At 40.9% G+C, this 122,257-nt stretch overlaps 2 protein-coding genes and 1 non-coding gene across 3 annotated transcripts; all 3 read right to left on the reverse strand.

Annotated features, from left to right (window-relative positions):
• Positions 1-1,520: 1,520 nt before the first annotated feature.
• Positions 1,521-54,353, reverse strand: DSG2 (desmoglein 2). The gene is made up of 15 exons (XM_019986924.2): positions 54,049-54,353; positions 34,974-35,009; positions 31,528-31,662; positions 26,057-26,218; positions 25,817-25,961; positions 24,817-24,983; positions 21,904-22,041; positions 21,606-21,791; positions 17,607-17,872; positions 13,467-13,609; positions 12,942-13,169; positions 9,290-9,517; positions 7,413-7,534; positions 6,034-6,372; positions 1,521-4,313 (listed from the first exon to the last, which is right to left on the reverse strand). The coding sequence occupies exons 1-15, from the start codon at positions 54,334-54,336 to the stop codon at positions 3,288-3,290; spliced, it is 3,609 nt and encodes a 1,202-aa protein (XP_019842483.2). The 5' UTR covers positions 54,337-54,353; the 3' UTR covers positions 1,521-3,287.
• Positions 54,354-66,307: 11,954 nt separating this feature from the next.
• DSG3 (desmoglein 3) lies at positions 66,308-99,274 on the reverse strand. The gene is made up of 16 exons (XM_019986919.2): positions 98,932-99,274; positions 89,615-89,650; positions 88,982-89,110; positions 87,195-87,350; positions 86,207-86,351; positions 85,420-85,586; positions 84,317-84,445; positions 83,831-84,016; positions 81,226-81,497; positions 80,300-80,439; positions 78,280-78,507; positions 76,765-77,022; positions 73,527-73,666; positions 73,158-73,221; positions 70,663-70,910; positions 66,308-69,062 (listed from the first exon to the last, which is right to left on the reverse strand). Exons 1-16 carry the CDS (start codon positions 98,977-98,979, stop codon positions 68,442-68,444), a joined length of 2,967 nt encoding a protein of 988 aa, XP_019842478.2. The 5' UTR covers positions 98,980-99,274; the 3' UTR covers positions 66,308-68,441.
• On the reverse strand, positions 77,388-77,458 carry TRNAG-GCC (transfer RNA glycine (anticodon GCC)). The gene has a single exon. It is a non-coding gene; the product is annotated as a tRNA-Gly (tRNA).
• Positions 99,275-122,257: the final 22,983 nt, after the last annotated feature.

Here is a 122,257-nt window from a genome sequence, read left to right on the forward strand (position 1 = left end):
TCCTTATGCGTTGCCTGTGACGCTCATCACGTTCTGACTTGGTGCTTATTCCATAATAAAACTGTTTTCTATTTTTGTGAGTTTTTCTAGGTTGGCAGGAGATTTTGGTTTTAATTAGATTTCCATAAAAGCAACCGGTTATTAAATAAGCGCAAAGAAGTATAGTTGAAAGGTGAGTAGAAGAACCATGAGTGGAATTCTAGAACACACAGAACACAAAAGAAGGCAGAAAAGGGGCAAAGAAATACAAGGACAGACGGGACCAAGAGAAAACAAAGACCAAGACGGAAGGTTTAAAGTCATCCATGTGAGTAACTGCTGTTAAGTAGATTAAAATTTCCCGTAAGAAAGCAAGATCTACCTGTATGATATTTACAAGAATCACACATAGAAATATAAAGTAGAAGGGTCAGAAAATGCACCACGCTAACAATAGGCATCAGAAAGCTGGTGTGGTGACATTAATATTAGGGAAAGTAGATTCAAGACAAAAAATATAACCAGAGAGAAGACCTTCTATGAGTCGATTTTTCGGAAAGACAATAATTCTAAATGTATTTGTATCTAACAACACAGGTGTAACAAGTTTCAAAGTATTGTTAAGAAATAAACAGAAGTAAAGAGGAAATAGGGAAAACCACAATCAACTGGTGACTGTAACTCTCCTCTCTCAACAATTAATGGAAAAAGTAGACAAAAAATCAATAATCATACAGAGGATTTTAGATACACCAATATAGTGAAACTGAGAAATTTGTGTTAAGGAATATTTAACTCATAGCTGTTACGTGAAAACCCCTCATTTCTAGATGACCCTTGATGAGCAGTGTTTACTGTGTAAATTTTGATGTCATGGTGAGTGGCATGTCTGTAGCATTTCATGAAATCAATGAAGAACTGCTCCCATGTGCCACTCGGAATAGGAGTCCAGGGGTTACAGCAGAGCAGGCTTCACACTTTACGATGTGTTGACACACCTGTGTTATGAAATACTTACTGATGTGACACTTCAGTCTAGGCAGAAACGCATCTTTTCTCTTGTAAGCTATAAGCAATTAAAACAGCCTCTCTACTTTGGTTGAATGATTTCATCTCTTGGGGTCAGATATGCAAGACTTCTTCAGCTAAATCCACTGGTTCCTCCACTGTTACTTTCTGGGCAGACAGCAAACCTCGGCCCCTTAGAACAAGGTTCCCACACTTGGCAAATAGAATACAGAGCTAGCTCCCTGTTAAATTTGAATTTCAGAAAAAAGGTAATTTTTTACCTATGGGACATAATTTACACTAAAAATACTATTCATTATTGATCTGAAACTCAAGTTGCAGACAGGCCTTCTGTGTTCTACCCTACTTAGGAAGGGAAATATATTCTTCCAGGGAGTCTGGCTGAGCAGGATGTAAGCAGTTCTGTTAATAATTAAAACACCAAGGTCCACAAACACCTGACTCCTCCCTAACGATGGGCTGTATTCCTTGTAAAATATGATGGGGGCAATAAAAAGATACAGGCAGAGGGCTGCACAAAGATCATCTTTTTATTTAAATATTTTGATGATATACATACAAATATAATGTTTCTTCTGTAGAACAAATGTAAAAACTAATACAAATTATCACCTTTTCAGGAACAAAGAAAATCATCTAGAAAATGTGATGACTTTATGTATAGGAAGTTTAAGACCAGGTTTTGCTTGGCGTATGCAGGTCGCATTCACAAGTTCACATGGTAGTGATGGTCTTGTTGCAGACTTGGCAAACAATAATTACTAAGTCTATAACGCAAAGACAAAAGCAGCAACAGTTGCAAGTAGAGAGTACAAAACTTAGAGTATCAAAGAGAGACCTTCATTTTGGCCACAGGTTTAAGGTGTCTAAAAATATTTGCTTTTTCTTTGTGCATATTAGTGGAAGTAGAAAAGTATAAATCTTTTGCATAACACAGGTCATCAATATTTTTTTAAAAATGTGCTATAAAATGAGTTTTTCAAGATTTCATTTTCCTAGTAAAATATACTCAAAATTCACAAAATTACAGCCTTTAAAGTTTATGGAAATTATTTTGTTGTGGAGAATATTTATATAATTGATGACTGATAGGCACTTACACTTTGAAACTTGTAATGGATCATTTCTTCAAGGAGGAATAAAAATACAATCTATTTATTTGGCCAAAACATCCAGATCACTTTTCAGAAAGAAAGGCAAGATGCTGCAGAAATTCAGGTCAGCTCTACAATATTCAATAGTCCACGTAGTCAGCCATGGCCAACTAGCCAATGACACTGAGACATGGAATAAATCATAATTTCAAACTCAGAATTACAGCAATTATACGGACTTCCAATATTCTTTTTGCGATCGTAGATAAAAAGAGAGCGGGTTCTAAAATTTGCCTAGTTGTATACATATTGACTTGGCACCCACGGTAGGCACTTGAGGATATGCAGCTGTGAAAAGGGCTCTTACCACAGTGCATATGGTTCACTGTGTTTTACTGAATTAGAAGATAATGTATCCTGAGTTTTTTTAATAGTCTATTATTGCTATAAAAATAAAGTGATTTTATATTTATGAATTTCGCCCTGGATTATTCTACTGAACTTGAAGTATTTAATATTTCCATGATTACTGAGAGACAAAGAAAAGGAATGATGCTATTTTTAAGGTCACATAACACACACACACATACACACACTTACATGCACAGAACACACACTGTTTTACCATATCATGTCCCAAAATTCAATTAACCTTACATGGATTGAAGGGCGTCTAGTTTTAAAGAAACCAAACAAGCAAAACAGGTCGTTCAGACTATACCAGTATCTTTGGATAAAAAAGCTGCTGGTAATCTGCTAGGTGCAGATAAGTATGGAACACAGAACAGCAAAGTTAAATGTTAACACGGCAGGCTAAGAACCCACTCAGTCTCACGGATGGCTCTACCAGAAGGCTCATGCACTACAGACACTGTGAATCTGATAAATCAGAAGCCAGATTTACTCTCTAATTAACTTTTTTTGTGAGTATTATTTGGCCATAAGTCACTCAAAGGCACCTAAGACCAGCTTCATCATTCTGTCCCTTCAGGAAGTCCTGGGTTATCTCTGAAGTGCAATCCTAGAAGCTGAGACAGTGAGGCTCTTTGCGTAATAGAGACTGAGAAAAATTTGAGGCCCATAGGATGCATGCCCCTTACATCTACAAGGCTCTTGAAAAGCCAGGTCCTTTGAGAACAGGACATGAGTCACTGCTGGCTAAACTCTGGTGTGGCTGACGGCTGCTTAGGAGAAGGACTGCTGGACGGTGCTCTGCTTGGAGACCCTGGTGGAAGACGTGGTTATCGTGTAATTAGAATGACTAGACTCCTCTAAGCCTGAGTCTGGCAGGGAACCCGGGACTCCAGCTGCAGAAGCCACAGTCTTTCTGGACATTACCGAGGTTTCGGCAGGGATCTGGTAACTAGATTGCAGAGCGGAGGCTGGCGTCAGCACTCTTTCCGTCACTGTCACGTTCTGACCTAAGGCTACACTGGGCGCAGCCAGCGGGGGCTGCAGGCTGGAGCTGGGGGTGAGGAAGCGCTCTCTTTCCTGCACCATGACATAGTGAGCATCGGGCAGAGGCGGGCCGTCTTCCAGGAGGCCAGACGTGCCCCCGTGGGGTTGGATGACCCTCTCGGTGACCACCACGTGCCCCTCACTAGCGTACTGCTGGTTCCCTAGGGTGGACGCTGGGGCGTAGACCCGCTCGGTCACGATCAGGCCCTGGGACTGTTGGGGGCCCAGGACCACTGTACTAGGGGGCCCCGTGGCGCCTGTGGCATAGGACGTTTCGGTCACTATCACGCTACCGGAAGCCAGTGTATCAGGAAGTGGTGCAGCGACCTTTTGAGCCTGCCTAGAGGATATAACAGATTTTTCAGTGACTATTTCCTGAGTTACCTTCTCTGTGTCTGCCTCATGCAAAGGCTTGGGACCCTGAAAGCTGCTACCTGAGGCGTAAGCATTCTCGGAGTTAAGCCTGGTTTGCTCATAGAGGGACTGTGAAACCACCTTCCCGTCTGCTTCTCTCGCGGGTTTTGCCCTCTGCTGAATTTCTGCATCCATCTCTATTTTTCGACCCAGGCAAACTTCAGCGAGGGTCTTGAATTTCAATCCTAAGTCATCTAAGAAACGGTCATCTAGCTCTCCTTCAATGAAACTGCAGCAGCCGATGGAACCCCGGAGAGACTCCGTGTCTTCCTGAGAATAAACCAGAAGGCAGTCTTTGGCTGTGTGCATGTCATCTTCCCCGATGTAAGAGGCCGCTTTCTGAAACAGAAAGAGAAACAGGCATATAACCAGTGACACATTTTGTTTAAGGACAATGCTCTCGAGTCCTGCTCAGAATGTGAAACCTCTAATTAGAAGGAAACATCAGAGAAACACAAATTGAAGGACATCCTACCACACGACTGACCTGTATTCTTAAAACAGTATTAATAGATGAGAAAGGCAGAGGGAACGGTTTCGGATTAAGAGGAGACACAAGGGCCACGACAAGTAAATGGAAAGCAGCACCCGAGAGTGGCTGAGATGGGAAAAACAACGGCTATAAAAGACATTCCTGGGATAATCGGCTAAACCGAGACATGGAATCTGTCATTAAGTCTCTGTACCATGGTGACGTAAGAGGATGTGTGCATGTGCGTGTGTGTGAGAGAGAAAGCAAGCAAAAGCAAACGTGGCAAAATGCTAACATTTGGGTAATTTGAACAAAGGGTGTGTGTGTGCATGCTAAGTCGCTTCAGTTGTCTGACTGTTTGCGACCCCATAGACTGAAGCCCACCAAGCTCCTCTGTCCATGGGATTCTCGGGCAAGAAAACTGGAGTGGGTTGCCATGTCCTCCTCCAGGGGATCTTCCCAACCCAGGGATCATACTCGCATCTCTATGTCTCTTGCACTGGCAGATAGGTTCTTTACCACTAGCACCACTCGAGAAGCCCCGAGTAAAGCGTACATAGGAGTTCAAACTTTATATTATTCTTGCAAATTTCCAGAGGAGTTTGAAATTATTTCCCAATTAAAAGCTGCACACACATACATAATCAAGATTGACTCACGCAGGATTAGAGCTGAGTGGGAAAAAGATATTGAAATAAAACAAACAGGGTACCAGAATGGAGCCTGGCCATGAGACAGAAAACAGATGGGAAGCACTTTTCCTTGACACTGACCAAACCACCATCTCCCTGGGGTCTAGCTGATACTTGGGGGTGGGCAGGTGGGACGAAAGCAGAAAGCAGGGAAGCACTCAGGTACTTTGTGGCCATGTAGAAAGGAGGTGGCAGGAATAAAGTGGCCTCTATGGAAGCCCACTGGGTCCCTAGCAATCTGACTCTGCCCATCCCATGCCCAAGCCTGATTGTGTTCTCCAGAAAGGCTTCTAATTCCTAATTCCAGGCATCAACTTCCCGACTGCATTGCATCATCTTTGCTGCAACTTTCCTCCTAATTTTATGTGACTCGCCACAATGGTGAACCAAGTACTTGCCTTCAAAAGAAAACACTTAAACAGGCGTAGAAGACTGGGTGTTTTAGGTTACGTAGTCTCTCCCCTCCCACCCTACCCGCTCTGCAGAGGACTGCACTTTCGGACCCACTGACATCAGCCTGGTCATGTGACCTGCTCTGGCCAACGACACGTGAGTGGGGAAAGGCCGTGGCTTTAGGGGTGCTATTACCGGATTCTCGTTGCTCTGTTCTCTGCAGCCCAAGGACGGGAGCTTCCTGGGCACAAGCTGAGCAGAGCTGCACTGGATGGCAAAAGCATGACTGTGGGAAATACGCCCTGGTGAGAAGCAAACCTGTGAGGTCACTTGTCACCACCACAAAATGAACCAATTTGTTCTCATCTCTCCTTCCTCAGTGCCTCTAAGCACCCTCTTCAAAGGAACACAGTCCCATTTAGACCCAAGAGAATGATTTCCCTAATAACATCACGTTCACATATAGATGCAACTTCTCCCACACAGAGAAACCAACACTTACCTCAGTGAAGTAACTTCTCAGGAACTCCTCGTTCACCGCCACTGTGCCTGCTCGAGCTCCGGCCACTTCTCTGGCTGCCCCCGTGGCTCTCGTGGTCCTGAAGGTGTCCGAGGTCACCATGGCCCCAGTCGTCCCAGTAACCTGGGTGGCCCCGCCTGAGACGAGGCTTCTGTATTCTTCCCAGCGGCCTTCCGCCTCGGACATCTCCTGCTGCCCTTTGCTAAAGGAGGCAGAGCTGCTTCCTTTCACGATGGCTTCCTTGGCCGTCACACCTCCGCCTGCCCCAGCGCCTACCGCGGCCCCATCTCTGACATCCGCCCCCAGAAGAGGCAGCACCACCTGTGAGAGCACATACCATCGAGTCAGGGACGTTCAGTACGCCGACCGTCTGAGCTAAGTGAGCTGGCAAGAGTGTTAGTCACCTCAGTCGTGTCTGACTCTTTGTGACCCCACAGACTGTAGCCCACCAGGTTCCTCTGTCCATGGAATTCTCCAGGCCAGAATACTGGAGTGGGTTGTCATTTCCTTCTCCAGGGGATCTTCCTGACCAGGGATCAAACCTGGGTCTCCTGCATTGCAGGTGGATTCTTTACCATTTGAGCCACCAGGGAAGCCCAAGCGTATGAAGGAAGTAAGATATTTGCCCAAGGCAAATTAGTAAAAACTTTGTCTGAATGACTCCTCTTTGAGTCTTCTGAAGATCTCTGCTCTATCTTCTGATTCTCTTGTGTGCTAAGTCACTTCAGTCATGTCCGACTCTTTGCAACCCCATGGACTGTAGCCTGCCAGGTTCCTCTGTCCATGGGACTCTCCAGGCCAGAATCCTGGAGTGGGTTGCCATTTCTCTCTCCAGGGGATCTTCCCCATCCTAGGATCGAACCTACATCTCTTCTGTCTCCTGCACTGGCAGGCAGGTTCTTTACCACTAGTGCTCCCTGGGACGGCCAGTAAGTAGGTAGGGAAGGGGATTTTGCAACATTTTACAACTGTCACGGGGGCTGTGGGTGTACCTCTGCGGACCTTATGTATTGTGTGGACTGGAAATGGAGAAGCACCTGGTTATGAAAGACTGCCCGTTTAAATATTGGGACAAATCTTCCTACCTGAACCCCTACACACTCTTGCTCACTTTAGCCTTTGTTCTACATTCCCGGCATCACTACCTGACCCTCTGTCTATGTTCTCTGTAACTCAGGACCTGTGGCAGTAGAGCAAAACCACCTCAACGCTGCCCTGGCAACAGATACAAAGTAGGCTGTATTTAACGAAGGCATGTGAATGAAATCTGTAGGAACTAGTTTGCGCTCATGACCTATGATGTCAGAGACTCCTTTAAAGCAGGAAAGAGGACACGCTCCACTGACACTGGATTATCTGACCTTGTCTTCAGGTGGCGCCCCCTCGTTGTTCCATGGATGCAGCATCTCTATGGTACCCGGGATGGGGGTAAAGCCTTTGGCGCCCTTTCCACAATGGCACACCAGCAGCAGAAGTGGTATAACTGCACAGAAACAAAATCCAGCACAGAGAAGGTTAGTCTTGACCGATTTTTGAATTTATCTTGCATAGTTTTGGAATTTGCATATCACTTTCTAGAGTTCAGTCTTCACTTACTTATAGCCCTATTTTTCTGTTTTTCTTTTCTTCCCCTGATCCAAACTCACCAAGTCTGTTTTGGGTGAGTCATACCAAAGCCTAAAAGCAGGATGAGGGAGTCTTACAGATTCAGAGTTCCTGTCCATCACAAAGACTGTGGTCACTGTCTGTGGTCACTCAGTGGGACATCAAGACTGGATTTGACACTATCCAAATCATCAAAATCAATTTAATAGCTTAATTTTTTAAAAAACCACTTTAATTTTTAGCATATGCTTCCACAGTGGCCTAAAAGGTAAAGAATCTGCCTGCATTGCAGGAGACCCAAGTTCGATTCCTGGGTGAGGAAGATCCCCTGGAGAAGGGAATGGCTACCCACTCCAGTATTCTTGCCTGGAGAATTCTATGGACAGAGGAGCCTGGCGGGCTACAGTCCATGGTGTTGCAGTCAGTCAGACACAACTGAGTGACTAATACTTTCACCGACTATGGTTACTGTGTGTAATAAAAGGACTGAAGATAGCAAATGTTTATCAAGTGTCTGCCATGTGCTAAGCACCCCCATTAAACCCTGGGAAATCTGAGGTGAGACGGTAGTGCAAGGAATCCCAGGTTGGTCAGCTGAGACAAGTCATTATCATCAGGTCAGTATTTTAACCCACTAAATGCAGATGATGATGTAAAAGTGCACTGCAAACTGTTGAGTGCTGTGTATTCAGCTGCACACCTACTAATGGCTTGGACGCACCCTCTTCTAACAGAGAAACAGCGGAGGCTGCCTTGGAGGTGGTGGTCTGCCCATGGGCAGTGGGCAAGTGGAGTGGTTCCATGTGACCCCAGGTTGCAGTCTTCTGTTCTTCCATGAAAGGAAACCCAAAGTCACTGGAAGGCACTGGAGGGCAGGCAGGAAGGGACGGGCTGGTTGTCACTGCTGGGAAACATGTAAGTGCTCAGAGGGTCTGGCTCCTGTTGGTGCAGGGGAAGGGGCAAGCCAAGCGGAGCCTGTTGGGAGGTGGAGCTCTGACAAGTCAAGTGTGCGAAAAACAAGAACTGCTGGGAATCAGATGAGTTTGTAAAATAACCTTGTACCACGCAACAAGTCTTTTCTGAGAGCTTTCCACGCACAAGGCACTGTGTGTGGAAGAACAGATACCCCACTTCCCTCACAGAGCTTAACAAAGTGGGGACACCCACAAGGTTGAAACGTATGTCTAATACTCTTGGTTCCCGAAATCAGGAAATGATACATTTTTATAAAACAAAATTCTGAAGAGAGCTCTGATAACTTTTGGTGAATTGAGCAATGATCAATTCTTGCTTCCCTTCTCACCCTCAATAGCATTCTAGTGTGATTACAGAAAAACTAAAGAAATCAATGAGTACCACAGTAACAAAATCCTAAAAACACTAGAAGTTACTAAAAGAGGAAGTGCTCAGTTATGTCCAGCTCTTCACGGACCCATGGACTGTAGCCCACCAGGCTCCTCTGTCCATGGGATTTTCCAGGCAAGAATAGTGGAGTGGGTTGTCATTCTTCCTCCAGGGGATCCTTCTGACTCAGGAATTGTACCTGACTCTCATGCTTGGCAGGCAGATTCTTGACCACTGAGCCACCTGGGAAGGCCCCCGAAAGGGAACGTACAGCTTTTAAAATACTTACATAGCAAGAGCAGAAGGGCAAGAATTATGAGTGCAATTGCTGCAGGCCCCAAGCCAACGTAGGAGTCAGCCCACATATTCACACAGCCGCTGCCTTCCACACAATTGCAAACTGTGAGCCTAAGGATCTGCTCTTCAGGACAGCTGAAGCCTTGACTATCTGCGATCTGGAAGTGAATTTCACTTGTCCCATGCTGTCTTTTGGTTTGTTGTAGTAGCACGTTGTTATCTGTAAGGGACAAGAAAATAAAGGAAATAAAGTGAGTGGTTACCAAGAAAGGGGCAAGATTAAAGTTCAGAGACATTCTCTCTCTTTTTTTCTTCAATTTATTGAGGTATATTTAATTTACAATATTATATAAGTTTCAGGTATACAACACTGCAATTCACACTTTTTAAAGGTTATACTCCATTTACAGTTATTGTAGAACATTGGCTATAACCCCTGTGATGTATAATATATCCTTGCAGCTTCTTTATTTTAACATAGCAGATGGTACCTCTTAATCCCCTACCCCTGTTTGGTTCCTCCTTACTCACCTCCCACAGTGGTAACCATCAGTTTGTTCATTGTATCTCTGAGTCTACAGAAACATTCTTTAATTGCTCATCATATTTTGTTCCAGTTAGTTTTATTATTCCATAATTCCTCTATTGAATTCACAGTGTGCTCGATGAGATTAGTCCAAATATGCAGGTGAAGATCACAGAATCATTTCTGAACACACCTTCCTTTTATGATGACTAATGTTAACAAATGTGTGTGATCTATCTGATGCTAGGAACTCTTTCCATTACTGGGATACAGTGCCAAATAAGTGGTGGGTTAAATGATATTTCCATTAAATGACCATTTTTTTAAAATTTAGTTTTTCCTGTTTAAAATACTTATTTATTTGGCTGCATTGGGTCTTAGTTGCAGGATCTCTGAACTTCATTGCAGAATTTGGGATCTTTAGTTGCGTTTCATGTGAACTCTTAGTTGGGACCTGTGGGGCCTAGTTCCCTTGACCAGGGATCGAACCCGGCCTCCCTGCATCAGGAGCTCAGTCTTAGTGACTGGACCAGCAGGGATGTTCCTATCCTACCATTTCTTAAAAGAACTTTATCAAGGCAAATTTCAAACGGTGATCAAGGAAAGAACATAATTAACCCTCATGGTACCCATTTCCAGCTTTAATCAGTTCAGTTAAGTTCAGTTGCTCAGTTGTGTCCGACTCTTTGCAACCCCATGAATCGCAGCATACCAGGCCTCCCTGTCCATCACCAACTCCCGGAGTTCACCCGGACTCACGTCCATCGAGTCAGTGATGCCATACAGCCATCTCATCCTCTGTCGTCCCCTTCTCCTCCTGCCCCCAATCCCTCCCAGCATCAGAGTCTTTTCCAATGAGTCAACTAATTTTCAACAATGGGCCAATCTTGTTCCATCCTTTTTGTTCCCAACGTGGTATGTTTGAGATTTTGAAACATAATCTACAGAAAACTTGAAAGACTATTACTGATACAATGAATTTGATATACTCTTCATGAATTGTTTACATTTTATAACAATACTATCTCTCTACAAGCACACTTTTTTTTTAATTAAAGGATAATTGCTTTACAGAATTTTGTTGTTTTCTGTCAAACCTCAACATGAATCAGCCACAGGTATGTATATATCCCCTTCATTTTGAACCTCCCTCACATTTCCCTCCCCATCCTACTCCTCTATTTTAAGGTAAGTTGCAGATCTCATGACCTTCTTCAGCATATACCTTCTAAGACCAAAGGATATTAAGCTCTTCTAAGAATTAATTACTGATATAATAATATCTAACATATAATCCATATTCAAACTTTTCAACTGTTGTAAAAACATCCTTTATAATTCTCTCTCTCTATGGCTTTATGCTCATTACTTTGCTAACAAAGGTCAGTCTAGTCAAGGCTATAGTTTTTCCAGTGGTCATGTATGGATGTGAGAGTTGGACTGTGAAGAAAGCTGAGTGCCGAAGAATTGATGTTTTTGAACTGTGGTGCTGGAGAAGACTCTTGCAAGTCCTTTGGACTGCAAGGAGATCCAACCAGTCCATCCTAAAGGAGACCGGTCCTGGGTGTTCTTTGGAAGGACTGATGCTGAGGCTGAAACTCCAATACTTTGGTGACCTCATGAGAAGAGTTGACTCATTGGAAAAGATCCTGATGCTGGGAAGGACTGGGGGCAGAAGGAGAAGGAGATGACAGAGGATGAGATGGCTGGATGGCATCACTGACTCGATGGATGAGAGTTTGGGTGAACTCCGGGAGTTGGTGATGGACAGGGAGGCCTGGTGTGCTGTGATTCATGGGGTCGCAAAGAGTCGGACACAACTGAGCAACTGAACTGAACTGAAAAAACCAGTAAACTTATAAGTTAAGAAAAATTGGGGTATTATATTTAAAACCTTCTGAAATGAATACCAACTGTTTAAAACAAGAGAGTCTTCTAGAGATTATTTTTCAGCATTCAAAACCCAAAAGAACATGTCAGTAAGGGAGTATGTCGCAAGATTTGGATACATGCTTACATCCTTCTGGCATGGGGGCAGGAGGACAGACAGCTTCCTTTCAACGTTACGTCCATCACTCACCAGCTTTGTGACTTCAGACAAGCTACCTAACTTTACTTAAGTCAAAGTTCTCTCGGCTGTGATCGGGGAATGATGGTATGGGGTAGGGAATAAATGTGATAAAGCACAAGAAGGGTTAGCAGAGTGTCTGACACATGGTATATACTCCACCAGTGTTATTTTTCATGGAATCATCATTACCATACCTCAATATTTTTAGAAGGCACCTACTAGGATTACTGTGCTTAGAAAGGCAAAGTACTCCTCAAGCTTATGAGACAACTACTTCAAGAGTGATTTGGGGAATACCCAGCTACTTTTAAGATATTAGAGGGGACTTCTGCGGTGGTCCAGTGGTTAAGCATCCAGAATGCAATGCAGGGGACGTGGGTCTGACTCCCGGTCTGGGAACTAGGATCCAGCCCACGACAACTGCTGCGTGCGTGTGTGCGCCTGATGTCGCTTCACTCGTGTCCGACTCTGTGACCCCATGGCCTGGAGCTCACCAGGCTCCTCTGTCCATGAGATTCTCCAGGCAAGAATACTGGAGTGGGTTGCCATGCCCTCCTCCAGGAGATCCTCCCAACCCAGGGACCAAACCCATGTCTCTTATGTCTCCCGCATTGGCAGGCGGGTTCTTTACCACCAGCACCACCTGGGAAGCCGGACAACTACTACTGAGCCTGCGCCATCACTAGAGAGCCGACGCACCACAAGCAAGACCCTGCATGCCGTAGCTAAGAGCTGACGCAGTCAAATAAATAAATAAAAATTAAAAAAAAAAAAGAGAGAGGTATTAGACATCTATTTTTCTTCTTTCCCTCCAGGTAGATTATTTGTCATTAGGCAGATCAAAGACACTACGCCTGAGGTTCAGAACTTCATTTTATAAACTTGACTGTATTGGAAATACAATTTATGCAAAGCAAATAAATAACTGTATTATGAAGATTTTATTTGCTTTGCAAATAGATTTCTATCATGTTTAAATATAAATATTTAAATATAAGTTAAATATAAATATATATTTAAATATATAGTCTAGTGATTTTTGCTTACCTTCTCGGCGTACTATTTTCCATCTTTCTGCCATTCCAGCTGGTTTATCAATGATGGAGAAACTGAAAGGCCAGCTGTTTTGGGGTCCATCCAGGTCCTGAGCGGTCACGTTCACGAACGGCACATAGTCACAGACAGTCTGCACAGGTTCGACCAGTGTGGGACAATTGTCATTGACATCTTCAACATTGATAACAATAGTGCCAGTGATGGTTTTTCTAGGATATTCTTAAAAATAGGAAAAAAAAAAAAAAAAGTACATTCTGGTCATACTGCTCAAAATGGACATGGTTTGAATTCTCTAGTCAATTTCATAAGGAGAACTGGTATCCAAATTAGGACACTTCTTATCTTAGATGTGCTTTCATACTCAGATCAAGTAATGTCTTTTAATCCACTAAATATGTAGAAATGTGAAGGTTTACCCATGTGACCTTTCTATAAGGCCAAAACAAAGGTCTCCGTGGTTGGAAAATAAAATCTAAATACATATAACCAAGAAAAGATGTTTCTTTAATAACTTACCTTCTGTTATAGCCACAATCTTTGCAGTGTATGTACCATTTTGGACATATCTGGATTCATAATCAGGAATCTTCACAAGTTTAATTTCAGAGGTGGCAGAATTCACAGAGATCCAATTGTCTATATCTTCAAATTTGGCATATCTGTTAGAAAAGAGAAAATTAATTCTGAACTCTGGATAAACTATAATATCTATAACTCTTTTAAGCTTAATTTCTGCTTTAGTATATATGTTCTTATAACAGGCATGTTTGGAATGTTTTTAAATTTCTTGAGACTATCCTAAAAGCCCCTCTGTTTATCACTGTCTCACAGCTACTTTGGAATCCTCCTTATTTCCGTAACGCACCCCAGGCATGTGTGCAAGGGCAACCAACCCCTGCCTACTCACCTGGGAGGTTTATGAGTTGCTCTTAGCCTGTCTTACAGCTTTCAATCTAGTTTCCCTTAAATTTCAAGTTAACCTTTCTAGGATAACTTAAGTCACCCAACAAGAACTCATAGAGAAAAGCTACCTTACATCCTGTTGTTTCTTGGCATGTTATCAATATTTAATAATAACAGTTTTTTTAAAAAAAAAACAATGCCTTAAATGGAAGTGCTTTAAATTTGCTGGACATATGTACACCTATGGCTGATTCATGTTGGTGTCTGACAAAAAACAACAAAATTCTGTAAAGCAATTATCCTTCAACTAAAAAACAAATAAATAAATCTGGGGGATATTGTTGGTTGTTAGGAGCAATACTCTTCTTTTGGTTAGAAACAGCTAAAAGTGAAAACAAAGCTGATAAGGTGACTGACTTCTGGTTTTCTTCTCTCAAAGCAAAGGAAAATTAGAGCGGAAAGACAGTTTCAGGAAGGCAAGTAGAACTTTCATAGGTTTTCACAAAAGCACGTTAATTTAATCCCATAGAGTTTAAAACGTATCCAAATAAACTAAATAAACATATGAGTATTTGGTTCAAGCAATCAGATTATTATTTTGTATTAAGTGGCAGTTTAGGCACACAAAAATTAGTGGCTAACATACAGCAATATTTATTTATAGTTACCATTAAAAAATTCCAATTATACACTTGAACTAAATTTTCCTGCCTTTTAATAATTTTACCAGTAAATGATACATTTCGATAGTCACAAATATTTTTGAATTTCATGGCTGGAATTTTAAAGCTTGAACTTAGCTCAATGTTTTCCCACATTATACTTATAACCAAGACAGAGCTACAGTGCTAAGAATCACATTTCACGATGGAATGCTTTGTGTGATCTCATTTAAGGAATTTTCTGTTTTCTATTGTTAAAATTAGACACCATTCAAAGTAGGATGGTGGCTCACGTGTCATGTCAAATATCCGTAACAACTGATGCACATGGATAATCAGTTAAAGTAAATCATGACAAAGTTGAGAATGTTTCTTCTACTGTTCTCATCGACATTTCAATTAGGTGAATACTGGAAAATTATTTCACTTAGCTGTGCCTCTCATTCCTTATCTGTAAAATAAGGTTTGACTTAATCTTTAAGATCACTCTCATTCTAAAGTTGTATGATAAAGAATAAACTGTTTCTAAAAAAAAAAAAAGAATAAGGTACTTTTGAGAAGAAAACATGGTTCATTATTTTTCAAGGTAGCACACATCATCTTTTGATACGGTCATAACTCCTACTGAAAACACCAACCAAAATTAAATAGGTAGATGGAAATAGAAGTTCCAGCAGACAGCCACAGTATTATTGGAGAGTAATTAATCAGAACACTTAAGCCTCTCAGCGGACAGTCTGAGAAGTCATAAGGAATGTGCATCCTCAGGTTTAAGAGCCACAGAAATAAAAATTAGGCTACAAAACTCAAGAGAAGCTGGACTGCCTGAAGGTAAGCTGCACAAAAAAGGATCACCAAGACACTGCAGAAAACACAATGGGAACTTTGTTAATATTATTTTGGAAAAAGGTCATTTGCTAATATTGGCTGATGAATTCTATAAGATTCTCCAAAAGGAAAGAGACTGTTGAAAAGGTTCCTCCATATCCCCATTCTTGCTAAGGTCGGCAGTGTTTCGTGAAGTGCTGGCACCCAGGGACACAGGCCCAAGCAGAGTGAAGCAACCAAACAACTCTGGCACTGACGGCAGGAAAACAGGAGCCACGTGATGGACATCCAGGATTCCACAGGGGCCACAGACATCAGGAGCAAGTCTGAAGCACAGGGCTGCCCCAGGTCAGCCACTGCAAGCCCTTCAACGACGCCAAGCGGGATACTTGCAGCGCCCCCTAACAGTCATCTTGGGTGGCAGGTGAGGATTCTTGTATTGTGCTGTGCTTAGATGCTCAGTTGTGTCTGACTCTTTGTGACCCCATGGACTGAAGCCCACCAGGCTCCTCTGTCTATGGGGATTCTCCAGGCAAGAATATTGGAGTGGGTTGCCATGCCCTCCTCCAGGGGATCTTCCCAACCCAGGGATCAAACCCAGGTCTCCCACATTGCAGGCAGATTCTTTACTGTCTTGAGCCACCAGGGAAGCTCAAGAATACTGGAGTGGGTAGCCTATCCCTTCTCCAGGGAATCTTCCCAACCCAGTAATTGAACCAGGGTCTCCTTCATTGCAGGCAGATTCTTTACCAGCTGAGCTACCAGGGAAGCTTAACTTCAACCAAATAACTACAGGTAAGCAGAGCTTCATAAATTACAACTCTGTAGAGTCATCTCTTGATGGCAAGGCTCTGAGAGCTAAGATGTAAACTCACTTTGCAAATGTGAATGGATCATGCAAACCTAAGGCGCTGCTACAAAATGGGTACAATACAGGGTTGGCATATGATAGTTCTTAAAAAAAAATTTTTTTTTTTAAATTTTGTATTGGAATATAGCCAATTAACAATGTTGCCATAGTTTCAGGTGGACAGCAAAGGGATTCAGCCTTACATGGATATGTATACATTCTCCTCCAAACTCCCCTCCCATCCAGGCTGCTCTATAACATTGAACAGAGTTCCCTGTGCTATAGAGTAGGTACTTGTTGGTTATCAATTTTAAATATAGCAGTGTGTACATGTTGAACTCAAACTCTATTCTGTCCCCCTCATTCTTCACTTCAGCAACCATAAGTTGGTTCTCGAAGACTGTGAGTCTCTTTCTGTTTTGTAAAGAAGTTCGTTTGTATCATTTCTTTTCAGGCATCTAGTAGGTTCTTAATAAATAAAGAATAATATTTTATATTAATTAATAATTAATATATTTTATATTAATATTTTATATTCTGAATAAAGGTCACCAGGATCAAGACAAATGTTACAAGTTTTATCAACCCCTGGACCAAAGAGCCTGGTTTGAATCAAGATCAATTTTCAAGGCTGATGATCAATTAAAACTGGTTTCCCCATTATTAAAATTTTAATGCATTATGCAGCTTTTTTTCCCACTTAAATTACGTAAAGTGAACTTGCAGTAAATTTTACTTGCTACTTTCTTACCTCTAAAGACAGATTTTAGAAAGTTTCTTTCTGAACTTTCTCTTTGTTGCTATTTAGCCTTCTCAACCCAGAACTTTTTTTTAATTAAACATTAAAAAAAAATTTTTTTTTTACAATGTTGCATTGGTTTCTGTCATACAACAATGCAAATCAGCCATAATTATACATACACTCCCTCCTTCCCTAGACTCCCTCCCTTCCCCCATCCCATCTCTCCAGGTCATCACGGAGCACCAAGCTGGGCTCCCTGTGCTACAGGCAACTTCTCACTACCTATCCATCTTACACCCAATAGTCTTTGTATGTTGATGCCACTTTCTCCATTCTTCTCACTCTCCCTCCCCCACTGTGTCCCCAGGTCCCTTCTTTATATCTGTGTCTCCTTTCCTCCCCTGCAAATAGGTTCATCAGCATCATTTTTCTGAACCCAGCCAGCCTTTGCCTCCCACTCGGGTCATGGAGGGAAGGGGGCTCCTGGGGAAACACCTGGCCTCTCAGTGACCACACAACTCCAGGAATTTCATTTACAGGCCTTTTGAGGTTTGTAGGCCCCCAAAGGCAGGGTTCAAAGAACTGAAGTGTCCAAATTCCATTATGATTTTTGAAAAGAGGCATTCAAAGTAACTTAGAACAAGGAAATAATATTCATAACCATCTCTTACTTTACATTGGGTACTTTTCCAGTGTCTTCATCAAAAACTTGAAATTTTCCCAGTATTTGGCCCTGGCTTAATTTCTCCATGCTCTCACTAGTGTGAAATTGGATTGTGCTGCTTTTAAAATAAATGCCTTCTTTCACATTTTTCACTTTGACTTTGATGGGAATGGATGTCGGCTTGTATTTATCCTTAATTGATTTGTGAAAAGCTGCTTTGTTAGTGACGATAATGCTCAAGTCAAGATTCTTCATTGTTTCATAGTCTACTTCCTAGAAAGGCGAAATCAGAGGGAATTCTTTAAAAAGGGAAAACAATAGAACACACGAATGTGGTTTCAGTGTCAGATATTATATAATCATTTAAAACATGAAAAATACAGCAGTAAGTACAGTAAATCCCCAATATATAAATGAATTCCATTCTGAGAGCACGTTCGTAGTCCAACTTTGTTCATTAAGTCCAACAAAGTTAGCCTAGGTATCCAACTAACACAACTGGCTACACAGTACTGTAATAATACTGTCAAACAAATAATACATAAAAAACAAACAAAAAATAAAGAAAACATTTCTAATCTTACAGTAAAGTACCTTGAGAAGTCCAGTAGTACCATACAACAGATGGCATCCAGGGGCTGGCATCCAGTGAACAGGCAAGAAGAGTTACAGAGTGGGGGTGGGAGAGGAGGGAGGTGGGAGAGCTGAAGGATCGTCAGCAACAGGAGACGGAGGGCGAATTGCAGTTTCACTCATACTTTAACGTGACTGGACACGCAAATGTACATTCTCATTTTGCAAGTTCAGTACTTGAAGGCTCGTATATAGGGGACTTACTATATTCCAACTCTTAAATTGATACCATGTCATTAAAAATCTGCAGCCCCATGGACTGCAGCCCACTGTCTCCTCTGTCTATGGGATTTCCCTGGCAAGAATACTGGAGCAGGTTGCCATTTCCTTCTCCAAGGGATAGTCCTGACCCAGGAATCAAACCTGTGAGTCTTGCATCTCCTGCATTTGCAGGTGGATTCTTTACCACTAGTACTACGTGGGAAGCCTAAAGATGTTTAGGAAGCACCCCCAATTTTATTTAAGATCAAAATCATTTCAAATAGATATATTTTTTATTTTTAGCAATCTGAAGTGATTCTTTGCTTAATTTAAAAAAGTTAAGGGACATTCAATATAGGTTAATATTCCTTAAAAAGTGTTCCATGGGTTTGTTCTGGCAAAAAGGGCTACAGAAGTAGCAGCAGACCACCAGCTCTGTCCCATAGCATATCATAAAGCTGAGACCTCACTGCATCTTATTAGGTAGCACATAATATTCATTTGTCTCATTATTAATGATGTTCATTTTGATCCTTTGATCAAGGTGCTGTCTCTGAGGCTTCCCCACTGTAAAGTTACTTTTTGGCCTGTGTAATTCACGTGTATTTTGTGTGGTGGTACTTTGAAACTATTTAAGTGTCCCATTTCTCTGCAAATTTTCTGTTTGTTTGTATTAGTATAAAAAAATAAAAGGAGACCTCCTGGAGAAAAAAATAATATTTGACCATATTAAACCCAGGAAGGGGTTTTCAAATTTGTTTAAAAATCTGCAGCCCCATGGACTGCAGCCCACTGTCTCCTCTGTCCATGGGATTTCCCAGGCAAGAATACTGGAGCAGGTTGCCATTTCCTTCTCCAAGGGATAGTCCTGACCCAGGAATTGAACCCGTGAGTCTTGTATCTCCTGCATTTGCAGGACTCTTTATCGCTAGTGCCACCCGGGAAGTCTAAGGATGTTTACGAAGAGAATCTAACCCCCTTCTTTATACCATGATGCCTATTAATAACTGGTTTGCTATTAATGCCATAAAAGATTAACCCTCTTCCAAATACTCTGTTCTTTGCAAATTGTGGTATTACATTTGATCAGTTTATCACTCTCTCTCTATATTTTCCAATTTGTCCATTTTCTTTTTAAAAACATTTCTATAGTGTTCTACTCTTTAGATACACTTAATTTACTTAGCTATTCTGTTATTAGGCATTTGGACTATTTGCAATTAACACTGCTCTGAACATATGCATGCAAGTTTTTTTTTGTAGATACTGTATATGTTTTTATCTTTCTTGGGTGAACACCTAGGACTAAATTGTTGGGTCACTGGATTAGTACTCTATTTAATTTTTTACGAAACTGCCAAACTGGCTCTACCATTTAATGTTTCCACTGGCAATATACAGGAGTTCTGGTTTGCCTGTGTTCTCACTGATCCTGGTGGTGGTGGTCTTTTTTGACTGTAGCTTCTTTCTAGCCAGGTGTGCAGTGACGGCCCACAGGCCTCATCTGCACCTCCCCTAATGCCTACTGATGCCGGGTGTCCTTTACGTGCACGCTTGCTATTTGTGTATCTCCTCTAACTTCCTGTGAATGGAATCTGATGGCTGCCCTTATACTTTGGAAGCGGTTCTTTATACCATTGAGAAAGTAAATTCATAATTTTCTTAATCTGGTGCTGTCATTTTACTACTAAATTTACAGTAACTCTGTCCCTTTTTGTGCTACTATGGTGCATTGAGGGTATTTTTATTTTTCATCACTATGTGACTGCTTCTCCTTCTGTATATTATTGGCTTTTAATCTCAAGCACTGAGCAGGGCTGCACCTATAATCTATGACTAAAAAAGGATGCTTAGTTCTATACAAGCAGGTAAATTGATTTTGTCTCTAATGCCATTATCTATTTATTCAGTAATCATAAAATTTGTCTTCCCTTTAATCCAAAATCACTGCAGATGGTGATTGCAGCCATGAAATTAAAAGACGCTTGGAAGGAAAGTTATGACCAACCTAGATAGCATATTGAAAAGCAGAGACATTACTTTGCCAACAAAGGTTCGTCTAGTCAAGGCTATGGTTTCTCCTGTGGTCATGTATGGATGTGAGAGTTGGACTGTGAAGAAGGCTGAGCGCCGAAGAATTGATGCTTTTGAACTGTGGTGTTGGAGAAGACTGTTGAGAGTCCCTTGGATCCAACCAGTCCATTCTGAAGGAGATCAACCCTGGGATTTCTTTGGAAGGAATGATGCTGAAGCTGAAACTCCAGTACTTTGTCCACCTCATGCAAAGAGTTGACTCATTGGAAAAGACTCTGATGCTGGGAGGGATTGGGGGCAGGAGGAGAAGGGGACGACAGAGGATGAGATGGCTGGATGGCATCACCGACTTGATGGACATGAGTTTGGGTGAGCTCCGGGAGTTGGTGATGGACAGGGAGGCCTGGGGTGCTGCGATTCATGGGGTCGCAAAGAGTCGGACACGACTGAGTGACTGAACTGAACTGAACTGAATCTTATTCTGTTTTCCTCTGCTTTACAAAAAGTGGTCTATATACATATGGTAGCCTATTGATAAATGGTATCCATAATTATTACAATGAAACTTCAAGTTAATTTTCCTCTATTCTGTTATACATTATATTATCATCATTCCTCTATTAGGGTTTACTTACTTTACCATATAATAAGTTTTGTAAAAATGTGGATGCTTCTGGAATCAATTTTTGTCTGTGACTTAATGAAATATTTGGAAAGCTTTAGCTTTGCATTTTATTTTAAAATTTGATATTCTATCATTAACCATTTAACACACAGTGGTATTCTTCCTTTTTAATTTTGTTTAAAAAAAAAATCCATCCTCTAAATTTGTTTAAAAAATTCTGCAGGAGTCAGGGTTTTAAATATTTAAGACCCATATACTTATAACACAATTTAATTTTCATTGATTCAATTAAGCAGAATTATACACTCTGTTTCAAAATGCAACCCTCACACTACTGACATTAGAAATACAAAGAGTGTGACCACTCACAACCATAGAACTTGGGCAAATATGGATGGCGCCTATCTCTAACATTGTGGCACCAGTACTAATAAATATTTGGAGCTCAAAATACATCAGTGTCCTCCTCTTGACCAACTTCTCTCATTCCAGATTTGAACACTAAGTCCTTACCTTAATCAGGGTCACAATTCCTTCATTAGTTTGAGTATCAGTTTCTATGTGGAAATAACCCCCTTCGTTTCCTGATGCAAAAGTAAAATTTGCTAACCAATTATCCGAGCCTACTTCATCTGCGTCGGAGACTTTTATGCGTAAAACCTCTACGTTGGCTTTGTTTTCTTCAATTGATCCTTCATACTGCAAAACACAAACAGGAGGTTTTTATTCTGATGGAACACAAACATAAGTGATATATTTTTAGTTATGACTGACAGGTAATAGGCACATTTGTTATAAAAATAATAGTTACCACGTTTCTGTCAACTACAGGTATATTATCATTGACGTCCAAAATACGAATCTGAACTTGAGCTTGTTTTACTGGTTTATCTGTTATTTGTCCATTGCCGTCTCTTGCTTCTACTATCAAAGTGTAGCTGCTGTATTCCTGCAAGGCAATGAAAAAGATCCCGTTGGGGTGAAAATGAATTGCTCCCAAATCTGTCTTTCTGGGTTGAGTTCACTTTATCATCAGGGGAATGAACCTCAGTACATTTTATTCATAAGTAAGTTTCATGGGGGCTTCCCTGGTGGCTCAGTGGTAAAGAATCTGCCTGCCAATGCCGGACACACAGGTTCGATCCCTGATCTGGGACGATCCCACACACCTCGGAGCAAGTAAGCCTGTACGCCACAACTACTGAGCCTGCGCTCTAGACCCCAGGAGCTGCAACTACTGAAGCCTGAGGGCCCTACAGTTTGTGCTAAACGACAAGAGAAGCCACCGCAGTGAGCAGTCTGTGCACCACAACTAGAGAGGAGCTCCGCTCGCTGCAACTAGAGAAGAGCTGGTACAGCAACAAAACCTAGAGCAGCCAAAAATAAATAAGTAAATATTTAAAAAAAGTTTCATGACCTGCTGTTAATTCTGTGAAGATGCTGTTTGTTTGCCATCAGAGCTTTTTTTTTTAAAAGGGCAGAAAAGCCTAGAGTAGTTGTTGACATCAAAATTCTTAATTACATCATTGGTGATATTTATCAGGAGATGAGTCTCTCCTTAAAATAGTCTGAGCACAAAAGTGCTTTCAAAAGGTAGTCAGCATTACACTGGAAGTGATGAGACTCTAGAAATTAGTTTTTTATAGCACACTTCATTTTAGGTTAAAAGTTGTCATGAAGACTTAACCCCCCAAGAACACTGGGTCAGTAAAGGCAAAACTTGGTGCACTTTTTATCCCCGGTAGAGAAGATTCTTGGAGAAGACAACCTAGAGAACAATGTCTCAGATGTTATTCCAAAGGGGACCCGTCTCTTCCATGTGGTCCCTTCTGATGGCTCCATCAGTGTGGTTGAAGTTTAAGAAGGAGCTGGGCAGCGAGTGCCCATGCCCGGGACCCTGTACAGAGCAAAACTGCTCAGTGAAAGGCAGGATGGCAGAGACTCTGGAACCAGTTGCCTGAGTTCCAATTCTGACATGCTAGCTATGTCGGACACACATTATCCCTTTGACCCTTAGTTTCCTTCTACATAAAATGAGAATAATAACTGGATCTGCCTCACAGGGTTCACAGGTTCATTAACTGAATTAATCCACGTAAAAGGCTTGGAATAGCACTGGGCACATGGCTTGCCCAGTAAGTGACAGCCAGTATTTTTTCTGCTAAATGTTTCAGAGACATTTAGCAAAATAGTACTTCAATAGTACTACTACTTCAAAATAGTACTTTTCCATTCTCATTTTATGTGAAAAGGTAGAGTAGAATTCTAGGAGTAATAATATCCTTTAGGGCTTCCCTGGTGGTTCAGATGGTAAAGAATGTGCCTGCAATGCGGGAGACCCAGGTTCAATCCCTGGGTCAGGAAGATCCCCTGGAGAAGGGAATGGCAGCCCACTCCAGTACTCTTGTCTGGAGAATCACACAGACAGAGAAGTCTGGCAGGCTACAGCCCATGGGCTTGTAAAGAGTCGGATACAACTGAGCGACTAACACTTTCACTATCATTTAGAAAGATATCCAAAAAAAAAAGAAAGATATCAAAGGAATGTTGACTCACATCCTCTTCCTCTCTGGCCAGAGTTAAATAATTTTTTTAAGCATTACAAAATACACTGATTGTGTCTGATGATGATTTATATTTGATGACAATACAGCACTCTAAGGATTTTACCATGCATGCTGTTAACATCTTTATACGTGTAGCATTTATGAAATCTTGTCTTCCCTTTTCAACTAAAATGTTCCCTTTGACTTAGAAATAAAAAAATGAAATGTTTGAGAAAATATCCTTTAGGAAACAACTCAAATTTTCCTCCAATTTGGGATTTACAATAACTCTTTACAAATACTGCTATTACTCTAAACAGGACTTCTATTTCAATCTCTTTTCCTCCCTCTGAAAATGTATTAGCAGTAGGAAAGATTCCTAAAGTTTCATTACAGAACCACAAAGTAAGGAACATTGCTTTAGAACTCTCTAGCAAACAGATTCTGACTGGAGAGGCCCTAGGCCAATGCTTATGTAATTTAAAAATTTCCAGGAGCCACATGAAAAAAAAAATAAAGAGGGAATTCCTTGGTGGTCCAGTGGTTAGGACTTGGCACTTCACTGCTGGAGCCTGGGTTCAATCCTTGGTTGGGGAACTAAGATCCCCAACCACATGGTGTGGCCAAATAAATAAATCATTAAAAAAAAAAAAGTAAAAGGAGACAGTTGATACTAGTTTTATTTTTGCTTTGGGAGAAGTATATTGGTTTGCCTTTTCATTTACAAAAACATTCGGGGGGTTTTCTGGTTGATTATCTTCCTCTTCCTTTACCATGATGCCTACTTATAGTAATGACAGGGGATTGTTTAAACACCAGCTGATACTAGTTTTAAACAAAGAAATTTCATTTAACCCATGGTATCGGAAATGTTATTAATTCAACAAGTGATCAACCAAGAATTATTAAGGTGATATTTCAACATTCTTTTTTTTTTTTCATATTATGTCTTCCCAATCTGGTGTATATTTTCCACTTACAGCACATCTCAACTGGGACTAGTCACATTTCAAGTGGCCAATGGCCACGTATGACTGATGGCTATGATACTAGACAGCACATCCCTAGAGGAGGATCATTCTGAAACACAAGACAAAGTCAGAAAATTAGACTAGAGAGAGAATAAACTGGAAGGAGAGGAGAGCAGAAAAGATGAATAACATGAAATATCAATTTACCTCTCTGTCCAAGGTAATACTGGTTGTATAGATCTCTCCTGTATCTTTATTTAGGTAAAACACTGGAGAATTAGCAGGCTCCTGAGACACGATCCTATAGGAAATTTTAGAATTCAGAGTGTTGGGCTCATCTGCATCGGTTGCATTGATTTTCATCACTAGTGTATCTGGTAGCAGAAACGAAGGGGTCCAAGATGAAACACAACTTTTAGCACTCTTATGTTATGTTATTATTTTATGTATCATATCAGCTTGTTCCAAAAAGGATTTTAGGTATGTATCAAATTAGTTTATTAAGATCAAAGAATTTAATTGCTTGAGGGAGCAAATGTGAATGGAGGTAGGAATAGAAAAAATAAGATAAAAGTGAGGCTGAGGTTAGTATATACAATTTTTAAGATGAAGTCCTGGACACGCAATAGGAGGGCCACAGATTTGCTTATCACATTTCTAATAACAGATACAAAGAAAGAAAAATGAACAGATACACATACATGCTTATTAAAATACAAGCAATTCAGGAGAAGCATAGCTATTCTTTATATTCAGATCAAAGAGAAATTTCTCCTGCAAGCCCCCATATAGAAAGCTGCATTTAACACTTGCATTGAAGCCTGGAAGTAGAAATAATATGTCTAAGGTTAGCAAACTACGGACAGTGGGCCCAAGCCAGCCAGCCGCCTGATTCTGTGAATAAAACTTTACTGGAACACACCCGTAACTATTTGTTTACATAGCATCTATGGCTGCTTTCCGGACACAGGGTGAAACTGACAAGTCGCTACATAGACCTAACCTATCACATCAATCTACCACATCTGTTTTGAGGGTAAAAAAACTTACAACAAAAAATCACTTCCAAACCTAGATCAATCAGTTTATTATTATTTTTCCTGTGGGTAATATTCAGCCTCCACTAAGACAGAGGTTTCAGTGTTCAGTGACATGCTGGGCACAGAATGATCTTGGGTACTCATTCATAAAAACAATAAACTCTTACTTGCTGCACTTAGCTCTTCAACAGACCCAACAAAGACGTCCTGTGTGAACACTGGCTCGTTGTCATTGATGTCAAGAACTTTAATTCTGAGTTCTATTGGTTTCTCTAAGTTTTTTCCTCTTTCATCCAAAGCGTAACCAGTTACCTGGAATCAGGACATACATAATAGAAGGCATTTAGGCTGAGGTCATTCAAGTAGCACAATTTCAAAAAAATAATAAAATGTACAATTGTTCTTACCAGAAAAAATGGCGTTTCTTCTCGATCTAGAATGGTGGTAACGTTCAGTTCTCCGGTGTCTTTATTAAAGACAAACACACCAAAAGGCGGCTCCGTGATCCCCTTTCCAGTGTATTTGTATGTAATTTTTAGTTTTTTTTCTTCTGCAAGATCAGAGTGTATCTAACATAAAAATAAGAGAGGAATGCTTCAAGTTAAACGCTAACACACAGGTAATCGTTTTTAATTGAAAATTTCGCTCTGAAGCTGTTGGATGTTGAAAGGAGGGAGGTGGGAGGACACAGGTGATCCAGAGCAGAGGTGCTGGGGTCAGAGCACCCGGGTCTAATCGTGTCACAGCTGCACTAGGTGTGATACTAACGGTTACCTACTCTCCACGCTTCAGTGTTCTTACCTGCAATGTGAACAGACACTTCTGCCTACCTCTTAGGGTTGTTATGAAATTAAGAAATCATTAGGGGGGTACATCTTGGTAAGAGTGGATTTTAAATTTAGGTAAGGTAACATTTGCAGACTCAAAACCACCTTTATAACTCCGATCATCAGGAAGGTATGAGTGAGGCATCCTTTCACAGGAGGGTTAAAATAGTCAAGCGCTTCGCCTACTTGGAATGTTCCTGCAGATTAGTGTTTCTAACCTGGGGTACTTCTGTAGTTAACACCTTCCTCCTCTAGAAAGAGCTCTATTTGTATCTCTAACTTGTTTGTTTCCCATTTCTGGTATCTCTAACTCTTCATCGGTAAGTGTATCTCTGTCGCCCCCTGCTGGATCCTCAATTTCTCTTTTCAGACATCACTGAAGCCATCACCCACCTCTACCCCGCCAGAATTCGTCCTGAAATCTCAGAATTAGCTACACATGCTTCCCACAGGATTCCCAACATGCTCTGGGGCTGAGGGTGCTGCTGAGAATGAGATGCGGCTCCAACCTCCTGCCACGCCTGCTCTGCTCCTGGAGGAATGGGGACCCTGAGGCAGTCCGGTGATCACTTTTCACTGAGCCTCTGTCTGTCTTTCCCTTTCTCTGTGTTTCTTTTTTTTTTTTGCCAAGTACATGCATATACACACACAACCCATGTGTATGTGTATACACATCATCAGTATTTATAGAGAATATTGTAGATCTTTATGTGCTGACTATATATATAATTTCACTTATGTTAGAAATAAAATCAAACTGTGTGTGGACCTAGCAGTTGGTTTGCATATACACATGTATGCACATAGGAGTATGTAAGTATATACATACTTATGGATTTCAAAAGATATGGAAGATACTAAGCTGTTGACAGTATTACTTTTAGATAAAGAATCTATAAAGTTGGGGAACTACAACAGAATGTTTTGCTTTTTATGTAAATTTTACTCTTAACAACTTTTATAATTAAAATTAGTAAGAAGAATAGCTAATGCTTACTGAACCCCATGTATTTTAGGGAAACCTATTGAAAGAATGAGTGAATAACTCAGATATCTCATCAAACTAGCACTAAGCAAACCAGAAAGCTTAACTGCTTGTATACAAACTATTATGTAAAGTCATGGGCTTCACTGGAGGCTCAGACTGTAAAGAATCTGCTTGCAATGCAAGAGACCCAGGCTTGATCCCTGGAGAAGGGAATGGCTACCCACTCCAGTATGCTTGCCTGGGAAATCCTATGGACAGAGGAGACTGGCAGACTACTGTCCTTGGGGCTGCATAGAGTCGGAAACGACTAAGCCACTTTCACTCACTTTATGTAAAGCCATAATCAAACATTTAGATTTAAGAGGGCTTTTATCAAAATAATATACTGCTGGAAAAAGGAAAGTGTCTTCTGTTCCTGGCTGCTCTTTTTTAAAAGGAGCTTGTTGTGTGTGCTGTTTATAAGGTTGGAAAGATGAAGGTACCACTTGCCTATGAACATTTATTCATTCATACAAATGTTTACAGGATGTTGGCTCTGCTCGGGGCACAGGGTGTGCACGAGCTGTGAGTCCTGAGGACCAAGCCCCTGCCCTCAGGGAGCTCACACTGTACTGAGGGAACCAGACAACAAGCAAGCAACTTATGACATAGTGTCCTGGAGGTGCTGCTGCTGCTGCTGCTAAGTTGCTTCAGTCGTGTCCGACTCTGTGTGATCCCACAGACGGCAGCCCACCAGGTTTCCCTGTCCCTGGGCTTCTCCAGGCAAGAACACTGCAGTGGGTTGCCATTTCCTTCTCCAATGCATGAAAGTGAAAAGTGAAAGTGAAGTTGTTCAGTCGTGTCCGACTCTTCGAGACCCCATGGACTTGCAGCCTACCAGGCTCCTACGTCCATGGGATTTTCCAGGCAAGAGTACTGGAGTGGGTTGCCATTGCCTTCTCCGCCTGGAGGTGAATGAGCTATAAACTGAGCTGAATGAAGTGAGGGGATTGAGATGGGGTGAGGCCGGGAAGGGAATTCTTGGCCAGAGGCTTTATGCTGTGAGATACTGCAAATACCTATGGGGAGGGGTTCCAGGCAGAGGGAACAGCAAGTGCTAAGGACTGATGCTAAAGCTCTAATACTTTGGCCACCTGATGAGAAGAGCTGACTCACTGGAAAAGACCCTGATGCTGGGCAAGATTGAGGGCAGGAGAAGGGGAAGACAGAGGATGAGATGGTTGGATGGCATCACTGACTCAATGGACATGAGTTTGAGCAAACTCTGTGAGATAGTGAAGGACAGGGAAGCCTGGAGTGCTGCAGTCCATGGGGTCGTAAAGACTCTGACATAACTGAGCCACTAAACAACGAAAGGGTGGGAGGCTGGCATGGGCTTTGGGCTTGTGTCAGCTTAGGGAGGTGGCAGAGTATGGGATGAAGGCTGATAGGAGCTGGGGTCAGAGAGGAGGTCAAAGTCAACAAATCCTAAGAGAGCTCTTGTTGGCAGAGGTGAGGAGTATGTTTCTTCCACTGCAGTGGACAGCTGTTGAAAGGGCCTCACGAAGGGGATGAAAATTTTAGTTCAGAAGACCACGTTGGCTGCTTTCTGGAGAATGGACTGTGGGGGGGAGGGGCAGGCAAGAGTGAAGGCAGGGAGACCAGGTCAGGGTGCTTTCGGCAACACAGGTCAGAGCTGACACTGACGGGCACGAGGAGCATGGCAGTGGAGAGAAGTGGGCAGATTCAGAGTACACTTTTGGCATAGAACTGACAGTACCTGCTACAGTTTTGAAAATACTGAACAAAATTATAGTACCATTTACTGAAACGGATAGAACTTAGGGAGAACAGCTTTCGGAAAAAGCAAGGGTTCAGACTTTACACGTGCTAAATCTGAGATACAAATGAATGAAACTACCATATTATTTATCAAAACAGTAGGACTTTTAGAGAGTTGAAAGGGGAGTTATTAATAATTAGGTCAGGACAATGGTCGTAAACCCAGACTGTTTCAGGCAAGATGAGTTAGATAGCAGTTTCTTTTCATTTTGAAAACTACTTTCATGGGTAGGGCGGCAGAACGTGTGACTCTGATATAATAGTTTCAAGCTGAAAGCGATTGAGAAGAAGCAGATACAAGAAAAACTCTCTGTCCTCCCCCTACCTGCCTAAGACTGTTGTGGTTTAGTCATTAAGTCGTGTCTGACTCTTTCGACCCCATAGATTGCAGCCCGACAGGCTCCTTTTTCCTGGAATTTCTCAGGTGAGAATAGTGGAGTGGGTCGCCATGCCCTTCTCCAGGGGATCTTCCCGACTCATGAACTGAACTAGTGTCTCTTACATCTCCTGCACTGGCAGGTGGGTTCCTTACCACAGAGCCACCTGGGAAGCCTCACTTGCCTAAGAGCAGGACGTGAGTGTGTAAAGGTGCCTTTTCTACCCCCTCTCAACAGCAAGGACGAAAAAGTTAATCACTGGAGGGGAGTTTAGATCCCTATCAGCCTGGAGACAGGACCAGGAGAATCTACAAAACAAACCTGACTAACTAGCTTTTTCTAGTATTATTGCCCATCTATTTGCCTTCCCAGGTAGCTGCCCCCGGGGATTCGAGGTCTTTCTTGTCTGTCTTATCGCTTTTCTAAAAATTTATTGTCCTTCTACTAAGTAGCTTCGAAGAAGGCAATGGCACCCCACTCCAGTACTCTTGCCTGGAAAATCCCAAGGACGGAGGAGCCTGGTGGGCTGCAGTCCATGGGGTCGCTAGGAGTCGGACACGGCTGAGCGACTTCACTTTCATTTTTCAATGCATTGGAGAAGGAAATGGCAACCCACTCCAGTGTTCTTGCCTGGAGAATCCCAGGGACGGGGGAGCCTGGTGGGCTGCCATCTATGGGTTCACACAGAGTCGGGCACGACTGAAGCGACTTAGCAGCAGCAGCAGCAGCAGCAAGCTTCTTGGTTGCGCCTGCTGCTGCTAAGTCGCTTCAGTCGTGTCCGACTCTGTGCGACCCCACAGACGGCAGCCCACCAGGCTCCCCCGTCCCTGGGATTCTCCAGGCAAGAACACTGGAGTGGGTTGCCATTTATCCTAACCAAACCTTTGATTTACTCATCTCTGGGTACTCCCACGTGTTTCATGCGGGACAGACAAGTTTCTAGGGGCTTCCCAGGTGGCTCAACGGGTAAAGAATCTGCCTGTAATGTAGGAGACACAAGAGATGTGGTTCAATCTCTGGACCTGGAAAAATCCCCTGGAGGAGGGCATGGCAACCCACTCCAGTATTCTTGCCTGGTGAATCCCATGAACAGAGAAGCCTGGCAGGCTACAGTCCACAGGGCAGCAGAGTCAGACAGGATTGAAGTGACTGAGCACAGAGCACATACAGACACATTACTAAGCTTGTTTTTCTCTTGTTAATTATTTTTTGTCAGTCCAATTTACAGGGCTCCTGCCAGAGAACCTAGGTAGGTGCTAGGGAAAACAGATGATAAGAGCTCCTTTTAAGTGCTGTTAACACTCTGTTAAACAAGGATTTAACTAGTGCCTGAGTCCACTCTTAGTTGAATCAAACAGTGAAAGTCACTCAATCATGTCCAACTCTTTGAGATCCCCTGGACTTCTCCATGGACTTCTCCAGGCCAGAATACTGGAGTGGGTAGCTGTTCCCTTCTCCAGGGGATCTTTCCAACCCAGGGATCAAACCCAGGTCTCCCTCACTGCAGGCAGATTCTTTTCGAGCTGAGCCACCAGGGAAGCCCGAGAATACTGGAGTAGTACCCTATCCCTTCCGTAGCAGATCTTCCCATCCCAGGAATCGAACCAGGGTCTCCTGCATTGCAGGCGCATTCTTTACCAGCTGAGCTACCAGGAAAGCCCAGTTGAATCAAAGCCCTCCATTAAATACATGTTCACCACTAATGCTGCATCTTCTAGAATAGGAAAGTGATCTTCAAGGTGACATCTAGAATATTAAAAAGTTCAGTCAGTACATCATGTAACATTCCTAAAATTTTACAGTGAACATGGATGATCTCAGACCACATTTCGTGCATGTACTTCCTTTTCCTCTTTAGACAGTACCTTGGCAATCGGATTCTTCCTGGACAGGTCCTCTCCCTCCCGGAGGGCCACAGGGGCTGTGATCCAAGCACGCTTTTGTCTCACTGGGTGAATGTGTTTAGGAAGCAACTTGCTTTCATTTCTTGAATGTAAGGCCTAAAGCAATAAAATGTTGCCAAAAAATTAGTAAAACATTAGTATGGAATCATAAAATGTACTAGAAGTTGAAAGAAAGCTGTGCCAATTCCAAGGTATAAATTATTTCATACTTTTTGATATGGCCTTAATATAGGCTTTGGACTTCCCAGGTGGTGCTAGTGGTAAAGAACCCACCTGCCAATGTAGGAGACATAAGAGAAAAACAGGTTCAGTCTCTGGGTCAGGAACATCCCCTGGAGGAGGGCACGGCAACCCACTCCAGTATTCTTACTTGGAGAATCCCATGGACAGGGGAGTCTGGTGGGCTACAGTCCATATGGTTACAAAGAGTTGGACATGACTAAAGCAACTTGGCACGCACGCACAGGTTTCATTTTCAAAGAGAAAATATATACTCTGGAACAAACACTATCTACCTGAAGAGCTTGTTTCCAAACCAGTAAAGCAGTTTTGTTTTGTTGGTTTTTTATCAGCAAGGAAAGATCTCCCAGAGGGAAGACTTAAAAAGGCTAGAATAATGTAGTGACCTTACAAATGGGCAAATTACAATTAACACGGCAAGTCAAGAAATGTTTCTCACTGAAAATGAAGTCTTATTTTTCTGTGGTGGCTTATAATTTAAAAATGAATCACTAACGCTTTAAGACAAAATTATCAGTAACCTGTTGATATCACCTTAACTAAAACTAGTGAAAGTGTCAGTTAATGAATTTATTGTTTTAAGAATGAAGTTAAAGGATTAAATGGCCCATCTCTGGTTTATCAAAAACTAGGCAGAAAACTAATCCATAAGTTTTCAGTTGGGCTTTAATAGATGAATATATATTTTATCCAAGGAAAATTTTCATGCAGTATTAAAATGAAATGACCTAGTATTTTAAGATCAGAGATGATTTTTATACTAAGTTTACCATTTTACTCATTTTATTGCTCTACATAACTTGCATTTTACTTCAAAATATTTACACTGGTTAGCACTAGGTCACTGATTTTTTTCCTTTGTTTTGAGTGGAAAAATTCTTCTATAATTAAAAAAATTAATTATGTATCAAAACATTAAAACAATATTAAAGTTTATAATGTAAAAATGTAAAACAGCCTCCCAGTTTTCCACTCATGTTTTAGAAAATGCATTGTTAACAACCTTTTTTTTTTCCATAAAAATGGAATTATACTAGGATAGCCAAAAAGTTTGTTCAGGTTTTTTTCTGCAATAGCTTATGGAAAACCTGAAACAAACTTCATGGCCAACCCAATACTATACATCACATTCTGTCCCTTGATTTTTCATTCAGTACCTCATCATGGACATTCCTCCATGTACCGTGAGTTGTTTTACTTTTACCATTCTCTTACTGATGGATATTTAGATTGTCAAAAATGCTGCATCTCCCCTGGGTAGAGGTTCCTGTGAACATGGTTGAGTGGGAATGGCTGAGTCTGAGGTGATAGGATAGAGCTGGTGTTGTTTAGTTGCTAAGTCATGTCTGACTCTTTGCAACCCCATAGACTGTAGCCCACCCCATAGACTGTAGCCCACCACACAGACTGTCGAGTTGGTGATGGACAGGAAAGCCTAGTGTACTTCAGTCCATGGGGTCACAAAAAGTCGGACACAACTAAGCGACTGAACTGAGACTGTAGCCCACCAGGCTCCTCTGTCCATGGGATTTCCCAGGCAAGAATACTAGAGTGGGTAGTCATTTTTTTCTCCAAGGGATCTTCCTGACCCAGGGATTAAACCCACATTTCCTGCTTCCTGGCAGGAAATGATCCACCTGGGAATTTACCTGAAATTTACCTGAATCCACCTGAAATTTATAACTGATCTACCTGGGAAGCCCCAGGGATAGAGTAGGAGAACCAAAAGCTAGCTCAGAAGTCCCATTAGGAGACTGTTAATAGAGAGGGAACTTAGTGGGCTTTGGGAGACCACAGTAAGTAAATAATCACTCAAGCAAGTAATGGAAAAATCCCAAAACAATGTGGACTTACTTAATTCATAAAGCTGAACAAGTTGCTTAGCATCGAAGCTAGATGGGTTTGCTTAACAACAAAACCATGTAACAGAAGCAAGAGACATGTCCCAAAATAAACAAAAAAAACAACAGTGGAAAATAAGGCCCCAAACCTGCCCAGTGACAACAACAAGTTAATGACCCTTAAAACATACTCTCTGCAAATACAAAAAACAATAATTTACAGGAAGGTGACATTTCAAAGTGAAAGACCCTCACTGTACTGAGACCTAATATAATTTTTCCAAAGTGCCATGAGGGATGCACCATATAGGGTCAATAACTCCCCCACCCAACACATAGGAGTTAATGACGTAAGACTCAAAAGAATGAAAAACAAGGTGATCTTCTTTCCATCCTCTTTCTTCCTTTTATTTATAAAAATGCATCACTTCATGGGAAATAGATGGGGAAACAGTGGACACAGTGTCAGACTTTATTTTTTGGGCTCCAAAATCACTGCAGATGGTGACTGCAGCCATGAAATTAAGACGCTTACTCCTTGGAAGAAAAGTTATGACCAATCTAGATAGCATATTGAAAGGCAGAGACATTACTTTGCCAACAAAGGTTCGTCTAGTCAAGGCTATGGTTTTTCCTGTGGTCATGTATGGATGTAAGAGTTGGACTGTGAAGAAGGCTGAGCACCGAAGAATTGATGCTTTTGAATTGTGGTGTTGGAGAAGACTGTTGAGAGTCCCTTGGACTGCAAGGAGATCCAACCAGTCCATTCTGAAGGAGATCAGCCCTGGGATTTCTTTGGAAGGAATGATGCTAAAGCTGAAACTCCAGTACTTTGGCCACCTCATGTGAAGAGTTGACTCATTGGAAAAGCCTCTGATGCTGGGAGGGATTGGGGGCAGGAGGAGAAGGGGACGACAGAGGATGAGATGGCTGGATGACATCACCAACTCGACAGACGTGAGTCTGAGTGAACTCCGGGAGTTGGTGATGCACAGGGAGGCCTGGTGTGCTGCGATTCATGGGGTCGCAAAGAGTCGGACACGACTGAGCGACTGAACTGAACTGAACCCACTAATATTCGGGGCAGCACAACCCTTGACCACCTGTCTGGAAGCTTCACAATCATCCTATTCTAGTAAATTTCTTATCTATCACTACGCCTCTCGCTGAATTCTTTCCTGTGCTGAGACATAAAGGTCCGCGGCTCCTCGGCACCCCCTCAAAACGCCACCTAGCGGTTTCAGTGGGAGTCTGTGCTTTCAGTCTGGTAAAGACGCACTGTCTTCTGTAAAATTCAAGATAGGAATAATCCCCTTTGTTTCTTACCTCAAAATGGAGTCCATCTCCAAAGTCAAAGCAGATCTAGAAAATAAAAATTATTTGTTGTTTAATACAACGTATCAGTCAACTCAGCTTAAATATTTCGCTAATGAATAACCTACCACCTAGGATATTATAGACATTAAGAAGGATGTGTGTGTTTAACCACCACTCTCCTCCTTTGTCAAAAGGAAACACATTTTAATTCTCCTGTTTGTTCCCCACCATGACCAGAGCCAGAGAGCAGAACCCAAATCCAGCTCTTTTAGATGCATACTGCCTCCCCCAGGAAACTCAGAACACAGCTACCATCGGAAAAACAAAGGCAGAAACTCTCATCTTGAAATCCTAGCCACTCCCCGATTCTTCTCTCCTTAGCTGGTGGTTTTCACCTCATGTTCTCGGGGACCCACGTAGCTTTCCTCAAGGTCTTTAGTGTGAGATGCGCCCCCTAGCCCTGCCCCCTACTAACTCCCATCATCCCCTGCAGGTCACACGTGACTGCCCATATTCAGACTTCATTCCTCAACAACCCCTCCAGTCCCACTAGCTGTTTTCTTTGGTTCTTACCAAGCACTGTCACACTTGGGATTTCATCGCTATTCACAACTAAGTACATCATTATTCACAACTAAATAGTTACATTTACGCTCAATCTGCACAAAAGCTCCCATCTTGCCTTCTGACCCCTGCTGCATTCTTTATAGTCCATTAATCTCTTGGCTTCACTCTTGGCTTAATGCTTCACGTGACTCGTTGCTGTTGTTTAGTTACTAAGTCATATCTGACTCTCTTTCAACCTCATGGACTGTAGCCCATCAGACTCCTCTGTCCATGGGATTTGCCAGGCAAGAATATTGGAGTGTGTTGCCATTTCCTTCTCCAAGGGATATTCCCCATCCAGGGATTGAACCCGCATCTCCTGCATTGGCAGGCGGATTCTTTACCGAAGAGTCATCAGGGAAGCTAATTATTTTCAATTAATTCATCTGCCCGGTTGCCACATGAGGTAAGAGGCTTAAGAACACTTCCATCATTGCAGACAATTCTGCTGGACAGTGCTAGCACATGACTGCAGCCATTCAAAAGTTGTTGTCTATGACTCAGGGATTCTCAGTCTCTTGAGCTTCTAATATTCTGGCCTCACTTTTCCCCCAACTCTGGAAGCCTAACTATGATTCTCTTTAATCCTGTATTGGCAACATTGCTGGGGAGGGCCAGAGAGGCTGAAGGGACCCGTCACATATCCATGCTTCCTTCACAATAGTGATGTTTGTTTCCAGGGTATGTTTACGTTTGTTCAGAAGAGTTCTGTTGTGCAGACATCCTGTTTGTGAGCATCTCTTTCATTCTCAAAAGTGTGCTCACTCAGACCATAAATTTTATATAATCGCCTTATCTTTGCTTCTTGTATTGCATCCCTCACACCACATTCCTGAGCCCACTCACTCTCAGGAAATGATCCCACATTTTATTTGATGGATTGTATCTCCGATTCCCCTCTCCTTCCCTTCTTTTCCCAAGGAAGAGCCGTCCTAATGCCTTTTCAAGGTTAACCATCATCTGTGTGCTTTATTTGCAACTTTTCCACTTACTCTCCCACATTTACCTTCTCAAGAACCTTGTTCCTTCCACTAATCTTTTACCTGGATTTGCTACTTCATTTGCTAACCAAATGTGTATTTCCTTCACCAATAATGGCCAAACATATTTAGATCTTCACCATCTTAAAAATAATTAAAACTTTTCCTTGTTTCTGCCAACATTTAATCTACTGTTCCATATCCTGATTCCACTATAATTCCAAACTGAAATCTGTATTTATTGCCTTTATGTCCTCACCTGCTATTTATGTATTCTTTGTAATCTGTCTTAAATTTGGATTTTTCTCAGTCTTTCCTGCTTTTTTTCATGTGGCATCTCAGGTCACATGGATCCATGAAGCCTTGATTGGTACATCATGGAAAGCAGGGCTTTCCCTAAAGTTTCTAAGTCTCTTTCGCTTCCATCCTTTTGAAGCGTCTCGCAGGGTCTGTTCTACATATTGATCTTTCCTCTTCCTTTCTTTCCTCTGCCTTGTAGTACGTGTTCTTGTTTCCACTCTGGCAAAGAGATACTTAAGGATAGTGGGTGTTCAGCCTCTAGTATAAGTTTCTCTTGCGGAGATGAACAACCGTGGCTAATTTTCTGTTTTATAGTCAGAATATTATCTCTTCCTCATCCTGTTACTAGTTGACCAGCTAGCAATGGCTAGAAATATCTCTAACCAAAGTTGTGCTCCCCAAGTTATGTACTTTCAAAGGTGGTATGATGTAACAAAAAAGGGAAAGCAATGCTAAATGGATTACTCCTTTCTGCATGTTCCTCTGGTGGGTATTTTCGAAGGGAAAGAATAGGGATGAGATTCAGGATTCCTCATTGTCACATCATCAGGGGACATTCTTAAAATGTGATACATTTCTTGCCTAGTCTCCTAACCATTGTTTTCTCTGTACAAACTCTCCTGAGGAGTTGCCCAGGTAATATATTCTCCACTTTTACTCTTCCCTAGAATCTTACTGGGCCTAGCAAAGGTGTGATATTATATGTAACTTTAAGTAAATGTTATTCTGACCAAATATATATATTCCAGGATATAAGTAAAGGAGGGCAATTTATAGTTTTCAAGTCAAATGTAAACTCTTTATAAAAGTATTTTCATTTTTTATTTGAGTGTACCTTTTCAAATGTTACTTGTTAAGAAATGTAGAAAACCACATAAGCAGTGCGTAAGTTTTAATCTGTATTTTGTTCACTGGGGTTCTTGTTAAAATGAAGATTTCATTTCAGTATGCCTGAATTTAAGCTTTACCCTTGGCATTTCTAACCAGTTCTCAGATGATGCTGAGGCTGCAGGTTCTTGAACTGCACTTTAAGTAGCAAAAGTTGTAGAGCTGTGATATGCAACATCATTCATTCATTGAGGGATACAGACAACAAAGTTCATCTATTCATTATTATCTCAGTAGTTGATACAAGAAGCTTTGTCACTCTTGATTGCTAATTATCTTGAAAGCAGAGAATCTTTTATTTCATGAATTTACTTACTTTTAACTGCTTAAAACGTTTACATTGCAATTTACTCATCACTCTGTGAATGGAGAACTTTGGATACAGAACTTACAGATATGGAGTAAGATGTGCTATGACTATATATACAAAAGCAGAGTTAACAGGACAATGAACATCTGCATAACCAGTTTCAACAGCTGTCTAGCATACACTTTGTTTTTTTCATTGCCCATTGCTTCTCAAGGGGTTTTATCCCATTTACATTTTACTGTTGTTACATGCTTTTGCCACTGCAACAATTGATTTTTGAGAATTTCCCTGAATTCTTTAATTGAAGTACAATATTGGTTTTCTCACACATTTCTTTTTAACTGAATTTTTAATTCAGGGGTATTTGTAGATTTACACAAATATTGTAGAGAGAGTGCTGAGTGCCTTTACTCATCTCCCCCTAAAGTTAACATTTTAAATAACTGTGGTACATTTGTCAAAACTAAGAGCTGAAAATTGGTACAGTTAACTAAATTCTATACTTCAGATTTCGGTATTTCCTCCATTAATGCCCCATGTTGCAGGAAGTTTTCATGCTTCCTTAACCTACTCTAGTCTGTGACCATCTATCAGGCTTTCCTTGTTTATGACCTTGACCACTTTGAGGACTTCACTTTGGCCAATTATCCCGCAGAGTATCTTCTTACTTGGATGTATCTGTTATTTTTCTTACATTTAGAACTGGGCGGTGTGTTTTTGTAAAGAATACCACAGAGTGGTGGTGAAGTGCCCTTTTCATCACAGCATATCAGGGGTGCATGACAGCCACGCGACAGTATTTGCTAAGCATCCTTTGCAGGTTTCTCCTCTGTAAAGCTGCAACTCTCCCTTCACGTGCTGTATTCTTTGAAGTGAGTCATTAAGTCGAGCTCACCTCAGAGTGGGGATGCTGAATGGGCACATGCCGGAGGAGAGGGGTTAAGCTCTGCTTCAGAGGGGCAGGGAATCTATGCTTGTTGTTTGGAATTCTTTTGTGAGAAAGATTTATCTCTTTTTCTATCACTTATTTACTAATTCAATCATCTTTATCAGCTTGGACTCATACATATTGATTTTACTGTGTGGATTATAATATAACACCATTTTATTTATTTTGTTGTTCAAACAGTTCCAGCTGTGGCCACTGGAAGATCTTGACGGTTAAATTCTATGTCCCTCTGACATGTCCCCATGCTTTAGTTTTTGAGCTCTTTCTTACTGTCTAGTATTACAAGATATTCCACATTCGTCTTGTATTTTCTCTGTCCCAGCTTTAGAATGAACCATTTCATCAGGAAGCCTTGATTTCTAATACTGAATGGTATTCAGAAGCCAAGAGCTGGGTGTGTAAGTGTAGTACCTTACAATCTTGTTTCCAGTCTCATCACCACTTTTTAGGAGAGGGCATAAAGATAGGGCTTTTCTTCTGAACTTTGTTATTACTAGAGGTTGTTACAATTATTTGGAGTAGCAAAAGTTTCATCTAAACCTAATTACCTCCCAAAGGCCCCACCTTCAAATGCTATCGCATTGGAAGTTAGGGCTTCCGCATGTGAATTCGGGTTAGGACACAAACATTGCGTTTATAACAACGGGTGAGAGAATTCAGCCAATGAGATATCAAGGAGCTTCCAGAAGAAGATTCTTCCCTCTGATAAGAAGAAAAACAAATGCACAGTCTCTTTGTACCTGCTTCTGGAGACTGCTGAGCAAGGATGTGACATTTGGAATGGTGAGGGCCACCTGTGACCATGAGCAGAAAGCTTATAAGATGGCAGAGAAGCCAAACTGAAACCATAACATCTTTGAGTTATAGGACTGCTCAAATATGGAACCAGCCCTTATCTCTGGACTATTTCTTATGAGATAATAAGTATTCTTTTTATTTAATCTTTTAGTTGGGTTTTGGTACTTATATCTGAAAGCAGCCTAATAACATTCATTTTGCAGAGTTATTATAAAATTAAAAGAAATAATACATACATGTTCTTATTGCAATGACTGGCACATAGCAGGCACTCAATGAATAGAATTATGAGGCTATTTCCTCATTTCTAAGACTTGAATGAATTTTCCTCACCTTACAATTTCAGAAATTTGGATGTACCCATGCCTTTAATTTTCCAAGCTCCCACCATATGTTAAGTTAGAGTGTTTCTGTTCTCTTGGATTCTTACATGTTGGGAAGATGGACACAAATAGGGTGTGATAAGAGCTGTAAGGAAAATTCAAGCAGGTTCAGGGTGGTAGAGAGGAATTTAGGACTTCAGGGAGGCTCTCAGAGGTTGTATCTGCAGAGACTGGAATGGGATGAGACAGCAAGTCAGGCAGAGCCCTGCAAAAGGAATAGCCAGGCCAGGAGTGTGAGAGAGCACCATGGTAAGGCATGGTTGAGGGGGAGGGAGTCAGTGGAAATGGTGTCGCAGTGCTGGTTATATTTCTTATTTGGCTGCTGTTTACATGGTAGGCTCAATTTGTGAAAATCCAGTAATTCACTATGCTTCCGTAAAAACTTACCAAAATAGATTTTGAAGCCCCTGGGGGCTCTGAAGGTAAAGAATCAGCCTGCAAAGCAGGAGACCTGGGGTTTGAGCCCTGGGTGGGGAAGATTCCCTGGAGAAGGAAATTGCAATCCATTCCAGTATTCTTGCCTGAAGAACTCCATGGACAGAGGAGGCTGGTGGGCTACACTCCATGAGGTCACAAAGAGTCAGGCATGACCGAGCGACTAACACTTAAAACTGAGGGTTTCTTGGAATCAACCTAATAGTTCTGCTATTTGCGGTTTAGAACACTGACTGCAATAGCCTATTTTCACAGACCCTTAATAAAGATGTGACAGACTGAGATATTCGCTCCACATTCATGGTACAAAAACTCCAAGAGACCTGTACCAACGTTTTGTCAACTGTGGAACTCTCTATGTGACTAAGGAGATGGCTGAGATCTTAACTACTCCTTCCTAAAGGAGATGGTTTGGATGTTTCCTTAGGGCTTGCACCTCACAGCACACACGCTTAAGTTCAAACAGTAGTTCTCAGTTGGGAGAGATTTGGTGCACACACACTCCCCAAACCCGCCCCCACCTCCCTGTGGTCACCTGGGATATTTGGTAAAGCCTGGAGACATTTTTGCTTATCGAAGCGGAGTTCTGTGTTGGGGGGTTGGAGGGGGGAGTAGAGGAAGTGAGTGCTACTGACAACTATTGGGAAGAAGAGACCAGAGAAGCTGCTCAACATCCTACGATGCACAGGACAGCCCCTCCGCCAACACGGCACTCTCTGGCTCTAAATGGCAAAGTGCCAAGCTTCAGAAACCCTAACTTAGACCATGTGTTTCTAAGTTACCGCAATAACTAGGGTCAAGAAGGTCATACAAGCTCTGGAGGACCATGAATTGATGGAAATTTCCAAACTGGTGCAGACAATATAAATGGAGTAACTGATACACACTGGCTTCTGTCCCACATTTCTACTCCTTCCCACTTCTCTTTGAATATTTTCAGTTCTGTAAGTTTGAGTGATGGCCTGTGGGGATGGTATGAAAGGATTTCAAGCATTAGAAGGATGTCTGGACAAAGTGGACATTATGGTTTCTCTCAACTATGAAATCTTTAACTTTTTTTTTTTCTCACAAGGAACTTGGTGATTGAAAAATGTCACATATGACATGCCTTCAGCATTTAAGACTGAAGAAGAAAAGTAAGCTTCTAGTTTCTGTAGCCAAACAAGAAGTGTTTTTAGATGAACCAGACATATCCTTCAAAAGATTCCCAATTTACTGATTTAGGGGAAAATTTTTTTTTTTCTATCGTTAGAAGAACATAGTCATCTTGTAAAAACTGGCCTTCTTGGTAACTGGGAAGAAAATAATTGTTTTTTTTTTTTTTTTTTTTGGAAAAGGAATGAGGGAAGGTCAGTTTTACAATCAATCAATGACTCTTTGTTCCCGAGGTCGGCACCTTTAGAAAAGACTTCCTTTTCTGAAGTCACCTTGATGAGCTTAACAAACAGAACCCTGGAGGACTTACAAGTCACTGGATGACAGCTGCTCCTGGCTAATAGGCTATTGGCCTTAAGCAGATGATTTTCAAGCTTTCTGTTGTGATTCTTTGAGTCCATGGTTAGTTCAGTTCAGTCGTTCAGTCGTGTCCGACAATTTGCGACCCAATGAATTGTAGCATGCCAGGCCTCCCTGTCCATCACCAACTCCCGGAGTTCACCCAAACTCATGCCCATCGAGTCGGTGATGCCATCCAACCATCTCATCCTCTGTCGTCCCCTTTTCCTCCTGCCCCCAATCCCTCCCAGCATCAGAGTCTTTTCCAATGAGTCAATTCTTCGCATGAGGTGGCCAAAGTATTGGAGTTTCAGCTTTAGCATCAGTCCTTCCAAAGAACGCCCAGGGCTGATCTCCTTTAGAATGGACTGGTTGGATCTCCTTGCAGTCCAAGGGACTCTCAAGAGTCTTCTCCAGCACCACAGTTTAAAAGCCTCAATTTTTCAGCGCTCAGCTTTCTTCACAGTCCAACTTTAACATCCATACATGACCACTGGAAGAACCATAGCCTTGACTAGACGAACCTTTGTTGGCAAAGTAATGTCTCTGCTTTTGAATATGCTATCCAGGTTGGTCATAACTTTCCTTCCAAGGAGTAAGTGTCTTTTAATTTCATGGCTGCAATCACCATCTGCAGTGATTTTGGAGCCCCCCAAAATAAAGTCTGACACTGTTTCCACTGTTTCCCCATCTATTTCCCATAAAGTGATGGGACCAGATGCCATGATCTTCGTTTTCTGAATGTTGAGCTTTAAGCCAACTTTTTCACTCTCCTCTTTCACTTTCATCAAGAGGCTTTTTAGTTCCTCTTCACTTTCTGCCATAAGGGTGGTGTTATCTGCATATCTGAGGTTATTGATATTTCTCCTGGCAATCTTGATTCCAGCTTGTGTTTCTTCCAGTCCAGCGTTTCTCATGATGTACTCTGCATATAAGTTAAATAAGCAGGGTGACAATATACAGCCTTGACGTACTCCTTTTCCTATTTGGAACCAGTCTGTGGTTCCATGTCCAGCTCTAACTGTTACTTCCTGAGTCCATGGTTAAGTGACCCCTTAAACTTTAATATCTCAGACTAACTGATAACTTATTGCAGATGAGATGTACAGGAGTACAAAGAAGTTTAAAATATTGTTTTAACTTTGAGGCATTATATGGCTTATTATTTCCATTCAGCCAGAAAGAACTGTAGCCTGCTTTAGAATGGTAATCAATGGATGATGTTTGGGGACCCAAATAGAGGTGACCTAACATGCCTGCTGCTGCTCGTCCATCTCATGCCCACCATCCGATAGTCACAGAAACACCTGTTACTTCCCTTTCTTATCCCCGCTTCCAACCAGGCCGAGTGTTTTACAAATTCTGTTTCCCTTCTTTGAACACAAGGCAGAATCAGAAACTGCCTTTAGGGTCCCTGGCTTACACCCAACCCGTTCTTAAAGAGTTTTCAGCTTTGGCTAAAATAATTTAAGGGAAATAAAATGAGATAAATAAAGGCCATGGATGCCATTTGTTTGTTTCCTCTTATCAGTTCAGTTCAGTCGCTCAGTCGTGTCCGACTTTGCGACCCCATGGACTGCAGCACGCCAGGCTTTTCTGTCCATCACCAACTCCCAGAGCTTGCTCAAACTCATGTTCATCAAGTTGCTGACGCCATCCAACCATCTCATCCTCTGTCGTCCCCTTCTCCTCCTGCCTTCAATCTTTCCTAGCATCAGGGTCTTTTCAAATGAGTCAGTTCTTCGCATCAGGTGGCGAGAGTATTGGAGCTTTAGCTTCTGTATCAGTCCTTCCCATGAATATTCAGGCTGAGTTCCTTTAGGATTGACTGGTTGATCTCCTTGAGAGTCCAAGGGAAAAACATAAATGTTTTCCTTGGAAACATTTATGACACCAAGAATTTTAAAACAGAGAGTTAACAATGCTATGCTACACTTGAGTTGTTAGATCATGTTGCAAACTGTCATTTCAAGGGACATTGTATAATCTTGGACAGCTCCTATTTTTAACTTGGCATAGACAAACTGAAGATCCCAAAAAGCCAACATTATTTTATTTAGTGTCAATTTGCTTGGCCCCTAAAACATCTTTAAAAAATTAGAGTTACTAACAAATATCTAAATATGCTTTTTAATATTTAACTTTCTTTTCCATTCCCAATTATTTTCCAAGAGGGATGTTAATAAGCAGTGATTCTCAAGTATGAGTGGCACGTGAATCATCTTGTTAAAAGGCAAGACTTTCGGGCCGCACCAGGGAGTTTCTGATTCAGTAGGTCTGGGATGAGGCTTCCCAAGTGGCGTGGTGGTAAAGAACTCGCCTGCCAATGCAGGAGACATAGGAGACTCGGGTTCCATCCCTGGGTCGGGAAGATCCTCCGGAGGAGGGCATTGCAATCCCACTCCAGTATTCTTGCCTGGAGAATCCCATGGACAGAGGAGCCTGGCAGGCTATGCACCATAGGGTCACAAAGAGTTGGACAGGACTGAAGCAACTTAGCATGCACACACCCAGGTCTGGAGTGGGGTATAAAAATCTGGATTTCTTACACAAGTTTCCAGGTAACGCTGATGCTGCTGGTCTAGGGACCACACTTGTGAAATCAACTGTGTAAAATCACAGAGTAGCAGGGGAATGAGAAGGAGAGGCTGTATAATTCATAGCCTGGATAAGAAGCCCTTAATTACAGAGATGCATGCAACAGTATATTCCAAATAAGGACATTCAGCAACTGAATTATTCCCATCACAAGATTTTCCACTTCACAAGCAGTAATCCAAAAGTCTACAAGATTGCCTTAAACGGTGTTCACACCTTTCTCCTGATTCATATCTCTTCTTCTGGCTTACTTTTTACTGATCCTGAGAATTTATCATTTTTGAAATATTTTATTTACCATTGTATTGGTGTTTTCTATAGTTGCTACAAATGCTTTGAGAATCAGCACAATATAAGGAAACCTGTATAACGCATATTTTCAGATATATCTATATAATACGTAATTTCTTAGACATAAGTGACAGGCTGTTTCGACCTTTAGGCTGCAATGTACTCCTGAAAATGACACTAAAAAATAGAATGGAGAAAACCAGATTCCCCCGACCCCTCCTGCACAGAAGCTTAAGAAAACCAAGAACTTCAAGTTTTCCTTTTACATCACTAGATGGCACTGCTCTGTCAGTAAGTCGAACTGCAGGAATTGCCAAAAACTGCTCAACAACTGTTTCCAAGGTCCAAAGTGGAAAACAGGCTTTTCAATTGACTTCAAATAAGCAAACTGGCAAAACCCAACAGTGAAAAGCAATGGTTTTAGAAAGCTGTGAGAATACTTCTGCAGGACAGTGAAATTAGGCAAATTTCAATGTACGTTTCTCCTTTTTTCCCCCTTTCTTGAATGATTCTATCTTGTAATGAAACTAAACCAATTATGTAATTCCATAATTCAGGTCTTTCATATGACTGACTATAGGAAACTGCTTATTTTGGAGGTGGTGGTCTAACTAACTATAGGAAACTGCTACAGTGGAGGTGGTGGTCTCGCCTTTGGATTGACAGAGAGGCGTTCGGTGTCGGGGGTACCTGGGCTCTCCCCAGCTTCATGCATTAACAACAATCACCAAATCTAGCTACTGACACATGGTGGTGGTGGTGGTGTTCAATCGCTAAGTCGTGTCCGACTCTGTGCCCCCGTGGACTGCAGCACGCCAGGCTCCCGTCTTTCACCATCTCCCAGAGCTTGCTCAAACTCATGTGCATTGAGTCGGTGATGCCATCTAACCATCTTGTCCGAAAAGAATCTGACATTTTCGGAGCACCCTGTGTTCAGTATGAAAAGGCACACAGTGGCTGCTCCAGAAACGTCGAATTGCTTTCCCTACACCTGCCTTTCCCCTACTGTAGGCTCCATGACCGTGGGGCTGTTCACAAGCATCTAGAAGGCAGGTTGGCACACAGTGGAAGCACAGCTAGGAACTGCTGAACGTGTTCAAGTCGAACAAAAATTTACCCCTCACTCCATCCAGACATTAAAGATTTCTTCTAAACAAACGAAATTCAGATTATGATTCCAACTTTTTCCAAACATAGAAAGATACATTAACTCTTAGGTTTTTAAAGGATTGTTCTGTGTCCAAGGCATTGAGCTAGTTTATAGATAAATGGTACACTGATTCTATTTCAAAGAGGTTCAGTTTGTCAGGAGAGATAAAGCGGACATAGGGTTTCCCTAGTGGCTGAGATTGGAGAGGGCACTGGCGACCCACTCCAGTACTCTTGCCTGGAAACTCCCATGGACGGAGAAGCCTGGGAGGCTGCAGTCCATCGGGTAGCGAAGAGTCAGACGCGATTGAGCGACTTCCCTTTCACTTTTCACTTTTATGCATTGGAGAAAGAAATGGCAACCCACTCCAGTGTTCTTGCCTGGAGAATCCCAGGGACGGGGGAGCCTGGTGGGCTGCTGTCTATGGGGTCGCACATAGTCGGACACGACTGACATGACTTAGCAGCAGCAGTGGCTGAGATGGTAAAGAATCTGCCTGCAATGGAGGAGACTGGGGATGGATCCCTGACTCAGGATGATCCCCTGGAGAAGGGAATGGTTACCCACTCCAGTATTCTTGCCTGGAGAATATCAGGGACAGAGGAACCTGGGGGGCTACAGTCCACAGGGTCGCAAAGAGGTGGACACGACTGAGCGACTAATACACACACATTACTACAAGAGGTTGTTGTTGTTGTTTAGTTGCTTTGTGACCCCGTGGACTGTTGCCTGCCAGGCTCCTCTGTCCCTGGGATGTCCCAGGCAAGAATACTGGAGTGGGTTGCCATTTCCTTCTCCAACATTACTATAAGAGGTAGAATAACTTCATTGTGTGAATAACAGCTGCAAAAACAGTTCTGGGGAGCTCAGAAAAGGCAGAAAGTATCTCCTCTAGAGAATCTGGGAGAGGTTTAGGGGAGGGAGCAGATGGGAGGTGGAAGGAAACAATCTGCTTTAAGAAATGCAGGTGTCAGAACAAGGAGGGGTGGATTCTGACACCCAGACCATATGAGCAGAAAATAAGGACAAAGCCTTGTGCTAAGGATCTTCACAGATCCTATAAGGATGAACTTCCAAGGAGGGATTCTATGCCTTCAGAGCTTCGAGGAGATTTTTTTGGCAGTACTGCAGGGCGGGAGCCAGGAGACGGTTTGAGGGTTAAGGTAGTAAGCCAAGGGAGATGCGGTGAGGACCGGGAATAGCGTCATGGCGCCCAGATGGATGGGTGGGGTGAGAGTCTTTATGGGGACCACGTGAACCCCTGGCAATGCCCTGCGTGTCGAGGATAGGAGAAGGCGGCAGATGGTGTCAACATTTTGAGTGTGAGTAGCTAGAAGGATGCAGTTCTCAGAGATGCTACGGCAGCATCCTGAGGAAATCCTTTGAGTAGGGAGGTGACAGCAGACAGTGGACAGTATGGTGCTGCAGTTCACAGCGAGGCAGGGGTCACGCGCAGGGTCCCCAGAGGGCACCGCTCCAGCCACTGCTGCCGCCACCCACGCGCCGCCTCCCACCTGTATCTTCTGGAGACGTGGGTCCAGCATGTCCTTCGGTGCTGGGTTGGAAAACCAGGACAGCCTCCCTGAGGTGAACAGACCCCCGGCAGAGTACTATGCAAACGAAGGAGGAAATTGAAAGAAGAGCTGATTGGTTGGGAGCCTGTTATACAGAGTGAAGTCAGAAAGAGAAAACCAAATATTGTATATTAGTGTATATATGTGGAATCTAGACAAATGGGACTGAAGAACCCATTTGCGGGGCAGAAATAGAGACACAGACAAAGAGAATGGGTTTGCAGACCTCATGAGGGAATGAGAGGGTGGAACTGAGTAGCAAAGAAACATACATTACCATATGCAAAAGAGCTAATAGAGGGTTTCTGTATAACACAGGGACTCAACCTGGTGCTCTGTGACAACCTAGAGGGGGTGAGAGGGAGGTCCAAGACGGAGGGGACAGATGTATCCTTATGGCTGATATACTTATATGCTGTTGTATGGCAGAAAGCAACACAACACTGTGAAGCAATTATCCTCCAATTAAAAATAAATTTTAAAAAAATAAGAAAAAAAAAAGATGACCGAGCCGGGCCACTGGTGCCATTTCCCAATTAGCACTCTTGGGGTCTAAGGAGACTGGATCTCTAACACGAGGCAGTTTATGGGCCATTTATTTCAGTTGATTTAGTTTGTATTGTAGGGAACTTGGAAGAATAGCAGGATGGAGATATTTTAGAATAGGGAAAATTGGACCTACCACTTCTCGTCTCCACCCAAATCTCCCTTCTCATTTTCCCATCAGCCAGGCAGCACCTGCTGGACTGATGAAAAGCATTCCCATGAAGGTGTGATTTTGAGACAAGACCTAGGGAAGTGTTTGGCACACAGTAGGTAGGTGCCCAATAATACCTGATGAGTAAATGAATGTATCAAGGCTTAATCAGCCTAGAGGATATTTGCATTTTAAAAAGAGGTAAGATGAATCCCTAATGAGAATCTCTCACAATCTATCACCATTTCTCACTGGGGGAGCTACTGGCATTTCTGATAGGGAGAATCTTTTTGAGTGGCTAATTTTTTTCTTGAAGGTTCTGTGGATTGCTTGAAGTTTAGCATCCTGCCTTTGGAGTAGTAAATACCAGAAGCATTCTGTGCCCATCAGGCTCCTCTGTTCATGGGATATTCCAGGCAAGAATACTGGAGTGGGCTGCCATTTCCTTCTCCAGGAGATCTTCCTGATCCAGGGATCAAACCTGTGTCTCCTGTGTTTGCTGCATCAGCAGGCAGATTCTTTGTCACTGTGCCACCTGGGAAGTCCCTTGTTCCCAAACCAAGCCTCCTGCCACGCTGCACACTCCTTCCACTGTACTGTTTGGGCTTTTCTGCCACCCTTAGATCACAGCATCCAAAATTCTGAAAGATCTTTTTTTTAATAATGAGGCAAAATTATTTTTGCCTCATTATTAAATGAGTCAACTACAATCTCTTCTTTCTCCACCCTTTCATAACCAACTAACTAACATTCATCTTTTCATTTTCTTAATGATTTGAACACCTCCCTAAAAACGCTCACTTGTCAATAAATCTTTTGAGGCTTCCTTGGTACCAAGAAGGCTGCAGGCTCATCTTTCTGCATGTCCTTCTGTCCTGCATGCTGTGTTCCAGCTACATGGACTCCGTTCAAGAAACCATGCACCCTTGTCTTCAGGCAAAGGCATATGCTCTTCTCTCTACTAGAAGTGTCTTCCCCCTTCTTCTTTTTGTATCATCTTAATAATTTGTAATTACTCTCAGGTCTTTGCTGGACACTCAGTGCTGGAGCCCCTTCGGTAGGTTCCATGGCACCACGTGTTCTTTTATCATTACTCTTTAGCATCACCCGCCTGGGATTTTGCCATTTACTTTTTTACCAGACTGTAAGCATCATGAGGGCAGAGCACTTCTGGAGTTTTCATTGTCTCCCAACATCTGATACATTGTCTAGATTGAGCAGGGAGTGGCTCAACTGTGGTCATCTGTGGTTAGTTCTTAGCTAGTTTATTTTCTTGAGGGCATTGTTCATTTTACCATTAGACTATGGTAAAAATCTTGATGTTCCAGCTTCTGTAACTCCAATCACTAAGCTTTACATATGATAAAAATCTCAAAAAATTTAAAAAATGATTTGAAATCAACAAAATAGTGCAATGTCATATGTGGTATACATCTGAAACTTTAAGATAAACTTAACTAAGAAAATAATCTTCCCTCATATTTGGGCTATATGTTTGAAAAGTGTTATCAGCTGTTAAAATCTTTGGCACACTGAAAGATAGAAACAGCTGTATTTTTTGTTGTTGCTGCTGTTTATTAAGAAATATTAAAATTGATCTAAAGCACATTTATAATTTTAATTAAGGTCTCTGATTTTTACTGCAATTTGGCAGTTTTAAAAATACAAACCCTTATTCAATGTGTAATTTCTTTTCCATATAAATATTTGTATGCATCACTGATCAATAAAATATTTTGCAAAATTTAGACTGGTAATTCTCACTCTTATACCTGTCTGATAATTAAATTAACTGGAAAGTTTCTAAGGGCTTCCCTGATGGCTTAGACAGTAAAGAACCTACCTGCAATGCAGGAAACCTGGGTTTGAACCCTGGGTCAGGAAGGTCCCCTGGAGGAGGAAATGGCAACCCACTCTAGTATTCTTGCCTGAAAAATCCCATGAACAGAAGAGCCTGGCAGGCTACAGTCCATGAGGTCACAAAAACTCAGATACAAGTAAGTGACATTTTCTAGCGATATATATTTCTGGACTTTAGCCTTGGGGATTTTAATTTATCCCATCAGATATTTCTAATGATCAGGGAGACTTTAAACTCAATTATCATGTCTTTTTGCAAAGTACTTTCCCCTAATTTTATAACTAAAGAACATTTCTGTTAAAGAGTTGCCAATTCCCATTTATTTTTAGCAACAAAAACAGATGTGAAATCATACATTTCTAAAAGTCCCTGGATATGATAATTTACTCTTATAAGCTTCAATACTTACCATCTCACTTAGATTTTAACTTCTTCTAAAATCTGTCATCCACTTGCATATTAGAATCTGAAGCACAACTCCAGTGTTACTGATAATTTATAAGTAGTCACATCTACCTGAGTTAAATTATATCTCTTAAAAGATATATTGAAGTCTTAACCCCAGTACATCAGAATGTGACTTTATTTGGAAACAAGGTCTTTGCAGATTTAACCAAGTTGAGGTCATTAGCCTGAGTCCTGATATAATTGTTGCTGTTATTTAGTCGCTAAATTATTTCTGACTCTTTCAACCCCATGGACTATAGGTCACCAGGCTCCTCTGTCCATGGGATTTCCCAGGCAAGAATACTGGAGTGGGTTGTCATTTCCTTCTTCAGGGGATCTTCCCAACCCAGGGATCAAACCCGCCTTTCCTGCATTGGCAGGCACATTCTTTACCACTGAGCCACCAGGAAAGCCCTAAAGCTATGCTATGGCTATGCTATTGCAGTGTCTTTCCTACATTCATAATTTAAAGGAATACTAAATTTCAGTTAGATATTAGTGAGACTGGACATGGAATTTATTCCCAGCCATGTCTAAGGACCTACTGAATTCTATCCATGGACCATCTGGGAGTCGGTAGATCCCATGGAAAGAACTCATGGAAAGCAAAGCTTCTCTGACTTTATTTACAAAATTGCTTCTATTTCCCATCTGACAGAGTTGGCTCTATTTGTGTGCTAGGTCTGTGAGTGCCACTCAGCATCTTGCTTCTGGTTTGTCTCTCGGAACTTCAGAAGAAAGTTAGAGACCACATATTACAGACTCAGCAGCTAAGGTTCAGCGTATGATTTAGCATTAACAATCAGCATTTACATGAGATTTGAAAGAAGGAAGTGAAGCAGAAGCCGTGTGTCTGCTCTTCTTGCTGGCAAGCACAGATGTGGATGGAGCTGGGTCTTTGCAGTCATCTTTCTCTAGCTCTAGGGTCCATCTAGTAAAATCCATATTAGATTCCTGAGTGCCAAGATGTAGGGTCCCAGGACATATCGGTGTTATACATCCTAGCAAACGTGGCACGGTTCTGGAGCTGGCAACAGAAGTAACACCCCGATTTGTCTGTTTTCACATTGTGGGGTGGCAAGTGTGGGTTCCTAATCACGGGAGAGGCAGCTGTTCCCTAAGTGCTTGGGCTTGGCTGGATGGCTTTGAAGCCATTACTGATAGCTCAAAATGGAGTGTTTCCTCAGTCTTTGTCACACGGATGCAATGGACACAATGCCCTTCCTGCTTTAATGAGTGAATTCTGTGATCTGCAACTGAACTCTGACCCACAGACACTACAATTTATATTCTCTTCCATAAAAGACCCATGTCCTGGAGAACTACTTCTGTTGGAATAAATGCTTTACAAATATTCTTCCCTGAAATCTATAATTCCAACTTCAAACACATCAGGGGCAAAATGCTGAACTGCACACTGTTCTTTGATCAAAAATAAACATACTCAAATTTGTATCATTTAAAGTACTACAGAAAATACAAAGAACTGTCCAAGAGTTTTGCTTATTCAATTAGTTATAATCACTTTTTTAAAGAGGCAGTCAGTTCATGCCCAGTAAACAAAAAATACTGAATTGCTAGAGTAAAAAATATACCGAAGGTATGTACCTATTTCTCTGTAAATGTACTTTGATTGGTCTGCTTGTTATACCACTTGAGAATAAAGGCAATTTCTTTTCTAGGATTTAATATTTAAACTTCAAACTGAGCCAGGTGCTATGCTAGCGTGATAATCTCCTTTAGCTAGGAAATACCATGAGGAGGGAACTAGTTGCTCTGTTATTCTGCAGGCCAGAAAGGAAACTGCAAATTATCTTTGAAGAGTTTTACTAACAAAATAAACTTGAATTGAACATCACCTCAACGACCTCAATAACTTGGGCAAAATGAAATAAAAAGCAGGAAAATTAACTGGTGTGACAAAGATCTGCAGGTCCTAAACAGCTCACAAGTGAGAATTCACTGAAATTCCTAGATTGTATTAGCCATGTTTTTCTTACATGATAAATGTGTGCTGCTGTTGTTCACTCTCTGAATTGTGTCCGATTTTACATGAATATATACATATAAAATCCACAGGGGGAAAAATGTCCTTCCTTCATTGTAATTCTGGGGTAGAGAGAAGGCAATCTTTTGGAAGTTAGAACTTTTAATATGGAGAATGTACTTGTCTTTTTTTATTTTTACCATTATATAAGAAAACAGAATATGGTTTTGTACCTAATCTCTCTGAACACACATTTAAGTCTCTGGAAGGTGAAGGCAAACCTATATTAGGAGGATAACTGTCACTTTATCGACACCCATTTGGCAAGCCTCTTCCAGAGTCAAGTACATCCCCAGTCCTGTCCGACTCTTTGCGACCCCATGGACTGCAGTCCGCCAGGCTCCGCTATCTACGGGATTCGCTAGGCAATACTGGAGTGGATTGCCATGCCCTCCTCCACGGGATCTTTCTGACCAGGGTCTCCTGAATCGCAGGCGGATTCTTTACCGTTTAAGCCACCAGAGAAGCCAAACCCTTTATGCGCAATTACCTCAACAAACAGAAAACAAATGTATTTAAAAAACCAATCAGAGTATAGAAGTAAAGCATAAGAAATGCAGATCTAGAGAGCTAACACTGTTTGCCAGTTTAATAACCTCCGAAAACCCCATTTGACTGTTGCGCTGCACGTCGACTTTCTGTAATATTTTAAAGTGAAAAAAGAAACCTTAAAACGATTACCTATGTTCATTACCTTAGGCGATGTTTTATAACATCAACTTTGTGAACTTTAAGTTCTAGCTATAGGTGGGTGATCTGAAGTGTAACGTGGCTTTAAGAAAAAAAAATTAAACTTTGTAGAGTACATCAGAGGAACTCTCTGGGGCCCCTGTCTGCAGTCTCAGAATACAGGTGTGTTCCCCAGGTCATTCCCGCGCTCGAGCGGCGGGAGCCCGGGGAGGTAGGCGCGGCCGCTGCCTCCATGTTGCGGTCGGAGGAGACTCGGGACAAAGCCCGGGAATCCAGGAAAGGTGTCCCCGCCTCAGGGCTCCCTGCACCCGCAGATCGCAGATCCAGAAACGCGCTGGGGCCCGTGTGCGACCGCAAGAGAAACGGAACTGCAGCCCGGTTCCCACCGGCCGCTCGGCCCCAGCGGAGTAGCAGGGTCCCCGCTCGCGGCCGCCTGCCCGGCCCTCTCCCACCTCGGGGCACAAAGAGGGATCGCCGGGCGGGCCGGCCCTCCCCCAGCGGAAGCGGGCAGGTCGAAGCGCGGACCGGGCGCCGGTCACCGCCCCGGCTTGCCCTGGGCTCCGTGCCGCCGGCTCCCCGCACTTACCAGGAGAAGCAGCAGCGCGCCCTCCACGCCCCGCGCCATCGCGCCTCCGCCGCCGGCTCCCCGCGTCCCCGCGCGCGCGCCGGCTCCTCCCCGGCGCCCCCGCCCCGAGGGTCCCCTCCCCGGCGGCGGCCGCACGGCCCTGCCCAGAGGGGCGGCTCCAGGTGTGGCCTCCGCGAGAAAATGGAGCCCGGAGCCAGACCGAGCGGCTCGGGCCGAGGTGGGAATGGCGCGGAGGAGGGAGGCGCCCGGGGGACGCCCGCCCCGCGCCGCACGCGCACCTGGAGCCATGACGGCCGCGGGCTGGGAACTCCGAATGACCGGCCCCGCCCCGCCGCCTCCCCTCCCCGAGCCCCTCTCCGCCGAGGGCGGCCGGCTCTCCGCGCCCCGGGCCGCCGTGGTGACCGTGCGCTGGGTGGCCGCGCGCGGGGCCCAGGTGGCGCCGAGGAGAAGGACGAGCGACGCGAGGACCCGTGTCCTCCCCGCGGCCTGCTGTCCGGGCCAGCTGTCCGGGAGCGAAGGTTCTGGAGCCGGATTCCGGTGGTGGTCTCCGTGAAGGCTTCTCACCTCCTTCCCACGGCCCCTTCCCACAGGTTTGCCGCTTGTCTGACCCAGGGAGAAACAGTTATTAGAAGAATCACAAAGGATCCCAAGGAACGGTGTTTTTTGTTTTTTGTTTTTGGACCCCTTGTTAACTAACCTCGACTGGGAGAAAAGTCTAGAAAGGTTAAGGGAAAGTCAAACTCTTCGCTGTATTTACAAAATCACAAAGCGTTACTAGGAGTCAGAATCCTCTAACCCACAGTTATTTAGCTGTGTGACATGGATGACCTTTCTGTGCCTCAGTTTCCCGACCTGTCAAATGGAATAGATACCAGCCACCCTACAGAGGGGGCTTCCCTCATAGTTTAGTCGGTAAAGAATCTGCCTGCAATGCAGGAGCCACGGGTTTGATCCCTGGGTTGAGAAGATACCCCTGGAGAAGGAAATGGCAACCCACTCCAGTATTCTTACTTGGAAAATCTCATGGACAGAGGACCCTGGCGGGCTACAGCCCATGAGGTCGCAAGAGTTGGACACGGCTTGGCTACTCAGGCACCAGCAAACAGGGCTGCTGTGAAGATTAAATCAGAAAAATCTTTATGATGCAATCTATAGTGTCTTGGAGAAGGCAATGGCACCCCACTCCAGTACTCTTGCCTGGAAAATCCCATGGATGGAGGAGCCTGGTGGGCTGCAGTCCATGGGGTTGCTAAGAGTTGGACATGACTGAGCAACTTCAATTTCACTTTTCACTTTCATGTATTGGAGAAGGAAATGGCAACCCACTCCAGTGTTCTTGCCTGGAGAATCCCAAGGACGATGGAGCCTGGTGGGCTGCGGTCTCTGGGGTCGCACAGAGTCGGACACGACTGAAGCGACTTAGCAGCAGCAGTAGCAGCGATAGTGTCTAGCTCCTAGCGCACCGAGTTCAACTAAAAGTGATAGCGTGATTATTTTTGCAAGTGTAAATATTAAGTTGAAGTCTTCTTGAAAAACAGAAGCTCTAGAATACACCAGGTTAGGAGACTTCTAAGAAAGGCTAATTATTGACACTGACCTATTGGAAGAGCCTGTAATAGTATAATTACTATGGAGAATAGTATAATTATTTTGGAGAAGGAAATGGCAACCCACTCCAGTGTTCTTGCCTGGAGAATCCCAGGGACGGGGGAGACGGGGAAGCCTGGTGGGCTGCTGTCTATGGGGTCGCACAGAGTCAGACACGACAGAAGTGACTTAGCAGCAGTAATAGTATAAAGGGTTGATTTGCTACTATAAAGAGAAACCAGCACGTCCTTGGTGAACAGTCACCGCTCTGTGTTGTAGCAACATCAGCCCTGGGAGCACAGCCACAGATGCCAACACCCTGCCCGAGAGATAGAGAGCCGCAGGTGGTGAGTCACGGGCTGTAGCTGAGCTGTTCCCTGCAGGCTCCTCCTGTGAGTCAGTAGATGAGAACTGACTCCTTGCATGCAAAGTCCTGAACCGAGATGCCTTCAGGAAATTGTCAGCAGTGTTTGTGGACCAGAGAATCAGAGGGAGACACAACAGTGGCAAAATGAAGACTTGACTCAGCAGAGAAAACAAAGTTGTCTGTTTTGGGGTCTAAGTAGAGTGCTGAACCGACATCATAAGAGATTTTTTTCAAAATACATCATGCACTAGTTTTACAAGGTGATGAGACTATAATAGTCCTAAATTGAGGTGTGTTCAAAACAAGGATTGTCTAGAAAACCTCAGCAAGGTCTTGATGGCCCATTAGAATGCCTCGCCCTCCCACTAAGATCTGAAATCCCTTAGCTGAAGGCTCCCTTGACTGCTGTGTGCATATTCCTGGGAGGGTGGCGTGCTAATCCTGATCAATCATTTACATCATAACCTGACACCACAAATACACCAGGCAAGCTCCACCTGAGAGCCCTTGTCCTCTCTGTTCCTTTTTTCGAGAAGGTTCTGTTCCAGCCACATACAAGGGTTACTCCCTCGCTCTTCACTTCTCAAATATTAGTTTCTCAGTGACATCTCTGCTACCCGTATAAAAATTATAATAATTCCCACCCCCAAATCTCCCCACCCACCTTTCTTACTTCATTTTTCTTCTTGGCACATTGCAACTTAAAAGGCTGTGCATTTACTTATTTATTATCTGTCACCATTCATTAGAATGTAAACTTCCTGAAGGCTGAGGTCTTTACCTATGAACTGCTATGGATTCTGGTGGGGACTTCCCTGGTGGTCCAGTGGCTGAGACTCATTGCTCCCAATGCAGGAGGCCTGGCTTCCATCCCTGGTCGGGAAACTGAGCCGACATGCTGCAACTAAGACCCAGCACAGCCAAATAGATGAGATGGGTGGATGGCACCACTGACTCAGTGGACATGATTTTTGAGTAGACTCTGGGAGTTGGTGATGGACAGGGAGGCCTGGCATGCTGCAGTCTATGGGGTCAAAAAGAGTCAGACACGACTGAGTGACTGAACTGAACTGAACTGAACTGATGGATTCTGGTGGCTCAGATGGTAAAGAATCTGCCTGCAATGCAAGAGACCTGGGTTTGATTTCTAGGTGGGGAAGATCCCCTGGAGAAGGGAATGGCCACCCACTCCAGTATTCTTGCCTGGAGAATTCCATAGACCTAGGAGCCTGGTGGGCTACAGTCCATGAGGTCACAGGTCAGACATGACTGAGTGACTAATGCACACAAAACTTAGATCACCTAGACAGTGCTTGATCAATTGTAAGTCTTCAGTTTATATTAGTTGAATGTGTGAATGAAAGAATAGCAAATATATTTTCAAGGTTATTTTGGAGGAAAGGGTGTATGTATGAGAGAGAGAGTGTACATGTAAAATGAAAAGAGAAGAGACTAATATTCCTGGAAGGATGTAAATCTCACCAAACTGAGGTGTGGGTGTACTGGAAGGTCTCCAATACCGTGGACAGCCTCCCCGCCACCACACAAATTTATCCCAGACAAGCCTGCTAAGGCTTCTTGAACCATGTCAAGTTGGAGGAGTTCAGAGGCCAGTGGAGAGTGTTTCTGTGTTCTTCCTCTTCTTCGAGACTCCCTTCCTTACAGGAGGGACAAAGTGCAAAACCATAAACCACATGGAAAATCCCTTTTCCCTATGGAGATGAACAAAGCTAGCATTCATTCCCAGAGCTTGGCGCTTGGGAATGTTGATTTTATCTCCCCACCTACATTTTCTGGAAAACATCTCAGAATAAATCTCTAGCTTTGATTTCACCTTAGGGTTTGTTTATAAGAATTCTTGGAAAGATAAAGGAAGTGGCTGGGGAAGAAGGGTGGAGAGTTTGGTTGCTAATAGCAGCACTGAAGTGGCGCCCATCGCCTGTGAGATGCGAACTGTAGGGCTTATGGGCCGTACAGGAGTGTTTACTGAGAGTGTCCGACATGGTGACCCAAACGAGACTAATGAGCCTCGGAAGGAAGACCCACCAGAAAAAGCCCCTCAGAAGACAGAAAAGAGTACTGGTTTCTCAGCAGTTACCTCAGTCATTTGAACGTGAACAGGTAACATTCTTGCATATCAAGAAAAAGTGAGAAAGAAGTGATATAATGGCTTTGGAAAAGGTGGATGTAAAATACTGGCTTTGAAGTTCTTTTCAAAGCAGTCCAATGGATGATTATAAGTACTTTAGCAGAGAGAAGCAGAATTTCGAAAATAACAATTTCCATGTTAAAGAGAAAGCAAGGATTCAAAGAAATTAACTCTTTATGATTTACTTTCCAAACTAACGTTGTTGATGCTTTTTAAAATTATTGTACCATGCAGTGACTTGTTAAGTATCAAGTTCCAAAATCTGTGATTGATTTACTTGTTATAAAATGATTAGAGTACATGTAAAGTTATTTAGTTGGAGAAGGCAATGGCACCCCACTCCAGTACTCTTGCCTGGAAAATCCCATGGACGGAGGAGCCTGGTAGGCTAAAGTCCATGGGGTCAGGAAGAGTCAGACTTGACTGCACAACTTCACTTTCACTTTTCACTTTCATGCATTGGAGAAGGAAACGGCAACCCACTCACTCTAGTGTTCTTGCCTGGAGAATCCCAGGGACAGGGGAGCCTGGAGGGCTGCTGTCTATGGGGTCACACAGAGTCGGACACGACTGAAGCGACTTAGCAGTAGCAGCAGCAAAGTTATTTAGTAATGATGTTATTTACTTGTATTTTTGACATCCCCTCGGGTGGAAAAGGAGGCTTGATTCCAGTGGGGAAGGCAAACGGTGCCCGAGGGTGAACTTGTCCAAGGGAGGGTGTGACCTTGTGAAGGTCATTTGGCACAAGTTACACAGAAGAAATATTGAGAATCACTGCTGTGCTGAGCAAAAGTTAGGATATCGTTATTCTTGAATCCCAGATTTGATATTATGAATGCAAATTGTTTTTATGGAGTAACTTTATAACAAAAATAATCAAAAGTCTCTTAATATGATAAATAACAACTTAATTAACTCACTTACATCTATATGTGCCCAGGGAATTGGAAAGTTGAAATGGTTGTTCAGCTATCATGTCCCTGGTGCCTGAGCATTTTAGAAAAGTGTTCTTAAAGCTGTTTTGCCTGAACTGTACTTTTTTTTTTTTTGGTTTGTTTTTGCAGTGGACCTAGTTTGAGTTTCAGACTTCCTTGGTGGCTCAGACAGTAAAGAATCTGCCTGCAAAGCAGGAGATCCAGGTTGGAATCCTGGGTTGGGAAGATCCCCTGGAGAAGGGAATGGCTACCCACTCCAGTATTCTTCCCTGGAGAATTCCATGGACTGAGGACCCTGGTGGGCTGTGGTCCATGGGTTCGCAGGGAGTTAGATGTGACTCAGCGTCTAACACTTTCACTTTCACTTAGTTTGAGTTTTATCACCTTCTCTAGCTCCCATTTAGAGATTTTGTTATATAGAAATGTGTTCAAACATTATCAAACCAGTTAAGCAAAACTTAGTTACAAAAAAGGCAATAGGAAAGAATCTGCTCCTGATATTTTAAATGACCACAGTAACCCTTACCAGCTTGTCTGAGAACATTTGTGGTTAAAGATTTTTTTTGTTAAAAGGTAATATTTATTATGAACATTACTATATGCCCTTGGAAACAGACCTCTTGTTTTACAAAACGATTGTCTGCTAATTTACCGTAACATATTATTTTAGGTGAACTTCTCTTAATTTCTACTGAAACAGTATCTGAATGAGTCATACCTTTGGAGAGAGAGTCACGCCCATTTCATGCAGAATCAGCTACAATAAAGGTAAGTCAGCCAATAAAGACTTCTTGTGACTAATTCTTCTGTGAGTAGTACAAAAGAAGAGAGTGTATCCTTGTTCTTCTTTCTTAACTTTAGGATTAGAACATTGAAGTAATCAGTAAATTTATGACAAGTCAGGCAGAACAGTACTGCAGGGAAAACTTAAGAGATGAACAAAGTAAAATAGTGTGAGAGCCCACATGGAGAGTTGTTTTATGATTCATAAAGTGCCATTGTGAGTTTCCATTGTTTGGACCTTGAAATTTCTGTAATTAGAATCTCAAGTCCATAGAGTATGATTTACTGTTCTTTATACCTGCGATTTTCCCCTTTAGAAGTGTGAATAAGCCACCTAAAACCAAACACACACACATAAAAAACAGAGGAAGATTTTTATTCTAAGGCTTTCAGGACTAAAAGGATGATGGGATTTCTAAGGAACATTTTATTTACTTTTATTTCTAGAGAGGATGCATTAGGTCATTTGGTCAGAATATGAAACCTGAGTCTTGGATTTGCCCTGGGTGGTCCTAATGTATGCGTAGACGCCCACATATGTGATTTGGCAGGTAAATGTCCCTGCAGGAAACACTGCATCTCCTGACCTATGACCTAATGATAGTGAAATTTTATTTTGTTTTCTAAGTCAGCAGATGTTTAAGTATGTAAGATACATACTTCAAGGAGGAGAACAAAGCATTTTCTGTGATTTATACTTTGCCGTGAATTAATTTATCAAACAATTAAAAACTATTAACTAGTTATGATCACATTTTAAAGGAAATAGGAAGTAATTATGAAAACCTTTATTGTTGTATCTGACTCTTTGTGACCCCCTGAACTGCAGCATGCCAGGGTTCCCTGTCCTTCATTATCTCCCATATTGTATTCTGGAAATAAGGTAATAAAATATGCAAAGGTAAAGACAATTTAACTTCCTTCTATTTTATGTTGAGTCAACTGGCTTTTGTAAATGACATTCCTTTTCACCTGGCACCATAAATCCTGTTAAACTGTAAAGTGAGGTAATTTTCTTCATACAGTAATTACTATTCTAACATGTCTCCTACTGGAGGTTGGGTCAGTAGCAGCATTCTTTTTATGCTGATTGCTGATTTTCAAGTATAACTACTTTTTTTTCCACCTAAAGCTACCTGGCTGCCCTGTTCTACTTAGTGGAAATGGCATAGAACTCTTAACGGGAAAAAAATGCCCTCCATTCTGTCCTTTTCTAAGGAAGCCCAGCTGAAAAATTCCAGTGATCTGGTGATTCTCATCAGTTTGGCTACAAGATCACAATTTGATATGAATGAATTCATCTCTATTTGCTTGTGTATTCAGAGGAATTTCTAGTACCATGTAGGGTAGACAGGACAGGCTCTGTGGTTAAGGCGAAAGATTAGTGAAAAAGAAATAGTGCACTCACAATTTGGAGTCACAAGAAGAGAATTGGCTTAGTTAGTTCCTAACTCTACCTTTGATCAACAGATTATTTTTCAGCCTGTTTGAGCATCTGTAAAACAGAATTTTGGATCAGATAATCTAGAAGTTTTGAGTTTGTATGGTTTCAGTGGTTTTGGATGTCACCCTCATAACTTTCTGAGTTTAGTTCATTTTGAAGATTGAAAAAAAATTCTTTTATGTCAGATCTTCATGAGTACCTCTATTAATATGTCCTAAGGGTATCCTGTTTGTGTGTGTGTGTGTGTTTGTGTATGTGTGATACAGGGGATCTGTTTCCCAGACTAGTGATTGAACCCAGGCCCCCTGCATTGGGAATGTGGAGTCTTAGCCACTGGACCTAAGTACATTCTTATTACTTGACAGAAACTTCATGAAGTAGGGACTGTTACTATCTCCATTAAGAATAGTCCAGAGGGGAAAAAAAAAAGAAAGAATAGTCCAGAGATGCGTGAAAAGTCGAAGTAACTTGCCAAAGACACACAACTAGTAAGTGATGAAGCTGGGATTTAAACTCAAGTAGTTTGTCTCCAAAACCTGAACTCTTAACCATTAACTTATACACACAATTGAAAAGAAAACAAAAACGTGTTATCTTTTGTTAGTTATAACAAAACTTATAATAAGTTTTAACTTATAACTTCCTAATAAGGTTTGATTTTTCACCACTAGCAGATTTTCTCTGCTTAACAACTCATAGTTTCCTAACCAAAATATTCAACATCTCCCGACTTGTTCTTTCAGTGGAGACATCCTTCCCTAACCAAGGTCGGCAAAGTGGTAATACGTGCATTGGCTTGTTCTGGAAGCCCTGGGAGAGCCTTTGATTCCTAGAATAGAAGGTCTTATGTCATCCTGACAGCATATGCCTTTGTTGTTAGTTTGCAATTTGAAAGAATATTCAAAGACCAACACAAAGAGGGCCCATGAAAGTGTGTACAGAAAGAGTGGCTAGTTAGAAAATCAGCTTAGATTTCAACTACTAGCAGCCATAAATATCTTCTGAGGAAGAATCCATAGCAGTTTATAACAACTGAGAGGAAAGGGAAAATATGGAAAAACATTGTCAAAAGATGTTGGACTAAGGGTTTATTATATATTAAAATTTTTTGACATACAAAAAGTTGTACATAATATATACAACTTGATAAGTTTGAGATAAGTATAAACCCATGAAACCATTATCATAATCTATACCGTAAACTTATGTATCACCTTCAAAAGTCTCCTCCTACACTCTTTATTACTGTTACTTTGTGCATGTGACAAGAACACTTAATGTAAGACTTACCCTCTTAATAAAATTTTAAGTATATAATACAGAGTTGTTAAGTATAAGCTTTATGCTACACATTAGTCTATAGAACTTATTTATCTGGTACAACCGAAACTTTGTACCCACTGACTAATAGCTTCAGTTCCTATTACACCTGTTTTTACTGATCAAAAGTTGTGGGTGTCCGCCCTGGATACGCATAATTAAGATTAGTTAAAAAAAGATAAAAGTTAGGTCAAACAAGGCCTCTTCATTGTGTCTGACTGAAAGAAATTTAGGTGGAAAATCTAGGTGATTCTTTTCTTTTTAATTAGGGATCTAGAGAGCAGATTCCTTGTATGGAGAAACTTTGTGTCTGCAGCACCACTAAACATTAGTATTTGGTCCATGGGTCTAAGAATGAAAAGACACTGCTTCAGCTATACCAGGCTACGTGGCTACTGGTGGCAAATACGTGTGCTTGTGCTGCATGTGTATGTGTGTGTGTGTGTGTGTGTGTGTGTGTGTGTGTTTCTCCAGGTAGTTAGGACCATAACAATCAGTACTAGTGAGTAGGACATGGAAGGCGTGACTAAGTTAATCTCACATTTTGTGTTTAAATACCCAATTTTGGTTTAGTAACAATGCCTCCTTGCAGGAGCAGAAACCATATCATTATGCCATTTACATAAATCCAGGATTACCTGATTCTGTACTGCTTTATAATTAAGAAAGTTCTTTGCAACCCTCTTTTGATTATGAAAAACTTTAAGTATTTCCTCTACCTTCTACAGAAATGAGGACATACTTTTTCGGTATCAATATTTTGCTTTTATCATAATTTGATGCTCTGTTTTTATATAAAATTTATTGTTTGCTAACTTAATAGTGACAAATTCAGCCCACAGAAAACATTAGGGATGTCCTGAGGCATAAAATTAAAAATAAGGTGGTCCCATATCCTTCATGGGAATAAAGGTATAAATAGAATTGGCTTTAAGTAGTAAATATTTGCTGTAGTTGTTAAAAATGTGTTTTTTCCCACAAATCATGGAAACACTGAGGTATAAGGACTCATTTAAAGTTATTATTTTAAAAAAACAAGACAAAAACCAAGTTCACAGATACAGAGAACAGACTGGTGATTGCCAGAAGTGAAGTGGTTGGGAGATGGGCAAAATGTGTGGAATCAAACGGTACAGACTTCTGCTGCTGCTGCTGCTAAGTCGCTTCAGTCGTGTCCGATTCAGTGTGACCCCAGAGATGGCAGTCCACCAGTCTTCCCCGTCCCTGGGATTCTCCAGGCAAGAACACTGGAGTGGGTTGCCATTTCCTTCTCCAGCGCATGAAAGTGAAAAGTGAAAGTGAAGTTGCTCAGTCGTGCCCTACTCTTCTCGACCCCATGGACTGCAGCCTACCAGGCTCCTCTGTCCATGGATTTTCCAGGCAAGAGTACTGGAATGGGGTGCCATTACCTTCTCTGACAGACTTCTAGCTATAAAATAAATAACTTCTGGGGATGTAAGGTACAGCAGAGTCATATAGTTAGCAGTATTGAACTGCATATTTAAAAGTTGCTAAAAGAGTAAACCTTAAAAGTCCTTATCACAGGAAAAAGATTTTTTTGTATGGTAAAGGATGTTAACTAGACCTATTATAAATTTGCAATATACATAAATATCAAAAAGTTTAACATATAAAGTTATTTTTATATCTAGATGCATGTCACATTGCCTCTTCTGTTAAAGTGTGTTATCAAAGTAATTTTTAAGGAGTTTACTGGGAAAGAGGTTCCATGACCTCCAGGTAGCTTGTTTCTGTTATTAAATGTGGAGGAAAGCTGCTTACTGTGACCTGAAAAATAAACTCACATAGTCTTCAAAATAGTGGCAAATCAAGTATGTGCATTCTTTCATCTGTCCCTACCTTTTTATTTCTCTACCTGTATCTTTCAGTCATAATATATATATATGCCAGCATTGTACTGCTTCTTTAATCCTTAGAATTATATTTGGATTTGTGATCTTTTTATTTTATAATTTTCATTGTTTTCTTTCCAGTTTTTCATGTTCTACTTAAATTCTTAGATCTGAAAATAAACAGATTATTCTGAGAAACTAATAAGTATTAATATTGCTGAATGATATAGATCAACTTTTACATTTGTGTCACTTATTCTATGATCTTAAGGAAGTTACTTTGATTCTCTGAGTTTCAGTTTTTGTGGCTATAATCTCAAAGTTACCATAAGAGATAAACTAGAATGTAACTCTCTTGGCTGTCTGGTAGACCTCAAAAGTATCATTCTTCCTTTTTTGGTAATTGTATCCGTTTACACTTTAGACCATCATTATGTTGAGTTTTAACTATACCTGCATTGTACTTAGATTTTTTTGTTTGTTTGTTTTGCATTTGTTTAAAAAAAAAAAAAAAGGCAATGTATAAAAGAAAAAAAAGCAAAGACACCAACTTGTGTAATGGCCTGTGTCTTGTCTTGGAGGGGATCATGGTGATCTTTGGATCAGGCAAAGCAGAAGGAGTCTCAGTATTCTTTGTGGAAGATGTGTTGTTTCTGGCACCTGGAATTTAAATGATTACCTTCTTTTCTCATCAAATATCCCCCTTATGTAAAAAAAAAATCTCAAGACTATGTTGTTGAGCAAGCGTTAAATCATGTGATCTCTGATTCACGATTACTCTTATAAACTCAGTAAAGGAGTTGAGAAAATACTGGATTGCCAATAACAGGAAGGAAAGATCCTTAACTTTTACTTAATTGCTAGTTGTTTCTTAACCACCAGTTACATCGAAGCTAGTCAGTTGAATGTATTCATTTACACCTTACTTGACTTTTGAAAATTAGATAAGAGAAACTGATCTTGCTGTTTTTATTCCTTCACCTTCCTGTGAATAAGAGGAACTAGTGATATTTTTGGAATTTACCTGCATGGTTTTCATTTTCCTGGGGTTGATCTAGGACATCTGAGTTAAGCCATCCACCTTTCTTCACACAACATTCACTCGAATCCAGTTTCTGCTCACCTTATCCCAGGTCCAAGTTGAATTTAAGTTGTGTTTAAGAATGAGGAGGGTCAGCGAAACCAAGATGTGAGGCTCTGAAGGGACTTGTTTTGTGGTATCCCTTTAAAGGAAGACATAAAAATAACAGACTTTTATTGTTGTTGTTCAGTTACTAAGTTGTTTGTGACTCTTTTGTGACCCCATGGACTGTAGCCCCCCAGGTTCCTCTGTCCATGGGATTTTCCAGCTGAGAATACTGGAGTGGGTTGCCATTTCCTTTTCCAGGGGATCTTCCTAACCCGGGGATCAAACCCGTGTCTCCTGCTTGGCAGGCAGATTCTTTGCCACTGAGCCACCTCAGACATTTACTGGCAGACAGACTCACTGCAGGGGCTAATGGCTGTCACCAAAGTCATGGTACATTTTTGTCATCATGTTAGGCTATAAACCTTACCTTCTCCTTCTCCACCTTTTCTCTCTTGAGTCTTCATAGGGTGTCAACATTTTTGCCTGAGAGACCACTCCAAATTACCCAATAGATCATAAATGAGTTAAATCATCCAGTTAATAAAAATCTGCCCTGACCTCATCCAACATCTATTTCCACCTGAAGAAGAGATCCCAAGTCCCCATGTACTTCCTGTTGGGGAGGATTCAGAAAAAGTGTCAGCTTTAAAAAAAAAGAGGAAAAATACTGATAAAAATACACATGCAATCACTTTCTTACATCATATTTCTTAATAGTTATTAACTGCAGAGAATAGTTCAGTTTTTGCTAAATGGTTAAGGAAGTACTCATAAATTTGTTGCCAAACAGTTTTATTATAACAATGTTACCACTCTATAAGTTTTAATATATACTGTTTAAAATTTATAATACATCAAGTAAAAAGATAGTGTTTAAAGAGTTTTTCTGCTTAAAACATTTTTTATTTTTAGTGAAAAAATACAGATACATTTTTGCTTTGAATTTAATTTTACATGGCAGATTAAAATTATAGGTCCTCTTAGATAAGAGTGATCTACTTTTCTTTCAAAACTCCTTTAATTTCACTTTCCCCCTTATTTGACTTTACTACTGTGGCATAGTTTCCTCTGCAGTTTGGCAGTGCAGCAAAATTCCCATTTCATGAGTTGGATTTTAAGAGGAAATATTAGAATACCTTGAGGATCCTGAAAACACTTCTGAACTTGGAACAAGGGTTATTCTGATTATTAGTTTAATTCTCATGCATAAACAGAGTCACAAGTCAGCTCTGTGTGTTCTAGACCCCAGAGCAAGCTTCTGTTGAGAATAGGCCCCGGAGGTAACAGCAAGGCGACTTCCTCAGGACCTGCAAGGCTGCTCCAGAGGGTCTAGTTCCTCTCACCTCAAGGTGGCCTCTGCAGACCTTGTTGCTACAGCAGCCTTGTCTTGGAAGAAGTGATTGCCTGTACTTCTTGGGCTTTCTGTTAGTCATGACACCAGGGAGAGAGAAGAATGCTAGATGTAAGGACATTTTAGGGGGTCTCCTCCCCGCCGAGAATCCTTAGGACTGCACCCTTCTGTGTTAAAACACAAACACTTTATACTTTGCCTTTCATCTGAAAACAAATATAGATTTGAATTTGGCAAAAACCAGAAAAGATTATTTTATATACAATTAGAGACAATAGAGCCAAACAATGACCTCGTAAAGTCTCAGCTAAGACAATAATGTTAATAAGAGGTAGGGTGCTCTCTATGGGCTAAAGGATGAGGACCTTGAATGATTAGAAATGACTTGAAGAACTACATTGTCATCAGGGTAACACACGTGAAATGACATATTCTAAGCTGTCACTAACCTAACATGGTTATACTCAAGGATTAAACTGTGGTAGCAGCTTCATTTAAAAGGAGTGAGGCTTAATAAAATTGTTACTCATAATCTCTTTCTATATCCCTTTTTGACCTGAAACACGGTATATAATACACATTCACAAATTTCACTATGTGTTACTCTAGTCAGAGGCCTCTTTTGCTTGTGAGAAAAGCCATATTTTGTATTCCTAGGAATCTGTAGACATTGTTAACATGATAAATATCACTACACGTCATATGTAAGTTACATCTACCTACTAACATTTAAAAAATAAAGAGTAATTTTCAAAGACTATTAACACAGGATTGCTGTTATTGAGAAGTGCAGGGAGGGAGTTAACGTAAAATATTTTCTTTAGGTAGATCCTTTCAAGGTGATTTAAAAAAACACAAAAATATTTACACCATACTGAACTTTCCTAAATTTCCTATGATACTTCTATTTCAAAACTGTCTTATTGTGAGCGTATGAGGAATATAGATGCAGCAAGTTTAATGTGTAAACCAATACCCTTAGCTTGAGCAAAAGATGTCCCTAGGGTCTCCCAACACCAAGAAGATGGAAGAAGTTCAAATGCAACTATTTTTCTTTTTCCCAAGCAGCTCAAAATGCTTTAGCGAAGACTTTATGATTCTTACATCATTACTAATGATGTAAGCAAAGGTGAAAAATTCAAGAACTGGGGGTCTTGACTCCAAGTCCTTAATCCACAAAACACACTGCATTTGAAGTTTAAAAATTATTAGGAAATTTTCCCACTGAATATGATCTTAAGATATTTCGGAAAACATTTAAGATCTACTAGGACTTGAATTTGAGAAGTAAGAGTGACCACACATCCAGTGTGGGGGTATAAACTAGACAATTTAGACTGTAATCATGACCAGTTTATGAAAGAGTAGCAAATAAGTGCCAAATCAGACCAATACTATGAGATTGGCTGTGCTATTTTGAATAATTTGGTTCAAGTATCCGTATTTGGCCAGTATGTAATTCCAGTTCACTCTGCTTATATCAGACGGGAAGAAGGATCTTCTGTAAAGATCTTACTGTCTGATCCTCGTAGCTCTGTAGGACCATGTAGGTTGCCAGTGATACTAGGAGTAGGACAAATCACTCTTTCCGTCACTATCACATTTTGCGTGAGAAGTGGATCAAAAACGGCAGCGGGAGGTTGCACAAGGGAACCAGAAGAAGCCGAGTAAGTCTCCGTTACCAGATAGCTACCATGCTGCAAAGGGTCAGTGATGGAAACGGCGGGCTGCAGGACAGAACTGGAAGCAGACAGCGCAGATGCCCCCTGGCTGCCTGACAAAGTCTGGTACCTAACAGACTCTGACTGCTGGACTTGTACGTGTTGGCCACAGGCGTCAACCCTAGAACTGCTGTCTTTGGTAGGCGGCTGAGAGCTTTTGGTTTCGTCATCCATCCCGAGGCTTATCTCGGCCAGCTTTTTAAATTTGGGGCCGAGGGAGTCCAAGAAACTCTCGTCAAAATCATCGGCAATAAAACTGCAACAACCCAGGGAGCCGACGGGAGAACTGGGGGCCTCGATTCCTTCATTATCATAGATCAGCAAGCAGTCATTTGCTTCCTGGCTGTCGTCTTCATCTGCACAGGCAAATGCTTTCTAAAGGTGGAGAGAAGAGGAGAAAATGAACTGTAAGAGACATTCAGGGGAAGGATGTAATACCTTTCGTAGAACTCAACGTTTGATCGTGACTGTGTGATTGAGGTAATCCACTGAAGTCATGTACAGATGTGAGAGTTGGACCGTAAGGAAGGCTGAGTGCCAAAGAATTGATGGTTTTGAATTGCAGTGCTGGAGAAGAGTCTTGAGAGTCCCTTGCACAGCAAGGAGATCAAACCAGTCAATCCTAAAGGAAATCAACCCTGGATATTCACTGGAAGGGCTGATGCTGAAGCTGAAGCTCTTTGGCCACATGATGCAAAGAACCAACTCACTGGAAAAAACCCTGATGCTGGGAAAGATTGAGGGCAGGAGAAGGGGGGCAACAGAGGATGAGATGGTTGGATGGCATCACTGACTCAATGGACATGAGTTTGAGCAAAATCAGGGAGATAGTGATGGACAGGGAAGCCTGGCGTGCTGCAATTCATGGGGTCCCAAAGAGTTGGATATGACTTATTGACTGAATGGCAACAGCAACAAAAGAAGTAAGGGCATACTCCATATCAGCAGTCTTGTTACAGAAGTTATCTGTGTTTGGAGAATGATGCAATTGACATTCCTTCAAACTTGAGTCTGTTGTAGGCTCATATTTGAACTCTTGAGTTTTAAGACTTGCATTGACACGGACTTAGCCATACAGAGCAAATGTGTGTGGAGCCTGGAGGTTATTTGCTGGGCCATCTGTGAAAGTCCCTGTGTGTGTTTGGGTTACTGCAGGTCATTGTGTGGGGCAGGGTGCAGGCTTCCTCATCATCTGAGGCAGCTCTCACCAGCCAGGGGCCTTGGCCAAGACACTGTAACCCTTGTGAGAGTCTGACCCATAACTGGGAGTCTGATCCTTCCTGTCAGTCTGTCCTCAAACACTGTGTCAGCCTTCATCTGCTTGACCACGAGGACAAATGCCATCACTTACAGCTCTGATAGCAGAGTTGTAGGTGAGATCCATTCTAGTGATGCACCAACCAGGAGGCAAGCTACCTGCCTACCAGCGTCCTCTCTGTCCTTCACCCCTGTCCCTTTGTAGATTCTCTGCTTCCTGACACCTCGCCTCATCTTGGACCACGTCCCTTGTTTCCCCTTTTATGTTTGGGTCATTAAAGTTTCTTCAGCATTTTTGGACATGGACTCCTTGACAATGTGAAGAATACTATAACCTTCTCAGAAAAATGTATGCCGATGTATTCTGACATACTTCATGGTACAGGAAATGAGAAATAACTGCTTTGTATGTCTAAAGAGGATGCCGCTGATCTGAAAAGCAGAGGGTTTTGCTTTCTGTTGTTATCTCAGTGGGAGGAATGAGCTGCCATATTCTCTCATTTTGTGTCTACCCATCCCTTCTTTCTTTTGACCAGTAGCTGGATTTTGGCAGCCACCTTAGGTTATCCTTGTTATTTTAACAAGGAGCCTTTACTTCTCTTTTCTTGTCTTATACCAAGCTGCAAAAGAACCAAACTGTAAAACCGAAGTTCAGTCAAGTAGAAAGATCTCTAATGTAAACAGGATAACAAAGCCACAGAGTTTTCCACCAGATTACCTGAGAAAAGTAGGAGTCCAGGAATTTCATGTTTATTGCCCCTTCCCCAAAGTCCTTGTTGGTTCCTCCGGTGGAATGCCTTGTTCTCATCGTCCCGGACTGTCCCACGGAAAAGTTGCTCAGACCGGCGGTTGCTCCGAACCCCGCGGCACCCCCAGATCCTGCAGCTGCTCCAAGATTGGTGGTCAGTTCCATTCCCGAAGCTCCTTCTACCACCGTCCCTCCAGCATATGTATTTGTACAGACTTCTAAAAACAGGGATAAAGTGCTGTAACATCTCATGCTGTGATTTGTTTTGTTTTGGTTTTTACTGATCTTTGATATCCAAGAGCACCTGCCAAGTAAAGCCAGCATGTGGGAGAAAATACAATTTTATGACTCAAGGTGAGAAGAACACCCCACAGTCTGTAATGTGAGAGTAACAGAGGAGGTGAGGGAGTAACAGAGGGCATTGTTTTCAGAGAGGTATTGTTTCTGAAACCATACCAATTAAAAAAATAAAATAGATTTTCAGTGACAACAGCCAGAAATGGAAAAGTATAAATGAAATATTCAGCGCAGAGCCATGGAAAGCTTCTAATGTGATGCTTGTTTTCAGGAAAAAAGAAGTTGTAATTTAGCTGTCATATTGGCTCAATATGGAAACCAAAGAGGAAACATACATAATGTAATCATGCAAATTAGCCAATGCTAATTAGGTGTCTTAGTGCCTAATGAAAATTTAATGAGCTGTGACTGTTCTGCCTGTTGCCTTTACACTGCATTTTCATGGAAAGCTCTTTTTCCTAGAGAATTCAAAATATTGTTTTTGTGATGTAATGGGAGAAGCAAATAAGGATTAAGGTAGCTGATAAAGACAGATAGTTACATTTTGGGGGCAATCTTATGTAGATTTTTCAGGCTGGACATTTAAAAACAATCTATTGCTAAGCATGGAATTAAGAAAAATTTGAATATTAGGCATTAGATCTTATTGTTCTATAGGCTTCCCAGGTAGTGCTAGTGATAAAGAATGTGCCTGCCAATGCAGGAGACATAGGGGATTTGGGTTTGACTGAAGCAACTTAGCGTGCTTCTTGTTCTAGTTTACACCTTAGTGTGGCACTGAGATAAGATGAATGAAATAGTCGTTTGGTAAACTAAAGAAATAAATAATTTCACTTATATGACAACACAAGCGATCCTTGTCCCATTATGATTAAATATTGTTGTTTAGTTGCTCAGTTCAGTTCAGTTCAGTCGCTCAGTCTGTCCGACTCTTTGCGACCCCATGAATCACAGCACCCCAGGCCTCCCTGTCCATCACCAACTCCCGGAGCTCACCCAGACTCATGTCCATCGAGTCAGTGATGCCATCCAGCCATCTCATCCTCTGTCGTCCCCTTCTCCTCCTGCCCCCAATCCCTCCCAGCATCACAGTCTTTTCCAATGAGTCAACTCTTCGCATGAGGTGGCCAAAGTACTGGAGTTTCAGCTTTAGCATCATTCCTTCCAAAGAAATCCCAGGGCTGATCTCCTTCAGAATGGACTGGTTGGATCTCCTTGCAGTCCCAGGGACTCTGAAGAGTCTTCTCCAACACCACAGTTCAAAGGCATCAATTCTTCAGCGCTCAGCCTTCTTCACAGTCCAACTCTCACATCCATATATGACCACAGGAGAAACCATAGCCTTGACTAGACGGACCTTTGTTGGCAAAGTAATGTCTCTGCTTTTGAACATGCTATCTAGGTTGGTCATAACTTTCCTTCCAAGGAGTAAGCGTCTTTTAATTTCATGGCTGCAGTTTGCTCAGTCGTGTCCAATTCTTTTTCGATCCCATGGACTGTAGCCCACCAGGCTCCTCTGTCCATAGGATTTTCCAGGCAAGAATACTGAGTGGGTTGCCATTTCCTGCTCCAGGGGATCTTCCTGACCCAGGGATTGAACCCCCATCTCCTGCACTGGCAAGCAGATTCTTTACCACTGAGCCACTGGGGAAACCCATGATTAAATACAAGAATTGGTTATTGAATTGAAATCAGGTTCCTGTTCTGGGGAAGAAAGAAGGGCAACAAGATCTAGGATGGGCCCACACGACACTTTAACTGCAAATATTACCAGTGTTAACAGGCAGAGTTGGATGGTGGGTACATAGTGTGTTTTATATTCTCCTTTACATTTTTCTATATATGTAAAATCCTTAACTTATTAAAAAATTAGTAATCAACTATCAGAGAGCTATACTTCAGTTTACCGAAGTTTGGAGAAATATAACAAATCTTCTGCTAGTAAAAATGGTGACATCAGTAGACAAATGAACTTACTGAAGTCAGAACTAGGTCACAAAATTGACTGCTATACTAACAGTAAACCGATTCATTGAAACCCTGTTTCACTGGTAATATCTCAGTGTGTGCACAAATTATTAAGGAGAGAATTTAGAACATTTCTTAGTTTTTAATATTTCTTATTTAACCCATTGTTCCTTTCAAAAATAAATTCAATGTTCACTTACCAGAATTTTCCATGAAATCAACTCCATTGGCAGTTATAGGTGGCACACCGATATTTGTGATTTCCTACAAGCAATATGCAAAAAATATATTTAAAAATTAACCAGATTTCAGCAATATAAGTGAAATACACTCCCTTTTAAATGGAGACATTACAAGAATTCCAAATTCTTGCAGGAGTAACTGCTTTTATGATGTGACATCTGAAGAGCTAAGATCCTAAAAGGCTCCATTCATTTCAGCACTCTCATAGGTCCTTGATGATCAGGAGTCTTATTTTTTATACCCCATTATCCCCTTTTCTATCTAGTATGTAAATTGAAGTTTGCTCTGTATGAGTGAAATACATGTTTTACAAAGTGGATCTTCACCTTGTCTTCAGGTTGGGCTCCTTCAATTCCCCACGGGTGAATTGTTCCTTCTGAACCATCCGGCACCGGGACAAATCCACCGGTCACTCCCCCAATAGGACCTGCCCCACAGTCACAGGTCAGCAGCAGGAGGAGAGCCACTAGTATGAAGGAAAACAAAATATCAGGATATTTGAATCACTTGGAAATGACTTGACAGGGCAATTGTTGGAAACATTACAAAGAAATGCAGTATCTTTAATGCTTATGGAAAATCTAATAGCAAAATTAATTTCTACAAGGTAAAATTGGATAAACTAAGCATACTCAAATTTCACATAATTATGAAACTGAAGGAGACAGATCAGATTATTCTTGTGACCTGTATATTTTCTTAAAAGAGGCACTGTTTGATGAATGATAAAAGTGGTCATTCATTTCCTCAACTATTTTCTATAATATATTTTTTTTATTATTGCTTTTATTTGTACACATTGAAGCTCAGTATATGATGTGGGGTGAATACACACCTGAATAGTCAAGATTTTAGGTGGGCATTATAATGATATGGTAATCTGGTCTCTAAACACCTCTTTATGAAATAGCAATTAACATACAAACTCCCTCTGCAAGTGATGATCTAATATCATTACACTCTTAATGGTGACTTAGGAATCCTTAGCTTGGAGGGGCCTTCCTGCCTGGGTAATTATCATTCTTTCTGTGCAGATAGGTCACATCTTGGCAATAAAGATTAGCATCATTTAGAGTCGGACACGACTGAAGCAACACAGCAGCAGCAGCAGCAGCAGCAGGCTAATAGGCCAAGAGAGAAATGAAACACTTCCCAGGCTGGGTGGTCGATGACCCCACCTCCACCTCTGCCCTGCGTGCTGGATGTTTGTGTCGGACTGAGTTTGTGTGTGATTCTTGCGATCCCATGGACTGTAGCCTGCTAGGCTCCTCTGTCCATGGGATTCTCCAGGCGAGTATACTGGAGTGGTTTGCCATTTCCTTCTCTAGAGGATCTTCCCGACCCAAGAATCTAACCTGGGTCTCCCGCATTGCAGGCAGATTCTTTACTGACTGAGCTATGAGGGAAGTCCTGCCCTGAAGAAGGAAAGCACTAAATCCTAGTTTGAATTCTTTTACTTACTGGCAGCTTAGTGAGGGGTTTAAGAGTATATAGGCTCTGGAGTCAGTCTTCTAGGGTTTGAATTTTGGCTTCACCATTCACCAGCTGGACAAATTACATCATCTTTTCTTGCCTCCATTAACTATCCGAAGAATGGGGGGATATATATCATTGTAAGGATTATGAGTTAATGGAGATAAAGGATGGTATTGAGTGCCATGAGGACTCCCCGTATTGTTTGAATGAGCTACATCAATTATACAAATTAGGTCAGTTACATATATATAAATGTAAATATATGATGGAAAAATTGGGCCAAGTATATAAAATAAGTTGGACAAAGCACATTTTCTCAGAATTTAACAAACTGTTCATATAAGTGATACCTCCAAAGGCTTTATTGCCATCCTCAATTCTATGACTTAATTAAATGTATGGGAAGGGTTGACTATTTTAAGTGGGCAAATTCATTTTGAAAAGTGATGAATATATATATGTATGGTCAGTATTTTTAGATGAGTATAACAGTCTTTTAGAAGTCTTGTTGATCATTGTATGTACAGTATGTATTCGATTTTTATATACACATCCAGAGAAAGTTTTTCAAAGCATTGACTGTGTTTCCACAGAAACATGTGTATGTTCTGTCCACAAAATTCAAGATATGATCTTTTGCAAATGGTAGGATCACATGAAGCAAATATGACTGTGGGAATATCACAGTATATTTCCTCTGACTGCCATCCTGAGCCACAATCCCAACTGCATAGTAGTCTAGAGGATATATCTGTACCTCAAAATTCAACATTTCAAAATCAGATTTATGATTGCCACCCTACTTACCTGCACTTTGTCTGATATTTTCAATTTCATTTAATGGTTTCAGTAGCAACTGAATTCAGTGGTTCATCTGGACTTCTCATCCATTCATTCTCTCCATTAGTCTCCAGATCTTCTCCATTTACTCCAACTGTGCCTCCCATACCTATTCATTCCTTTCCAGTCTTATGCTGTGGCTCAAAACCTGGCCTTCATCATCCCATGTGAGCTATAATATTACAATAACCTCCTAACTGTTCTTCCCTTTTTAATTTGCAGTACACACTGCTGTCAGTGTTATCTATCTAAAATACAAGTAAGATCATGTCGGTCTTTTATTCAGATATTCTCAGCAACTCTCCCTCTTGGAATGGAACTTGTCTTATATCCCTGGGTATGGTCCAGTGTCTCCTAGTTTACAGTCTATGGGAACTTGAATAGAATTTGTTGTATCCTACTATTGTGTGAAAATTGTATAAATCTTAATTTTGTTGAATTGGTTCATAGTACTTTTCAGGTCTACTCTATCCTTCTACATTTCTGTACATTCTGTTAGTTTTTGAGAGTTTGATATTGCAACTCTAAAAATCTTCATTTACCTACTTAAAAAATAATTGTCATATGCAGTGGAACTATAACTATACAAATAACTTTGTATTCTCTAACTCTCTCCTGTAAATGTGTTATCATACTTTCATAATTTAAAAATATAAAAAAGAAAGAGAAAAAAATACATGTATGTAAAGTCCCTTAATGTATTCAGTAAACTTCATCATATTAAGTTTGAGCCTTAAACGAGTGTATTTTCAGGTGCAAAGCTATTTTGAGGAAATTCTGGATTAAGCAACAACTTCTCAGAGTGCGATATATTTATGTGCATTGTAAAGCTCAAAGCTTATGCTATCTTAGAATTTTTCCTAAATTTTTTTGGTCAGGACTCTATTGTATTTTAGAATTTCATGAGACTTGTAGAGGGAAAAGACATTTTAGAAAGTACTGCGATCCTGGATAAAGTCATTATTTTGACCGTGAACATTCCAGGCAGTGTGTAGACTGTCCATGCTTTCTTTTCGCCTTTCTTTGATTCTCTGCTGCTGGTTTCTATATGTCTAACATACACGACCTGCTCTGCTGTATTATAAATATAGATTGTTGGCAAGTCATATGTTAACTTTAAACATTTCTGGGTCTTTCTGAAGATGTCAGCGCACCCCCGCGCCCACCTCACCCTGTGAGCTCTGCCTCTAAAACAGCTGCAGAGATGCTTTGTCCGTGCACATGCTACCATACCCCTGGCATACTCACACAGTAGCAGCAAAAGGCCGAGGAATAGCAGACCGATGGCGGCAGCCCCCATCCTCCCAGACCTCTCTCCAATTATGGGATTAGTGATGCTGGTTGGATACACATTTGTACAGATGTCCCTGTAGTCACATTGGCAGACTTCCAGGGTCAAGCTCTCTGGTTCCTCGCACCGCCTCCCCTCACTGTCCGTGACCATGACGGAGATTCTGTACACTCCGGGAGAGACTGGCTGTGGGGCTGTGAGGAGTGCGGATGTAGCTGTAGGGGAACCATCAAACACATCAGCAGTAGGACAAGGTGTCTCTGGCTCTTAAAACTACTTGTTGTTTTGGGTGAATAGGGCGACAATTGACACATCACTGTCACAAATAAGTAGGGTGAGACTGGAGCAGTTATGAGGGTTGTTGGGGTTCAGTTGGGTATACATTATTTCAGAAAAGAGCAAGCAATAGATGAGGTCATTTACAAAGGACTTGAAGTGGCCCGATAGTTACTTTTGTTGTTTTTTAGTCACTAAGTCATGTCCCACTCTTTTGCAACAGAGGAGCCTGGCGGCCTACAGTTCATGGGATTTCCCAAGCAAGAATACTGGAGTAGGTTACCATTTACTTCTCCAGGGGATCTTCCCGACCCAGGGATTGAACCTGTGTCTCCTGCTTGGCAGGCAGGTTCTTTACCACTGAGCCACCTGGGAAGCCCTGCTGGTCACTATGAAATCTAAAAAGAGAGAAGATTCTTATTATGTCTAATGGCTTTTTCTATGAGACTCCTGGAAAACATAGGAAATGTGAAATTAGCATTATAAAAGTTAGGAGAAAAGTAAGGATGGATTAACTTGACCATTGGCTTATGAGTTTGAGAATTTCAGCCTACCATGCTTTCAAGATTCCTAACTAGTGACAGACTAGACAACCTTGAGCAGGTTGACCCCTCCAGTCTGCTGACAGGCTGGCCAGTTAGGAAAAGTTTATGTATTTAGAAATCTAAACAGCTCAGCAGTAAAATAGGTGCCTGACTGTAATCTTTTCATTATTTATTTATTTTGGTATACTGAGGAGATACAGATAAAAAATTGAAAATATAAAAATATCCAATAGAGTCCACATGAGAAAAACAGAAAATTTTAAATAGTGCTAATATATTGTTCCTTTTCTGAAGACAGAGGAAATTCATAAGGATAGGACATCATCTTCATTGCAAAGAATTTTTAAAATTGGACATGAGTTTGAGTGAACTCCGGGAGTTGGTGTTGGACAGGGAGGCCTGGTGTGCTGCAATTCATGGGGTCGCAAAGAGTTGGACACAACTGAGCGACTGAACTGAACTGAATATCTTATATTGTTCCTTTTCTGAAGACAGAGGAAATTCATGAGGATAGGACATCATCTTCATTGCAAAGAATTTTAAAAATTACTCTTGGAACGGACTTGCTCCCAAATGGACTCCCTCTTAACCTTCTGGAAATATAAAGAAGCAGCAGTTTTCATTTGTAGAAGCAGCTTTACAATTACTCACCATCTCTTCCTGAGATACTCCATACAACTGGAAGTTTTAGGCTTTGGTGTTCCACTGAAAATTCATAGGGGCCAGCATATTTATCCCTTTCCAGTGGTGAAGCTCTGACAACCACGGAAGGTGACGAACTACAGACTGCTTCCTTTTCCAGGGCAATTGTTGGACACTTTTCATTAAAATCAGGTACTAGGACAAATATGGTGCCTGTTGAAGTTTTACCGGTGTTTCCTGTAAGAATAACATTTTAGAGTTAGAGAACTATACAGAGCAAGTTGTGCAAAATAAAGAAACATAAATAAGCCCTTAAAATGTCTCTCACATGCATGGACTTCTCTGGTGGCACAGCGGATAAGAATCCACCTGCCAGCGCAGGGGACATGGGTTTGATCACTGGTCCAGGAAGACACCACATGCCGTGGAGTAAAAGCCCGTGCACCTCAACTGCGAAGCCTGTGCCCTAGTGCCTGTGAGTTGCAACTGCTGAGCCCACACGCTACAACTACTGAAGCTGAGAGCCTGTGCTCCGCAACGAGGGAAGCCGCCACAATGAAAATCCCGTGCACCACGACTGGAGAGTGGCCCCTGCTTGCTGCAACTAGAGAAAGCCTGAACACGGCAAAGAAGCCCCAGTGCAACCAGGGAATAAATAAATAAATATTAGAAAAAAACGATCTCACATGCACCAGATTAGTGTACATACTCATGAAATTGTGTCTGTTATTCCTACAAATAAAAAGATGTCACCCAATTTCTGTACCTGGTTAAAAGGAAATCTAATTATCAGCTTGCCTGCTGTCTTTAATTAGTTTAATTAGCTTGTTGTTGTTCAGTCACTAAGTCATGTCTGACTCTTTACAGTCCCATGGACTGGAGCCTGCCAGTCTCCTCTGTCTATGGGATTCTCCAGGCAGGAATACTGGAGTGGGTCATTTCCTTCTCCAGGGGATCTTCCCGACCCACAGATGGAATCCTGCATTAGCAGGTGGATTCTTTACCTCTGAGCCACCTTAATTAGTAGCATCAGCTATTCAATGTGATTGGAACCAAGACCTTTAAGGTGATAAATTCACTGATTATGAATGAAATCAACATAAAAATAATAGTTTTCTTAAATATATTCTAGTGCATGAACCCAGACTGTGTGGAAGATTTCTGCTTTAAAAGCTTGAACCAAAGTATTTGGAATAAACTATGATTTATTTTTATTACCCAAGATATAAGATCTCTCAGTGGTGGGATTAAGAATTACTTCTGTTGTTTCCCTTAGTGCTTTTTTCTGTTTTTCCAGATAATATGATTTTTTATTTTATTTTTATGTTTGCTGAAATTGCCTTGAGTATAAATTAATTTTACACTTAGGGAAGCACATAGTCAAGCACATAGTCAAGGTGCTTCATTTAGAAAATTTTTCAGAAGATTTTTCCTGTTCTATGATATAAGCATATAAGTCTCTGTAAGTAACTCACTCTGTGTGTAAGTAACTCACAAAGGCACCTCACATTTGAGCTGAACTTCCCTGATAGGCCTTCTGTATCAATCTTTGTCCACATTCTCAAATCAAGAAATTCTTGCGCCAACTACAGCAAATAGTAGGACTAAACCCAGAATTCACTGGTCCAGTGAATTCCATTGAGAAGCTAGGATGCTTAGTCATCGCCTAGATTTAGCCACCTCAGACTTAAGACCCAAGACCCCTAAGGTAATCAACTTTATCTAGTGATAAAGGTTCTTCCCTGGTGTCTCAGTGGTAAGGAATCTGCCTGCTACGCAGGAGATGCAGGTTCAATCCCTGGGTCAGGAAGATCCCTTGGAGAAGGAAATGGCAACTCACTCCAGGATTCTTGCCTGGGAAATTTCATGGACAGAGGAGCCTGGTGGGCTACAGTTCATGGGGTTGCAAAGAGTTGGACATGACTGAAGTGACTTAGCACATATGCATGCAGTGATAAATGTAATATGTTAGTAATCAAAAGCATCTATTCATAAAAAAATGCTAATTGGAATAATATTTTTTTCTTACCATCTATGGCCAGAACTTCAGCTGTGATTGTCTTGTTAACTATGAAAGTAACGTCTCGATCAATGTTTTTGACAAATTTGATTCCAGCAGTTTCTGAATCAATCATTAGCAAACCACCGTCATTACGTCCCAAGACATATCTGTTTTATAACAGAAAACAGTAAGTTTTTTTCCAAACATGGAGTGTTACCTATTTAATGAAAATGACTTATATTTAATGTATTTTCATAAGACTCTGAAATATACTTTTTAAAAAGCAGCAGAAAATTAACATATTAGCCTAGACAAGGAGTATTTCATAAGCCTTAAGAATATGTTAGCCTGGTTTTTAAATTTTCTGCTCTGCTCAGTAAAATAACTGTGTCCTTGTTCCTTATACTATAGCAGCAACTTTTCATGGTCTTTTATTATTTTAGGCACCGTGTTTTGTACGTACTGTTCTATGTCTGACTACACCATGGTCTTCTGGTGAAATTCTACTTTTTTAAGGCTCAACTGAAAGTTTGCATGAAACTCTTTCTAGATCTCACTAGACAGGCTGTCATTCTTCATTTCCACTTTCACTTATGTTTATGCTACCTTAGCTCATAGCACATCTCTTCCTGAGTTATATAGGTCCTTGAGTTGGTTACCATTGTATCTCTTTATATTCTTGGCATAGAGTAGTTTAGATATTATTTTGCAATAGTTTATAAATTAAAGCTAGTCAAGGTAAACAGCAAGGTCCTACTGTCCAGCCCAGGGAATTATACTCAATATCCTGTGATAAACTGAAATGGAGAATCTGAAAAAAGATTATATGTTTATAACTTAGTCACTTTACTGTACATAAGAAATGAACACAACATTGTAAACCAACTAAACTTCAATAAAAGTAAAAGAAACTTCATCAAGGAATAACGAGATATTAAAAAAATTATTCTCACCTGACAAATGACGCAACTTCACCAGTGTCTTCATCAATGGCTTGATAGGTTCCCAGGACGTAATTGATCAACTGTCTACTACTTATGCCTTTTCGGACAGTAAATGTCTTGGAAGAAGGACGGAATGCAATTCCTTCCCTCACATTTATTACTTGAACTATGAGTGGGGTTGACTGGACTTGATATTGAGAGATTACGGATTGGTGAAATTCAGCTTTGTTTTTGACGGCGATACCAAGTTGCATGCTCTGTACTTGTTCATAATCTAGAGACTAGAGTAAAAATAAAAATAGAAGGAAAGAAGTGTCACAAAAATATGATCAGGTAAGAGGACCAGAGAACTCTATGTTATGTGCTATGAATGACTCCTTTATTTCTATGAATGAATCCTTTTTTTCTATACAGCAAAACGGTTTCACAGATGATTGTAATGCTCTGATGAGGGTCCTTCAGAATTCTTCGCTTATGAAACCTCAGTTTGGTGACAGATACTTATGAAGCACAGTTATCTCTTTTAAGACTAACAAAACACCTTTACAGTTTCTTTAGGCTGTGTGATGCAGTGGAAAGAATTCCAAATTTGTTGTTGTTGCTTGGTTTGAATCCTGGTTCTGCTACTTAATAGCTGTGTGACTCAGGGCACAATATTTAATATCTCTGATCCTCAACTATTTACTTCTGAAAAAGAAAAAAAAACTCTTACCTCATCAGATTGTTGTAAGGACTGAACAAATTACGACCCACAATACATTCCTGTAAATGGTAGCTACATCCACTCACAGAATAGTGAATTCTCTGCAGTGGAAATAGTGGATTCATGTACAGTAATATCTTTCCTGACTTAAAAAAATTCAGAAACGACAAATTATCTTACTAAACTTGGTTGGCACATAGGCTTCTGTAGAGCAGTGAGAGGGTGGCCCACCAACTCTCCATAGAACCATTTTCATATGGTCTTATGTGCTCACTATTTGTTTGACTCTCATATTGAAGTGGCACAAGTCAAGGCCAGAGATATCCCAGGATAGCTCTTTTCATTCACTAGTAAATTTTCTAAGGGTGACGGGATAAGGAAATGTTCATTTTGGTTACATTGGAGTATAACTGAAAATAAGGTATGAGGTCTAGATTTGAGTTTTCATTTGGCAGTGCCTGGTTTTGTGGACTCAAGGGTTTCCTAGTGGAGAAGAAGAGAAAGATGCTCAAACTGGTCATTAGAATGTAAGGGCTAAGTGACCAAAGAGATGGTAGAGTCTCTGTGTGAAGGCGACTGAAGACTTGGACTTGAGAAAAATCAGGAAAGGCTTCCTAGAGGTTTTCATGTGAGCATTTCAGGGTGAGGAGGAGTCATTCAGGCAGAGTAAATGCCAGATTTAGCAGAAGGTGATAGGGAGCTGGTGATAGTGAGAGGCCTGGGGTACAACTCTGAGGGGGTTGAAGGTCATCTCCAAGGCCAGCAGGTGGTCATCAACCCTGGCTGCATATTAGAGCCCCCTGAGGAGCTGCTCAGCCTTCCCTCAAGACAAACTGGACCAACCACTCCTAGGTTCCCACAGGCTAGGAGAAGCTGCAGCAGATTCAAAGGGACAGTCTTTAACTGAGGGCCATTTTCACAGCCAGTGAGAACAAGGAAGGTTTTTAAGGGAGAGTAATTGGTCCAAACTGTTTTTCAGAAAAATGTGGTAGACGGAGAATGAGGGGGGGTAGACACAGGAGGTGGGGGTGGGGAAGTCTACCCAGAAGGGATTGCCAGCATCTTGAAGAGAGGGCGGCAAGGCCGGCGGCAGCACAGGCCATAGGAAGGAAGGTCAGGGCCAGACTATAACAAAACCTTGCAACTGAGGAGGGCTGTAGCTCACTGTCTGAAAAGCAGAGTAATAGGAAGTCGTATGGGGCTTCCAGCAATCTGGAATTGCAGCAGTCACCCTGTTAAGGGAATATTATGGGTCTGTCATTCTGCTGGACTCACGGAATTAAGAGAGAAGCTCATATAGTCCAATGTCCTATGCCAAGGAATGTCCTAAAACAGTGGTAATATTTTTCTAGTCTATACAATAGACAGACATAAATAGGTTTATGTTATTTCAGATGAAGGGTCTGTTGTAACCAAGTCTGTTAAATGGAAGTTTTACTGAATTGTTTATTTTGCAAACTTAGTTTATATATTCCCATTTCCTAGAAAAAGTTGCCGTTTTTCCCTTCCGAGGACTGTAGCTAATCCATTTAAAGTAAGTCGACAAACGCACAAGCCACTGTTCAATGTATTCTTGTCTGTTCCTGAGTTTAAGTCAGGAAATGTGTTACTTTCTTGTGCTTAAAACAGGCACACTGATACATATATGTCTATTAGTGTGTTTGTGTTTCTGTGGAAAGGATGATAGTTTGGAAGGAAATAAATCAACATGTTAAGAAAAGTCTCCTTAGGAAATGGGGCTGTGTTTTCAAAATTCTGTCTACTTTTGTGTGTGTTTTATATTTTATGTAGAGAAGTGATATTATTATTTGTAAGTGAATAAGGTTTATTTATGACAGTTTCGGCTAACATAAAGTAACAGTTTTGGTGAATACAGAATGTTTTTCCCACTGAAAGGAAATCAGACCTTACCTTAACTACTTTCAGGATACCTTCGTTAGTTCTGGGATCAGTTTCTATTTCAAACCAATGCCCTTCATTTCCAGACGTGAAGAAGAAGTCTGCAAGCCAATTATCAGTGAACTCTTCGTCCAAATCTATTACTTGAATTCGAAGCAACTCAGAACTTAAAGTGTTTTCTTCAATCCTTGCTAAATACTGAAAAAAAGCAGAACTTAAGTTTCAATGTCAGGTTTTATCTAAAAGAATTATTTTCATTCTGAATGGCATTAGTCATTAATTCCCAAATTATGTATTGGCTCTTTGCTGGTCCCTGAATTCTTATCTTTTACAATAGTTTATTTTAAAAGAAAAGTGCAGAGAATGTAACTAAAAGCCAGCAAGCCAGCAAATCCCAAATTATGGTGGTAAGGTATAACATAATATATATATAAACATATATATATAATTATTTTATAATTATGTTCTAAGTAATTTTTCAAGGAATAAAAGGCACACCTGTGATTCTCTGAATGTGGGGAAATTATCATTGACATCTTTCACTTTAATGCTACATTCACACTGAGATGATAGTCCTTCTCCATCTCTGTCTGCACCACTCACAACCAGGCGATAGCTGCTAACTTGCTAAATTTGGAGAAAAAAAGAAAAATGATTAATCTCTAGTGTCAGGGATATGAATGACAACTACTTGCTTCCTATGGGAAGGAAGTGAAAATATTTAAACTCATGGTTCGTTCTCTAGAAGGACCACATGCACTTTCATTGTCCACCATAGACGAAGCACGTGGGGCACAGGAGGAAGTCTTTATGGGGCTGATACAAGTTTTCTCTTTTGTGAGCTTCTTAGAGCAGGAAAGTGCAGAAATGGACAATAAGGATGGTGCTCTGTTTATCTGAGGGAAACTCATTTATGGAGCTTCCTTACTGGTCTGTTTGGAAAATCATTTGTGTAAAAGTAATACAGAGTCTGATGGGGTCTTGTGTGTTGTTGGAGATGTGTCGATAGAACAATGGAGAAGAGAGAGTAAGGGGATTCTTTTTTCTGTTTCCCTTGTGGCCGCTCCATGTGGTTTGTGGGACCTTAGTTTCCTAACCAAGGATTGAATCCGGTTGCTCAGCAGAGAGAGCATGAAGCTCTACCATTGCACCATCAGGTAGTTCCTGGGGATTCTCTAGTGTTCTAGAAACAGGAGTAAAATGGAAAGAAGTCAGGAGAAAAAGCACAGCATCAGAGAAGGCTTTATTCCAGATACGAATTTCTCCCTAGGAAGTTTCCTTTTCCTCCATCACATGAGGGATTAGCCCCAGTTCAGTCTCTGTCCGTGGATACAATGCCTTCTCTTATTCCCTCAGTTTAACTTCCATGGATGTGGGATACTCATTTATTGAGGTACAATCGATTGTGCAGGTCTCAGACACACAACCCACCCCAGCAAAATCACAGTAGGATGCGAGGAGCGTCCCTCAGTTGGGTCAGTTGAATCCAGAGAACCCCTCTTCCTTCCCTCTTTCCTTCTTAGGTAGAAGGGAGTCACCTCTCTTGGGTTGCTTACAACTGAATCCTGAGTTACTGAATGCTCCCAAGAGCCTTGCTTTACCTCTCGATCAAGTGAATTGGTCAAAGTGCGGACTTCCCCTGTGTGTCTGCTTAGGAGGAACATGGATGTGCCTGCAGGTTCCTGAGAGATGATTTTGAAGGCAATTTTAGAGTTCAGGTGGTTCGGTTCATCTGCATCTGTGGCATTTAGTATCATCACCAATGAGTCTAGGAGTACAGAAGTTCATTAAAGGCTATGTAAAGATTGACATTATGTTCACGTTAAATATCCAACACCATTTCAAATTGATCTTTGTCTTTTAAGATCTTAAAACTATCTGTATGCCAAAAAACTACATGTCACGTGCAGTATCTCTTAGTCAGGTGACGGAGTCAGTTGACCTGTGCTGCCTTCCATAAAAATCCTCCACTTCTCACTAAGCCTTGGTTGGTTGTGTTGAGGTTGAGACCGTTTCCTCTTCATTTTTTTACCCTTGCTGAATGGCTTTATGTTCTCCCTTTCCCCCCAGTTATCCATGTAAGGAGAGTGTCTCTGTCTCTTATAATCTAAGAAGGCCCAGCTGATGCATCTGGGTTGTCTAAAGCCCCCTCTTCAGCTTTGTGACTAGAATAAGCTTTGACTTGATAACACAGCCATAGCCTAGAAGTACAATGGCAGTGGATAAGTAGCTCAATCACAAATATTAGCAAGGAAGACCCAGACTGTCTTCATGGATTTTTCTACAAAGCTACTGATGAAACTAAGAGAATAAAATGATGTATGATAATCATGCTTGTATCTGAAAGTTAAAAATAATTAAAAGTGGTAGTTACTGCCGAAGACTTACTCGAAGCACTATTTTCTTCAATTTCACCCTGGAATATGCTTTGTGAAAATACTGGAGCATTGTCGTTTATATCTAAAATTTTGACTGTTAGTATAAGTGGTTTTTCTACGTCTTGTCCTAGGGCGTTGAGAGCACGACACGTAATCTAGAAAAGGAGAGGACACATTAATGGATGTTCTACAACACCAGTTTGCTTATTATTAAAACTTGTCGAGATAAGGCCTCTCCTAGCATGTACAGTGGAGAAGGCAATGGCACCCCACTCCAGTACTCTTGCCTGGAAAATCCCATGGACGGAGGAGCCTGGTAGGCTGCAGTCCATGGGGTCACTAAGAGTCAGGCACGACTGAGCAACTTCACTTTCACTTTTCACTTTCATGCATTGGAGAAGGAAATGGCAACCCACTCCAGTGTTCTTGCCTGGAGAATCCCAGGGACGGGGGAGCCTGGTGGGCTGCCGTCTCTGGGGTTGCACAGAGTCAGACATGACTGAAGCGACTTAGCAGCAGCAGCAGCAGCAGCATATACAGTTCTTTTGTGCAAAGAGGAAAAATATTTTTCACAAAGAGGAGACAAAGTAGGAAAGTGTCTACTCTGGGTAGACTAGTTGGCCAAGTTACCCCTTCTTGTGGGCTGCTACTGTTAGCCTGAAAGTCTTGGCCAGAAGCATGCTGGAGTTCAGTGTTCATACACCCTCCTGGGTTGTTCCTTCAGGGGCACAACCTTCAGAAGCTCTTTGTTTTATTTGTTTTTTTTTACTTTTACGCTGCACATTGCAGCCTGTGGGATTTTAGTTTCCCAACCAGGGATTGAACCTGCAGCCCCTGCAGTGGAAGCCCAGAGTCCTGACCAGTGGATCACCAGGAACATCCAAGGAAGGCTCTTTGTTATTTGATGGTGGATGGATTCATGCACTGATATCCTTCTAGATTAACCTTCTAAAGTCATTGCCACAAGGGAAAGGGTGATATCGAGGACGCACACTTACCTGGAAGCTTGGGGTTACTTCTCTATCAACTATGGCTGTTATGTTAATTTCCCCAGTGTTTCTGTCAACGACAAAGATTCCAAAAGGGGGCTGATCAATTCCTATTCCAGAGATGTGGTAGGTAATTTTCTGGGTTGCTTCGAAGTCTGAAGTAATCTGCAGTCCAAAATACCAAAATGTTAAGGTGATCATCACTCAGGCCTCTTCCTTACCCCCTGTGCTGCACACTCTCAAGTCATCTGTTCATTTTATTCATGCTTTCTGACACTGTGTTGTTTATTTTTTTGCCTTGATAGCTACTAGGAATATGAAATAAATTCAAATTGTTTCCTCTGTTGGCCAGTATGGACCAAGGTACCTTAACCTTTCCAGCCTTAGAATATTTGCCCAGACTGTGGTCACCATGGTGATGTTAAAAGGTTGAGAGAAAGTCAAGGACAAGGCTACTACTGAATGCCTCCTTGCCTAGCAGATAACACACACATACAAAAGACATTTAGTTTTAAATAGGAGAACCTGGAGAAAAAAATGGAAAGTGATAATATACTAAGTGTTAAAAATATTAGAATGAATTGCTTTTATTATTATTAATCTTTAAATTTTTAATAGGGAAAATTTCAAATATATTATAAAGTTAGAATGTATAATGAACCTGATACATCTCATCACCCAGCTTCAACAGTTCTGAATACATGGCCAATCCAATGTTGATTGTCAACCATCTTTAATTGTCTTATTGCTGTATATTGGTTTGCTATGATTTCAAATCTACTTTTTTGTTTTTATCTAGGAATAGAGTTGCTTTAAGAGTGTGGTTGATTGCATTGAGGAAGCTGTCAGGATGTTGTTGTGGATATCTGTGACTGTCAATATACATTCAGCTCGGCTCTTGCTGAGCAACACTGGGGCTTATTGATACAAGTGCGTGGAGAAGTCACTATGGCTGGGAGACATTTAAGCTTTAAATAAGAACAGTTTGTGAGGACTTCTTGAGAGTGTTCAGTCTGGGCAAGGCAACTCTTAGCTGATCTAAGTGCCTCTCTGAAGAGCTTGGGGCATTAGCTCCTGCCTGGGCAAGGCATCTTTTGCCTGGCAGTGGTGAAAACTGTAATCTTGCTTGCCACTACCTCTGTTCCCTAGCAGCGTGCTCTAGTGATAAGGGACTTTTGCTTTTGCACTGGCAGCCAGACATCAGCTGTGATTGACTAAACTGACTCTCATGAGAACCAACTGGTAGAAAGGTCCACCTCAACTTAATCTGGACTCTATGCCTTTAACCTCTCTTGCCTGGAACAATAGTGTGATTAATCTGCACTTGATTAGGAGTATGGTATTTTTGGGTTTATTGAGAGACATTATCCTGAATGTTTTCAGCTTGTGAAATTGTCATAACTCCTGCAGTGAACCCGTGTTAAATACATTATTGGTAAAGACAGTCACATTCTCTGAGGATAATTTGCTGCCCCAAACAAAGCACTTGGCCATATACATTTTTCTATTCATTTGCTAGAATCTGAATCCCAAAAGGCATATCCATTGAAATATATTGAAATGGCTCTTAATTATTTTTAATTACTCTGGAAGCTGTAACTCCTTCATCTTTCTCTTTTAAATTGATATTATTAATACCATTATTGTTGTATTTTTTGTGTTATTGAAAATACCAGATTATTTGTTCTATGGACTCCTCAATCTGTATCTTACTAATTGGAATTTCCACATTATTCTAATTTATACCTAGTACATTTATTCTCAAAACTCACATTGCTTCTGCTCGTAAGACTTACTTTGGCAATTGGATTTCTGTTCGAGTTGTCTTCTCCTTCTCTGCAGGGTCTTGCGAATTTCACCCACTCACGTTTGTATCTCCTTTTGCCTTGTATTGCGGTCTCATATTCTTCGTATTGTCCTTTTGTCTTATTCAAAAAGGGATTATATTTTATTATGCACATTGTTGGAAATTTTTGCTTTGAGTATTAATTACAGACACCTAGGTTGGGGAGTCTCCTATGTTTCAAGATATTTAAAATGGTTAAATACCCAATTTTCTCTCCCTTACACTATCATGCAAAGAAGAAACAGTAAATAACTAACACAGCTACAGAGCTATATGATTTTTAATATTAGCATTTAACCGTATTTTATATTTCCTATATATATTCCACAACATCTAACTGTTCTGGGCACAAATACTGGTTTATCAGTTGATATTTTTAAGATGAGACAAAAGAATGCATGAGGTAAATTACAATAATGACATCGATTCATGCTAGTATTAAAGTATTACTAGGTTAGTTGTTAGAATTGTATTTTCACAATTAAATTATTTAGTAATTTTTAATATTAAATAAATATTTATTTTTCCAGTACAATTTTTAAACTAAACTATTTTAATTGCAAAAATCTTTTTCATACTTTACCTGTATTCTCAATTCTCCATGAACCAAAAGAACCACCTGTAGACATTTAAATAAAGTCAAATTAAACATGAATTCTTCAAATAAGTAATTACATAAGATAATAATTCTGATTTTTACATTCTGCTGTTCATATTGTAGTTGTTTCTGTTTCAAGAGGGAGGGAACACAGGTATACCTATGGCTGACTCATATTGATATATAGCAGAAACCAGCACAACATTGTAAAGCAATTATCCTCCAATTAAAAATAATAAAAATAGGAAAGAGGTAGATTTGGAGAAGCAGTATTCAAAGAGCAAAAAAGAAAATAGTCTTCGTGTAAATAGTTCCTTCAGTTGTGTAATCTAATTGTAGAATTTTAATGATGTTCAGGGGAATCTATTGGACTTTTCAAAATTCTAACAGTTGTTGCAACAACCAGACATTTCTTACCTGGCTGCTCTATAAACACTTCCCAGGAGCTATGGAAGCTATTGCTTTGGGAAACAATGGTGAGCATCATTCTAATAAGCTTCAGAAAGTACCACAGGAGATTATTAAAAGCTGTGACCTACTCTACCGACTTGGCAACGCTGTTTTCGTTAGTTGCAATTCCAGACCAAGGCATTTTCTTAGTCATATAAGAGTTGAGAGAATGGAAAGGAACTAGTCTAATTTAGGAAGAAGGCAATAGCAACCCACTCCAGTACTGTTGCCTGGAAAATTCCATGGATGGAGGAGCCTGGTAGGCTGCAGTCCATGGGATCGCTAAGAGTCAGACATGACTGAGCGACTTCACTTTCACTTTCCACTTTCATGCATTGGAGAAGGAAATGGCAGCCCACTCCAGTGTTCTTGCCTGGAGAATCCCAGGGATGGGGGAGCCTGGCGGGCTGCCGCCTATGGGGTCGCGCAGAGTTGGACACGACTGAAGTGACTTAGCAGCAGCAGCAGCAGTCTAATTTAGAGAATGAAATGTAAAAGATGGGGATATGCTATTCCAATCACAAGTACTGTTTGCTATGGAATGGGGATTTGTGCATCTTTGCTCTACTAGTTCAATTTAAATTTGAGCTTAATTTTCCTACTGATCTAAAAGAAATAAAGATAAGATGAAGCCAGGCCAGGCTAGGTCTTCACCTTCTCAGGAGTATACAGGACCTTCATCTGTGTCATTTTCAGTGTTGTTTTCTACCTGGAATGCATTCTTCTTATCTTCACACACTTGAATACTGTATTACTCATCCTTGAAGATCATTTTAAGTTCCAGCAGTCTCCATGAAACTGTCCTTACTGATGTCTCCTTTTCTAAGTTTGCACAACATATATTCTGTGCAATTTAGCCCATAATGGTTTACCGTGATTTATTATTTCTTATGGTTTTATGTGCATTATATGGTGTCGAGCCAAGAGAATTGCAAACTTTCCAAATCGGTGCTTCTATATTATTATTATTGTTTTTTGCTATCCCTTACTGATCCCTTAGCAGATGTTTAAAAACTGTTTTCTGACTCACTGATTAACTAATTTGAAGACAATCTGGAAGGAAAAAGATTATGAAAAATAAATCAGAACAAAAGAATTATGTTTTATGTGTCAGATGCTATTCATAGAGCTTTATGTTTACTATCTCATTTAACACAGCAGCCATCTGAAGGATACTGTAATCCGTCTTTCAGGGATGAAGAAAAAGAGAATACTCATGAAAAAATGAGTACTTTGCCCCAACTAACAGCCCTCAGATTTGAATCTCTGCAGCCTGACTCTAAAGTGTGCACATCACCACTACACTAGATTCTTAAGTCAGTGTAGATAAATAGAAAATAAAAACGAATCATAGAAAAAAAGTTATGTGATAGTCAATTTAGATTTCTTCCTGGCAAAGGCTGCAGTTAATCCTGAAACAATGTAGATTTATTACGTCGCTTATTTTGGAAGGCTATAATAAAGAGGCAAGTCCCAGTCTGAACCAAAGGAAAAATGATATCAGACGTAGGATGTGAGGACGCTTCCATTCTAAAAATTTCAGTAAAATCTTTATTTCAAAGGATGTTTGTTAAAACTGTCATGGAAAAAGACCATGACTTGTGGTTATAACAGATCTCAAAATTATTTTACAGCATTGCTGCTCTTTTTTAAACAGTACCATGAGTTACTTGGGGGCTTCCCAGGTCACACTAGTGAAAAAGAATCCGCCTGCCAATGCAGCAGACATAAGAGATGCAGGTTCGAACCCTGGGTTGGGAAGATCCTCTGAAGAAGGAAATGGCAACCCACTTCAGTATCCTTGCCTGGAAAGTTCCCTGGACAGAGAGGAGCCCAGTGGGCTGCAGTCCATGGAGTCGCAGAGAGTCAGACACGACTGAGTACATATGCACACATGCATTATGTGGGAGAAAAGATCTGGGCAGTGAAGTCACTGCACACCTTTCTCAGTTCCCAAGAACAACTCAGCCCCACGTGAGGGGAGGGAGGGACCAGGCATGATCCCTTTTACAGGAAAACTGGAGTCATCCTGAAAATATGAATCATGTTTGTACTAGCCCTGTGGAGAATGATTCTTCTAATAGACATTAAGACAAGATTTCTGTTTTTCTGGGAAGTGAAGGAAGGACAAACCCTAAACTGTGGAAATCGAGCATTGTGGACAGGTGTTTCTTACTTGTTAAGTCATTTCTTTGACTCCGAGCCCTTAAAGAAGCTACTCAGCCAAACCTTTACTCTTTCCCATCCTCTCTTTCAAAGTCAGCTCACCAGGAATGTTTTCCAATTTTTGGGAATATTGTGAAAATATAATCTTTGTTGTGTTTTTAGGAATATGGGGACAGTTACTAAGAACACTTTTGAATAATGCAGTGCTTTTTAAATATGTATTTAGACATTTAGTCATAGCTTTACATTATTCCCAAGTATTTTAAAAAAAACTTTACTATTTGAGTTAATTAGTACTTACATGTAGCTACTTAGTTGTTTTAGTTACATTGTTCGTATAATTATTTTGAATATCTACTAAATATTTCAATAGCTTCTTGATAATGTAAATCAATTAAGTTGTCTTTTTTGTAGCCTAGAGTCTAGAAGATAGCAGCGTGGAGAAAACACTCTGTATCTTGTGAATTTATTTTTCTTTCTTCCCTGTGTTCTCTGGTTATGGTTTTATAATTTTGACTGTATGATTTATAAAGCAGTGATATGGTCTAAATGCCTTGGTATACATAAGAATTAGAAATGTTTTATTAAAAGCAAATAAGATTTTTAAGTTAATAAAAAGCATGCAACATAAAGTGGTTTGATATTCATGTGTCCTATTTGCTAACTAAAATGTATGTAGTTATATCATTAAGATTCCTATTGAGTATGGTAGGTTTGTAATAAATTTATTTTGAGGATATGGGTGACTGGATTTTTAAAAATCTTATATAATAACAGTTGCTTTTTACTGGTTTGGCTAAGGTTTTGTTTAGAGTACTCTGAAACTTCAGAGTGGGGAAGGAAGGTCAGACTGTTTGAGTATGCATTGGATTCAGGAAGCCAGTCCTAGCCAGCATAAGGCATGGCCATTTTTCTCTGCATGCGATAAGATCACACCCACTCCTCTCTGGGAAATTTGCAAAATGAGCTGGGTAATTGAAAGGAATCATTACAAATTTTAAACTTGATTTTTAAAATTAATAATTATTTTTGAAAAATTCATGAAATATATGTATGTATATATGTTGGTGATACTATTTTTATAATTGGTTAGATGCAAGATTATGTGTCAGATTAGAGAGATCAATAGATATGTATCAAATTTTTGAAATTAAGATTTAAAAAAATCCAGAAGTATTTTAATAAGCTTCATGTTTATCAAGGAAAATTCCTTAATTGAATGAAAATATTTATGTTTAATTACTTAAGAAGTATTTAATTTAGGAGAGTTCAACACTTTAATAACTGATGTTTAGAGTAAATTCAATTTAGAAAATTAAGCCCTTTTTCAGGAGCTCATTTTAAGTACTCTGTAAGACACAGTTTCTTCCCAGGTGGCTCAGTGCTAAAGAATCCACCAGCCAATGCAGCAGACGTAAGAGATGCGGGTTTGATCCCTGGGGTGGGAAGATCCTCTGGAGAAGGAAATGTCAACCCACTGCAATATTCTTGCCTGAGAAATCCCATGGACAGAGGAGCCTTGCGGGCCATAGTCCATGGGGTCACAAAGAGTCAGACACAACTTAGTCATTAGACAACAAGAACAAAGATGCAGTTAAGTGTAGAAATACAAAACTGGACATTGGATCCTGAATCCCTCAATTAAAATCCTAGTCTCATCATGTACTAGCTGAAAAACTTGGGAACATTATCTAATTTTTCATCTATAAAATAGGTATAATAATTCTACTAACTTTATAGGTTTGTTGTGAGGATTAAATGAATTAACAGGTCTGAAACACATAGATGAACCCTAGCCTACAGTAACTGCTTAATAAGTGTTAATTACCTCTGGACGTAAAAAAGATGTAAAGAGCCACTGTGATATGATCTTTTATTATTATTACTCATGTCAAGGCACATAGAACTCTTTCTTGAGCCTCAGAAAGAGATAAGAACCAGTGTTCCACTGTCCAATGGTATGATTTGCCGCCTGTGCAACTCCAGGGGACATTGTTCACATTGTAGTGTATGTGAACATACCTCCTGGCATTGTGCAGTGTACAGCCTGGTCAACTGTGCAGCGGTCATACAAGGAACATGTGCACATTACACGGATTCAATTATTCAGAGTATAATTATGGATAGTAACCAGTAGCCTGTGTAATTCTTGTAATGAACTTCACAAAGCAAACCCTCTCCTTAGGCTATCAGATTGACTCTTAACTGGAAAGGAAGAGCCAAAGGCTAAGAGGTTTATGAGAAGCATCACGGACACCAAGTCTTCTAGTTCTAAATGAAAACCGGTTTTGAGTATTAAGCAACTGGGAATGGTAATTGATGGAAGTAAATAATCACATCTTTCCCAAGGTTTGCACGTCAGTCAGGGCTGGCGTGAATCGCTTGGCAAGGTTATTCTGATTTTAGAATTTTAACTGTTGGAGAGGTTCAGGAGGAAATTAATTTTCATATATTCACCAGCATTGGAAATTGGATTGCTTCATCAATGAAGAGAAGGAAGGATATGTCGAAGATTTTCCTTCTGTTAAAAATCTGGGCCACTTAGCATACAATTCTTTTCCTAACAATTTGCTTTCTGGATGTTCTCTAGAGAAAGTGGTTGAAGGGTGTTCTGCTGTATTTGGGGCTTCCCTCATAGCTCAGTCAGTAAAGAATCTGCCTGCAATATCGGAAACCCTGGTTCGATCCCTGGGTCGGGAAGATCCTCTGGAGAAAGAAATGGCAACCCACTCCAGTCTTCTCGCCTGGAGAATTCCATGTACAGAGGAGCCTGGCAGGGTATAGTCCATGGGATCCTAATAGTTGGACATGACTTAGTGACTAAATCACCACCACTGCTATATTTAGAACACATTCTAACTCAGAGCTTGGTATTTAAACTACTATATTTTTTTCTCAGCATGAACACTATTAACTTGTTTAAAACATTGTGCTTTAAACATCTTTGGATTTCAAACGCTTGTATGAGTTTTGTAATGAGTAAATCTTTACATAATAATATTGTAACATGAAATTAAATGGCTTATTGTTCAGATGCTATAGGAGTGTTATTCGACAGACCGTGTTTCAGATTTAATGGACTTCTGTAATACTGACCAGTAGTCTCCTTTGAAGAAAACATTGTTTTGAAAAGTTTAAATCTTTGAAGACAAGTATTTTTCAATCACAAAACCTTTCCCCAAAATGTTTACTTGGTATTGTGCAAAACGGATCAAGCAAACATGGGAGACAGAGAAGTGTTACATTTTACAACATGTTAGTGTTCCTCACACAGTCCCCTCTCAATGAATCTAGAGGACTAAAGCAGTTACAATTTGGGGTAATGCTCCAAGTTTAAAATTGTGTTATTTCCCTATACCCACTATCATTTAAAATTCAGGTTTAATTTTTTTCTGCCAATTTTCAAAAAATTAATCTCATAACTGTTTTTGATATGCCCTTTCACTCAAGAAAAATTTAGGTTCTGGACATTAAAACTAATGTCAGTAGTTGTTTAAAATAGGAAGGCAGACTATTAAGGCGTTATCAAGTTTCATCTTCATTACTAAAATATTACAAATAATAGGAAGTAGAGTCCTACAAAGCACTTTATATTTTCCGGAACACTTTTTTGCATTCATTGCTGTTTCATTTTTACTATGGTCATTCTCATTAGTCAGGGGGATATGATTATTCTTATTTGACAGCTGAGGAAGCAAAACCTGGAGTGAGTCAGTGGTACAGGCATAGGCTGAAGTCTGTGATTTAGCTTTTATGTATCACCTCTCTAGGCAACCTTTGTGTGGTCATAGGTTGGTGGAATTAACTCAAAACCTCCGAACAGGTCTTCCAACTTTCACACCCCACCCTTCAATAACAAAAGATGTACATTCCCACTCCACAATGCTTTTAAGGACATTGTTCTTTTCCCATCACCACACCATTTCGAAACTCTGGGTGGCTCCCCACTTCTAAAAGGATTTCACTGCCCTTCACAGAATGCACTTTTCTGTCTGACCCTCATCTGCTATTCTAACTCACATCCGGATTCTCCAAGGCAGCCAAACTAGCCCTTGCCCCTAGGCAAGCGCTGCAGTTGCACCTGCCTTTGCTCATGCTGGGCTGATGACAAAATATATGTCCCTGTGGCCCATCTATATTTATCAGAGAGCAGCCCGAATCTCTTCTGGTCCATGAAACCTGGTTTGCCTACTTTAAAAAGAATTTTTTTTGATGTGTACTGTTTTCTAAGTCTTTATTGAATTTGTTACAATACTGTTTCTGTACTTTTTATGTTTTGGTTTTTTGGCCCCAAGGCATGCAGGATCTTAGCTTCCCAACTAGGGATTGAACCCACACCCTTTGGAAGGCAAAGTCTTAACCACTGGACCACCAGGGAAGTCCCTGCCTACCTCACTTCTGACTGACACTGTCTTCCACTAATGGGATTAAGAGTAGACTAGCACTGTCCAGTTGAAATAAAGTAACGAATGTGAATCACTTATCGAATTTTAAATTTTTTAACATTCATATTAAAAAAGGTTAAAAAGGTGAAATTAATTTTTTCAACATATTTTTAACAAATGTACCCAAAATACTGTCATTTCAATTTTTGTGGACATAAAAATTATTGATGACATATTTTATGTTCTTTTCTGGGCTTCCCCTGTGGCTCAGTGGTAAAGAATCTGCCTGCAGTTCAGGAGACACAGGTTCAATCCCTGGGTCGAGAAGATCCCCTGGAGGAAGGCATGGCAACCCACTCCAGTATTCTTGCCTGGAGAATCCCATGAACTGAGGAGCCTGGCAGGCTGCAGTCCATAGGGTTGCAAAGAATTGGATGCAACTGAGCACATATGCATGCATGTTCTCTTTTTTTTTCATACAGAGTCTTCAAAATATAATGTATACTTTATGCTTAACAGCACATCTCAATACAGATCAACCACGTTTCATGTGGTTAATAGCCACATGTGGCTAGTGGCTACTGTATTGGACAGAGCAGTTCTAGACCACTTAAATAATTATATATGACATTATATTGTTGTGTAAATAACTTGTGTGTTTTCGTATGTGAGCCTGCAAAATTTTCCTGAGGGAGCGTTCCCCCATGACTAGGATTATAGAGGCACTGTGGTAAGGGTTATAGTTTAGAGAGGCCTCATTCAATCATTCATTTACCCATTCTTTGAACAATTGTGTGTCCACTGTAAGGTAGATTTTATGGTAGGCATTGGGGATGCAAAGAGGAATAAAACAGCCCTCTGTGTAAGGATCTTACAGCCACTCCAGAACCAGAAGGGTAACTGAGAGGGGTACACATCAGAGAAGGGAAAGAAACTCCCCTAAGCATGTGGCAGTCCAATTCTGCAACAACACTTCCAGCACACCCTGCCGCATATCCCCTAACTTCCCAGGCTGGTCATTGATCGGGACAGATGGCTGATCAGGCTACCTGCAGTTCATTTAGTTCAGAAATGACCATCTGGAAAGGCGGGGAAGTCATACAACTGCCAGATTTCTCTTTACAACATTCTTGGGTCAATTAGATTCATTAGATTGCCAAAAGAGTTAGTTACACTGTCATAATAGAAATAGACTCGAACAGAAGGGTGTGATACCAATTTTCTGCTTGACCATTGCCATGACAGAGAAGGCTAAGAAATGCTGGCTAACAGGCAGTCTATTCTAATTTTAAGCATATTTAATTTTTAGAAAGTTCTTTCTTGAGATCTATCTCCCTGTAACTTCTTGAAGTCCAATTATCTCAATTTTTTAGATGAGGACATGAGGGAAACTGATGCTTAGGCAAACCCAACTTATTGTTGATAAAATGAGGAATTAGTATTAGGGATTTAAAAAATATTCATTATGGTGTATTTCACTATTTTGATATCTATGTGGAACTGATAATCTTGTGACCAATTTTTTCCTTCACTAAAACAACACAGTTAAGGAGCACACTAGTCTGTAACATCTAGTCTAGTTCTTTGCTCTCCAGATTCCACTACTCTTTTATCTAATACTATATAAAACTTTCCCAGTCAGCAAAAGTTTTACTTTTCTGGAAAACTGGCTTATAAAATATTTTTTTCTCTCTAAAGATTAGATATCTTTTGCACATAATGGCTAAACATAAACATTCTTTTCTTAATAACCCTCCCAACTTCTCCAGGATCAAACATTGCTTTGATTTTAATTCAATGGTCTTAGACTACTTAAAAACATGTCAGGTATCAAGACCAGGCATGTACAATTCTTAGCCATGTGCTTAAGAGGTATATATAACCTTGGGAAATAGACCTCATTCTCTTTTATGTGTTTTGCTTTGTGTAATAGAATAAAAGCCTGAACAAAAAGATGAATAAAAGCATGACTTTAAAGAAAGTGAAGATACTTTGGAAAATAGACCTGCAATCAGGATTAATTAGTTCTCCAACTAAATATGCTAAATGGCAACTTTCAAATTCGTTTCTATCTGGCTTGGTTTTCCATGTGAAAATACAGCACTGAAAAAAAAAAACAACAGCAACAAAAGGGGGAAATTGGTAATCTTTGCAGTTTCATTTTAAAATGTTTATTTCCACTGAACTCTTTTTAGAATTTATAATAGGGATTCAGCAATCAAATTAACATTCTCTAACAAGGAGGGAAACGGGAAAGTTTGCAATTATTAGGGGGGTGGGGGGCGGAAAAAAAGGACTTACCATTAAAATGGCCAGAGCCCCTGTGGTTCTGAAAGGGAGCCAAGCCATGGTTTCTGATTTCCCTGGTGAACGAAGGGAGCTGCCGTTTTGGTCCTTCCAACCGTCGGCATACGACGTCTCAAGAAAGCCCTTTCTCAGCGTCTCTCCTGTCTTCAGGAGTCTGCAGATGGCCTGTTATGCAGATCCTCCCCACCCTAAACCAAGGATTGGTCTCACCAGAAACGCTTGCATCACTTTTGCTCCCAGGTAAAAACTTAGACACACCTCAATTCCTGAAGCAATGAAATCCTTTGTTGGAAGCTGAAAGAGAAGTTCACAGGCTAAAAACCAGTTCTAATAGGAAGGTACCAGATGAATAATAAACTAATCACAGTGTCGAAGGGCAAAATCTAGCCTTGACTACACTGTAAAAGGATCTAGTTGGCTGGTTCTCATGGTGCCAATTAAAACTGAAAAGTAAAACAAAACATCCAAAATTCCCCCAAATCTAACTTGTGGAAGAGCACTTATTTTTAGCTTGAGTGTGTGTGAGTAGATTTAAAGTTGAGCAAAATATATTTTCGGGGCTTCCCAGGTGGCACAGTGGTAAAGAATCTGTCTGCCAGTGCGGGAGACATTGGTTCGATCCCTGAGTTGGGAAGATCCCCGGGAGAAGGAAATGGCAACCCACTCCAGTATTCTTGCCTGAAAAATCCCATGAACAAAGGAGCTTGGTGGGCTACAGTCCATGAGGATCTCAAAGTGTTAGACATGACTGGGCGATTGAGCACACACACGCAAAATTTATTTTAGGTTTTAAGCAATATATATATTTTTTGAAAGAAACTGCAGATCTGAAGAAGAAAATCATCACATCAAGCAGTTGCTAATAATAGGATTTGAGTGAAAACAATTAGAAATAAAATTAGACTAAATACAAATGGTGCCTTGGATATTTGAAATCTATAAACCATGTGTTGCAAAATCAGGTATCTGATAATACTCAGTTGACATCTTTCTGTTGTATTTCTTTTCATTTATAAATTTTTAAAAAAGTAGTTTGCAGGGACTTCCCTGGTGGCTCGGTGGTTAGGAATCCACCTCCCAGTGCAGGGGACGTGGGTTTGATCCTAGGTTGGAGAACTAAGATCCCACATGCTGTGGTGCAACTAAGCCTGTGTGCCACAACTACTGAAGCCTTTGTGCTTTCAGCATTCCAGGTTTTTTTTAAAGGTTTGGTAGAGGAACAATATTATCTTTATAAGTATTTGTGCATCAGGTTTTGGAAGCTTTTTAGTTTCAGAAAAACCATTTAATGAGAGTATTTCAGACAGAAAGGATTTCATAGTCAAGGAGTTGGGAAAAAACACCTTATAGGCAAAATGTTGTGCATTTGGGGGTTTTGTGTGTGTATTTTAAAACATTTTGGTAAAGTATACATAATAAAATTTACTATTTTAACTATTTTCAAGTTACAGCTGAGTGACATTAAATGTATTCACATTGTTGTACAGCCATCACTACCGCCCATTTCCAGAAAAAACTCTTGATTTTGTGATAAAGTTTTTGTAAATAAAGTTTTATTGGAACACAGCCACTCCCATTTGTTTATGTGGTGTAAATGGCTGACTTTGTGGTGAAAGGGCCAAGGTGAGGGGAGTTGAGAATGGACAGAGACTGTACGGCTGCAAAGCCAAAACTATTCAATACTAACTTATAGGAAATGGGCTTCTCTGGTGGCTCAGATAGTAAAGAATCTGCCTACAAGGCAGGAAACTCAGGTTTGATCCTGGGTTGGGAAGATCCCCTGGAGAAAATAATGGCAATCCACTCCAGTATTCTTGCCTGGAAAATCCCATGGACAGAGAATCCTAGTGGGCTATAGTCATGGGGTCACAAAGAGTCGGACACAACTTAGTGATTGAAGTTCTACCACCACCACCAATTTATAAGAAATGTTGGCTTTATTTATTTACTTTCAGAAAACACTTGATGACTGATGACTAACATTGTATACCTTAAATAGCATTTGTGGCAAATCTGTTGGGTATTGATGCTAATGGAGGAATAATTAGTGAATTGTTAAAAACTTGGAAATTTTCCAAAGCTCAGGTTTAATATCCTTTGTAGAATTCCTTCTAAGTTTCATAATGAGTATTTTATTCACTTTTTGATTAGAATCATAAAGTGAACAAATACTGAACCCTTCTAACATGGAAAGACTGAAGCACACGGCCAAGTCTTTCTTGAATTAGGAAGTGGTTTCTCCATGACAGGACTAGCTAACAAATTTAGGAGCATAGAAGCTGAGATGAGCTTTATTGAACTTATTACTGATGTGTGTAATGCATAATTCAGCAATTGAAATGTTGGTTACTTGTGAATTTAGCATCTGAATTTGTTTAACATTGGTGAGAGTTTTGGGTTTAGATGTTTGTGTACTGGGGCCATTTTATTATAAGATAATGAAAAGAAATACACATAAACTAGAAACTAGAATGGATTACCATAATATACTAGAACTTATATTTGAATAAAGTGATTATGAATGTATTTAACTTTTTTCATTATGATTGTATACATTAAAAAAATTTTTTTAAAAAGAGCGTATTAGCTTTACAATTAGAAAAGAAAGTTCTTTAAAAATAATATGAGTACAGAAAGTCTTTATGTATAACATTCTAAACTTTGGGGCAGGGAAAAAGAGAAGAAATGAACTTCAGTTGCTTCCTTTTCTATAATATCTTGCAGTTTCTTCAAAGCAGAGTTAGTGGAGGATGAAGGAGCCTGTTATACTACAGTTCATGGGGTTGCAGAGTCAGACATTACTTAGAGAACAATTATTGTGCTAAAGACAAAAGAGATTTTAAAAATGATAGCAGTGAATTATGATATTCCTAGGAATACCCATAAATTGCATTGTGGACTAAATTCTAGATATGGCTCATTTTTTTTCCTCCTGATTTGCCTTTCCTAAAATTCTAGTTCTTTGACAATTTTTATTAATTAGGCTTAAAAATATTAATTATCACTTTGCTTTTTCCTGACCTAAACACAGGTTAAGGATTTAACTGGTACTTCATTTTTGTATTTTGAAATGCCAGTAAGTAAATTCTTGGTTGGGTGGTGAAACAGAGTATGGGCACCCTTGTAGGAGAGTTATATACCATCCGTAGCCTGATGCAGGCTAAGTTAAGGAGGGTTGTAGAAAGGAAGGACATATCCCATTGTCCACTGGTGGGCAGACAGGACTCCCCTAATCTTCTAGGTGCTCTAGACAATACTTCAAGCTAGCACTTCTTTTTCTTTGCAGGATTGGTGAGCTCAGTAAGGTAATAAAACATCCTTGTATTGGGGCCACGTTTACCAGGCGAGAGGAAGGTAGACTGAGGTTACCCCTGATGGGTGGTGTCTTTCCTTTCTGGGCTCAGCGTGTTTTCACTTGCTAATTTGTTTGTTTTTGTTTGTGAAAAGGAAAGAAGGGAGGATTTTCCAGTGGTTTCTGTTGAGAGATTATGTTATTACTCTCCAAAGATAATGGAGAGTAATAACATATTATTTTGGAAACTTTATGTTTCCAAAGATAATGGCTTTGGAAACATAAGCCCCAACTGGAAGCTAGCTTTTACTGAAGAAGCTGAAATGAAAATGAGGATCCTAATGATAATAATCATAATCATTGGAAAGTATGTGTATACTGTGCTTCATTTCATGCATCGTATTAAAAATATAAGAATGGCACAATAGATATGATACATCATAGGTTAAAGAAGACACTGTTCTTCAATCTGCTGAAAGCTGAACAGATGAAATAAGAAATGAAGCAATGAGTGTTTATTTAAGTGGCAGTGGCTTCAGAGGTTCCCATGATGTCCCCAATGTTCCTAATTTCCTACAGGAGTTCTGTTATTCAAGTAGAGAATCTTAATAAGACTGCCTTCACTGGCAAGCCTTCACCGGTTTTTGCTTGTTTTGACTGGAAATGTATATCATGTATCTTACATGTCAGACATCACTACTTTTTGATATTTAATGGTTCTTGAATGTCCACCAATTCATGAATTAAAATATGGGTTCCACAAATTATGCATTAGCAAAATGTTACGCACATCCCCAAATGGCCTGTCACTGTAGTGATCCATCACTTTTTGTTATTCAAGATAATGGGAATCATGCACTTCCATTAAGATCATCACTTGAAGACATCCAGAAATGTCAAAGAACATCATAATTGTGCATTTGGAGAGAACAGCCTACAACTGTAAACATCAGTGAAAATAGAGCTTTGATCTAATTTTCTATTAGATGGTATGCAACATGGTCACCATGGTTCTGTGAGTCCTGGAATTCTTTCTTTCAAAAGATTTGTATAATTTTTATCATATACTGATTCAAACCCAAACTTCAGAAGGGTAAATACAGGTGAACGTGCATTTAAAAATTTTCACTTGTGTTGTGGACCAGGGTCCACTTCTTTTGGCTTTGTTTAGTCTGATTAGGCAATTGCTTATTTGTGGAAATATTTTTGTTAGGTAATAAAGAGTGAGAAGGGATGAATTTTCCAAATGAACCTCATGTTCACTTCAACAGTGTGTTTCTTTAGAAAAAGCTTTTCTTTGGTTCTTGTGGTTGAGTGAGTGGAAGTCACTCAGTCATGTCTGACTCTGCGACCCCGTGGACTATCAGATCAGATCAGTCGCTCAGTCACGTCCGACTCTTTGCGACCCCATGAATCACAGCATGCCAGGCCTCCGTGTCCATCACCAACTCCCAGAGTTCACTCAGACTCATGTCCATCGAGTCAGTGATGCCATCCAGCCATCTCATCCTCTGTCGTCCCCTTCTCCTCCTGCCCCCAATCCCTCCCAGCATCAGAGTCTTTTCCAATGAGTCAACTCTTCGCATGAGGTGGCCAAAGTATTGGAGTTTCAGCTTTAGCATCAGTCCTTCCAAAGAAATCCCAGGGCTGATCTCCTTCAGAATGGACTGGTTGGATCTCCTTGCAGTCCCAGGGACTCTCAAGAGTCTTCTCCAACACCACAGTTCAAAAGCATCAATTCTTCAGTGCTCAGCCTTCTTCACAGTCCAATCCATATATGACCACAGGAAAAACCATAGCCTTGACTAGACGGACCTTTGTTGGCAAAGTAATGTCTCTGCTTTTGAATATGCTGTCTAGGTTGGTCATAACTTTCCTTCCAAGGACTAAGCGTCTTTTAATTTCATGGCTGCAGTCACCATCTGCAGTGATTTTGGAGCCCAGAAAAATAAAGTCTGACACCGTTTCCACTGTTTCCCCGTCTATTTCCCATGAAATGATGGGACCGGATGCCATGATCTTCGTTTTCTGAATGTTGAGCTTTAAGCCAACTTTTTCACTCTCCACTTTCACCTTCATCAAGAGGCTTTTGAGTTCCTCTTCACTTCCTGCCATAAGGGTGGTGTCATCTGCATATCTGAGGTGATTGATATTTCCCCCGGCAATCTTGATTCCAGCTTGTGTTTCTTCCAGTCCAGCATTTCTCATGATGTACTCTGCATAGAAGTTAAATAAACAGGGTGACAATATATAGCCTTGACGTACTCCTTTTCCTATTTGGAACCAGTCTGTTGTTCCATGTCCAGTTCTAACTGTTGCTTCCTGATCTGCATACAAATTTCTCAAGAGGCAGATCAGGTGGTCTGGTATTCCCATCTCTTTCAGAATTTTCCACAGTTGATTGTGATCCACACAGTCAAAGGCTTTGGCATAGTCAATAAAGCAGAAATAGATGTTTTTCTGGAACTCTCTTGCTTTTTCCATGATCCAGTGGATGTTGGCAATTTGATCTCTGGTTCCTCTGCCTTTTTTAAAACCAGCTTGAACATCTATATAGTCCATGAAATTCTCTAGGCCGAAATACTGAAGTGGGTAGCCTTTCCCTTTTCCAGGGGATCTTCCCAACCCAGAAATTGAACCCAGGTCTCCCACATTGCAGGGGAATTCACTACCAGCTGAGCCACAAGGGAAGCCCAAGAATACTGGAGTGGGCAGCCTATCCCATCTCCAGGGGATCTTCCTGATCCAGGACTTGAACCGGTGTCTCCTGCATTGCAGGCAGAGTCTTTACCAACTGAGCTATCATGGAAGCCATAAGGTGGAATGTACTTATAAGACCTATTTTGAATCCATCTAGTTCCCTCCTTCTCTGGGCTCCCACACTTGCCAGATTCCTGGAATCTCTCAAGGTAGCTTAGGCAAGGGGCCTAGGACTCAGTTCCTGTTTCTTTCTCGCCTCTCACCCAATCTGCCTCTCAGTCAGCAATCTGACTGCTATTTTTAGAAGGATCGCAGCTTGCAGTGTACTTGGAACAGAATCAAAACTGCCTGTCGTGGCTTCCAGGGAACTGCCTGGTCCATTCCTTGTGTTCCTCTCCAGTCACATCGCAAACTCCCATGCACCTTCTTTTATTCTTCTAAAATCATCACTCTTTTCCTGTCCTAGGTCATCACTCAGTTTCTCTCCTGCATGACTGGCTACTTCTCATTCATCAGATGGTGGCTTCTGAGGCTTTCTCAGAGGGGTCCTTTCTTCGTCTTCCATAGCATGGGCCTGCTCATCCCCATTATTTCATCCATCATCCCAATTTGCTGCCTGTATAGGGCGTAATGGGGCTTTCCAGGTTGGCTCAGTAGTAAAGAATCTGCCTGCCAATATAGAAGACACAAGAGATGCCAGTTTGATCTGTGGGTAGGGAAGATTACCTAGAGTAGGAAATGTCAACTCACTCCAGTATTCTTGCCTTGAAAATTTCTTGGACAGAGGAGCCTGGCAGGCTACAGACAATGGGGTCAAAAGAGTCAAACATGACAAGGGACTGAGTGCACGCATGCCCACACACACGGGGCTTAGTACCGTGTGTCATTGTTATCTCTTAGTTGGAACACTTATATGATCTTCCTCCACTTGTCTGTGTGCTCTATCAGGAGGGAACATGTCTGTTTCATTTAACAGCATATTCCCAGCACTTTGCGGGGTGAATAAATGAATGTATCTTTAAAAATTGTGTGCAAGTATGTCTGCTGGATCAAAAGGCACATATACTTCAGATTTTTAATGGCTCATCATCCCAGAAGGCTCTATCAATTTACGTTCCCGCTGATAGTGTAAGAAATTGTCTCTTCTCTTCCCCATCCCCCTGAGGCATAACATTTATTATAGGTAATCCTTTTCTACTTCTTTTATGAGAACATAGTACTCATATAAAATATATATTTTAGTTCTACTAGGAGATTTTAGCTTTAAATCTCCTAGTAGAGCTAAACTGTCTCTTAGTAGAGCTAAAATATATATTTTTATATGAGTACTGTTTTCTCATAAAAGAAGTAGAAAAGAATTACCTATGGTAAGAGATTTAAAGGGGGCTTCCCTGATGGCTCAGTGGTAAAGAATCTGCCTGCAGTACAGAAGACCCCAGTTGTGCCCCTGGGTGGGGGAGGTCCTCTGGAGAAGGGAATGGCTACCCACTCCAGTATTCTCGTCTGGAGGATTCCATGGACAGAGGAGACTGAGGGTCTCCATAGGGTCACAACAGGTCGGACACAACTGAGTGGCTATACTCTCACTTCTACTTTCAAGAGATTTAAATGTGGTTCCTATAAATGCAAATAATAATTTATTGGATTATAATAAATGAAGTTAAGATTCTGAGTATAGCAATCTAAGAAACTGGAGCCAAAACTAAGTAAGTTCTGGATCTTGGTTTGATCCAGAGAATCTGATATCCCTCCTCAATCTAACCTCATCCTGATCTTTTCAGGGGAGGTGACAGAATGATATGATTTTTCACCATCTCAGGGAATAAAATGATATGATTTGAAGAGATAGGACAATGAAATATGCAAAGTCAAGTATTAATTTCCTGTACTCCCTAGTTATTGTTAGATCCCTGTATTTGTATATTTTTAATATTCCTTTTGATGATAAAAAGCACATTTCACAGTTCTCAAATATTTTTAAGTATTGTGAGAGCCATGACTTACGTTTTTCTAGGAGTCAAATTGTACCAGTATCATTACTGGTAATTTCTAAGGAAGGAAAAATAATTTTTAGAATTTAAAGCTCAACCCAGGGACTTCCCTGGTGGTCCAGTGGCTGAGGCTCCATGCTCCCAATGCAGGGGGCCCGGGGTTCGATCCCTGGTCAGGGAACTAGATCCCACATGCTGCAACTAAGACCTGGCACAGTCAAATAAATAAATAAATAAAGCTTAACCCCCCACCCAACCCGTGGGAAGCAATATCATGTGGAATGTTCCACCAGCTTCTCAAACCACACATCACGAGGCGTGGCTGCTGGTGGAATGGGTACACTGCGTCATTTGCTGCAGCAGCTGCCTGCTCCCTGCTCTGCCTCAGATGGGCTCTGAAAACAGCATGGAACATTTGAGAAAATGATCTCCAAGGATTTTAGCAACGACTGTAGTTAAGAACTACTAGCTCTAATGAAGTAAGGAAGGATATTTCCGAAAAATGAGCAGTCTATCACACTTCATTCTTCTGGGTCAAAGACAGATGTGTTTAATCTCTACAAAGACTCATGGGTTGCTGACATTTTACCTAGTGAGGCATCATACACTGATACTTTTATGATTAGTAAGTTGCAAGGAAGTTTGGCAAACCTGTAAAACTTGCACAACTGATCATCCCATGCATTTTAAGCATTGGGGTCCTGACTAGGAGTGACAAAACCTCCTGAAAAGATTAATGAGAGGAAAAAAATTGCAAGTGTATTTTGTTGCTTGTGTTTTTCAGGGGCCTGATAATTCTCGTATTGTGCAGATCAGTTTAACAGTCACATAAGACTTAGGAAGGCACTGAACTTCCTGTTCAAACATATAAGCATGTTTCTTCTGCAGTTTGGGACATGTCTAATTGGCCTTCCTTTGAATAAACACCATTATTCTATTCGCTGACATTAAGAAGAGGATCAGAATCCATTATGTACCTGAATAGGTAGTAAATCTATGTCTACAGGAAAATGTTGCTTAGCTTATGGAATTTTTTTCTCTATTGTTTCATGTTAACTTTTTTGAACATCATTTCAGTTTACTTTCCTTTATTGAAACTTCTGAAGATTCCTGTGGACTCACTTAAGCTGAGCTTTTCTCAAAGCACAATATTTATAGTATAATTTTATGGTTTTTGACCCAGTGTTGGCACAGGTGGAGCCTATTTGGTTTTCTGGAAGGCTACACCTCAAGAGAGATTAAAGTCAAGAAAACTCCACCTCTAGTCTCCCTTGTTCTTACAGCATGCTCATGAGTCAGTTTGGGCTTCATTTTTGAAGCCTTAGACACACGGCCAATTTTATGGATGTTTGTACACGTTGATTAACTTGTGCAACATGGTGACAATATCAATCTTTAGTTCTCTGCATGAAGTCATATTTGACAAATTTTCAGAACACCTTTTTATTCCTTTAGACTTTGAAGTGATGTAGTGTATACTAATTTGGATTGGTCAGCCTGCATCTTAAGCAAGTATTTTGAGCTTAGGAAATTTATCTCCAGCTACTCCAAGTTTCACTATGGTCAGTTGGTCTGTAGAAGTTTTCTATTTTGGGGGCCACCTTTCAATGGTTTATATTTTTTAAGGAAATTATCCATATCTTCTAGCATTTCATCCGTATCTTCTAGCATCTTCAAATTTATTATCACACATTTGCATGTAACGCTTATCTTAGAAATTTTAACATGGATTTTTATATAATAAGTTAGTAACTTTTTTTTTACCCTAGTAGTAAAAAAGGACCTAGAAAGTGAAATAAGAATCCATTCAGACTCTGAAAAACTGTAAAATATTTGCAAGTAACTTTCTTAAGAATGATTAGAAGACTATTAATGAAGGGCATAAAATAAGACCTAAGAAAATAGAAAAATACTAATGTGTTCCAGGATGAAATGAATTACTATGTCAATTCCTCAGAGATAAATTCTCAATGCAGTTCTCAGACTTGATCCATAGTCTATGTGAAAGATGGAGGTGGAGAAAGATTAAAAAAAAACGTAAAGTCTGTATGGAAGAAAAATATATGTCCCCACCAGCCAATTAAGAGTGATTAACAAGAATATTGTGGGAAAACTGGACAGTGATAATGTAAAAGAATGAAATTAGAACATTTTCTCACCCCATATAAAAAACTAAATTCAAAATGGATTAAAGACCTAAGTGAAAGACCAGAAACTATAAAGATCCTGGAAGAAAACATAGACAGAAAACCCTGGGACACAAATCACAGCAATATTTTGGGGGGTCTATCTCCTAGTGCAAAGGAAATGAAATAAAAATAAACAAATGAGACCTCATTAGACTTAAAAAGTTCTGCATAGCAAAGGAAACCCTCAACAAAACAAAAAGACAACCCACTGAATGGGAGAAAATACTTGCTAAGGGGTTAATATCCAAAATATATAACAGTTCATACAACTGAACATCACAGGAAACAATTGAAAAATGGACAGAAGACGTAAATAGACATTTTTCCAAAGAGGACATGCCGGTGGCCAACAGGTACGTGAAAAGATATTCATTTTCACTAGTCATCAGGGAAATGCTAATCAAAACTACAATGAACTATCACCTCGCACCTGTCAGAATGGCTGGTTCATAAAGAACACAACAAATGTTGCAGAGGATGTGGAGAAAAGGGAACCCTCATACACTGTTTATAGGAACATAATTCGGTACAGTCACTGTGAAAAACAGTATGGGAGTTTCTCAAAAAACTAAAAATAGGGAGGAGGGTTCAGGATGGGGAACACATGTATACCTGTGGCGGATTCATTTTGATATTTGGCAAAACTAATAAAATTTGTAAAGTTTAAAAAAAAAAAATAGAGCTACTATATGACCCAGCAATTCCACTGCTGGGTATTTATCTGAAAACAAAAACACTGATTGAAAAAGCTACATAGCAGTGTTATTTACACTTGCCAACATAGGGAAGCAAACTAAGTGTCCATTAAAGATGAATGACTAGGGACCTACCTGGTGGTCCAGTGGCTGAGACTCTGCTCCCAGTGCAGGGGCCTAGGCTCGATCTGTGGTCAGGGAACTAGATCCCACATGCTGCAACTAAGACCAGGCATGGCTAAATAAATAAAATAAATATTAAAAGGTGAATGGTTGAGGATTCATCTTCTCCAGATGCCATCTTCTATCTCCCAAACTAGCCTGTGCTCTGGGTCTGCATTCCCACACATGGGTTGTTGTTTAGTTGCTCGGTTGTATCTGACTCTTTTGAGACCCCATGGACTGTAGCCTGGCAGGCTCTTCTTTCCATGGGATTCTCCAGGCAGGAATACTGGATTGGGTTGCCATTTCCTTCTTCAGGGGATCTCTCCTCTCTGTCTGATCTAGGGATCAAACCCATGTCTCCAGCATTGGTGAGTGGGTTCTTTACCCCTGAGCCAATGGGAAAGCACATGGGTAGGAATTTCTTAAAGATTATCCTGAAATGTTTGCTTACATGTTGATCCCTCTTACTAGTCTGTAGCATTCCCAAGGGTGGAGCTATGTCTGGTACCTCTTTGTAGCCCCCATGCCTCACCTGTCCATGCCAGATAATAAGTGCTTGTTGAATTGAAAGTGTGAGCAAAATGTGCATTAGGAATCATGCCTCTGAGTGTTACACTGAAAGAACAGATCCGGGAATCCTGGGGAGAAAGTCTGAGATCAGGGTCAGAGATTCCAGGTCAGACTGTGGGCACCTTTCAGTGTCTGAAAAAGTTCTTGTTATGCTCACAGTCAGGTCTAAGGGAGACAAAGTCATAATAAAAAGTCAAAGAGGTTGGCATTTTTTACTACTATGAGAAAAACAACAAAAATGGAAATGGAGTACAAATTAGGAACAAGAACAGGCAACTAGTCAGTTTAACAAGCTCCAAACCAGGAAATGACTGTCTATCCTAGAACAAGGATTATCTCTTCTCCGTCTTGTGTTGGCTTCCTGGCGAGGAGGTCAGAGATCTCACCGTGACTGGACTGGGGATGAGGGGGTGGAGAAGTCGGGGTGGAGGAGTGGGAGGTGTGTGTGTGTGTGTGTGTGTGTGTGAGAGAGAGAGAGAGGTTCCAGAGTGTGGCAGGCTCTTTGGGGCTAGGGAACCCAGCATCCGCTCCTGACTGCCTTTCAAGGCACATCCCCCTTCCAGTTTGCCTGTCTGGATGTAGCTTGCTCTTTCCATTCCTAGTTACTATTCCCTCTCCCTCCCTCTCATCCTTCTACTTCCTGCTTCTTCAGCAGTGCCCCATCCCAACCCATTCTTTCTTTTCCTTTTATTAATTTTCCCTTTCCATACTACCTCTGGGCAAAGTGTAGATCTGAAATTTGTGTTCCTCTGTTTATCAGAGGAAATTTTATGTTCTGTATTTTCACTCTAAAAGTTAAATGCCCCCTCTCCCAATTTTTTTTTTCACTCTTAAAAGAGGATCCAATTCATAAAATTGCTCAGTATTTATTTGGACTTAATTAAAACCCATTCTGCTAGAACTTGAGGAAAAGCAAGCTTCTGTGTGTGTGGAGTGGGGAGTGATCGTGTGGGAGTGGATGCACTGAGTCTGACCACCTCGCTTCAGTCCACTAAGAAGGGGAGCACGCAGAAAGGGGAGGGGTAACACAAAATCTCAAGGAATTCTGAAGTTTCTTTCAGGAAACTTATCCCTCGGGGAACAACAGTTCATTGCTCTCCAAGAGCCTTCATTCCTAATTTTCTCAGTTGACCATAAAACACCCTGGAAATTACATACCTGGGGCTTTACTCACAAAGGGGATTCTCTGAAACTGGTTTCTTCTTGAACAAACTGCCTAGAGTGCCTCAGGTCACTCTCCTTTTAGGGAAGGACTTAGTATCTACAGGGATTGTCTTGTTATATTAGAGCAGATGCGATCTGGGCAATTTCATACCCAGAAACATGTGTTGTCCAGGAAACTCACATTTTGGAGGTGAAGCCTGTGAAGCCCGGGGAGGTAAGGGACTCGCCTGTCACTGCATGGTTCCTCAGTGGTGAAGACCGGGCACCAATCCCATATCCAGGTTAGGTTGACAAGACCTCACTGGGCAGGAGTTATGAGCACATGTTTCATCATCTACAAATGGCAAGCTATATCATACACCAAAAGCAGAAGATCAAAGCAAAGATAGAGTAGGGTTTGCTAGGTTCAATTTAAATAAATGAAGATAGGATACACCTATAACCTACATGCAGCCTTTCTTTCTTCCATGTTAGAAACTGTCTTTCCCTTGTTGTGTCTGACTTTGTTTACCCATGGACTGCAACACACCAGTTCCTCTGTCATCTACTATCTCCTGAACTTTGCTCAAACTCATGTCCATTGAGTTGGTGATGCTATCTAACCGTCTCATCCTCTACCGCCCCCTTCTCTTGCCTTAGATTTTTCCCAGCATCAGGGTCTTTTCCAGTGAGTCAGCTCTTCACATCAGGTGGACAAAGTATTGGAACTTCAGCTTCAGCAACAGTCCTTCTAATGAATATTCAGGACTGATTTTCTTTGGGATTTACTGGTTTGACCTCCTTGCAGTTCAAGGGACTCTCAAGAGTCTTCTCCAGCGCCATAATTCAAAAGCATCAATTCTTCTGTGCTCAACCTTCTTTATGGACCAACTCTTACATTCGTAATGACTACTGGAAAAACAATAGCTTTGAATATCCATGATCTTTCCTCCGGCTTCCCAGGTGGCTCAATGGTAAAGAATCCGCCTGCCAATGCAGGAGATGCAGGAGACTCATGGGCTACAGTCCACGGGGTCGCAGAGTCAGAGATGACTAAGTGACAGCATGCACACGCCTTTCCTTAGCTTTTGGTCACTGAGGATCGCTGAGTCATTTTACGAACTCTAGTCCTCCAGGGATTTGATGCCTTTACTTTCCCAGTACTCTCCAGGAAGAGGTATTCTGTAAAAAGATTTACCTACTGCTTATCTTCAGATGATGTGAATAATATTGAAGGGACTGAAGCCTCTCTCACGGGCACAACTTTTGCTCTGCTCCGAGAGGCGCTGTCCTGTGTCAGTCTTACTCCCCCATTCCTACCACTAAAGCCCTTCCTGTTTCTCCTTAAATCTATTCCTCAAATCCAAACTTTTGAAACTAAAGAAGCTTAAGATGATCTAGTCTAGTGGTATTCAAACTTGTTTTAACTATGGTCAAAAATAGAGTTATGTCAACAACCGATACACAGAGTGTGTACTCTGACTCTGTGTGAGATACTCTCCTTTTTCTTTTTCTTTTATGTTCTATCTAATTCTTTAAAAATATTTGTCTAGACAGGCATGCTAAATTGACGTCGTGACTCCTTATTGGGGGAGTGTGACCCACAGTTGTAAAAACACCGTGTGTGTCAGTGCTCAGTCATGTCTGACTCTTTGAGACCCCATGGACTGTAGCCCACCAGGCTCTTTTGTCCATGGAATTTTCCAGGCAGGAATACTGGAGTGGGTGCCATTTCATCCTCCAGGGGATCTTCTCCATCCAGGGATTGAACTTGAGTCTCTTGTGTCTCCTGCACTGGCAGGCGGATCCTTTACCATTAGTGCCACCTGGGAAGCTGTATAAAAAAACACTGGTTTAATCCAATTCTCTAACTTTACAAATAAGCAAAGTATGTTGAAAAATTTAAATGACTTGTCCAAGAACTGAATCCAAATATGAATAGAATTCTCAGACCTGTTGTGAGAGCTGCAAATCTTGGAATGTAGAAGTTTAATAATATCTCTTCATGATTTTCCTTTTAGAAACATAGATCCTCCCATAACCTACAGCTACTAGAAGGGACAATTTTGATGACAATGTTAAGAATTGACTGAATAAGGATAATTCAGTCAATGAGTATACATTCCACATATATGGAATATATTTATATTTATTAAGGGTCTAATGTACCAGACACAATTTAAACTAAGCCTTGAGATACCAAGATTAATGAGATAATGGTGGAGTCTTGGATCAAAGTGTATCCATAGGCATGGAAAGCATTGAGCTAATTCAATTCATGCTGTGAAAGTTTTTACATGACTAATTGGTCATGTGAAATTGACAGATATTTAATCAATGCTTACAAGAGTGACTGTATTTTCTAAAACTCAGTTTAGTCTAACAAGAATGAGTCCATAAGGGGGCAAGAGATATATGATTTTAAGTTAAGACTAAAATAACTGGTGATAAATATGAACCCATCTTGGAAATCCAGGAGGTTATGGTCACTGTTAATTATTGTACTCAATCCTAAGAATCACCAGTTATTCCAGATTTCAAAACTCAATATAAAGCAATGTTCATTTTGCCCAGATTTTCCAGCTGACAACGTGATGGATATTTTCTAAGTTATCCCTGCTAATCAGTCTGTCATGGAGCTTAGTGGCTCCAATTTCAGGTACCATTTCTCAGCCCTTCTTTTCCTGTTAAGCTACATACTTTTCTGTCTTGTCAAGTACTTTGCCAAAACATGCAGTGAGCTGAACACACCCTTATCTTCAGAGAAAGGACATCCCTTTTGATTCCCGAGAAACCATAATTGCTAAGGCAGTGGGATTTTCTGTGGTCTTTGCTTGCCTCCCTTCTTCTCTCTCTAGAGGAGGGAGAAGCATGGAGGGAGGAATTCAGGGGGAGTCTGATGCCCTCCTGACCTGGATCCTCCTGTCTGAGGAAGCCTGTGGTGCAGGCAGAAAGGAACTGTTGACTTGGAGAGAGAGACTGGGAGAGGCCGGAGTCAGTGGAGGGTATGTGCCCTGTTCCCTCTAGTTCTTGCTCTCTCTCTGATTCTCGTGCTTGCTTCTTCTTAGCAGTAAACATGACTCCTCAGAGCCTCCGGTTAGAAAATCTGAAGACTGAGAGAGGAAGGCATTAACTCCCTAAACTAGTTGATTACCAGAATATGGTAAAGGATTTAACCTTTTTTTTTTTTTTTCCCTTTTCTATAGATAATCAGTTGTTTTTCACTGATAAATTTTATGAAACTTCAAGGGGTGGGAAAGTGTTAAGATTCCACTTAACTGTTTTAGCGCTTGCTGTGTGGTTTAATCCAAAAGTACTGCTGGATTTGAGTAGTTGATTGGAAGCATCTTGATTCTGCTCTGTATGAATATGAAGATTATGCTCTGTGTGAATAGGTAACAGCCATCAGAAACAGCTAATGAATCTTGTTAGCTTGTGACACTTGTCTGGGGTTTGCACTTCAGCCTGTAACTGTTGGGAAAGCAATGACTGTGGAGGCCAGGTTTGCTCATGGATCCAGGTCTTCCATTCTCTCTCTTCAAAAGTTGAACGTTTTGTCTTAAGTTTTCAATGTTACTGATCACAGTATCTTCTCTCAGTATCTCAGTGCAGGTGAGGCAGAGGATGCAAATGCTCTAAGTTGAGGGAGGCAGGGTGAGAGGGAAAACATTGGTTTGAAACAGTGGAAATGGAAAGTAACAGGGAATAGGCTAGACTGTGATTGAAATCTACCAATTGTGAAAGATTAGTCAGGGTTTAATGCATTCTGAGTAGTGTAAAAATCTCAGATTTTTTGAAATTAAGAACAAAGGTAAATAAAAAGGGCCATCCTGGGATGAGATTTATTATCATCATGTCAGGTCACGTCTGTACTGTTTTTATTGGGGATATTTTTTTTCTCTCAAAAGCACATACGTAAATCTGAGGATCCTTTCTGATGGATGGCTAACCTAGTTCTGTCAGTCCGCCCACAGGTGATACCTGGGCGTGCCGGTGTGCATTGCGGTTCAGATTTTCTTATGACTTTGGGGAAGAGACTTTTTCAGGGTTTAAATTGTTAGACGATAATTTGGTACTTTCTTAGAAAATTGTAACCCATTATTTTGGTTGTAGGGTTATACGTACATAGACCAGGGCTAACACATTATTTATAGACAGCAGGAGAAGGGGGCAACAGAGGATGAGATGGTTGGATGGCATCAACGACTCAAAGGACATGAGTTTGAGCAAACTCCAGGAGACAGTGAAGGACAGGGAAGCCTGGGGTGCTGCAGTCCATGGGATTGCAAAGAGATAGACATGACTTACTGAACAACAAGAGTAAGGAAAGTAATCAATGGTGCACTAATAGCAAAAAAAAAAAAAAAAAGGCTTAAACTCCTAACGCTGACTTTGCTTTGATTTCATTTCTATTCCTTGTAAGTATAGAAAACATGTTATTCTCAAGGTGAAAGGTTTAGTCTTGTGTCCATGTTCTGCTCTTCTTTGATGGTCCTCCAGGGAGAGCTGCCCCATTTCCAGGGCCTTGACGGGCTCGATGTCTTTAGCTTATAGTGCCATCTTTGGGAGAGAGCTGGCATAACTGGTTGCCACCACTGGCTGATGATGTGAAATGCACAAATTCAAGTAGAATTTCGAATTACTCAGTTAGCCCCAGGACCAGGATGTGTAGAGGAACCTCAAAGCAGACCCTCACTGCCTTGTTTCATTGAAAGAACTTCCTCTATCCCCTCACCAACAGCCTCCTCCTCCTCCTGTCTACTCCAGTGCAAACTTCACAAGTGATTCCACCGTCACTGTTCTTTAAATATTTTAGTGGTTCTTTTTAACTTTCTTTAGAAAAAGTTTCTCTTTAACTTTCTTTAGAGAATGGTTTTCTTTGACTTGAAAAAGCCCTGAGTGGCTCAGACGTTAGAGTCTGCCTGCAATGCAGGAGACATGGGTTCGATTTCTGGGAGGGGAAGGTTCCCTGGATAAGGCAATGGCAACCCATTCCAGTATTCTTGCCTGGAGAATCCCATGGAGAGAGGAGCCTGGCAGGCTACAGTCAATGGGTCACAAAGAGTCAGACTCAACTGAGCAACTTTCACTTCACTCTGACTTTTGGATTAAAATTAAAATTCCTTAGGCTGTCATACGTATTTAGGCCTCTGACTTCTCATTTATATAAGCATCTTCCCCAGCCTTAGTAAGCTACTTTCAGTTTTCAGAAAGAGCACATCTCTTTCTTCATGTTCCCCACCCCCACCCCACCCCGTGTCTCTCCCCTAGTCTGTTCCGTTGACCTGGAATGCCATTCCTATTTCTTTACTTGGCTATTTCCTGTGGTCTTGCTACACTCAGCCCAAAGGTCATTTCTTAGGAGAAGCCCTTCTCGACTATTCAGCTGGGCGACCCTTCTCTTTCTCCTTAATCCTCACATTCATACCCCTTATGAAACACTTGTCATACTGTTTTATTTTTTTTTCTTAAAATTTTTTTTTTTTGGATGTGAACCATTTTTAAAGTCTTTATTGAATTTTTTACTATATTGCTTCTGTTTTACGTTGTGGTCTTTTGCCCGTGAGGCATGTGGGATCTTCAGCTCCTCAACAAGAATTGAAACTGCACCCCTTGCATTGGAAGTCAGTCTTAATCACTGGATGGCCAAGGAAGTCCTATGTCATACTGTATTTTAACTCTTACTACTTCCTGCATCTGACTGTGAGGGCCTTAATGGCAAAGACCCTAATTCAACCTCTTTATTCCTAGCACTGAGCCCATAGGCCCTGGTGGCTCAGCTGGTAAAGAATCTGCCTGCAATGTAGAAGACCCGGGTTATAGTTAGAACTAAAGGGATAAATACAAAAGTAACACAGCATTTATTTCCTCTAAAGGATTGAGTAGGGCTTCCCTGGTGGCTCAGATGGTAAAGAATCTGCCTGCAATGCAGGAGACCTGGGTTCAGTCCCGAGATCGGGAAGATCCTCTGGAGAAAGAAATGGCAACCCACTTCACTATTCTTGCCTGGGAAATCCCGTGGATAGAGGAGCCTGGCGGACTACAGTCCATGGGGGTCGCAAAGAGTCGAACATGACTGAGCAACTAACAAAAAGACATTTTTAATAAATGGATGAATGAGCATTGGAAATAGATCACAGTGACTCCCATATCATTTTTCTTTTTCTCACTTTTCCTCGTCTTGAAAAGGAAGATCATAGAGTAGATTAAATGAGAAGATTTTTGAAAAGTAACTACCATGATGCTTGGTGCATAATAATAATAAATACTTGTTCTTTCACTCTTCTTTCTGTACAGCTCTTATCTACGAGTTGTAAAGGTTTCGGATTTCCCACACCTGGTGGTTATGCCTCACTGGTACCAAAGTTTCCACCCTGTCAGTACCTCCTTGTTAAATACTTAAGGAAGACTTCCCAGTCAACCAGTGTTTATGCTGATCACATGTAAACACTGTGACTTTTGTACTAACACCTCATCATCACTCACCACACACACTCACTGCCTCTATTAAACACACATTCAGCATGTCTCTTACCTTTAACTCAGTCATCTTATTAATCACAGGGAAACTCAGCTCGAGCATTTCCAGCCAGAGTGTGGTCTTCTTTTTAAGAAAAAAAAAAACATTTTCAGTACATAAGGTTGATCCTTTATATCAACACCAGTAAATACAGGTAGTGCTCAGCTTTCATTTTTTCCCACTTAATTCAACTCACTTTCTCCACGCTGTGTGCTGGTACCCTTGCTGCACCTGTGCACGATTCAGCCTGCCCGTGAGCTAGTGGACACGCACGCTGTGTTAGCAGCACCTGGCACCCCCCATGCCCACAGTCAGTACCAACCACCACCTTTATCTGCAAAGAAGAATTTATTTGTATCATTATTGGACTGGTTTTTATTGCCTTTTCCTTGATTATTTCTGCATTTAATTTTATTATTTTTTTGAAAATGTTAAGATGAAATCTCTTGCTTATTCACTTTCTCAACAATCCATAAAAGTACTGGCAGATCTCCACCAATAATTCTTTCTTCATATAAATTCTGTGTTTTTGCTCTTACTTTTATTTCAAATAAGCAGAAATAGAATTTAAAGAGCAAATTAATTTTCATTGTCTGTATTTAATATTTAGTCCATGTTTAAAATATTGCAACAATCATTTATACATGGACACATGGTGACATTCAAGAAAATTTACCATATTTAGTGATAATAAGTGTTAGCTTTTGGGAATTTCCATGTAATATGTTTAGTAGTGTATTGTTTAGAGTCTGTTTGGTTTTCATAGTTGTTTTCTGAAATATATTATGATGACAAGTAAAGAACTTTAATCTTACTATTGGGAACTTTATTTTACCCTGTACTGTATGATTTTCTTTTCTTTTCTTTTTTTGGTTACTGAACTTACACATAAGAAGTAGAAGAAATGGTTTTGAAAGAAAATAAAACTATAAATCAATCAATGGCTATAATGAAAAGTAATCTTATTAACAGTCTCAAATTTCCAGAAGGTTTACATTTTTTCTGAAATAGTCATCCTATGTAAAATATCACACCGGAAAAGGCAAAGCATTAGATTAATGCTAATTTTGAAAGCCTCAAAGTTATTCATCTATAAATTCAATTTAATTTTATTTTCAATCAAAATTCCATTAAGTTTATAGTTTTTTTCAAAACTGAGTGCGTCAGAAGTGTCAAGATAATTAAAAAAAAAGTAATGGATGCAGACTACACCTACCAGATATCATAAGCATATTAAAAACAATGTCATACACCTGTAACGATAGGATTATCAGCATACTTGACTAATCAGATCAGTCGCTCAGTCGTGTCCCACTCTTTGTGACCCCATGAATCGCAGCACGCCAGGCTTCCCTGTCCATCACCAACTCCCGGAGTTCACTCAGACTCACGTCCATCGAGTCAGTGATGCCATCCAGCCATCTCATCCTCTGTTGTCCCCTTCTCCTCTTGCCCCCAATCCCTCCCAGCATCAGAATCTTTTCCAATGAGTCAACTCTTCGCATGAGGTGGCCAAAGTACTGGAGTTTCAGCTTTAGCATCATTCCTTCCAAAGAAATCCCAGGGCTGATCTCCTTCAGAATGGACTGGTTGGATCTCCTTGCAGTCCAAGGGACTCTCAAGAGTCTTCTCCAACACCACAGTTCAAAAGCATCAATTCTTCGGCACTTATCCTTCTTCACAGTCCAACTCTCACATCCATATATGACCACAGGAAAAACCATAACCTTGACTAGACAAAACTTTGTTGGCAAAATAAAGTCTCTGCTTTTGAATATGCTATCTAGGTTGGTCATAACTTTCCTTCCAAGGACTAAGCATCTTTTAATTTCATGGCTGCAGTCACCATCTGCAGTGATTTTGGAGCCCAGAAAAATAAAGTCTGACACTGTTTCCAGTGTTTCCCCATCTATTTCCCATGAAGTGATGGGACTGGATGCCATGATCTTCGTTTTCTGAATGTTGAGCTTTAAGCCAACTTTTTCACTCTCCACTTTCACTTTCACCAAGAGGCTTTTGAGTTCCTCTTCACTTTCTGCCATAAGCGTGGTGTCATCTGCATATCTGAGGTGATTGATATTTCCCCCGGCAATCTTGATTCCAGCTTGTGTTTCTTCCAGTCCAGCGTTTCTCATGATGTACTCTGCATAGAAGTTAAATAAGCAGGGTGACAAAATACAGCCTTGATGTATTCCTTTTGCTATTTGGAACCAGTCTGTTGTTCCATGTCCAGTTCTAACTGTTGCTTCCTGACCTGCATACAAATTTCTCAAGAGGTAGATCAGGTGGTCTGGTATTCCCATCTCTTTCAGAATTTTCCACAGTTGATTGTGATCCACACAGTCAAAGGCTTTGGCATAGTCAATAAAGCAGAAATAGATGTTTTTCTGGAACTCTCTTGCTTTTTCCATGATCCAGCGGATGTTGGCAATTTGATCTCTGGTTCCTCTGCCTTATCTAAAACCAGCTTGAACATCAGGAAGTTCACAGTTCACATATTGCTGAAGCCTGGCTTGGAGAATTTTGAGCATTACTTTACTAGAGTGTGAGATGAGTGCAATTGTGCGGTAGTTTGAGCATTCTTTGGCATTGCCTTTCTTTGGGACTGGAATGAAAACTGACCTTTTCCAGTCCTGTGGCCACTGCTGAGTTTTCCAAATTTGCTGGCATATTGAGTGCAGCACTTTCACAGCATCATCTTTCAGGATTTGGAATAGCTCAACTGGAATTCCATCACCTCCACTAGCTTTGTTCGTAGTGATGCTTTCTAAGGCCCACTTGACTTCACATTCCAGTATGTCTGGCTCTAGGTCAGTGATCACACCAATGTGATTATCTGGGTCGTGAAGATCTTTTTTGTACAGTTCTTCTGTGTACTCTTGCCATCTCTTCTTAATATCTTCTGCTTCTGTTAGGTTCATACCATTTCTGTCCTTTATCGAGCCCATCTTTGCATGAAATGTTCCTTTGGTATCTCTGATTTTCTTGAAGAGATCCCTAGTCTTTCCCATTCTGTTGTTTTCCTCTATTTCTTTGCATTGATCACTGAAGGCTTTCTTATCTCTTCTTGCTATTCTTTGGAACTCTGCATTCAGATGTTTATATCTTTCCTTTTCTCCTTTGCTTTTGGCTTCTATTCTTTTCACATCTATTTGTAAGGCTCCCCAGACAGCCATTTTGCTTTTTTGCATTTCTTTTCCATGGGGATGGTCTTGATCCCTATCTCCTGTACAATGTCACGAACCTCATTCCATAGCATATCAGGCACTCTATCTATCAGATCTAGGCCCTTAAATCTATTTCTCACTTCCACTGTATAATCATAAGGCATTTGATTTAGGTCATACCTGAATGGTCTAGTGGTTTTCCCTACTTTCTTCAATTTCAGTCTGAATTTGGCAATAAGGAGTTCATGGTCTGAGCCACAGTCAGCTCCTGGTCTTGTTTTTGCTGACTGTATAGAGCTTCTCCATCTTTGGCTGCAAAGAATATAATCAATCTGATTTCGGTGTTGACCATCTGCTGATGTCCATGTATAGAGTCTTCTCTTGTGTTGTTGGAAGAGGGTGTTTGTTATGACCAGTGCATTTTCTTAGCAAAACTCTATTAGTCTTTGCCCTGCTTCATTCTGTATTCCAAGGCCAAATTTGTCTGTTACTCCAGGTGTTTCTTGACTTCCTACTTTTGCATTCCAGTCCCCTATAATGAAAAGGACATCTTTTTTGAGTGTTAGTTCTAAAAGGTCTTGTAGGTCTTCATAGAACCATTCAACTTCAGCTTCTTCAGCGTTACTGGTTGGGGCATAGACTTGGATAACTGTGATATTGAGTGGTTTGCCTTGGAAACGAACAGAGATCATTCTGTCATTTTTGAGATTGCATCCAAGTACTGCATTTCAGTGTAATAAAGGAGAGACTAGAAATATATCTAAGCATATATGGTAATTTATGATAATTTAATGGCTCATTCTATGATTCAATCAACTCATATTTATTGATTGTCAGCATGTGTGCAGATTATGGGTATACATTAGGTAATCATAATTCTTACTAGAT

Source organism: Bos indicus, chromosome 24 (genome assembly GCF_029378745.1).
Source record: "Bos indicus isolate NIAB-ARS_2022 breed Sahiwal x Tharparkar chromosome 24, NIAB-ARS_B.indTharparkar_mat_pri_1.0, whole genome shotgun sequence".
Lineage (NCBI taxonomy): Eukaryota > Metazoa > Chordata > Mammalia > Artiodactyla > Bovidae > Bos > Bos indicus.

Bases quoted from the DNA above. Each gene is read 5' to 3' on its own strand.
- DSG3 (XM_019986919.2), bottom strand. From the start codon at position 98,979: ATGGCTTGGCTCCCTTTCAGAACCACAGGGGCTCTGGCCATTTTAATG. The intron at 85,587-86,206 runs GTAAGTCTTCGG...CTGTACTCCTAG, and splicing joins TGAAGAAAATAGTGCTTCGA to ACTCATTGGTGATGATACTA. The intron at 73,222-73,526 runs GTGAAGATCCAC...TATTGCTTGTAG, and splicing joins GAGCCCAACCTGAAGACAAG to GAAATCACAAATATCGGTGT.
- DSG2 (XM_019986924.2), bottom strand. From the start codon at position 54,336: ATGGCTCCAGGTGCGCGTGCGGCGCGGGGCGGGCGTCCCCCGGGCGCC. The intron at 21,792-21,903 runs GTAACTATTATT...TGTGTTTTGCAG, and splicing joins CTGTAGTTGACAGAAACGTG to TATGAAGGATCAATTGAAGA. The intron at 13,610-17,606 runs GTAAGAGATGGT...CTTTTCTAACAG, and splicing joins GGAAAAGTACCCAATGTAAA to ATATGCCAAATTTGAAGATA.